Genomic DNA, 138,622 nt, shown 5'->3' with positions numbered 1-138,622 from the left:
AATACTACAGACTTCGGTTAAACTTCATTCGCTGGTAAAATCAGGATTTGATGAGTTTTTCGTGCTGAAAATGAGTCAATGAAAGCAGCCGTGAGCGAGTTGGGGCATTTTTTACCTGCAGGTGCTCCTCGATGTCTTTGCGGTCGTAGGTGATGCCGCTGGGAGTGATGCACGGCTCCCTCATCAACTCAAAGCTGATCTTTCCACACAGGAAGTCTGGGATCTCACGCTTCTGTCAAACACCAAAACAAACTCATTTGTCCTAAACCGGCTCGTTGTACGAGGACTCGTCCGACTGAGGAAAACACGGCGGACCATCACTGACCTTCCTCTTTTCATCGACCTGACAGAACAGCTCCTCCAGGTCCGACAGGTATTTGTCCTGCAGATAAATAAATAATATAAATCAGAATTTGTTTGCTGGCAGCATTTCAGCTTTAATGTTTTGCACTATCAGGACGCTCCTGATGTCACTGAGGAGAATTTCACAATAAAAGCCTACGTGTTTGGTGTGGATCTCGTTGAAACGCTGACGGACTCTGCTGTCGTCGGATTTTTCCTCTTGCTTCTGTCTGCAGCGTTCCAGTTCTCTGAGGATCAGACCACACAGACAGACACACTTTACTCCAGGAGCCCTCGTTACAGCGACCAAACGGCCGACGGCTCGTTTCTCTCGGGCCCTGCCTCTTTTTCTCGGCGTGGATGAGTTTGGTGAGATAGGCCTGCAGCTCGCTCTCCTGGTTGATCCTCCTCTCCTCCATACTGTTCCAGCGCTTCTTCTTAGCGATGCGCAGCGCGCTGGGGATGTCGTCGCCAAAGTTCAGCCGCTGCTCTTTTGCCAGATTATAAGCTGGAGAAGGAAACAAAGAGGTTTTTTAATGCAGTGTTCCACTGTTTGCAGACTCGCTTTCTTCATTTCTGAAAAAGAAGCAGGCGTGTTCTAAATCCCTACCTTTCTGCAGGTTGCCGATGGCGTCGTCGTAGTTTTCCATCTCCAGGTGACACTGTCCCATGAAGAAATGTGCTTTGACCGACTGGCTGTCGAGCTCCAGAGCCTGCCTGCAGTCTGCCAGAGCTTTGTCGTACTGCTGCAGCTTCACGTAGCACAGCGCTCTGTTGGTGTAGTACGCCGGAATGGAGGGACTGTGGCTCTGATGGAGAACAGACACACGGAGGAGGCGGCACTGATCAGACTGATTCCTCGGTTTCTCAGAGAAAATCATGGAAGTCAGGAAAAGTGTGTTTATATGAAAATGAGCAGAGGGAGGAAGGCGAGCACGCTCCCCATCGCCTGACCCTTACTATGGCTTTGGTGTAGCAGGCTGCGGCCTCCAGGTATTTGCGGCTCAGGAACAGACGGTTTCCCTGCTCCTTCAACTCCTGAGCCGACACAGAGGCGTCCTTCTCCGGACTTTCGGACATTTTGTCACCCGAGCCGGCTGCACCACCAGCAGCTGCTGCTTTGCTTTGCTTCCCTATCCTGACACTGGGATCCAACAGGAGGAAGAGGAAACTGGAGGGGAAAGATCCAGGGAGTGAGTCAGTGTAAGAGGATGTTTGGTACCTTTACCTGGCAGGAGCTAGATCCTAATGAACAGCATCCTGTCCTGACTGGACGATGAGATCAGACTTTGCTTACACAATCAGGATATTATTGACTAGATGCAACAATGCTGTAACTTTGATTACTGAGTTTGTGCAGGTAAACAACTGTGCACAGGCAAACAAAACTACACCTGTAATCCTACCATGTCAGTTTGAGTGCATTTATTAGTTCTTACTGCGCATCACCACAGACACCGAAAACATGACTAACCCGTTTTTCACGGAGCTCTGAGCTCTCACCGCCCACACACCATACAGGAGGAAATGCTAATGTGAAGCTAGCCCTAGCATGCTAATGTTTCTTTCCCTCTTTTTCTGACCTGGTTCTTCAGAGCTTTGGTCTCCAGCCACGTTGTTTAATTAAAACGGGGCTATAAAGCTAATCAACGAAGTCTGCTATCAGCCAGCACAGCTAGCTGTAGCAGATGCGACACACACACCCAGCGCTAGCTAAAAGCGTACCTGAGCGTCACGGCTACACACCTGAGGAGGCTGAAAACCACCTGGACCTCGAAGGGCTCACGCTTCCTCTGTGACGTGTAAATATGCCGTTTTTATATCAAATAAAACGCCAAGATAAAGCTCACAGCTACGAGCTGCCAACAGATGTTTTGGTTTGGAGCGTGATGAGAAACGCGTCATCACGTCCGGAAGTGGGTTTTGGGACAGAAAATACCTTAAAATATTTCGCATTTTAATAATTTTTCTCTCTGAAAGTAATTTATGGATATGTTTAGGGACAGTAATGAGTACGTGACAAACAAAACAACTCGGCGCCGTTTATTCTGCAAATATGTCAATAAATACATGTTTAAAATTATTAACAAAACTCACATTACAGCCGTGGTGTACTAGGGGCGGGAATCGGAACGCTGCCAAACTCGCCTTCGAATCACTCGAGTTTTAAGATTTGTTCATCATCAAAGTAATTCAGTGACACATGTCAGTACGTCAAATGGTGCACATAAAGAAGAACCTCCTCATAACTAATTCGGTCTTGTTAATTCTACAAATATGTAAAAATAAAGGTTACAATACGTGTTAAAGCCATAACGTGCTGATTATGGGTTCTCAGTCCTGTTTTAAGATTACTTAGGGACAGAAATAATCGATTAAGCTCTACATTAATGCATATATAAGAAGAAGAAGTGGCTCATAACGTATTCGGCACATTTAGTTTTAAATATATATTGATAAATAAGGGTTAAAAAATAAAATCAAAGTGATTGTACAGCAAAGATGTACTAGGAAGAGTTGATCCAGAGCTTTCCTGGGAATCAGTGGATTTTAAAATATTGTGGTGTCAAAAGTGACACAGTGATGGGTGTTAGTGCACTCACGAATTATAAAAAAGAACTCTAGATAATTCTGTGTATTTAATTCTCCACACTGTAAAGGGCCATGCAACTGTTTATTGTGAAATACTGCATTAAAAGACTTTTCTGCTGATTGCGTCTCAAAAAATGAAAAAACGAAGATGTGAAAACTTTCAAATGTTTATTTCCTTCAGTTCACCCGCATATTTTTTTCTATTGTTATTTACATTCATACTGCTATGCATACAGTATATAAACTTTATATTAAAGTAGCTACTGAGCGAACAGAATACGGAGTAAAAGTCAACCTGAACGTTTAAAAAGCTTCAGTGTAACACTAACCACATCAGAATGCATACACGTCTATTTTCACCCTGCTATCAGAGAAGAGAAGCTGCAGATAAAGAGCTCGACTTGTTTTTCTGAAGCATAAAGACAGCTTTCAAACATTTGCATAGTTTTTATTCTGTCAACACGATGGTAGTTTTAAATCCACGAGAATAAAACTGTTTCCTACACGTCCTTCAAAATAAAAGAGACTCCAGCATACAGTTGATAAAGTGCTAATGCTTCACACAGCAGCTCTGCGCTGTGACTCTAAAACACAACATTCAAACATCACGCGGACACCACGTCATCTCCACGGCTGCCCTCCAATCACGTGTCAGTGGTTGCAGCAAAGACAGCGTGGACCTGAACATGCTCTGATGTGACGGATAAAGTGCATCGTGTGATTTCTGCTCTAAATGTGGTGTTTCTGGGGGGGGTGCGGCTCCGGGTTCACTTCTCTGCGGCTCCCAAGGCAGAAGTCAAAGTGTTAACAGACACCTGGGCTGGGAGACACCTGCAGGTCCAGCTCATCCAATCAGAGTTGGGCAAAAAAAACAAAAACCCCCCCAAAAAAACGTGTTACTTTAGACTAAATTCAAAATTTAATTTAAACTCTGTGCAACTATGAGGTCAGAGCAGATGAAACTGGTTCTGCTGGACGTTTCTTCCTGCTAAAAGGGAGTTTTTCCTTCCCACTGTCGCCAAAGTCCTTGCTCATCTGATTGTTGGGGTTTTCTCTGTATTATTGTAGAGTCTCTACCTTACAATACAAATACCTGGGGTGGCTGTTGTTGTTTGGTGTTATGTAGATAAAATTGAAACCAAATTTCTGACCTTCACTTTCAGATGTTAGGCAGGATTCACACGGAGGTGTTTCGAGCTTCACCTGGTGTCAGCCAATCAAGTCATGCTTATACAAATACTCCAGTGCTGCCACTAGCCAATGAAATCACAATATGGAAATCCTGAGGGAGTAGCATCAAAATGTTGGAGTCAAAGCAGAGAGCAATCAGGAGCTCCACCTTCAAGTGTTGGAGCAGCGTGCAGGTGTGAATCCCGCCTTACAGGTGAACATTCACAGGTTGATCATGACCGCTTGCTCACAAACGTAGTGTCAGTTTGTAGTGATAAAAAGGGAAGGTATTAAATAGCATTTCACACTGAGACGATTTCCTGCAATAATCCAGAAGAAGAAGAAGAAAAGGTTACAGCGTGCTTTTATGTTGAAGGAGCTGAGACGGCACTAACTTCCAGACTGGCTTAAAAGAAGAAGCTTCATCCCTGCAGACGGGAAACTGGCTCTCATGCAGCTTCTCCCTTTGCTACAGGAACAGCACAGCTCACAGACACTAAGTGCTGCCCCTCTGCAGGCTTACAGAAGCTGGCCAATGAGAAACAAAACGGCTGTAAAGGCAGTAGGGCCTTGAAGGGACAGAAACTCAAACGGCTGCACGAAGAGTCAGCAGCAGATAAAGAAGGTCCAAGATTAAAACTATGGAGGCAGAAATGAGCAGGAGACATTTAAAGATCTGTGAAGAGACAAATGCTTCAACCTCTGAAATAATAACACAGATCGATCGGACAGGCTACAGAAACTCCCACTGAAGTCAGGAGGTACACCTGCTCCTCAGGCCTGTGGTTCATCCCTGGCTGCTCCAGATGTGAAGTTACGTAAATATTTAAAACTAAAGAATAAAAAAACAAGTGTGTGGATGAATGATTGCAATTAGTCTGTAGAGTAAAGAGTAAATACTCATCCTTTTACCAAATGTGAACCAGCCAATGGGAGGGCTGCTTCCATTTCAAACCAACAGATGGGATTAACAGCAACATGATGTCTGAACCTTTGGAACATCTGTTCCACATCTGTAAGAAAGAGAAACCGAATTATTGAGCTCGTCCGCGCTCTGACGAGCCGTCACGTCGCTGTGTGACGCGTCGCCATCTCTGTTCGTGTCGTCCAATCAGACGTGGCGTGTTATTCTGGTGATGACAGATGATGTGTGAACTCTGGTCCTTAAACAGTTCGTAGAAAATGAATTTCATCTTAATTAAATTCAGTTTAAAGTAATCTCAGACTGGTTTAAACTTAGATTTAAGGAGAATTAAAGTGTTTTCTGATGTTAACCCTGTTTTCTTTCAGCTTCTGCCGATGAGGAGCTCTGACTCTAACAGACTCGGTGTCCGTGGGAAATAACCCTGTTCTCTATCAAGGCAGCGGTCCGATGAGTTCCTGTGTCCATCGAGATGCTTCCTCCCGGCTCGTCATAGCGGCCGAGGCCGGTGCAGACCTGCGGTCTCGGGGCTCAGAGCCGGACTGTGCGTCGCCTTCGAGGGGCTCCAGTTCCCCAGAGAGGCCTGGACGGCCTTCCGGTGAGCCAGTCTGTGCGTGATGGAGAACCCAGCGTTCCCCTCCAGCTGAGACAAAACCACAAGCACCTGTCTGAGAGACAAACACAGGCCAAGTCACAGGTGTACAAACATGCTCCGCCCCTTTAATTTCTCAGAGCGAGGAAATTAAATATTAACACATAATTGAGTTGTGACTATTTCCCGATAGAGTCAGATCCACAGGTTTGTGGACGGTGGCACGTGTCTCGGTGCGTCCCACTACAAACAGGTCTCAGCTGGGATTTAAGTGTGTATGAAGTACAGCGGCGTTTTGAAAGTTGCGCTGAAATGTCGCGGCGTTCCCGGGTGGGAGCGTGAGGCTCGGCGTGCGGCGCACCTGTGCAGAGGAGGGATGCTGTCGATGGTCTTCAGGCTGCTGCGCGTCGACACCACGTTGAAGCTGTCGCTGCAGTCGCAGGACACGTGCAGGTGATGCCTCGGGTGCCTGTTCTCCACCATGACGATAAGCCCCGCCCAGCCGTGGGTCAGGTAGTAACAGGTCATCCCCTCCCGACCCTGACACGCAACAGTGATTCTCCATTACAGGTCAAAGTTTGAAGCAATGAAAGAGACTTCCTGTTAATGTCAGGGTGGATGTTGTTTAATGATGAATGAAGTCGATTTGAAATCGTTAGCGATGAAATGAAGACGAGAGATTTAAGAGCTCATAAATACTGAATGAACTACACACATCTGAATGAGTTTCAGTCTTTGAGGACGTCAGAGGTGACAAACATGTTTCAAAGCTCTCAGATTCTCTCACCTCGTGCCGCTCGCCTTTGGTTTCTGCCAGCTGGATGATGGCGTCGGCGATGGTGGTGCTGGAGGCCGTCACTTGCTCCACCATCACCAGTCTGGAGCTGTAGACCGCCAGCACGTAGCCAGGCGCCTCCGACCTGCCGCAGCTCACTGAAACAGCACAACAGCGGCTCACTGATGACGGTGTAACGCCTGCTGCGACGCTTCAGGTACACCTGAGTCAGTTTCCCCCTGAGTCAGTTTCCCCTTGAGTCAGTTTCCCCCTGAGTCAGTTTCCCCTTGAGTCAGTTTCCCCCTGAGTCAGTTTCCCCCTGAGTCAGTTTCCCCTTGAGTCAGTTTCCCCCTGAGTCAGTTTCCCCTTGAGTCAGTTTCCCCCTGAGTCAGTTTCCCCTTGAGTCAGTTTCCCCCTGAGTCAGTTTCCCCCTGAGTCAGTTTCCCCCTGAGTCAGTTTCCCCTTGAGTCGGTTTCCCCCTGACCTCTTTTGAACTCTTTAATGAGTTCATGCAGCATTTACATGGAGCTGGATGCTCTGCACTGAGGGGCTAAAATTCAGCCTTTTCTTGCATTTTGAGTCTTAATGACCTGATGAGTGCAGGAGCCATCGCCACAAAACTTTCAGGGCTGGAAAACAGATTTAAGCTCTGCAACGAAACCAACTTCACGTCCACTCCACGGTGCAGTCTGCTTTTTGTTCAGCAGCCGAACCCCAGAACTTTAAAAAGTGCATTCTGGGTAAACTTTCAGGGCTTTAACCAGCATGTGGGGGATATGTGTCTGCTCAGAACCAGTTGAAGCTCCATTTAAACTACATTTTCTACCAGGATCATCTTCCAGCTCCGACTCCTTTGGAGTAAAAACACTTTTTAAAGAAGACACATTTTGGCTGCAAAATATAGAATCATCATGGAGATTGAGTGCTCGTGTTCTTACCTCCGCCCTCGGTGATGCAGCTGTGCCAGTGGTTAAAGGCGCAGCAGAGGACGGCATACTCGCCCGGCTCCAGCATGACATCGCAGCCCACGAACCTCCTCACCGAGCGGCGGCTGTGAGCCAGCAGGCGGCCCAGCGTCAGCGTGCCGGCGCTGTCGTAGGCGACCCGAAACACCAGCACGCACAGATCCAGCAGGTGGCTCTCTGCCGTGTCCCAGCGCCTGAAACACGGCTCTTTTATTTCACCATCTTTACTTCATCGCTGACGTTTATTTATCTTTACTATCACCTCTGTGGTGCTCAGGTGACAGCGGTGACGTTACGAAAAGCCGCACAGGTGCGCGTCCTACCTGCTGCCCTGCTGGAATAAAGCCAGCTCCATGGCCGTCCTCTCCAGCACCGTGATCGACACCACCGACACGGGGACGTCGGCGGCTCGGGGGAAAACGCCGGGGACTCGAACCTCCTGCCAGTCTGAGTGGATCTTACAGATGTCCACGGAGTCAAAGTACCTGACAGGAGAGAACAGCGAGTCTGTTTTTGTTCAGCGTTTTGATGCTTTTCTTTACTCTGCAGGTCACCAGAGAGCCTTTAGCAAGAGAGTTAGGACGACTTTACAGTCACAGATTACACAAAGCAACGCACAAGAGGGCAGAGAGAGCAGGCGGGGTGGATGTTAATGAACACTTTATATTCTGTCATTTGTCATAAATGAACTCTTTGTTTTTCCCACTTTACATCTGAGTAAAGTTTTCTTCTGTTTTTAGGTCTTCCTGCTCAGACCGGGAATAAAACTAACGCAGACATCAAAAACACGCTGCTGCCGTCACCTGGTGAAATCCCAGAAGTCCATCCAGAACAGGCCGTCCTCGGCTCGCTGGGCGCACAGCTCCCTCTTCAGCTGCGGAGGCCAGTCTGACCAGTCGTCCGCCCAGGCTCCGGTCCAGGAGAAGCGACCCCACGGGTTCCTCAGCTGCAGTAACCTGACACACACAATGGGATTAACAGGCTCGCTAGCTCAGATTTGGCGAGCCTTTATAACCTGGCTATATCACCATGGTAACTGGTGCTGAACATGTGACCTGGTCTGGAGCAGGTTATGCGGTTTAAAACCAGCTGGAAGTGCCAGATTGCACTGATTCCTCCACCTGGTTTCTTCCTGTTAAAAGGGAGTTTTTCCTTCCCACTGTCACCGAGTGCTGGCTCACAGGGGGTCATAGGATTGTTGGGTCTACCTTACAATATAAAGCGCTTTGAAGAGGACTGTTGTTGTAATTTGGCGCCGTATGAATAAAATTGAATTGAACAGATTTAGTGTGTATGCAGCTCCTCGCTTAATAAAAGCTTAAAGATGCGTGAACATTTAGGAACAGCCTGCTCTTCATCACTGCTTCGTGCACACGGTCAGAGGCGGTTCTAAATTTTTCGAGGAGTACGATGAAGAAGATGCTGATGACTCACAGTGATGTGCGGTATGTGTTTCACGTCTTCTAAATGTTCACGCTGCTGGGTTAATGAGATGGGTCTGACGCCCACGGAGACATCGCAGAGCTGTTCTTTCAAACTTTTTCAAGCGTCTGCAGACTCCACCTCCAACCCCACTGACAGAAAAACATCCGTTTGTGAGTAATCAGCCTCCCGTTCCCTCCAGGGTTTCTCTTGCAGTTCGACTCCTGCCACCTCCTCCTGCGGATCCTCCTCCCTGTAGCTCGCAGCAGTCGCCGCTGTAGGTTTGAGGAAACATCCCGTATGCGTGTGAATGATGAAGCGGTTAATGGAGTGACGCTGAGAGGAACATTTGTTCTCTGAATGTGTCCTTAAGGCAGCGCTCGTCTGCAGACCTGCTGCATTTATACTGTGGGAGTTTTGATGGATGATAAGAGCAGAGCCTCCGGGCTCAGGCTTGGAGAAAACACCCCCGCCTGTCCCACGCAGGAGCAAGTCACTCTGACTGATGCAGGCACACGACTGCAGACATCGAGTCTCTGCTGTTTGTGCAGTTCGTCTCTGCTGCTCTTATTTGTGTCTGTTCAGGATGGATGTGCGCTCGTGTGTGTGGTCAGGTTTCACGTCGTGTGGCCGGGTGTTCGACTCCCTGCTGCACTTTGTTCTGCGCTCAGTTTGCTTTGCGTCTCCTTTTCGGTCTTGTGGCGTCTCTTTGGTCGACTTTGTAACTGTTAACTTCAAGCAGAGACTCAGAGAGTGATGTCATCAGCGGGTCTGTCTGACCGTCAGTGTTTTGGACACAGAATGACTGTATGTGGACGAGAGGGTGGAGCTGAGTAGGCGGGGCTTCTTTGATTTGTGGTGAATTTTTCTGCATTAATTTATGTTTGAAACGTTGTTTATGGAAAAACTCCAAAACCAGGCACCAGGTTTCCAACACCATATATGGAAGGAAGTCTTTCCAGTTTTTACTGAGGGGGACAAACGCCCATCCACCTGTCCGTCAAAGAAGCCACACCCCTATTAACGCTAAACTCAGCTTTAATCCAATTCAAACAGGTGAGTTATAGATATTTTATCATTCAATCAGTTTGAGCATCAGGCTGTAAACTATGGCTCTCTGCTGGAGGATCTGCAGGTTTCTCAGCTTCTGTGTTCATGTTTTTTAAACCTGCTCTTAACTTTTACCTGTTACTCTTATTATTGTGCATATTTCCAGTTTCTCTGGGTTTTTTTTTTTTTTTTGGTTTTTTTTAAATATATCTCTTATTTGTTGTACAGTGTCCTTGGGTGCTCTGAAAGGCGCTATTTTTAAATAAAATGTATTATTATTATTTTTACTAAACTATAATGAGATAACGAGAACGGTAACCAACGGAGCGACCTCGAAGCCTCACCTGTGGCCGTCAACGTCCCGCACATCGAGCACAGAGTACGCGTGTCGCGGACGTAAACCTAGAGACTCGTACTCCGCGTCGTCCACCTTCATGTTACCTCCACCGCAGGACGCCCCCATCAGGAACCTAACAGCAGCACGAACAGAGGCGGGGTTAACCGAGCTTAAAGAAACAGCTCCGTCCTCTCAGAGCGCTTCAACCTTCCCACAAACGTCTCACCCGGCCTCTTTGGAGCTCAGCATCTTGGCCCAGATCAGGTCCGTGTCGATGGGCTCCTCTTTGGGGTTGGTGGCACTGACCTGAAGGGCCAGCGACTCGCAGGGGGCCCCGGTCAGGGTGGAGAGGCCCTCGATGGCGCGGCCGGCTTGCAAAGCAAAGTAGGAACCGTGGAGCTTGGCCAGAGCCTTTTCAATCAGAGCCACCCACAGCTGCTTCCTCTGGGCCTGGGGAGGATGGAGAGGATCAAAGCTTGAACATGATGACGAGAAGAGGAAGTGCACATATGTGCTCACAGCTAATCAGAGAACCCGAAGCCTGTTCCTGATCCTGATCTCATCATTACTGACAAAAGCAGGCTAACAGGACCTGAGAGTGGACACGTCAGGACTTCCATTAGAAACCTCCAAATTCTAAGATGCATTAAAGTATTAAAGTAATCCAGGGATAGTTTTCTTCACCTACTCCAAGAGATAAAACATCTGTTAGCTAACTGCTGCTCATTTGATGCCTGAACTCAAAATGCCGTGAAGTACGGTGTGGTGGACAGAAATTATTTTACTGCAGTCGAAACCTGTAAAAAATCTAAAGGATATTCTTCCACAGATAAAACATCCGAACTCAGGCAGTAATAAAACGCTGCCCTCTGGTGGTGAAGCAGAATTCTGCAGCGGGCAATCACACAAAGTGCCTTTAAACAGAAATGCCTCAGATATGGAGGAATACCCATGATGCTACAGGAATCGCCTCTTCTTTTAATGTGTAATTCACTGTGTAAGGTGTAATTCAGGCCACTGGGTGGCGCCGCAGAGTACAAAGGAAGAAGAGGATAACTTAAAGATGGGAGTCTTGTTTAGCCTCCCTGTGCTCCAAGCAGGTACAGAGGATGGCTCTACCAATCTTTAAAAATGGTTCCCATCCTCTAAGAGGTGAATTTCAGCTTCTTTCCTCAGGACGGAGGCTTCTATTTCCGAGATGCAGGACAAAGCGTTAGAAAAATAGCTTTGTCCCCGTTGCTGTCACTGAATTAAATAAGAACTGTTTTTGTTTTTGATTCGAGATATTAAATTACTATATATGTGCTACAGTGAGGTTTATATCTTTATTAGGTATGTGTGTTTTTTTTGAAGGGATGCCAAATGCTGTCATTTTTCTGTAGAGCAAATTTACCTTGCTTTTGGGTATAAATAAAGTTACCTTGAAAAACTCTGGACTTTTCCCCGTGTTTTGAGCTGAGACCTTTTTCCAACACCAACCACACATCACGTGAACAATTTCACCTGAGAGAAGAGGAGGTGGCCGCTCTCGTCGCACGGCAGCATGTCGTCCACCAGCACTGTCGTCCACGAGCCGTCTTTGCACAGACGCACCTGATAGGCTCCCTCTGCGCACAGCGAGCGGGTCACCATCACCTTCTCCACCAGCTCCGGCCGCTCCGCCAGAACAGCCAAGGCGCTCAGGAACCTGCTCCCCGAACACAGCCTTCCTTTAATGTGCTTAAACAATCATCCAGAAATAAATCCTGGGAATAATAATCAATAATAAACTCTGTGACAGCATAATCAGCTCACCAGCAGTTACCCAGAAGCCCCTGCAGGATGTCGGACGGACGCAGCGTGCGGAAAACGGTCCACTTCACGCCGCGGTCTCTGAAGGCGGCGCAGCTGATTTCCTGTGGACGAAGCCACTTCTTGACCCGATGCTGGACGCTGTCGTCCAACGGGAAGCCGACGGACTTTGGACCAGGAGGGAAACTGTCGTCCACAAACGTCACCGCGTTCTGGGAGAAGAAGAAGACGATGATGCAATGAGATGTGCACGCCTGACACGCCCACTCCTCCATCTGCTGTTTAACCTGTTTAATTTTTCTCGTTAATGTCGGAGGTTCTGATGCAGATCCAGAGCTGAACACAGCGAAGTTCAGGCTGCTCTGCACTCTGGGTGGAGGTCGTTTTGGCTCTGAGGAAGACTGTCAGTCCACCTCCATGATAGTGAAGTAACATCAGCATAAACTCTTGTTTCTACCTTAAATTTAAAGGTGGGTGTGTGCTTTAAACGCACCTCTCTGCAGAAGCTGACGATGTTCTCCCACAGCTCTTTGGCCGTGCCCTCGTCACTCTGCCGCAGCGCCTCCACCAGCCGGCTCTCCTTCCTCCTTGGGAACAATTCTGCTTTTAGCTGCTGAGGGGTGTGGCAGGCCTGGCAGTGTTTGGACTCCAGCCGGTTTATGAGTGTGCACGCCGGACACGCCCACTCCTCCATCCTGTTCACAGCGAGCGAGAATGACATGGAGGCGTCTGATGCAGGTGACAACGGGGACATCTCTTCTTTAAGGATGCTGAGTCTCCTGCCGGCCAGCAGCTCCGGCTGGGTGGAGGGATGGGACACAGCGAGGATGGAGGGAGAAGACGTGCTCTGAGCCTGGCTGAGGCCAACATCTGGAGGGGGCACCTCTCTGCGGCTGCAGGGCACTGGATTGTTGTGGCCAGCAGGGGGCGCAGTCAGCACGGAGGAGGTGTTCGGATGCAAAGCTTCTGCATGTAAACTCTCCCCTCGGGTGGAAATTGATAGCGAGAGCGCTGCCGCTGCAGGTTCGGCCCGCCGTGCTCCGTGATCCTCGCAGACGTCGGGCACGAGGAGCGCCTCGGCCGGGATCTGAGGGAGGGACAGTTTGCGGGGTCCACCGCAGGCCGAACAGGACATAGAGGTGGGCGTGTTCTGCAGCGTGCACCTCGAGCACTCCCATGCCAGGCTGCTTTTGTCGGCGTCTCCGGGCTGCTTCCTGCTCTGGGGTCGGCACGTCTCCGTCCAGGACATCCTGAGGGGGCCGGAGCAGCTGCTGGAGCGCTGAGGCCGGGGCTGGGCTTCCGCGGACGCCCTGGCATAGCCGCAGAGGTTGCAGGCCAGGCTGTCAGGGGAGTTCGCCAGTGTGCAGCGTGGGCACGCCCAACCGTCGTCCTCTCTGCTTGCTCCGGGCCACATCCACCGGGCATCGGGTCCCTGCCGAGGAGCTTCACAGATGGAGCAGCGGGGGGCGCCGGCGGCGTTGAGGAAAGTGCAGCAGCCGCACGCCCACTGACTCCTCTGGATGGGCATCGATCCAGAGGAGAAACTACAGAGAGAAACAGAGTCATGTGATCAAACGGGAGGACATTAACATCAGAACCTGACCGATGTAAGATTATTGAGACCGATATCGATATCAAAATCCATTTATGATGATTTACCAATATAGTATAAAAATTTAGCTAAAAAATAATCGTGTTTCATTGCTACAACAAGTCATGAATTACTTGTTGACTCCTTTTTTGAGGCATTCTAAACAAAAAAGTTGCAGAGCGCCCTCTGGTGGACAAACTATGCAACATCAACACTAATAAGACGTTTGAAGAGTGTTTCTATTGTCTCTTCTTTACTCTTATTTATCAGCCGTTACAAATGCAGATTTATTATATCGGCAAAAAGCTAATATCGATCAACATATGAGTCGGACTAATATATATTAATATATATTATTCCTACAAATAAAATCCATCAGCAAACACCAGTTGTTAAAAATAGATATTGGTCAAAGCGTCTCCTGGGTGGATGATGTTTCGTCATCTTTGGGTCCTCATCCTCTCCGGCTTTTTTCAGCAGTATTCATATGCAGCGTGTCTTTAACTGACAATACAATGTGTTGTAAGAAAAAAAAGAAGCATAATTGCACCCAAAAAAATCCGCGAAACAGCGAGGCCGCGAAAGGTGAACCGCATTATATCGAGGGAACACTGTATAACAATTTACTTATTTATTTCCTTATATTTAGTTAAGTTTAGTTTAATTTTAAATATTAATCTTTGCACTCCCTGCCCTCCATATTGGATTATTTTGAATCTAGAGATCAAGAATTAAATGAACAGCTTGAAATAAGCAGAGTAGCTGATCAGTCTCAGACATTTTCTTCATTGAGATAAGAATGATGTCTGGAAATGTTAGATAAACTTTGCCGTGTTTTTCATGACACTGGTGAAAATTTCCACCGTGAGTATCTGCTAAAAGCAAACCACAGCCACATCGAGCTTCAGTGTGTTTATCTGTGAAAGCCCGAGAGACGAAAATGGAAGAAAAATCCTGAAAATATGAGAAGAAATCCAAATATAAACGAGTGAGTGAATAACAGTTTCCTTTGCTGTGCTGGAGGGAAAATATTAAAATGCACGAATATGCAAATGAAACAACAAAATCTGCTCTTCCACTTTTGCCTCCCTGACGCCGGCTTCATCGCGAGCAGGCTGCTCAGCGTCTTTGTGAATATAGAATAAAAACACGGTTCTAATCTCAGATTCATGCTCGGCTGTAAAGCAGACCCAGATAATCTGCACCCTGGTGTCCAGGGAGGAACGAGACCTCGCGAGCCAGCGTCACAGCCGTGTTCAGGCTGGCCCACATTTTCTGGCTGCACTTTTCTAAGTAGTTTGGCATGAAGCCTGAAACTTCCAGCACAGCTGACCTGAAGGATTTACTGCAGAACAAGCTGTCTGTAAGAGGCAGGTGACGGCTGCTGCACGCCGCGCTCGGGACAAAACACACTTTTAATCAACAACCGGCCTTCGTGAGAACCTCTGCTGTTTGTGTGCTTGAGATACAAGCTGCTCGTTACCCACGCAGAAGGCTGTGCAATACAGAAAACCCCGAGTTATTTTTACTGACAAGATATAAACATGAGAACTTTCTAAGGTCATAAAAGTTGGAGGTGCTCATTTTCTGCAGATCCCCTGTGCGTTCATCGGCCCATATTTCCATGCAGATAAATGCTGTATGCTCATTCATTCAACTCAATTTAAACCAAATCAGATGGAAGTAGTCCCAAAACAGCTGCTGCACAAAGTGACGGATGGATCCAATTTCCTGGAAATGTTTCTCATAATCCGGACACAATGAGAGCCTTTTAGCTGCAAATTACAGCGGCTGAAAAAGGAACCGATGCAGGGAAACGGCCTGCAACCTGTGAAGGCTGCAGTTCCACTGACGTCCACTGGGGACTCCAGAAGTGAGTCACCCACTCAGGTTTTGAGAAGTTTTGTTGGATGTAATCAAATGAACGGCCCGGAGAGCTGTCAGCAACCACCCTCGATGCCAGCACACTGCTGCGGCTGTAGTTGGAACTCGTCTGCAAACAGCCTCCTGCTGCTCTTTGAGCTGCACTGAACAGCTAACTGCGAGTCACTTGGCTAGCAGTTAGCAAATATTTGCAGACAAATGCGAAAAACTACCGTAACCATGACAACCAAAGCAATCAACACAAAGCTTTTGGTGCAGCATCTTCTCATGACATTGTTTGAGAAACGCTAAAACTTTGCATCAGGAATAAAAATGTTTACAGCCAGAAACACAAACTGATTGGTCTCTGTCCATCATTTCCTCCTTCATAACACCTGATTTTATAACTCACCTGTTTCAACTGTATTAAGGCTTAAAGTTTATACTGTTAGGGGCGTGGCCTCTGTGACTGACAGGTGGATGGTGACCAGTGTTAGGAAGGTTACTTTTCAAATGTATCCCACTACAGATTACAGATTACATGCCCCAAAATGTAGTTTGTAACGTATTCAGAATACGTTACTCAATGAGAGTAACGTATTCTGAATACTTTGGATTACTTAATATATTATCATGCTGTTTACAACTACATGAATGAGCTATTGCTGTGATTTATTACTATTACTGACGGTTAAGGTTTAAATCTTAATATGAATGAGTAACAGTAGGTGGACATTAGGTAAGGCTGCACTTTTTGCAGCGATCTCGTGTAGAAAACTATTCCACGCGTATATAAAACAGGTCCGCGGCTCCGAACCGTAGTAAAGGACCTCTGGCTGATACGTCGGGCTCGTGTCGGCTCGTAGCTGAAAACTAGTTTTACTTGGTTGTCTGGGTCGACTTTGCTAGCAGAGACAGAGAGAGGCGTTGAAAGGCTGCTGCAACGGAGCTCATTGTTTCAGAGGAAAACACGAACACAGTGTACAGTCGAGTCTTAACAGCTTACTTACAGCTGGGCTTGTCAGGCTCTCTGTTTGGCTGCAGTGGTTATTATTATATTTACATGCTTCCAGCTCCCGTTTCTGCTCGGTGACAGCTCGTACTTTTCCTTTTTCTCCCTCCTCGCGCTCACAGACACATAACGGGTATGGCAGTCCATTCTCCCTGCAGCACGGACTACACTGCCCATCAGGCTGCGTGCTTTAGGGCGATGCATGTAACACTCTGCCTGTTGCCTTCATATTAAATCATTTTTTGAATAATAATTAAAAAAATATTTAAATAAATATTTTTTCTGGGCTTGTCAGAATAAATATTTTTTCACATCATTATGCGGCTGCAAGTAGAGGTGACGTGGGCCGTGAGACTGAGACACAGACATTAGAGCCTCTTAATGCGTGTTTGTTTGGGTTTCCACCGGCGTGGAATCACCAAAATAGAGAGGACACAGCCGAACATATGAAACAGGAAAAGACCGCCATGTAATCCATTTATTTAAACAAAGTAACTGTATTCTGAATACCACCTTTTTCAACTGTAACAGAATACAGTTACTCATATTTTAAATACGTAACGCTGGTACATGTACTCCGTTACTCCCCGACACTGATGGTGACACAGGCGGCTGTAGCTGCTAGCTGTCTGCTAGCTTCACCTGAACTGGACGTGTTTGTGCTGTTGGAGCCTTTTTAATGACATCGTATGTCTGCTGTGGGGTTACTGTAGTAACAGAAGGCGGAGCTGCAGATATGATGAAATTCTGCAGCAGTCTAACTTCTGCTCTTCACTTCTATTTAATTTAATTTTTACTTCTCTTATTGACTTTATTTTGGCGCCTTATCAACTCCTGTACTCTGCTATTGATCTTAAATAATTTCATTTCATTTTTCTTAAATGATTTAAGAAAACTGATTTCATTTCATTCAATAAGGAGGAGAAACACTGAAGGTGCAGGCAGCTCTAAACCTGAATCAGATTGTTTTGTGGATCATGGAACAACCTGCTGAGATCTGGACTTCCTGCAGCTCTAAGGAGGCGATTCCTCGGAGAACCCTGGAACTTCTTCTGTTCTGCTGTGTGTGTTTCCAGATGCCACGGCCGGCCTCTTTTCCTTCTCCTCCACATCTATGAAAGGTATTTTGATCTCTGTGCATCAGACGGGGAGTGCAGTGGCCTGCTGAGCTGAATTCCCAGCGGAAAGCTTGAGTGGGCTTCTTCAGACCAGCTCTTCCACCGGGGATTTCCCCATCAGCGCTCCGTTTCCTGTCAGCGAGTAACTCGACTCCCGGCCGAGGCTCCCGAAGGCTAAGATGACTCACAGTGAGCCGAGCGCCGGTGGTTTATTTGACATAAATGCAGTAATAATTAATAAGGAAGGCTGCGGTTTGATTCATATCGAACGATTCATGAAATATTCACGGTGACATCTGAACGACGGACATAGATTCAGCCTTACTATAGTCGCTCATTAACAAAAGCAGCTGGGAGAGCTGTGGTGGTGCTGGATCCAGCTGTTCTGGTCACGGCGGGTTTGAAGATGTTTTTCTCCTTTGTTCTCGTCTCCTGTGCTTCTCTGTTTGTTGTGTGTTTCCTGAAGCTGTGTGTCGGTGCTTGTGTACGTACTCTCAGTGTCTGGATGGTATGAGTGTGTTTATTGCATGTGCTGCAGGAGAAGCTGGATAATTTAGCGGGGAGAAAATAGACCTCAGTGAGCAGGAATCAATCAATCTCAGAGGATAAAACAATTTAGGATTCACGTTTTAGCCCCCACACATGCAGCAATGATCCAGCTGAACTCAAATAACATGACTTCATTTTTTCTCGGTTCCTAATTAAACAGTAATCAGCTTTTAGCGTTCTGCTAATCTGTGCTGATTGGTCGGTTAACGATTCAGGATGGTGCCCGCTGCAGCTAAAGCCCAGCAGAAGCAGCTGACTGAGGTGGTTGGAGGTGACGCTACGAACTCTCTGCAGCCTCTTCGCTTCATGCCCCAAATCAAAGTGGAAGATGCCGTAAAGCAGCGTGTGGCATCTTACTACAGCAGAAACTTCTGAGAAATCTAAAAACTCAACTATTTCGAACTTCTTGAACTCTTCTATCAACAGCATGATGAAAATTTGCTAGGACAGAGATTGGTTTATTCTGGAGGAGCGTAAGAGCGCCCCCTGTGCAACAGGAAGTTCTTCAGTCTGGACTGCTGCACGCCTTTGATCTTAATGTTCATCTTCCAGAGTCCATCTCTGTGACATCGAAGCCTTGAGCTGAGCGTTTTATGGGTTTGACTCCCAACACAGACGATGCTTTGCCCATCTGTCCTATTCCCCTCGCGCCGCCTCGCGTCTCCGCTTTGCTTCCTGTGGTTTTCCTCCCTTGTTTTTGCTTCTTTGGATTCAAACTTCCAGATTGCATCCCAGACATTTCAACATTGTTGAAAGGTTTGGTGACTTTGAGGTCGAGATCAGAAATATACATCGTATAGTTCCAGCTGGTTAGTAATGATTGTGATCAGACGGCCACACAGCGTCAACTCTGTGGCCCGTTTCCTTTTTAAACCACTTAAACCTAAATTCTGTTTAACGTGTTTCTTTGGCGAGCATCTGAACACAGCATGTTAAACCCTGTGCTGGGAACTGACGGTTACCTCAGAAGGACAATTTTCACTTTTCTCAAGATCGATTTATCTTATTTTTCCCCAGAAACAATAAAATGATTCTTCTTCGGTCTGTAAAACTCAAATCTACAACTTTAGATTTGGCCCTATTTCCAACCTCGGGTCTGGACATCGAGTAAAGCTGATGGTTACTGAACACCTGGAGGATTACAGACATTGTTAGCAGGTCTGATAACCTTTAGCTCACCATCGGCCAGTTTAAAGGGCGGCACCTGCGCTCAGACTCTGGGCTTACAGCTCATATTCAGGGCTCTTCATGTCGGCTTTGCACTTTAACCCCCTAACCCTGCACCCCCAGCTGCAGGAACTAAATGCTTGTAAGAGACTAAATCTGCTCTGCTCATTAGCATGTGGTTAAAATGCAGCCTAGCAAAGATGCGTGTTTGCTGACAGCCTGGAGGATGAGGAGAGGTTAAATCTGCCTCTTCTGGTTTCTGCAGGTCTCTGTGGAGCTGCACAGCGCTGATTATCTGCAGCTCTGATTCCCAGCAAACCGGCAGGCACAAACAAACCTGCTCGCTGATAAAAAATCAGAGCAGAAGTGGGACCGCTGCAGAGGATATTACACTGCAGATATTACAAACTGAAAAAGAGCCACGGTCTCGTTCTCATCTCATCGTTACGTTTTTGCCACGCCTCCTTCGTGTCTCACCTGCGCTCCCTGTGCCGGCCCGGTCTGGGAAGCTGCCGAGGGAGGAATGTGCTTTGGCTGCTCCTCAGGCATCCCATGATGGGAGAGGGAGGCAGAGCTGCACCCCGGGGCGCCGCATCGTCCTCCGCCTCGTCAGTGAGGGAGGAGGAGGAGCTTCCCATGATGCCGCTGGCTCAGGTGGAAGTGCCCTGATGAAAGAGAGGGGGAGGCAGAGGGGGCATGAGCATGCACAGAGGACAGTAACACAAACACAGTGCTGTTGCGTTCACTGACTGTCTCGTCTCTGCTAATGTGCACGAGCTCCTCCACGTCTTCAGGCTTCTTCTTCCTTTGGTTTGCTGGGACTGAAGCGTTAACCCGGCCGAACACACTGCTGATGGGATTCTGTGCACCAGTGTCACAAAACTTTAAGTGTCTCCATTCAGCTCATTCATCTTTTTATTGTTGGGTTTTACAGCAGCTTTGCATGAAACACAGAGCAAAATAATCCTTCTTTATCTCGCACCGCAGCCCTCGGTTCATCCTGTCTGAAAGGAGGCGCTTAAGCCCCTCCCCCTTTAAGACATCTTTATTCTGATTGGTTGTTCATCATTAAAAAAAAGGTTTAAACAGCAGGTGGGTCGGAATATGTGCTCTCTATGACATCATACAGATCCAAGAGTAGAGAAAGCTGCGATAAACTGAGCGTTCAGAGCAGGCTGGAGTTCCTGTGCATACATTTTGGTTCTAAACTCTTTTCTGAGTGACTTCAGAAAGAAATTATATTTGCAAAGTCTGAATGACTCTGCAGCGGACTTAAAAGCCACGTTTGATTGATGCAGATCCATCCTTATAAACCTAATCATTCACCACTTCCACCATTAAGAGAAAGATTATCCCAGAGAGAAAATCACATTTAGCTTCATTCACAAATAGCAACGAGTCATTAGCCTCCCTCCCTTACTTACTGAGCATAAGTGGACAGACGCCGGCTGAGCATGTAAAGGAGGGATGAAGTAATTACCGTTTCTTTGTTTTACTGTGAGGTTTTGGTCGCGCTGAAAATAAAAGATGGAAAAAGTGCTGAAGCTTTCTAATCGTGCATTATTTGTAACGGCCAGCAGGTGGCAGCTCCTCTTGTTGTAACGATGATTTTGAATAAAGTTGTTGATTTATGACCTCAGTAAGCACGTCAGGCTGAGTTTGTGCTGGAAAGTTTAAGTACCTTTGCATGATTCACAGTTCTTCTGTTTGAAACAAGATTTAGCCCCACCCCTTTTAGGGCAACTGCAACATTTAAACAGGTGGTGGGTGGAGCTTTTGTCTGCTCTCTGACATCATGCAGATCCAAAAGTTCAAAAAACTCTGTGAAACTGGTTGTTTGGAGCCGTCTGAAGACTACGTTACGTACACTGATCTTATATATCCACGTATGATATTTATGATAAGATAAATGTGTAATACATGAAAAATTAAATAATGGGTGATGTTATGATTATTATTAACTATTAACAGATTTTTAAACTAAATCACTTTTATCCTCATACTTCAGTTTTAAACCAGAGGAGGATTATATGAAATGTTAATCAGCAGCTTCATCTTCATCAGACTCATCAGTGTGTCTCTGGCTCCAGCTGCTCCTGCTCGCTCCACAGTTGTGTCCTTGAACAAGGACTTCAGATACGATCAGGAGCTCCAGATCCAGATGCTCCTGATCGGAACGCTGACTGAGAGTCTGCTGCACGCTCTTCTACCAAAATCCTCCGATTTTATTCCCAGAAGAGAAAGCTTTGCTCTCAAACTGTCTCTCTCCTCCTTGGTGTTTATGACTAAATGATAAAGATACGCTCCGAGCGTTAAAGCCGCAGATGTCTGCTGTTAAATGAAGTGATCAGAGACAGTTTGCTGTGCCTCCCTCTGTCCCTCACTGCAGAGGCTTCCCTGCTGATACCTGAAGTTCACATGCAGACTTTAGGTAACCTGGTGTACCTGCAGTACAGCTGGTGGCTGGCTGAGAGACTGCAGGCATGAAAACAAAGAGCAGCCCGGAGGAGAGCTGCAGACTCACCGCGGAGAGGATGCCCGCTGCCGCCGCTGCTGCACCTAGGAGGACACGGATCTGTGGCTGCCAGCTGCCGGAGACCTCCATGCATCCTCTGTCATTCACACAGCGATGTGCACAGTCACCATCGAGCTCCTCGCGGTCCCCACCGTCAAGCTGCGGGGAGGAAGAACCACTTCCTCTCCGCACCTTCAAAATAAAATCCCAATAAAGCAAGAAGAAGGTTACTAAACCCCGAGAGGAGGCTGAACGTTTGCGTAGGAATCTGCGAAGGAAGCCACGTTAAGGCCTCATTCTACATGTCATCTGATTTATCACTGAACAGAAATGAACTGTACCTCAGTGCAATGACAAGAAAGATTCATCCTGGTTTCCGGGACCGCCCAGAACATTTCAGTGCCTGTGTCACCATCCACCTGTCAGTCGCAGCGGCCACGCCCCTAACAATGCAATCAGCTTGTATATCAGACTGTAAACGTAGTTCTGCTGTAAAGTTTTAACACTGGAGTCTATGGGGACTGACTCATTGCTGGAGCCTCTAGTGGACGTCAGAGAAACTGCAGGTTTGGTGCTTCACGTTACTGCTTGGTTATAACTCTCAGTAATCAGGAATTTATATGTTTTGTATATTTACAAGAAAAACATGCTGTTAAAAAATAATGGGATGAATGAATATTTTCTTTTTTCTGAGGTACAGCGTGTTAATATTATTATTTTTGCCCCTGTTACAACTCTTTTTCGTTCAGTGGAATATTACATTTGTGTCCTATAAAGTAAAAACAATATGTAAATGATCATTACTTGGAAAGACAGATTTTACTTGCAGTGCTTTAGTGGACCGTCTCCCTTCAAACTCTTTCTAATAAGCAAAAGTGACGTCACTGCACGCTTTAAGCGTCTGTGATCTGTCTGAGCTTTAAATGGGTTGATAGAAAAAATTTACTTGTGAGTCAGTTACTGAATGATAATGGTCAATTATTTTCTTATAAGGAATTTTTGTCTGTTTATGATTTTGCTGTCACTCCAAAAGAATACGCTGTAGTTTTTGATGCAATTCCAGATGGGGTGAGAAGGTTACTGGTGTCTGCTCCTAAAGGTAGAAATTGTGTTATTCCAGAACTAAATCCCACTAACATATACATCGGTAACATCTGTCCTTTATTGAGTGATAAAGCCACAAATCAATGTATTAGACAAATTATTCAAAGAGATATTGTTTCCAAACCTGCAGCTTTATTCTATTGGATATTTACAATGATATAAACTGGAAAAACACTTGGATTCTGTCAAGGAAATTTATTATCACTAATAAGGTCAGAGAAGTTACTCTTAAGTTGATCCATAGATGTTATCCGGTAAAGACATATCTGGTTAAATTTAAGAAAAATATTGATACTCTTTGTACTTTTTGCAGCAGTGCAGAGGAAACAATATGTCATGTACTTTGGGAATGCACGTATACACGTATGTTTTGTATTGATCTAAATAATTTTATAAACACCAAAATTGAAACTGAAGTTTCAACATATTCTATTTGGCCTCTCACATACCGATAAAATAAATCCAGGAAAAAAATATATTATCAGTCTTCTGATTATTTTTGCTGAACTTCACAAACATTGCACAAAATTTTCTCAACAGCGTCCAAACATATTTGTTTTTAAAGCCCTGCTTTCCAATTATCTAGAGAATCTAAAGGACAGCACTGACTCCAAAGCATGTAAAACACAAGAGCTGTGTCGACTGTTCAGTTTCACTTCATTTATATGTTGTTTGTTTATACCTTGAGCACCTCTTTCTTTTTTAATCGCTTATTTTGTTTGTTTTCTCTTAAAGTATACTTTTTTGTTTACGTACTTGTATTTGTATGCATGACTTGTAAAAGATACTGCAAGTTGTGAAATTTTTCATACCCTTCTATAACTACATTACTATGTATATTTGTTGTTAAAACAAAATGTGTCTGAGCTTTTATTTTGAAAGTGACTTCCTCTTTATTTCGCTCTGGCTCGTGGACGGTTGTATTCTGCGGGGACGTTTTCAGGACAGGACACCGACCGAGCCAGCCAGCCGGGGCATGGCGCCTCTTCTCCGGGAAGATGACCGTCTCCTCCCGCAGTGCTGTCCTGGAGGATGAACCGGTCCAGCTCTCGCGCACCAGCCTCCGCCGTAAATCTCGCTGAAATGTGATCAGCCTCGTCAGCTCCCACCGGCACGGAAACACTGACAATCAAAGTTTAGTTTTTATGAATCACTGATGCTTCCTGTGTAACTCGGCGCTAAATTTGAATCATAGCGTGGAAACGTAACTTCAGGACACAGAGGTTTTTACACGCGCTGAGAAGTTTTACCACTCATGCGCAAAATCAGTAAAATGTGAGTTATGTTTCTGTCCCTGATCACCTGATCCTGCTCGATCATTGGTGCTTCAGGTAAATCACGTCACACTGTGATCATCCAAACTAAAAAAAACATTTAAATAAAAATAAAACTGGAATCAAAGGAAAATTTACGTTTATTGAGACTTTGCTTTAAACCTTTCCCCTGAAAATTTTCACCAATATTAGAATTTTAAAAAACTACAAGATGGAAGATTAGTCTGTCATCAGTTTGTATTTATCTGTGCTGCTTAGTGTCTCTCGGTATTTTTACAATTTTTTTACTTTCACTGAATGAAAGCAGGACTTTTACTTTATACACACACACACACACACACACACACACACACACACACACACAGTTACTGCAAAGGACATCGTGTCTGTTTGAGCCTACATACTGTGTCATTATTAAACTGGACTGTCCTTTCCACCGTCCCTCCTGTTCCTGTGCTGGATTTTCAGATTAAACATGTCCGGTGTTTCTAATTGTGAGCTCTGAGTGTGTACGAATAATCTGAGTGAGCTCAGGCTCACCCTGCTGTAAACACTCAGCTTGTTACAGTTTTTGTACTCTCAGATCTGTCTGGTGTCACAAAGGTTAAAGCGAGCACAGCCTGAACTCTGCCAGCGTCTGTCGATCTGTCTCAGATTTGAAGACCATCAGATTCATTTCCAGGTTTTTCTCTTTCTGTTCAGATCAGGAAAGAGAAACGAGGGTTACCCTCGTGGACACCTGAGGGGTAAAGAGGTTCTCACTATCCTTTAACTATATCTTTCACCGCCAGGGGGCAGCATTTCACCCGTGAGAGCGATTCATGACAAAGTTTCCTGAGCAGGAGTTTCCCACCCTTACTTTTGAGTTCCTGAACAGCCTGTCACCAGGTCGGTCTCACGCGGACAGTTATGAGTCCACGATGTGACTATTTCTTCTTTTAAAGGCTGAAAACGTTCAAACCAGAGACCACCAGACCCTCTCACGATGAGACAATCTGCTGCCACACCAGCAGCAGTCTGTCCACACTCTGTTGATGGTGTCAGTAAAATTTGCAACAAAGAAAAAGAGACGCTTACAGAAACTGAGGGTGTGCAGTGACATCCACTGTGACCCCTGACCCTGCAGAGGTCATACAGCTGCTTTAACACAACAGACTTTCAGCAACACACGATCAATGAGCACGCTGACTTTCAGGGTAATAAACAGAAATCTTTGGTAGTTTGAAAAGCAGGAAAACATTTTCCACATCATCTGACATTTAATAAACTAATAATGCAGAAATATTTCACTCTGGTCCAGTTTTCCGGCAGTGCCTGGTGCACTCAGGCAGTCCATTAAAACCCCGACATGTCGATCATGTACAAAGGCACAGGCGGTCCAGTTTCCTTCTTCATCTCCTACTGTCCTTTTCTCCAAACCTCCTCTCCAGAAATATAAGTGGCTTTGACGTTGAGGCCCTCATCGAGCAGAACGAGGTCTATAAAACAAAATAGTGCAGAGTGTAAGAAAGACAGGAGGCAGCGCTGCTGAGAGAAAAGAATCAGAAGACGGTGGAAAGTTGGAGTTCTGTCAGTCGCAGACGGTTTCCTCCTGAACATCTGGACGAACATCGATGCTTTGAAGGATCAGTTAAACTGTAAGTCTCACAAATTCAGCCTGAATCGAGCCGCTGGCCTCACTTAAAGGAAAGCACATGAACTCCAGGAAAGGTCAGAGCGCGGCGGCACGATCCCAGAGAACCTCACGGCTACAGCCGTTAAACTTTAATCCAACGCCGTTGACCTTTGAAGCGCTGCACAACTGACAATGTGCAAGATGGAGGCTAAACATTCACCCAACATTCATATGGTTTTTTTATTTACTCTTATTAAAACTTTTATTGTAAATCTGAAACAGAGCGAGTTCGAAGTTCTCGAAGCAGTTTGGCTGTAAACGTGTTTATTTCTGCTGTAAAGCTTAACATGGGAGTCTATGGAGACTGGCTGGAGCCTCTGCTGGACACTAGAGGAACTGCAGGCTTTGGTCAACTGTTATACAGCCCCCCCCCCCCCCACCATGAAAAAAGTCCAAATTAACACCCAAGAAAACGCTGAGGACACAAAGGAGGAACTACAGCAGCTCTAACAGCAGGGAGGCAGAAATAAAGATGCAGTCGGCTCTGACCTGCGTCGGAGCCGTAGTCCAGCTTTCCCTTTTTGGGGCTGATTCCCAGAAGCTGAGCCGGATGCAGGGAGGCAGCTTCCAGAGCCTCCTGGACACTGCAGCCTGGAGGACAGAACAGGAAGTGGAGAGCAATGATGATCTGACCTGCATCGCCACAGCAACCGGGTCTCACCTGCTGGAGTTTACATGAGGCAGCGCGCCACTGCTCATTATGATTCTACTTCCTGGTTTTAGTCATTAAAGTAACACAAACTGACCTGAGGCCTGCTTGAAGTGGCGCACACACATGTCCATCGTGGCGATGCTGCCACTCAAAGTCTTGGTGCCTGAACACATAAAGAGTGACGTTACAGAGTTTTACACATGAAACCGTCGCGAGAACGATTTATTTGACTTCTCCGATCTCTGGTTCTAGTTATGCGTTTGCTCCTTTCTGCAGCATCGCTCAGGAAACCACGGGCCTGTTAGCTAATAACGTCTGAAGAGCATCAGACCTGCCACGTAGGCGTGGAGACCCTGGATCTCGATGACCTGCTGGCCAAGAGTGTGACGGCCGGGAGGAAGACCCATCGCTGTGATGGCGTCCGTCACCAGCACCAGACCTGAAAGTATGAAGCACACAAGACACGGGAAAGTCCAAAATCCATCTACTCCCAGGTGATGCCACACGTTTAAACACGTTTGCAGACTTTTACCAACCTCTGGAACCAAAATAAGAAAATTCTGATACATTTAGGAATAGATTTGGGGAGATTTTCGTGCTTTTGGCTGCTGATCTGAAATAGAAACCTCGGGCAGACCTGACGGGTGAGCTCTGTGAGCGATGCGCAGGGCTGCAGGGTTGGTGTGGATGCCATCAGCGATCATGCCGTAATAAACCGCCCTGCCTGCGGGGATCCTGTCGCTGGTCAGCAGACCCACTATGCCCGGGTCACGATGGTGGAACTGGACCACAGCAGACACAGAAGGATTACTGAGAGCGTGAAACCGACCGGGCTGAACAGAAACTGACTCAGAGACGAGCAGCAGCTGGGACTCACAGGCAGCATGGCGTTGAACAGGTGAGTGATGAAGGACGCGCCCTGCTGCACCGCCTCCTCGGCCTGCGACAGGTCGGCCGCCGAGTGACCTGCAAGAACCAGTCGAGCAAACTTTGTTCACATCAGCGCTCTCAGACGATTACAGCAGCTCCAGGTGCTCTACAGAGGACTGACAGGCCCACGCTAACACCGCGCACAGCACCGAACCGGAACACGATTTCAACAGAAACAGGAAATAAAAATGAAATCAATCATTAAAATAAAAAATACAAGCACACGAGAAAAGTGTATAAGTAAACAAGGATTGAATAATAATATGGAAATGAAAAAAGGATAATAACATTTTAGAAAGTTATCTTTAAAAAGAATCTACAAAATAAAAGCACACTTAAAATAAATAATGCAAACAATAAAAAACACCTAAAAATGAAAATAAATAAAATAATAAATTAAAAATGTGATTTTTTTAATTTAAAAAAAACTCAAAAATAATAAATGTTTAAAGAAAATAAAAATAATCTAAAATAAATAAAATCATATTTTAAAAAATACAAGGATGCAAAAAAAGACAAATTAAGAAATAAAATGTCAAATATTACAGAAACAGAAAAAATGATGTAAATAAAACTGAAAATGAAACTTTCGTGTTTTATTATTTACATCATCATCACTTTGCTGTATAATCGTTGCCGTGACTACACGATGCTCACCCAAAGACACAGTGATGCCCCTCTGGCTCAGCTCCCTCACCACCGATTGGCTGCCGGGCAGCTCAGGAGCAAGCGTCACTATGGCAACGTCGTCCAGGCTGCCGTAGACCTCCATCAGGTGCTCGAGGCCTCCGGACTTGAAGGTGCGGAGGTATTTCTCCGGGTGGGCTCCTTTCTTCTCGGCGCTGATGAACGGACCCTCCAGGTGAAAACCTGCACACGGAAGTTTACAGGAAGTGAAACAGACACCATTTTCGGCCGCGGTCGGCGCTCGTGTACCGCTGCAGCGTGATCGTTTACGCAAACACGTCTGCAGCTTCTGATCAATGAGGATAAACAAAGAACACAACAAACATTCACCAACAGCATCTGTAAAACCTCACCGAGAACTCCAGCTCCATGTGGTCCTCCATCATGAACTTTGACCTGAGGCAGAACCTGGAACACACATTTTGATGATGCTGTGATTTTACACGTAGAAGCTTCACGTCACCGATCGTTAGCGCCCCGACGTGTAAATGCTCAGCGTGTTCAGGGAGATGCACGACTCACACCTGCCTTCACTTCATCAGCTTCAGATGCACCTCTGAACCTTCCAGTGCTGCTGCCTCCAACCCTGATCTCCAGTTTTAGTTTAACTCCCAGTGCTCTCCCTGCTCCGTCCTGGTTGTTTCCAGGTTTGGTTTTAGATGGCGGGTGGAGGCGGTGCAGCAGAACCTTCCAGTGAAGGAACTGAAAGCAGAAGCTGGCCTGGAAGAAGCTGTCCAGAGATGCTCCAGAAGATGACTTTGAAGGAGAGACTAGGAACCCCTGAACACGCGAGCGCGTCTAAACTTGAACTGATAAAAATGAAGCAGTGACCTTGTGGTAAACTTCGGGAGGGGAGGTGACCAGAGTCGGGCAGAAGGACGTCACGCCGTGCTCGAGGATCTTTTTGGCCACAAACGAAACTCCGTCGCTGACGTCCTCAGACGCCTGCGAGAAGTCGATGCCGTAACCTCCTGCAGCAGGAAGACGAACCGTTACTCCCCTCTGGGTAAACTAGCCCCGCCCCCTCAGCAGCAACAATGCTCTCTATGACTCTGAAAAACTGCAGCGTCAGCTCAGATGCCACTGACACCACCTTCAACTCCAGAGACTGAACATTAAGAAGAGTTTGAAGCTGTGCAGTTCTGTCATCTTTGTTCCAGCACGCCGTCTGACCAGGTATCAAAGTTACTGCAGCAGCGCAGCTTCTGAAACACATGCAAAGGTGTGTGTCTGTGGGTGTGTGTGTACCGTTGATCTGGACGTCTATAAAGCCCGGCGCGATGATGCTGCCCCCACAGTCCACACGTTTGTCAGCGTATCCCTGCTCATCGAAGAACAGCTTCTCTGGGTCTAAAATCCTCCCCTCACGCACCCACAGGTCCTCTCTGCGCGCGCACACACACACACACACACACACACACACACACACACACACACACACACACACCACAGTCACGACATCCTGGTCCATGGTACAGCATACATCATTAATGACTTCATCAAATCAAAACTGGACGCACAAGTTTGAATTTATCTGAGCTGCAAAGGCTCAAAACCCCAAACACTCCCACGAGCTGCGACCCGGCGCTCTGAGTATACTGCTGTCAGGAGCTCTGAGCGCTCGTCTCAGCAGAATAGTTGAAGCTGGGTTTCCTGGCTCAGACCGGCTCTCTTTGCAGTGTTGTTTTGTGTGTCGTACCTCTGCAGCTCGTTGTCCCTCAGGATCCTGCAGTTGATGAACTGAGTGATGGGAGCGTCTGACACCGATTTGTTGGACGGCATGCTTTTGGTTGTTGTGTCCTCTCAGCAGGTGAGGCGGACACCGCAAACACCGCCCGCTCAGCCACAGACGACTGGGAAACACAGCGGAACAAATCAAACCGTTTTCTGTCACAAATCTTTCGATGTTCATGTTAAACACGACCACAGCTTCTTACAGTGCGAGCACACTTATTCCGGTTTATCAGTTTTCCCCTGACACAGGCATCTCAGGTGGAGAAGCAAACTTTACAGTTCACAAAAAGTAACCAGCTAAAGGAGGATTATTATGAACTGTGAATCATGCAAAGCTGCCCTAGTTGAGTCCAGCATGACAGGAATTAGGAGCAGGACGTGCTTCAAGCTTGCGATGGAAAACCAAAGCAGAAGCAGAAGTTTGTAACATGCAGGTGAGGTGAGGCGCAGCTGCAGGGTGTAATGAGGGTCTGATCTTATTGCTGTGGGTGCAGCCGCTGACTTTGACCTCTGATCTTGTTTATGGTCTCTGTGAAACATCCTGAGATAAGCCAAACTATTCTTATCTGCCTGTCTGTAGTCAGCTCCATGACTCTACCCCGACTCTGCTTTTAAATGTATTTAAAATTTAACTCGTCCTCACTTTTCTCCTCTTTACCTACCGTGACACACAAAGTGGTGAAACCCCAGAAACACGCCTCCGTCTCGGCCTCCGTCAAACCCTCAGTGGGACTCTTGTTTGAACACAGGCTGATCTCTTCCAGCCGCCACAGAGCCGAAACCTAAAACTGCGTTTTTCACACGGAGTTCTGCGGCGCCTCCACCCGCGGTGCCTCCACCTGCCCTGCAGCTGTGATCCAGCGGCGCTTTAAGGTGTGTGATCGCGCTGGTGCTCAGAGGAGCCGAGCAGAGGAAGAGGACCGAGTCATGTGACCGAGGCAGGTCAGCTGATCAAAACAGGACGAGAGCAGCTGCGGTTTGCTGACACATGCCAAAGTTTTCCACGATCAGCACAGAAAAACAAGTTTCACGTCACGAAAAGCTTCAGTTCGTTTAAAATATCTGTAAATGTTGGAGGTGACAAAGCGCGTTTATTCTCAGACGTTTAACAGGAACAGTGGAGCCATGTTTCCTTTAATGACTGCAGGAAAAAACGGCTGCAAAATATTTACTGCTCACAGTCTTCCGACACTTTATTAGGTACACATCCAGAGGCTGGCTCGGTTTAAGTATCGTAAAGAGTTTTGTCCGCTGTAAATGAATTCACGTCATTTTGATGCAGGAACAACTTTCGGGCTGGATTCCGTACGCAGTGTTTGCAACGTGGCTTCTTCATAAAATAAAAATACAAAATAAATTAAAAATCGAATAAAATTTAATTTATTGAGAAAATAATTCAGTGACGTTAAAAATCAGTTTTCCAGCACAGATGTGGCCAAAGAGGGCAGCAGAAATGTATTTTTACAGAACTGTCACATCTCTTTAAGCAGTGGATCGATTATACTGAGAGCACTGAGTTATAAAGATCGTGTCTTTATTTGAATACAAGCCCAACACAACACCCGCTGACTGCAGGTTACAAAAGAAATAGCTTTACGTCACTTCCTGACATGCCCAGCAGAGGGCGCTGGGACACAGCGTGTAGCTCCTCGGCGTCGGCTCTGTGAGCTGCTCTTCCTCTGACGTCACTGTGTCACAACCAAAAGTAAAATATTTAAAAGCGTCTCTTATGTTGTACATTTTTATTGCCTTTAACTCAGAAGGACTGTCAGGATGTTTGTGTGTTTGTTTATAAAAGCTGCATGAACACATGTCTACCACATATACATACACACCCTACAAACCCACACCTCAACACACTCACACTGTGAAACCTTTCACACCCACTCATACACACTCCAAACACGTTAACCATGACATCATGTCATCCCAGAGGTTCTCACAAGGTGAAAGGCTGAACTATGTCGTGACCGATCCACGCTCTCTGACCCACTCCTTTGCAATCCGAGCTCAATGAATCCCAGCGGTGTCATACTGGGATATTCCCACAGCATCGTGGAGGAAAAGAAGAATCCATACATGGAAAACCTGCTCAGTCAGGAAGTGGACGGATGACGGTTGGTGTTGAAGGGTGAAAAATGACAGATTTGACTCATCTGCTTTCTCAGGACCCTTTTTCTGCTTTTTACTCAAAAGCTGTGAAATTCTGCAGGTTTTAACATGTTAGCGCGATCCTTCGTTTCATTCATGGACTGAAACGAGAGGGACGATTTTGCAACAATGCTCTGAGTTAAAATTAATTCAGCAGCACAGAAGAAACAGGACTGACGGATGAGCTCAGTGTGACACTGAAAATACAAACATGACAGCGAGCGGCTGACAAAGCAAACACCTGAGAGCAGAATGAGACTCACTAAAAACCTGCATCCATCTTTTATATACAGTCTGCATGTGGCTCAGCGTCACATCCACTTTGCAGATGTTTGGTGTGTGCTGGTGTTTGGGCCACATCTGTCCACAGAAACCCGTCCAGAGTCTAAGTGAGGCCTGACTGTGTGAGCGTTCACTCCACCGGGATGTGCCACCCCCGCCGTCAGAGCAGCGGCCCCCTCCTCATTCCTGAAAGTCAACAATAAACCACGTTTCCAGTAAGCCAGATACCTCCCCACGTCCTGCTCATCCCCATGGAGACCACTACGAGAATCTGCAGGCCTGTGTCCTCTGGCCAAACCGGGCCACCCACGAGGAGACAGAGAGCCTATATTTTACCACCAATATGGATCAAAATGTAGCCGTGCTCTCGGCTCTGTTTGCTTGGAGAGAGGACTTGGCAGCAGCGCTCGTGGATATTTGATTGGCTCAAACAGAGAAAAAAAAGCCCAGAAGAAGCCCTCGGAGGTGGTGTTTTACAGCCTCCGTCTTTTGTGAGCCGTGACGTCAGCGTTCCCGTCTGAGTGACACAGTAGCTTTTGTTTTGGAGTCGCCACATCTCATTCACAGCCGCTTAACTCCCGAGTCCGAGGGCTGTGTGGCGGCCTTTCAGCATCCCTGATTCCTTAATCCTCTGGTTTTTAAGGAACTGAAGAAAATCGGCCATTTGTGTCCTGCTTTATGTGAATTGTTGACTTGCAAAACACGCCCCGAGGACGCCGAGTGACTAAAACACAGAGGGGCGGAAAGAGTGCCAAGCAAGGTCACGGCGAAAGGTCAGCGGCGCTGCTCACGTGGAGCAAAGGAGCAGAACAAAGGACGGCGCAGCAGAAGATGGGAACTAAAAGATGAGGAACCAACGTTTAGTCCGAGTGCAAACACAGCTCAGGCTACAACACAAATTACTGTGAAAGTTTCCAAACACAGTTTTAAATAACTTCATACTTTCTTCTTCTCCTCATATTTCTTTTATATCCACAGAGAAGTTTAGAATAACGTGGGGAAAACACAGTTGATTCAATTATGACTAAAAGTACACAAAGATGAACGTGAGATTATTCGTAAGCAGTAAAACGTCTCTGTGACGTTTCTTTGCGCCGTCCTCCTCTGATGTGATTCACAGTAACACAATAAAAACACACTAAAGGTCCAAAAGTCTGAGAGGACGTTGAACATCTGTCATATTTCTGTCATATTGATCGTGGACTTCAGGAAGACCAGGAAACACTTGACCCCTGTTTCAATCCAGGGGGTCAGTGTTGACATTGTGGAGGACTATAAATACCTTGGAGTACACATTGACAATAAACTGGACTGGGCTAAAAACACCACAGCACTTTACAGGAAGGGCCAGAGTCGTCTCTATTTTTTGAGGCGACTGAGGTCCTTCAACATCTGCCAGAAAATGCTGAGGATTTTCTATGAGTCTGTGGTGGCCAGTGCGATCCTCTATGCTGTTGCATGCTGGGGGAGCAGGCTGAGGGTCGCAGATGCCAACAGACTTAATAAACTGATCCGTAAGGCCAGCAATGTTGTGGGGATGGAGCTGGACTCCCTCAAGGTGGTGTCGGAGAGGCGGATGCTGTCCAAGATAAAGACAATGTTGGATAACACCTCCCACCCACTCCATGACATGTTGGTCAGTCACAGGAGCTCGTTCAGTGAGAGACTGAGATTACCCATGATGCACCACTGAACGACACAGGAAATCATTCCTGCCTGTGGCTCCCTGTACAACGCATCCACTTAACACACTGTTTGCTGCTACAGCTACACATGTTTCTTTTCCAGCTATTTATTTATGAGTGACTTATGTATGTATGTATGTATATATATGTATATATTGTACTATTCTTAGTTAGCGTATTGTCTGTCTTGTCTTAATGTTGGTTTATAATGGAGCACTGTAACAAAAAATAATTTCCCCCAGGGATCAATAAAGTATTCTGATTCTGATATTTAATGAGGAATCTGTTGAATCTGTTCTGTGTGAAAAATCAAGACTAACATACTCCAACGTGTTTATTAATCTGTGGGTGAAAAACTGAGCGAGGCTGATAAAAACTCATCTTCACATCATTGAACTTTGTCCATCAGAAAATGTGAAATCCTGACCGGCTGGTCCAGAGCTTCGTAAACATCTGGACGTCGTGGGTCAGGGTGGCTGCTGAAGGAGAACTAATGACCACAGCTTTAGCAGGTCAGTGCCGGAGGATCTGACTGCGCGAGAGGCGCTCGGGACGTCAGGTGTCGTATCTTTGTTTGCTAATGGATTCTAACTTTTCCCAACAACCCTCAACGTGTGTTTGCGGACGATTCAGCGCTGCTTTCAATGATCTCTGAGTCTCACTGTGCTTCAACCGGTTGCTTCGGTGCTTTAAACTGTAATATTATGATTATTATTACGGGACGATCAGAGGCAGCAACCTCAGAGGCTTAACAATGAGCCTGCAGTTCCTCTGATGTCCAGCAGAGGCAGCAGTGAGTCAGTCCCCATAGACTCCCATGTTAAAACTTTACAGCAGAACTAAACATGTTTACAGCCTGATACACAAACTGTTTGCATCATCAGGGGCGTGGCCTCTGTGACTGACAGGTGGCTGTAGCTGCTAGCTTCACCTGAACTGGACCTCTGGACCGTGTTTGTGCTGTTGGAGCCACAATGGCATCATGTGACCAATACTATGTGAGGTTACTGTAGCAACAGACAAACAAAGCTGAGCTCCAGGTTTGTGAGTGAAGTTCAAGGATTTTTGGTCATTTCTGGATCCAAAAATCCAACATGGTGTCAGCAAATATGTAGATTCAAAGCTTCAAAGCAGGAAGTAGGCAGGAATTTTATGTTCCTTCTTTAAATTACTTTATTTGCTTTGTCTGTAATAATCAGATTTTCTTCTTATTATATTTAGAAGTTTGCATCAAACTGAAATCACAAGTTATTTAAATTATTTCAGTGTTTTCAGATCTTTTCTTTTCAGATTGTTCATTTGGAGTTCCAGATCAGTTTCTTAATTCAGGATTTGTGTGAAATAAACACACCATCACACTTTTATGCAGGTGTAAGAATATACTGTTCTATATTTCTGCAGCTGTTTTCAGGTAAATTCATTCACTAACAGATTACTTGGTCTTGTTTTTAGACCGACGGATGCCTGGAGTAAGATTTTAGGGGTATTTAATGTTGGAACAGCATCAGTTTGAATATTCAGACTTTTTAAAGGCCTGAATACTTGTTTGTCTCGTCTTTCACTGAAACTGCATTCCTCTGGAAAACTCTGGAGGCTTCTCCTGATCAGCAGGTGGTTTACAAGGAGTAAATGTGGGAGGAGGAGGAGGAGTCTTCACTCTCCCTTTCCCCTTTTACTCCCCCCGGCCCTCCGTGCTGCTGTCCTGCGTCTGTTTGCATTCCTCTCAGTTAATAAGTGTTTGTCTGATCCCCGGCGGGGGGTGTAAAGATCACCCCACACAAACACAGCAGCCCGCCCCCCTCCTCAGCTCACCCAGCTGTAAAGGCGACTTTAACATCACGATAACGGGCAGGCGGCAGCGGACGTGCAGATACATGCTGAACAGATTTGAAGGGGAGGCCGTAACTCCCTCCTGATTGGCTGCAGGCTGGCGGAGGCCTGCAGTGAAACTGTATAGGAGCTGAACTGTCAGTTTAGCTTTCCTCGAGTCAATCATTCCAGGACCGCAGACGTTATTAGATCACATATTAAACCAAACCTGGAACTAAATGTCGCTTGTGGCTTAATTTTGGGAAGATCCGGGAAAGGAGGAAGAAAAAGTCCACAGCTAAGTTAAAGGAAAACTGGATGTTTTTGCTTCCCAACTGTGAGGTCAGCATAACTTTTTCTGACCTCAGATCAATTTAGGCTGTTAATCAAGTCACAGTGACGGGCAGGGTCTTTGTCATCATCTCAAACTGGTTTCTGAAACATGACGATGAGTTCACAGTACTCAGATCTCAGTCTAACAAAGCACCTTTAAGATGGAACGGGAGAGTCTCATCGTGGATGCAGACGACACATCTGCAGCAGCTGTGTGATGATGTCACCATGGACCAAAATCTCTGAGGAAATGTTTTCAGCAGGAGGTCGGATTCTAGCAAGGTGTCCAGTGGGTGTCTGTGTCTCGTAGAGCTTTGAACAGTGACGTTGGACAGTGTCGGTCCTTCTTCTTCATAACTTCAAAAACATATTCTAAAAATGTCTCGAAAGGCCAGCTTCATCCAATGATCTGCATCAGTCAGCGTTTCACCACAGAGGGCTCTGCACGAATTTAACCTCATCATATTCTCAATTTGATTCAGTTCAGTTTTATTTTATAGTGCCAAATCCCCCTGTTAGCAAGAACGGGCGACAGTAGGACAGAAAAACTCTGTTTTAACAGGAAGAAACCTCCAACAGAGCCATGCACGGGGAGGGGCGGGGCCATCTTTATCCTGTTGGCGATCAATTACTCTAAATAAAAGTGAAGCACTGGCCAACACTGGCCCGTTTCCTCGTTCAGTTCATTAAAGGCCGACGAGCCACATCCAGCACAAAACGGTGCTATGTGGCAGCTACCAGTGCTTCATTGCTTCATTAACTGAGTACGTGAAGAAACACGAATGAATTCATTGTAAAAACGAGATCAGGTGTAAACGTGTTGGGGATGCTGCATCAGACACCAAGCCTGGTGTGTGAAAGGATCTTTGAAAGGCTGCAGGCCTGCAAACGGAGCCAGACCTTTCTTCGGTTTCACAGGACGGTGATGAAGCTCACTGCTGTGTGAAATCCAAGATCGGCCAGCTCCCTTTAAAAAGGTCCGACTGATAGCATCGGGATAAAGAGCTGGATGCTAAAGAGCGCTGCCAGAAACATCCGACTGTGAGCTGTTTGGGAAACGCCGTGGAGGGCCGGCTTCTCGCTCTGTCCCACGTCCACTCTCATCAACTCAGCCTGTGATGCATCCAGAGAAGCCTCTTTGCTGGGGGGGAATGGACGGACTTCAGACCGGTGCAGTAAACCCCGACTGTGTGAGCAGCGAGGGGGTCCGAGGCTGACCGGGGTGTCGTCGCCTCGGCAGCTCACCTATTGAGGGCAGAGTCTAAGATATGCAAAGCAGCAGCGTTTGAAAGCTTTCCCTCTGCTGTGAGGCGAACAAAGAAATAAAGAAATCAAATTAAAGATTGGAAAGCAGCGAGTGAGGAGCGGGAACGAGAGAAGAGCATCTGTGGTGCTTGTGCAGCGTGCCAAGCTCGATGACTGCTGAGAAATGGAAAAAGAAAGGCGTCATTAAAAGACGGAGCGAGGTGGAGGGAGGGTGCTACGCCCTTGTTTGCCCGGGGTGGTATTTCCTGCTCTCATTGAGGCCGTCCAAGTCCTGCAGCTGGCTTTAGTGAGGCTCCCTCCCAGCATTGAGAGGCAGGCCCGGGCATGCCCGGCCAAGGTCAAACTGTAGCCGCCAAGAACGCCGCTCCCCCCCCCGCCCGGCTCTGTTTATGTTTGTTTTTCAGTCCGTCCCCGCCGCCTCCACCTCCCCTCTGGCTCCGGACATTTCCACACAGGTATCAGGTGACCCTTCCTCCTGCACATCTTCCTCCTGCACATCTTCCCTCAGTATCAGTGTCCAGCTCATCTGTGTGCGTTACCAACGCCATAAAACCAAACTGTTTCCATGTCTCCAGACTTCTGCTGTTTGTGCAGGAACCGGTGAACCTGTGAGCAGCTTAACACTTGCAGTTTTTGGACCATCGTCGCATGAGATGACGACCTGCTGCAAGTGAAGGAAACAATGCTCGTGGCTGGTGTGAAATGTCATGTAAGCCGAGAGTATGTTTGGTAACTGACTCAGGTATTTAGAGAGCATTGTCCTGTCACTGCAATGAGTCACCAACCTTTATGTTACCTGGACAGCAGAACGCTGCGGAGCCCTCGAAGACAACAATGACAGGAAGTTAGATAAGAGAAACTCCATCCATCCATCCAGCAGTCCACATCTCCACGGCCTCTGAGGATGCTGCACAACCTGACACCCACCGTGCTTTTATAATAATAACTTTATGTTTTTTTATCACTTTTCAAAACACATGGTTACAAAGTGCGAGACAGTTTGAATGAAACTGCACACTAAAGATAAACGTACAGCAACCACATGTCTGATATTGCGTTGGTCCCCCTGACCCATCGGGGCATGGACGCCACCGCGAGGTATCTGCACCCAGATGTTAGAAACTGATCCTTTGGGTGTTTTCCAGGTGAGCGTGCACCTGGTCGTCGTGATGTCATCGGATCAGGGCACCTTCTTCCACTGCTTTGTGCTCCAGTTCTGATGCACACAGCGGTGGGCGGGGGTCAGCGTGGGCCCCCTGATTGTCTGCAGCTCAAATGTAACTGTGTGTTGGTGATATCAATTAGTAACTTATTGTAGGGTTTACAAACTAAATAACAGACAAAAGATTAGAATTTCTCTCATAACAAAATCAAAGAGACTTTTTATCTTTGGCACCTTTTTATGTGTAAAGCTATGAGTGAATCGCTCCACTGCTCAGATGGACGGTCAGGCCGGCTCTACTGACCCCCCTGAGCTCCATGTTCAGTGAGTCAGGTGTAAGTTCAGAAAAGCTGATATTATTTTACAGTTTTTGTCCGTTGCTTGAACACGTTTTGCAAAACTTCGCTCATTGTGCCAAAACTCTAAACACAAGTAAACATGACACAACACTGGGAAATATACCGTTCACATCTGTGCCAAACTGAAACTCCGCTGTCGAAACCTAACATTCCTTTGACAAAATGTAACTCTGTTGACAAAATGACACATACCTGCATCACATGCAAACACTTACAGATCAGGGGGACACACTAGTCTACTTCATATAAAACACTGCAGTCTTTGATTTCCATTGTTTATGCAGAAGGCATATTTTCAGGAGACACAAACAACCAAAAAAGCAAATAGGCCTACTCAGTATTGTCCACTGCAGCACCATGAATTCAGATCAAGCAAAAAAAACATAATACAGTAATAGAAAAAACACTATACTGTACACACAAAACATTATGACAATTGTGCATACGTGGGCTCATGGATCCCGCCGTCTGTTGGGGTCTGGCCACAGGACCTCATCAACATCGCAAGCAATGTCTTCTCCCGCTGGGCACCGGGGAAAATATCCTCTTGCATGTCGAAACCATCCATGGATTGCTGTCACCTGAATGTCGCCGCTGGCCTGTTCCATTGCCTGCAGAAGAGGCATGCGGGCATGTGGTTGGCGGTCATATACTCGCCATCTCCAAGCCTAAAAAAATCCTCTATAGGGTTTAAAAATGGTGAGTAAGGGGGCAAGTATACCACTTCAAATTGATTGTGGTTGGAGAACCAGGCCTGGACCAGAGCAGCCCGATGGAAACTGACATGATCCCATATCACCACAAACCTGGGCTGATCTGCTCTGTTCTGTACAACTATATCATGGAGAGCATCTAGAAATGTGAGTATGTGTTGGCTATTGTATGGACCTAGTTTTGCATGATGATGCAGAAGCCCTTGAAGGCTTATGGCGGCACATAATGTGATGTTTCCCCCGCGCTGCCCTGGGACGTGCACAATTGCCCTTTGGCCAGTTACATTACGACCCCGTCGTCTTGTTTTGCACAGGTCGAATCCAGCTTCATCAACGAAAATGAATTCATGAGGCTGTGCAGCTCCATCCATGGCCGAGATTCTCTGTAAAACAAAGAGAACATATCACTGTACTACAGTGCTACACATACAGGACCCTCACCCATCACACAGGTACATGTGTAGCTCTCAGGATGGATCCATGTGGTACTGATATGGTACATATTCAGCTGCTGCTGGATTTCACCAATACTGTATTGTCCATGTAAAGGACAGTTACACGTACCCGTACATATTCAGCTCAGAGTCCTTTGACCCCGTCACTGTTCCTCTCAAATGGGACTCTGTAGAGCTGCTTCATGGTGATGCTGTGTTTACCCAAGATGCGTGTGATGGTGGTGATGCTCACATGGTTTATGTTGCTGAACACTCGCCTGTCTGCAAGTATTTGCTTTCGTAGCTGGTGGAGACGGATAGCATTGTCTGCCCTCACTAGGTCCACGACGGCGAGTTCCTGCTGTTGTGTGAACAGGCGTTGGCGTCCTCCCCCAGAAGGTCTTCGAGTCATTCTAGAGAAATACAACCACATGCTGTCATGGCTTTGCTTATTTTCTTACAGTACTTTACTGTATATACTGTATCATCCACTGTACAACACTGTACTTCAATATAAGTAATCGTGCTATGTTTCACAGAAACTACCACTTTGGCTGCAAAAGCAGCATTAGCACCCTGCAGTACCCTGCACACTTGATACGATGATATACTGTAGAACAGTACTATGAAACCATCTGAGTAGAGTAGAAGGCAGAGAGGTGAAGACAGACCTGCTTTCTAGTCTGAATGTTCGTATTACAGATGCCACTGTGAAGCGGCTTAGATGTGGGTGGACTCTCTGCCCAGCTTCCCTCATAGTCAGGCCGTGGTTGATGACATGGTCCACCAAAGTTGCTCTTATATCATCAGAAATATGGGTCCGTGCATGGCCTCTTCGACCACCTCCTCCTCCTCCTCTTCCTCTTGCTCTCCCTCCATCCATGCTTGCAAAGTTCTTGAATTGGCTAAACTGAGGGCTTTTTGTAGTTGGCTAATTGGTGTTCAGTTTTGCAAGTAAGTGCCTTCAGGTGTGTATTGAGTGGTTGCAATTACCCGATGTGTTTTGTATTTTGGATACATGTGTTTTCCAAATGGCAGCCTGAAATTTCATTTTGTGAACGAAGTGTCTTATGTATGAAATAGAGTGTAGCATGCAGGACCATGTGTGTTGCATAATTGCAACTAGGGTGCAAAGCAGCGCTTTTGTTTAAGGTATGAGTACATGTGTTTGCGGTCTGGTGACACAAGCTTCAAGTTGTGTTACTTTAGTCTAAGCATGGCTTTATAGTGTTCAAGAAACGGGCAACAACTGTAAGTCGTCCTGAAAAAACAGCATCTGTTTGAACAGGTTCCACAAAACTCTGGTTTCAGTCTCGCTGGTGTTTCATGGTATGAGTCGTTAAATTAAATATGAGCTCAGTGATGGATTAAAATCAACATTTGTGCTGGTGCCATATGCATGTGACGAGTTCAGGGTGTGGAGGTCAGGGCAAAGATTTGTAGGTCATTGTGTGCAGGATCTTCAGGAACACTGTGTGTGTGTGTGTGTGTGTGTGTGTGTGTGTGTGTGTGTGTGTGTGTGTGTGTGTGTGTGTGTGTGTGTTCTTTGTCAGGAAGACACAGTCTGAGGGGTAATCCGACATCCATCACAGCCTCAGTGAGCAACACACTCTCTGTGTAACAACAAGGAGACAAAGGGCAGGGAAACAGTGGGAGGGCCTCTCCATTCATGGTGCCGGGCTGGGAGACGTCCTTTTGTCGTGGCTTCAGAGGAAAGAATGAGGCAGCAGAAGACCAACATGACACAGCTGTTTGTGGAGTGACCAGTACAACTCCGCAGAGAGCTCAGAAGCTTCTAGAGGAAAAACACGGCGCTCCGACGAGCTCAGCACACACTCCTGCTTTCTCCTGAGGCTACAGGGTGGCCGTGTAGACACAGGGTAACTTATCAGGCCCATAATCAACGGCACCAGATTACAGATCACTCTGGGCGATTACATCATCGCTCTTTCATTTTCTGTAGATCCTGCATTAATTTTGTGAATTATTTTTTGTTTTTTTTGAAATCGCAAGGAGAAATTGTACTTTCTAACGTAAAATAATTACACACACTTTATTGCAGCACGTGTGTGTGTGTGTGTGTGTGTGTGTGTGTGTGTGTGTGTGTGTGTGTGTGTGTGTGTGTGTGTGTGTGTACAGAGGAGATTTCAGCCCTGCTTCAAAGCTTCAGCATGACAGGACAACCTCTGGGAATATCGCACGATCTGATATCGTCGTGTTGGTGTTGTTCCCAGATCAACATAGTAAATGTTGTTGCAGGATCAACATTGCAAGTGGCCAATCAGAATGTTGTGACGTCATACTTTTGCGACTTCGGGAAAAAACGCCGTAAAACAAAAAACTGTACTTAAGCTGCGAGAAAGCGCCTCTGTCCGCCAATCAACGGACCCTGACCCTTTAATAAACGCTGAGCAGAACTGATATTGTCCTTGCAACATTGGAATTTCATAAATGAATGAATGGCTTGGCGCGCCAAAGAATAACGTCACAACAACGTGATTGGTCACTTGCAATGTTGATCCTGGAATAGGGTTGCCAACCGTCCCTTAAAATACGGAATCGTCCCGTATTTCGAAACAAAAGCACACGTCCCGTATTGAGCTAATAAGGGACGCACTTTGTCCCGTAATCCAGTGAGAATCAAAAGTAGTCTATAAATGTTTATGGAATTAACGCTTTGTTTGAAAACATAATTCCCAGCCCCTCTCCTGCTTTGTGACCAATGAGCTGACAGCACACTTATGACGAGTATGACAATTCAGATTACCGCTCATCTCATTGGTCGAGGAAAGGTCGCTTACGGAGAAAATACCGGAAGACAACAGATGACCACAACAAGAAGCATGGCCAACAGGGAAACAAACGCCGACACTGCGGTGCAAGTCTCGGACGACAGTACACCTAAAGCTGGGCAGACACTGTGCGATTTTTTCAGTCACGTTATTCAGCTCCTGCTCAAACTGCACGATTGACTCGCAGGGGTTAGAAGTTGGTAGGTCACGATGCAGGTCTCACACTATACGGCCCGATGCTCTGATGCGACCTGAGTGCTCACACTGTGCCTCCATAACATGAAGGTTATAACAGAAAATCTGTCGCTCGCTCTCTCTGTCTCTCACTCACACAGACACACCACCATCAACTTTGCTAAATTGCTAATGAAAAACATGATCAGCTGTGATTAAGCAGCAATGTAAATCCAACTATTTTCACGGTTGTTGTGGTTGTGATAATTTTGTGATGCCACATCGAAAAGGCTCGGATGAGCTTTCCAAAGTTCTACAAGTTGTGCCTCCATCGCTTGTGTCCAGATCACACGCTGCACAGCCGTGCTGCGCCGTCTTTTTCACCAACGTTTACGTTTGCGCGTGAGCAGTGTGAGCGCCTGTGGTGACACCCTCACGAGCGATTGATGATCGGGAGCTGGTCGTGAGGTGTTAATCGCTTCTCGTTACCCCACGTATACTACACGACGCACGATGAAGGCCAAAATCGGGCCGATCACCAAATCGGTCGCACGACTCAAAAATCGTCTCAAAATGGGCCAAAAACCGCACAGTGTGAGCCCAGCATTAGAGCAGCAATGTTTGTTCCCCTCAGAGAAAGAAAAAAAGGCTGCAAAAGTACAGGGAGGAATGGGAAAAACACCTGGCTGGAAAAGGTCACCATAACACCTATAAAGCGCACTGCACTGTGTGCCGGCGCACTTTTTCCATAGGCATGCTTCTAGTGGTGGCACAAGAAGAACATGAGGGGCGTGAAAGCTCGGGGAACCCTTAACCATTTTTTTGTCCACCAGGCCACGGCAGAAGCAGATATGGTATGTAAACACTGGTTTGTTGTTTAAACCCTCTGGTTAAGGTTAATATGGGCATGTGCAGTGAATATCAGCGCTATGTGGCCAGAAGTGTGATAATATAATTTATTTTGTGTAATAAACAACTGCAAGGATAGATGATTACAACAAATAGATGACTAATACATAAAAGTAATACATAGATGAATAATGATGATGAGTTAAGATGCGTAATCATGGGAACAAGCGGGTTTACAAACAGGAGCAGCTGATTAGCATTAGAAAAGCTGAAATAATACCTCAACTGAAGCCAATTGTACTATATGCACTATATGTGCACTGTTACAAGAATATTTTTCTTTCTATTGTTTTCTATTAATTTAAGTTAAGCGGGACAGAGTTCTTTTAAAGAAAGATTTACTTATATTCTCAAAAGTTAAGCATGACAGGCTTCTGTTTAAGAAAGAGACCTGTTTTACTGTGTTAATGTTGTCATTTTGAGCTAAAAATAAATGGCTAAATGATCATTTGTTTCCCATATGGTCATATCACAAAGAATATGCATCTACTTAAATCAAATTCAAGTCAAATGCTTAAAAACTAATTTCACACACAAAAGAAAGAGCTACCACACTGGGAAGGGTGAAGACAACTGGGTTGCCACGAGGTGTCCCTTATTTATCTTTCAGGGAGTTGGCAACCCTATCCTGGAACAACATTTAGATTAGATTAGATTAGATAGAGCTACTTGGAAAGGCTGCCGTCACTCCAGCGCCATCTTAATATTTACTATGTTGTTCCAGGATCAACACCAACACGACCATATCAGATCATCCGGGAATATCTGAGTATCATAACCACAACAAATATGGCTGATGTTAAAAGCATGTGCTCCCTGTCATTAAGCTGCTTCATATTAAACTCATTTATTTAAACTTTCTCAAACAATACATTAACATGTTACGTCCGCACAAGGATTGATTGATTGATTGATTGATTGATTGATTGATTGATTGATTGATTGATTGATTGATTGATAATACTTTATTCATCCCGAGGGAATAGGGCTGCCAGCTGTGCCAGCTCCATCTTCATCATGATCATCATCAAGGAAAATAAAATAAATACATAGAAATAAATAGTGTACAAATAAAAACAAGAGTTGTGTCTACTGTTTACAAATGGTTGCTATATACAGTAAATACACTCAGAGAATGTAAATATGTAGATAAAGTTCAGTGGGAGATGTACAGTAAATGTCACCAAATCTGCCTTATAGCTGTTTATTTAGCTTACAGTGCATTGTATTTAAAATGCCGACTGATGTGCTCTTTGGGTGTTTCAAACCTGATCACAGGTGTTTTCACAGCATAGTCTGAGCAAACAGACGAGCAGCCCCTAAAAGCTGAGAGCCACTCTGTTTGATTTTATGGTGTTGATTTTTCATGCGCTGCTGTGACAGTAAGATAAGACGCGTCTTCACATGTTTCAACGCAACACAAACAGCAGGAAGAGAGAGCAATAAATATCACATCAGGTGACGGAGAAGCTGCAGCAGTAAAATGCTTTCTATGTGTTTACTGAGCCACCGGCACTCTTCCATCGTCCTGATGAGGAGTTTGCATGTAAGTAAGTCACCTGTTGACTGTGGAGGGGCAGGAATGAGTGTTGGTGCCTCCGATCGTTGATTTAATGACGTGCATCTCGGGCAGATCTTCAAGGCTCATGTCAGCATGTGAGATGGGTCACTGTTCAAATCCAGTTAGAGCACATGAAAGGTGTCCTTTATACCTACATTGTGATGGACCCCTCAACATCAACCATTTCATAGAAATCATCGTATTTGTCCAAACAATTTTTTAAATTACAAATGTCCACATATTTAATTATTTTCTGTGTAAATCTGGAAAGTTCGATCTGTTGATATTTTTGTTTATGTGGTACGGACTGTAATATTTACTCAATCCAACATGAAAGTTGAATAAAAATACAATTTTCTTTGTTTTTGTGACAAAAAAAATTAAAGTTAAGAGAATTGTGTCTTTTATTTTTGCATTATTATGAAATATGATGATATACTGTTCAGAAATTACCACTATTTGTCTTTTGCAATGTGAATTTTTTTAAATTAATGTGTGCTCAAATATGCTACTTTGCAAAGTGATGCATTTTTTAAAATATTTTTACTAGCCTGAGGTGTTATGTGTCCCAAATTACAGATGCTGATTTACTTTGATATAAAGATGAGTGAAAAAAACAGACTTTTATCTTTAATGGTTTTTGAGATATTCATGTTCAAACGTGAGTTTCAGTGCGCAAAACACTGGCCTGTGAGTGGCTCAAAGGAGCATTTTTCAGAAACATATATCTAAGAAAGTATTTGGTAAAGGAAGCTAAAATCTGACAGCAATCACTATATTTGTTCAAACTTTGGACCATAGTCTTCATGCAAATGATGGAGCAGGATTTGAGGTGGAGCGACTGTCTTGAAGTTGCATGGAGTCCTACCTTCACACTGTGAGTATTTTCAAAGTTATGGGGAGAAAACATTTTTCATTTTTTAATTTGTGTAATTTTCATTAGTGAGACCTCATAAAGGGACCCATAGATCCTGATGCTGCTCCATGAACTCCTCCATGAACTCGCAGATGCTTCTTAAGGTGGAAATGATATTTAACAAAGAGAAAAGAGTGCGAACAAGCATGCCAAAACTCTCCTTTAAGCAGGATTTAAAGCAGGACTTTTCCTTGTAACGGCATGTTGTTAATCTGATATATTGGTACTTTTACATAAGTAAAGGAGCTGAAGAATTCTTCCTGTGCCATTGCACTTTGGGGGTCTGTTCTCTGGAGCCTCACTTTGGTGAGGTAAGTGAATTTTCACAAAAACCCTGCTGCAATAAATCTGGGGCTCCATCCACAACATCCCTCCTCAGCCCTAATCAACCCGACAGCCTCCATAGCACCAGGAACAGACCGTCACCCATCCCCGCTCCCTCCAGTCCTACATGACAATGGTACCAGCAGTTACCCCGGCAACAGGCTTTTCATTAGCTGTGTGAAAAAAGATGTATTCCCCGCCGCTTCTCGTCTGTCCACCGTTTCACATCTTGCAGATAAGCTGCAGATCCCTCATTCGGCAGTGCAGCTTGCAGGAGTGGAGACATCCTGACTGCTCACAAGAGCTGAGACTGACTAAACCTGAGCTCAGAGCACCCGGACAGTCACAGGCTGACCAGGTGATTCGTCGTGAAATCTCACTCGAGTGTCATTGTTGTGTTGCACCGTTGTCTGCGCTGAATGTGAAGCATCCAAAAACATGTCAAGATGGCTTTTTTAAATGTCGTAATGGTGTCAGCTGCTGGTTTCAAGTCTGCTAGTTTGGGAAGGACGAGGCGGTCCGTGCTTTACCTCTGATCCGCATCCTGAGGCTTCAGAAACCGTCAGCTCTGTGAACCTGCCAATTATCATCCCTGTCAGCTGTGTCAGAACTAAATGCTTTCGATCATATTTTACAATCATATAAAACAAGAAAATAAGGGACAATCTTCACATACAAGGAACTATTAATCTGAGGTTAATGAGGTTGATGAAAATGAGGTTTTCTAATCTAAATGATTAGAAAACCTCATTTTCTCTGAGGTTTTGGCAGGCACCCTGCTCTCTTCTGCTGAAGCCTGCTGTAAGTGGCTGCATCGTCAGCCCGGCCACATCGGGTGTTGGCGTTTAGCACTTTCAGTTTGCAGCGTTTCTTGTTGGAAGAAGCGGCGAGGGTTAGCGTTTCAGCAGGTGGCTCCTCTTACCTGCAGCCGTCAGCAGGGCCGGAGAATAATACCTGCATCAGGTTACCACGGCATCTCATCTAACCAGCCTGCTGCATTATAATTATGAGCCCTGCGATCCAGCTGGAGAGCTCCGTCCAGCAGGTAATAGCGCTGCGGGGGGCCTACATGGAGCTCTGGCTGGGGGGGGGGACAGCAGCAGCTCCCCTTTCCAGGAAAAAGGCTGCGGGGCTGGGCATGAAGATGCAGGATCCTGCTCTTCCACAGGAGTGTTGGGTGTCCATCATGCAGAGGTGTAGCGTTACAGCACTTTATCTTTTCCCTTCATCCCTCTGCCGTCATTACCTCATCAGTGACCACAGACAGACACGCTCGCTCACAGAGAGCCCGTCTGTTCACGACCCCGGGGGGGGGAACGCAGGCTTCTTAAATTCTACGTATTTGCATTTGATTGCTGTGGCTATTCATCTGATGCTCTGAACGCGAGCCACCTAGCTAATCTGCGGCAGGGTCAGGGAGTGACGGTGTGGTCTACAGCGGGGCAGACAGGCCGTGATATATGGGGCCGTGGGACACTTGTCCCCGTTAGACCCCACACCGCCCCAATGAGGGACCACAGATCTGAGCTTCATGGGGAACAAGAGTTTGACTGAGCACAGACAAAGCCCTGAAACAGAAACCCAGCCACCCCCCGCTACTATTACCCATCTACTGCCTGAACACACCGAGAGCCCCAAAAGAGACGAGCAGGAAAAGAGCAGCGTAAATCTCACGCCCAGGCGCACTAAAGCAGAGGGGGGTGAGGGCCGAAACAGACAGCGAGCAGGAGAAAACAAGACATACCACGTAGCCATGAAACAGCCCCGGAGGCATGCTCACAATGACAACGTGCTGATGATTAGCAGCTCAGCACGGCGACTGTTTCAGATTACCCTGTTTGCTCATCGTCATTTCATTCAGGTCATAAGCCAATAAATGTGGTAAAATTGCACCATAAATTAAAATACATCTCAATGAAAAGTCTCAAATTATAATATTTCATCCTGAGGGGAACATGAAGTCCCGAGAAAAAAAGCTGCTGATGGATTTTAAATATAACAGAGGACCAAAGTCATTTAAGGTTATCCTCGGGCGCTCAAAATCGGACCCATGTAAACATAAACGCTAGATTTAAAAAATCTATTTAAACCAACTAAAATAATTTTAGTGATCTTGGAAACTACAGTAAAATAAAATTACAGCAGAAATATCTGTGGATTTGGTATTTGTTAACTTGTTTACTGTCTGATGAGGGTTTAGTCCACTGCTTTTAAATGTTCTGTTTATACTGTGATATCCAGACTGAATAAAAACATACTAAAACTGTCAATGTAACGAAATATTTTCAAATAATAAAAACTAAAGCTGAAATAATAAATAAAATAAAATACAAACTATCGAGAAGCCGAATATTTCAGCATCCATAAAGTAGATCGTAGAAAATAATACTCTTGGAAAATATCAAATGCGCAGCGCTTCGTGGAAAATGGCACGAAGCTCTGCATGAATCTTCATCACATCCATCCAACAGCTAAGGATGGGGTTCATCCTCAGGGAACAAACCACTACTCCTTACAGACTGATCTGTTGAGTCGATAGGACACAGCATAGTGAAAAGCTATCAGAAAATCACTCAAATGTATCCTGCAGAAACCAAGAATATCCAGACAAAACATCAGGGCTGTCCTGTTCCCATTTGAATACCTCGACCATCACAGTCATAGACCGGCTGATGAAAAAGAAAAAGCTCTTTTATGAATATCTGTAGAAACTATCATCACAATCCATCCAGAGTGACTGTTTTAAGAGAAAAACTTCCTGTTTCATAACCACCAGCCTTAGGATTCACCCTCGGGGGACTTTGAATGAGTTATGTACCAATCCAACAAGCAGGAGTTGATGTATTTTAATAAATGAGTGAAAGCTTGGTCTAGTTGTGGTCATGGCATCACCAAAATTATTTGAGTTAAAGCTCGAGTGTCACAGCAGTCCAGACCGTTAGCATGCAGGAAGTCACCCTCCCAGGACCACAAATGCCTTTCCAGACTTTACAGAATAACTGTGCTACAGATTAGCTGTTACAGTTGAGATCATTAAGATTCACCCTCTGGGGACCACGAATATCTAAACATGCCAGAGGAATCCCCACCAGAGCCGTGGAGCTGTTCTTCTTAGACGATAACCTCGTGGTTGGACTAGAGAAAAGTTAAAGATTCAAAAGTCATTTTGATTATCCTCTGGGGACCACGAATGCCTTTAAAACATTTCAGCCTTTACATTAACTTTACGTGTGACTGGATGAGTGAGAGGCTTGGAGGTTTTTGATAGAAGAGTTTATCCTCTGAGGACCGTGAACTGCCTTTTTTGGCAGTCAAACTGAAAGAGCCTTCATGACTAAAAATGAGGAAATGTGTCAAGTAGACAGGCGAGATGCAGTAAAACATTTTTTATTGTCAAAGAAAAGTTGAAAAATAAAATAAAAACAAAAAGGTAGAAGAATACATGAGCGTTTAAACATCAGCATAGAACCAATCATGAGGTAAGATCCCATTATTGTGGTTTAAAGTGTTATTTGATTGAGACGAGCTAAAACACAACCATAGCTGGTTTTACTGAGAGTCCCTCGAGTGTATTCACACCTCCGAATACACAAAACAGTGAGCCTGGTCTCTCTGAAGTAAACAGCATGAATGGACTCCAACAAATGACTGTAACATATAACAAATATCACTGTACAATGATTGCACTTTCACACATGTTTAGAGAACAGTTACTGCATCTCAGCAGTTAAAGACTGTCCCCGTCCTTATGCAGCGTGATTTGGTTTAGTCTGAATCCAGCGAGCTCTTTTGTTCACGTCCAGCAGTCCCCAACTTTATCGCACACCAACACAAAAACATTTCCTCATTGCAGTAAAACGCGCACGGCCGCCCCGTCGAGTCCCAAGTGTTGTTCTTGGCACATAGAAGGTCAGGTATTCATTTACAAGCCACCGTGGCCTCTTTAAACTGTGCATTTTAAGCTCCTAATGATTCTTTGTTGGAGAATTTTGCCTCAGGCTGCTTTGTGTTTATTTTAACTTTTACACCGCGAAGCTGTGATGCGTCCTCTGCTGCGTTTCTTTATATCTACCGGCTACAAAGTCACAGGAAGGAAGAAAGAAAGCCGTTACTTCTACAAGCCATATACGTCAGTCTGTTTTTCTGGAAAAAGTTAAGCTAACATGAATAATTTGTTAAAGTTGTGCTAGTTCATTCTGAAAATAAAGAGTTAGTACCAAAAAAATCCCACGCCAAAAAAAGACAAGAAAACTAAATGAGTAAATCACATCTACACAGAACATAATTTGGCAAAAATCTCATCATCAGTCTGTCGTAGCATTACTCCTGATTCCACTTTAACAATTAAAAAAAAGTCTTAGTTGATCAACTGTTCACTGAAAATATCTTTCAGGCAACATGATCTCCTTTTTCACAATAAAACACTTTCGTGATGTAAACAGAGACCATGTTGTGTCGTCTGTAAGGCCTGGTCACACCAGAGATCAATTTATTCCAATAAAATTGTGCCGATTGGTGGATTCATGCTGTTAGCTGTTTATTTCTGAAAGAAAATGTGGACCTCTCTGATCAGATGGAGTGGTTTTGGTTGCCGGTGGATTGTATAAAATAAAAGTTGTGCTTTATCGCCAAAATGAAAAGCCATACGGCCTCTGATTCCAGTTAGCGTCGCACTTCTCACAGTTTCATTACCGCTTGGTGAGTAGTTGACGTGTGTTTGCAGACAAGTTCCATGCAAACTGCTGGTGGGAAGAGCAACCTGCTAGCAACCAAAGCAAGCACAACAAGGTTGTGGTGTGGCATTGTGTTCCTATTCTAAGTAATTTCACAATATCAACTGCCAGAGACCACATGCAGCCAAATCCACACTTTTCCGTAGTGGTAAACCGAGTATAAAACATAACGAACTGTCAGTGTTTTTGTGTAGTTTTGAGAGAGTTTATTTTGGGGGTTCTCATCTTCCTGTTATGATTGAGTGGACTAGTGACTGGCTAACTTATTAGCATTATCTGTAGGAGCTCTATGTAAGAACATAAACGTCTGAATCAGTTTGAATGGACATTAAACTAGAAATAAAGTCTACTTGCATTTAGCTCCAGCATCTTTAAACTACACCCTCCCTAACAGCTCAATGATTGGCCAACTTCTGGAAGCTTACTGAATGGCAGCAATCAGTGCTTGTGAGGGGTAATGACCGCTGGAAATGTAGTTTAAACAAATGTTTACATCATTATGTGAAACTCGTTTAGCAGGAACACCGTCCACCCCTGGCCCCGTGTTCTCACAAACACACGAAGGGAAACATGACGCTAAAATTACCGTGCTGCCTTCTGGTGTGTCCAGGCCTTCACTCTGAAAACTGTCATTTCACAAAAAAAAGGAAAAAAACATTCAGTGTAGTTTCTCTGTGGAATATGAACTGCTGCTGTACATTGTGGCATCATTGTTCGGTAGGCATTGAGTGTTTATTTCCAGCATTGAACCTGCGTAAAAATGTTTCTCTAAAAATACTTTAAACATCTTGAAAAGGACGGTTAAGCTTGCATGAGGATAAAAAAAGAGTATTTTATTCCCAGGTTGTGTTGAGAAGCGTTCTTAGTTTGTAAGACGACCTGGAAATTATTCCTTAAAGGAGGGTGTCCATCCTGCTGCTGGGGTCCCCACCTAATGGGTCCTCGAGCCCAAACAGCTGGTCTAAGTTGACGGTGGAGCTACAGAGGAAATCACTGCGGCCATGATCCGCCTCCTCTTCTGGCCAGGGGTTCTCCAGGAAGGCTGTGGCAAGGAAGGTCTCCTCATCAAAGTCAGACATGTTGTTACTCCTCTCTGCCTCTGCTGAGCCTGCAGGGGCTTCAACAGGAGAAATGTGGGTTCCCCGCACTGTTAGGTCCTCCTCTTTCATGATGGGGCTCAGAGGCTCACCACCTTCCAAAGTGAGCTCCCCGCTGAGGGCAGAATCCAGAAGGGCGTCCCAGTCGAAGTCTCCCTTCAGAGGTCCAATCTCCTTCTGTTCATCCATGGAGAGCAGAGGGGAGCTGGACCGACGGGGGGCTTTGGCAGCACCATTTCTAGAGCCCTGCTTCCTCTTGAGCCCACTCCTTCCCCTGACCACTGGCCAGGACCCCAGCATGGTCCCCTCAGCCAGATGGGGGTCCCAATTCTGATCAGCCCCCGTTGCCTCTTCGAACTCTCGAAGAAGCCTTTGGGACTCTGGGTTGACGCAAAGCCCGATCTGCCCTCTGGGCTGAGGCTGCATGTTCACCCCGAGTCTGTTCCGCAGGGCCGGGTTGATCTGGACGGGCGGCATTCGTCTCTTCTTGTAGGCACCACTCAGGAGGCGCTCAGCATACTGCGGGTCAATCTTCCAGAAACCCCCCTTCCCAGGCTCGTCCTTCTGCCGCGGCACCTTGATGAAGCACTTGTTGAGCGAGAGGTTGTGTCGGATCGAGTTCTGGAAGGAGGAATGTATATTTTAAATAACAGCTCACACACTGTCTTCATTCAGCTCAGATCATCAGATTGATGTTGCTCTTATTTGTGTTCAGCACATTTGAAGCTGCAGCCTGGCTTAACAGTTAGCTTAGCTTAGCATAATGGTAGTAACATGTTTACAAAAACTGTTTCAGTCTGTGTAGATAATTTCCCCCCTCATAACTGTACAAGGGAGAATGTTTGGATAACTCTGGATTACAGTTTGCATTATTAGAGGCGTGGCCTCTGTGACTGACAGGTGTATGGTGACACAGGCGGCTGTCTGCTAGCTGTCTGCTAGGCTTCTCCTCAGCTAGCTAGAGACCCTGAACTAAATCTCTGGACCATGTTTGTGCTGTTGGAGCCTTTTGGAGCCTTTTTAATTATCTAACCAATAATATGGATGTTGTGAAGTTACTGCACTAACAGACCGTCCAACAGGTCTGAGCTCCAGTTTTAGTGAGTGAAATTCTAGGACTAATTGGATGTTACTAAAAAGCCAAAAAGAATTCCTAAATGTTCATGCTAAGAATAAATGGCAGAGAAATCTCCTTTAAAGTAATACAGGTACATGTGTACTATATCTGAAGTCCTTTTTTGCCTCAAGCCAGGAAATCAGAGAGCCAAGGATGTCAGGTTGGAGCTGATCCCAGTATGCTGCCTTTAGCACACCTGCTAAACCTGTGAGCTAACCTGCCCGCTCATGTTTCCTTTTATGATCCTTTAAAATTAATCTTAATTTAATTCTTTTATTTTCAGGCATCCTTCCATTTTTGGCTTGGGTAACAATATTTACATCTTTATTTTAACACACATGAGTTGCTATAAAGCTGCTGGTATGTAGCTTTTTAGGTTCAGATACCTTTAAGTGTCTTTTCAGCAACAGACTTTAGCTTTTTGTGGTGCAGGAAGTACAGCTAGCAGAGCATGGTAGTCAGTTATAATGTATCCTTGCATTCAACCATCCAGCCCCTCTCCACTCAGGTCTAAACAGAGCGCTGACCCTGTGACCTTTGTTAAATATTATCTGCCCCATGTACTGCCTTTCAATAACAAAATGCTCTGAAATGTCTGAGGCTGAAATTCTGGGAGTGCAGCGAACGGCTTCATCAATCATTGATCCAACAGAATTAAAGTTTTCTGAAAAACTGCTGCTGCCTTCATGAGAAAGAATCTGCTTCGGTTACTCCTACTGAGCTGATTTCAGGTATTATGCTGCTTAAAAAAGGAAAACAAAAAGTGCAATCCTGTTAAAGTTTGAGTGTTTTAGGCCTCAGTTATTAATTACACACAAAGCCAAGTGGCAGCAGGCCCAGACCTCTGTTCTCAAACAGAAACACATCCAGCTGTGATGTGACCTGAGAGAAACTCATTTTCACACAATGAGTGCAGCAGGTGGCACATCCTGTCTCAGGTGGACTGCCTCTGTGTGTGTGTGTGGGTGGGGGGTCCGTTACCTGCCAGGTGGGGTCAGCATGGCGGTAGTAGCAGAAGTTGTCGGTGATCCATTTGTAGATGCAGGACAGCGTGATCTTGCTCTTCTTGCTGGCCTGCATGGCCATGCAGATGAGGGTGGCGTAGGAATACGGTGGCTTGATGTGCGCGTTGGTTTTGTAGTCCACGTCGTCCGGACAGTGTCCGTGCGCCACGATGCCGGGCAGTGGCTGCATCCTGCTGTAGGCCGCCGCCGTGGGCTTCCCCGGGGTCAGCGGCATCCCGATGGAGGCGGGATCCCCGGCCAGGGGGGAGGCTGGCGCGTCAGAGCCCAGCTGCTGGTGGCCGAACAGGTGGTGCTGGTGGTGCGTGTGATGCGGCACGTTGGTGCCGAGGATGGAGAACTCCTGCAGCCACTGCAGGCTGGTCAGGCTGTCGTCCAGACTGACGGAGCAGCTGCTGCTGTCAGTGCCGCTGACTCCGTCCCGCTCCTCAGCCTGAGCCGCCGCAGTCACCACCTCCTCCTCCAGACCCACGGAGCCTTCGGCCCACGGGTCGGCACAGCTCAGGGACAGCATGGCTCTCTCCTCTGTGTCAGCTACTTCTCCTCCTCCTCCCTCTGTTACCTCCTGACAGGACTGTAAATACACACCCGACACTTCAGTGAAGGCCAGAACAATGACCCGAGAACAGCTCTGTGTGCGCGCAAAGGGACACGCACTCAATCCACATCCACGCATTCATGCCCGACACCCACTCAAAGCAACAGCTCAGCGTTACGTCACTCTGACACCACAACATCTTTTTCTCACACACACAAACATGCACACACACACACACACACACACACACACAAACATGCACACACACACACACACACACACACACACACACACACACACACACACACACAAACATGCACACACACACACACACACACAAACATGCACACACACGCACACACACACGCACACACACGCACACACACACAAACATGCACACACACACACACACACACACACAAACATGCACACACACGCACACACACATGCACACACGCACACGCACACACACTCACACTCGCGCTCGCGCTCGCGCACGCAGGGGTCTCAGTTGTCGCGTCCTGTTTTAATAAAGTTTGAATTTTTTCCGCTTTCTGGACTTTCATAAGTTTTTACGCGCAGTAAAATCCGCAGATTTGCGCTTCTTGTACTCCGATCGATCAAACTCTTGAAGGACTTTTGAACAGTTCTTGTGTGATTTCTACATTTCTGTACTGATTTGCTTGCTGAGAGAAAGAGGATAAATGACCTTCGGAATAAAGATCCAGACTCACCTTTGAGCTGCGCCCGTTGAATCCAGACTGATGGAGGCCGAGTGTGAGTCTGCGCACCTGCTGCTCCACACGGAGACCTGGGGAGGAGTCCTGCTTCTCCTGCTCGGCGGAGGTTTGTGGCGGCTGTCAGCGCGCTGCGGGCTCCAGTTTAATACCTGCTGCAGGAGGTTTGACCGGCAACCATAGAAACGCTACACCCCCTGTAAACAGCTCCGCGCGTCTTCATTGGCCTCCCCGTTTCTATGGCGCTTCATTTTTAATCACGCTCAAGTCAACTGTGGCCGCGGGTTCTCAATCTGAGGCCCGGGGCCGCTCCGGGGGACCTGCTGGGACTTTTACTGCAGGATTATTGCAGTTTTATTAAAAGCAAACTCCGCATGACTTTTTCTTTCTTTAAAAAGCGAATGAATGCAAAAACATATTAAATCAGGATGGAAGCTCAGGTCCTGCTGCTCCAAGGCCACGATGCACCATCCACCCACACATCCATCATTTCTATCATATTTAATACCGCACTTATTACTCCTCTGCATTCAGGACAGATTAAGACTCCATATTATTAAGTCTTCCAAAAAGCTTTCAAAAAGTAAAACCAGCTTTTCTGTTGTCCTGCTGCTCTGAACAGTCCGAGCATGTGGAGCTTCATAAGGGATAAACTATTTGACTGATTTTAATTTCTTTGAGATGAAGATTTTACATTTAAAACATGAAAATAAAGTCTTTTAAAACTATACAAAAGACCCGATTATTGAAAATAAAAATGTTTCCTCTGTAAACGTTTCACCAGCCGATGAAACTTTTTACTCTCAAACAACAGATTTAAATCAAGAAAAATGTTTTTTCTCGTCATGATCTGGAACTTTCATAAAATAATTCCCCAATAAATCTCTAAATTTGTCAAAATAAAGAAACAACAATAACAAAAAAAAAATCTAAAACCTGAAAGTAAATTTTGTGTGTTAATCAATCAAGCAAAACTTTATTTATATACACTTTTTATACAATAAAGCTGTAACTCATAGTGCGCACACACACATTCACACACACATACACTATACTCATGTAGTATCACAGCAGGACTGTCTTTGGAACACTGAGATACAAAATAATAACTAACAGTGAAACATAAAGGGAACTAAGGTGAAAGAATAAAGACATTATATAATTAAAGCAGAGTTTTAACATTTAAACAAATAATACAATAAAAATATCACAATGAATTAATAGGAGGTGAACTAAAATATTGAAAAAGAGTAAAAATATTAAAAAGGATCTAAACAGTCTGAGCAGCCCTCGGGTCATCAGGGGGACTCTTCCATAACACGGAACTTATTAAGTCCATAATAATGCCATGTTACCTCTATAATAACTCCATGATAACTCTATGATAACTCTGTTAACTCTATGTTAACTCTATGATAATTCTATGTTAACTCTATGATAATTCTATGATAACTCTATAATAACTCCATGATAACTCTATGATAACTCTGTTAACTCTATGTTAACTCTATGATAACTCTATGTTAACTCTATGATAACTCTATGATAACTCTATGATAACTCTATGTTAACTCTATGATAATTCTATGATAACTCTATGTTAACTCTATAATAACTCTATGATAACTCTATGTTAACTCTATAATAACTCTATAATAACTCTATGATAACTCTATAATAACTCTATGATAACTCTATGTTAACTCTATAATAACTCTATGATAACTCTATGTTAACTCTATAATAACTCTATAATAACTCTATGATAACTCTATAATAACTCTATGTTAACTCTATAATAACTCTATAATAACTCTATGATAACTCTATAATAACTCTATGTTAACTCTATGATAACTCTATGATAACTCTATGATAACTCTATGTTAACTCTATGATAACTCTATGATAACTCTATGTTAACTCTATAATAACTCTATGATAACTCTATGTTAACTCTATAATAACTCTATAATAACTCTATGATAACTCTATGATAACTCTATAATAACTCTATGATAACTCTATGTTAACTCTATAATAACTCTATAATAACTCTATGATAACTCTATGTTAACTCTATAATAACTCTATAATAACTCTATGATAACTCTATGATAACTCTATAATAACTCTATGATAACTCTATGATAACTCTATAATAACTCTATGATAACTCTATGATAACTCTATAATAACTCTATGATAACTCTATGTTAACTCTATAATAACTCTATAATAACTCTATGATAACTCTATGATAACTCTATGATAACTCTATGATAACTCTATAATAACTCTATAATAACTCTATGATAACTCTATGATAACTCTATAATAACTCTATGATAACTCTATGATAACTCTATAATAACTCTATAATAACTCTATGATAACTCTATAATAACTCTATGATAACTCTATGATAACTCTATGTTAACTCTATAATAACTCTATAATAACTCTATGATAACTCTATGTTAACTCTATAATAACTCTATAATAACTCTATGATAACTCTATGATAACTCTATAATAACTCTATGTTAACTCTATAATAACTCTATAATAACTCTATGATAACTCTATGTTAACTCTATAATAACTCCCCACAAATCTTCTGAAAACTGTTGAGAGTTCATTTGAGACGCGACCAAAAGGAGAAAATAATAAAAAGTGTTTGTTTGGTTTTGACGGGGGAACATTTGATCGTCTTTAATAACAGAAACAGTTTGTGGAGAAAAAGGACCCGCTGTTCAAAGTGCCCATCTCCCTCCACCTAAAACACTTCCACAGGATACACCTGTGCGTCCTCACTGATAGCTCCTCCTGCAGACTCCTCCCTCCTCTGTCCTCCTCCAGGTCACAGAGGAGGAGAAGCCTCCCCAGGTCTCTGGTGGAGGAACCAAAGGAGGGGTTATAAAATGAGAACAGGGTCAGTCTTCATATTTAGGGTGAGTGCTTTGTGTTTCTGTTTTTGTCCTCACCGGCTCGTCTCTTTGGATTTCCTTGTCCTTTTGTTTTTGTTGCGCTCTGAACTTCTTGGTTTGTTTTTCTTTGCTTGCTTCGCCTCTGTCTTCATGGTCACATGTTACAAGAATACTGGAGTCTCTCCCTCACATAACGACTCCTCACCCCTGGGTCTGACCTCAGAGGCCTGGACTGAGAATCAGGCATCAGCCACAGGAGACGTTTTACTGCAAAACGAGGTTTTTGTCTGATTCTGAGAGTATTCGAGTACTTTAATACGGTTACTTCTTGTGCCTGACTGGGCTTGCTTGTTTGTCTGCACAATAAATGTAACATACGAGACAAACCAAAAGCTGGACCGAGCGTCTGGACTGATGCAGGCGGAGGCGTGTGTGAAGGAATGTACTTTTGTCCATAAGGCAGAAAAGGAGAGAAAGGCGAAACAAAGAGCTCGGTGCCCCTGAATGTTCTGTTAGTGTGGCTGAGTGGTTTCCTGAGGCCCCTCACAAAACTGTAAAGCTATAAAAAGGCTTCCTCATCTCCTCAAAGCTGCTCTCAACTGATCTGCACAGGCTGCTGACAGCTGCAGGCTGAGTCAGAGAAACAGAGCTTCACCTGCTCACAAACCTCTTCAGGTGTGAAGGGAGGAAGTGGGAGCTTCAGAATAAAAGCTGAATTGTGGACCTCCTCTAGAGATAAATGATGTTTTCATTCAGGACACAGATATTTCGATTGATGCGTGAGTAATGCTAACATCAGGGAGTAAATGATTAACTTTAAACCTTAACATACTTAAATGGATGAGTTTTATTAGAATACATTTGTTATTTGGCGTGAAAGTCAAAAATGAGCGATGCTCACATTTTACTTTGATTTTATGCCTGTAGTCCTGTCTCTGTCCCAACTCTCTGCTTTGTTAGCCTTCTTCACCTGTTCTCATACAGAGGTCAGAGGTCAAAGAGGGACCAGTGAAGCAGACTAACTTTAAAGAACAGAGGAGCAGGGAGAAGCGATCTGGACTCAGAGCGACTACAGAAATCTGTCATTAAACTTCACAGACTGGCTGATGGGCCCTTGGACATGCAGATGGATTACTGCCATAAACACATAAACATGTTTTCATCTGAAGCAGAAAAAACACAATAAAGACTAAATCATGACTGTAGGGACACTGAAATGGAAACAAGAAGGTCAAAAACTGAGAAAACAGCTGCAGAGACTCGAAACATCGTCCACAGTGACAAATGCTGTGAAACAAAGAGGAGACAGAAAACACACAATGATGTAAAACCAGATAAATACAACACGAGGCAAAATGTGCACAAATACATGCAAAAACACAAACAGAGACACCAAGCGCTATTCTGATTTTTATTTTCATGTGTTCCAAAAGAAAATGACAGAGCAGAATTATTAACACATACTCAGTATATTAACTGAAATTTGTTCCAGATTCAAATATTTTATTACAACTCTGCTTCAAAGTTTGTGATCTTTGAATGCATTTTTAATCACTTTGAGCTGCTGGTTTAGTAAAAATAAAATGTAATGGTCACTTTGGACTGGAACAGTCGGGCAGCAGGAAGAAGATCTAAAAGATAAAATGTCGAATAAAACTGAGCCCTTTGAACACAAATGAAAATCTATTTAAAGGTTTATTAATAATAAAAACTCCATCGTCATTTCACTCAGTTTAATTTCTGAAATCTGGTATATATGTTTGTCTGTTCGTTTTTGTATCGTTTTGTTTAAATGCACTCTGGTGTAATGTCTATGATTGGACAGATGAGGGCGCCATATACACGTGAGACGTGAAAGAGGAAAAAACTGAACCGATTGAGACGCTTTTATATTTGTGCCGTCATTAAAAAGTTATTCCTGCTACATTAATGTCGCATCCATATTTTTTTTCTCCACTGATTTCTTCCAAAGCTGAGCAGGATTCAGTGATTCCCGCTCGGAAACAGAGGAAACTCCATGAACACATCTTCACCTCCACTTTTACACACTATTAATCTATTGTATTGTATCTTTATTTGTTTCAGACATATAAAACAAAAAAAACCAATATATACACACTACATATATTTTCATTTACAGATACGAATATATATGTAGATATACACACACACACGTATGTGTTCAGATAAACAAAAAAAAAAAAAGAAATAAAACAAAATCGTCTGACATAATGTAACAATGTTTGGTCTGAAAAGGAGTAGGAAGAAGTATGAACATACTTATTAATTCCTACCCCTGCTCAACATCTTATTGATCCCACATAATTCACCTAATTCCCATCATCACATACTCCACACGATACACGAGGAGAAACATGGCTACCGTGATTGATATAATTTGGATATAATTTGATATTTTTATACATACAATGGGTGATCATCTTTATCGGTATCATATTCTTCCAAAATCAGTTTTCGAAGTATTTTCATGAACTTACTAATTCCTGAGCATTGCTGTAGATCTATAGTAAAACTATTCCACAGTTTTACCCCATAAATAGTGACACAAAAGGTTTTAACCTTTGACCGTGCTTTAAGAATCCTTAGATTCAATTTCCCCCTCAATTCATAGTCTCCTTCTCTGTCATAGAACATCCTCTGTATATTTCCTGGTAACATATTGTATCTGGCCTTGTACATAATTTTTGCAGTTTTAATTCTATTCATCTTATTTATTTAGTTATAGATTTTTTTTTAGCATTTGTTTGTTTGTTTTTCTATTACTGTGTTATTGCCTTTATTTATTCCCTTATACTGTGATTTCTCTATAGAGAAGGTCTCACTATACTTTTATTTGTGTTGTTATTACTATTGTTGTATTTCCTAATGTATTCTCCTTTGTGCTTGTTATGCTTTTGTGCAGTAGTGATGGGTTTTTTTCTCTCTCGCAGTGGTTTTTTGGGGGTTTTTTGCACTTCCTGTTCTCTGTTGTCATCACAGGAACACGTGACAGGATCTGTCAGACGTCTGTGCAACGACTCCTGTGATAATTAAAGAAACCGATTCATGTATTACTTTTATAAAGTAACCGACTTTCCTTCAAAGCTTCTCGTTTAAAGTTTAAAGTGTAGAACTGCAGATTTTTGGGGTTATTTCTGTAGTTTTGACTGAAAAATGACTGAAGCCTCATTTTTCTGTGGATGGTTGCAGTAACTGCTTTGAGCTGTGATCACACAGAGCGCAGTGAAGGTGGGAACTGTGCAGTAAAACTAAAGGATGAATCACCTCGTTTAAAAGGTGAGTTTGCTGTTCAGGGTGTAACTGAGTATTTCTGCAGTACTTGAGCACTTCCGTCAATAATCATTGTGTTTTTGTAAATACTGAGCTGTGCAGACGGCTGTTAACCATTGACTCTCACAGACCCCCCCGCTCTTGCTGTGGTGGTGAGATGACCCCCAGCTGAACTTTTCTAACATTCATCAGCAGCTCAGACGGGAACCATGAAGCACGAGCAGCTCCAGGAAGCAAGAAAAAGAAAAAAAGCAATGGTACAGAAAGCTTGATGTTCCCGTTTCATCAGAGACGACGGTGCATCGGGGGCCCTGCACGTCTCCAGCAGGCGGATAAAAGTGCATCTCGTCCTGCTGGATGAAATCCAAATGTGCTTTTGTTTTACTGCTCAGGTTCATTTTTAACATCCGCTCAGAGACAAACCCTCACCTATGAGCAAACATCCCCCACCGAGAATATGAGATAAGATAAGATAAGATAAGATAAGATAAGATAAGATAAGATAAAACTTTATTAATCCCTCGGGTGGGTTCCTCTGGGAAATTCGGTTTCCAAAAGCACAGCACCGACAGAAGTTACAGAGTAACAGAATATTATACACACACACACACACACACACACACACACACACACACACACACACACACACACACACACACATATATATATATAAATACAGAGACATATATAAATAAAATATACGAAGGGGATAAATAGAATAAATAGGAATAAAAATAAAAATACAAGTGAATTGCACATTTCAAGTATGGAGTCTATTGCACCGTTGACTATTAACAAAAGTATTGCACAGTGAGGTGAAGAGGCACTACAGCTTAGTTGTTCCCCCCTCCTTTGATGAGTACAAGTTAAAGGTCAGGTCAGTTAGTGGCTGTGAGTCACTGAGAATTCAATAAATATGTTAACAGATGACAAATATTGCACCAGAGATAAATGCAGGTTAAAAAGTCTCCGCTCGCTGATAAAACATCACTTTTCACAACATTCGATTTAATTTCACTGCCCTGACGCCACTTCTGAAGAGAATTCCAAAGATCTGAGGAATATTTGCATTTGAAGGAATTATTCAGAGATAAGAACCGACACACTTTGTTTTGAACATGGTGTCGCCTCAGCCAGCGAATCAGGACACAAACAGCATGTTCACACAGTTCAAAGTGCTCCACAGATAAAAGACAGGCTGAGCACAACAAACACGAAACAAGCATCAGAAATAAAAATATTACAGAATAAGAGAATAAAAATAAAGAAAGGGACGTCGGCGTCTTTGCACTAAAATCATTTTTCGTGGACGCCCTGGCTCGATGTGCGCCAGGGGTCAGTTTGGGGACCAGCCTTGTTTCCTGTGTATATGCCCCCCTGTCTGTGTGTAATTGACACAATGAGGACTCACATGATCATCAGAGCTGAGTGCTCTTTGTCAAGTTTAAGACTGGACAGAAATAAAAGTTGAGGAATTCAGCTGCAAACATCACACCACCAACTAACACGACCTGTCGTCTTTAAGTATCTCAAGGACACAAAGACTATCAGACCAGCGAAGCCTCCAGTGGGGGCCATCACAGTGGCTACATCCATCATTTATATACAGTCTTTGGACTAAATTATATGTATCCTCCCTCTCTGACATCACAGAGAGCCAAGATTAGAAAACACTGTGACCGACTGAGCGTTCAGAGCAGTCTGAATCCTGAGGATTACAGCACACACACTGACCTCATTAACTGAAACTTTGGCCATGTTTAATCTGCACATCCAGCTCCTGAACTGAGATACCTGACAGGTAATAAAGCAAAAGGAGAGCAGGTCCATCTGCTGTGATGTTCTCATGAGCAAACAGAACCACTAGACCTGCTGAAGCCTGTCAGGAGCTTTGTGTCCCTATAGTCTTCCTCTTTCCTCCAATAATACATAATAGATGCCCTCCTGTGCCACATGCTCCTTCACCTGCAGCAGGGCTGAATTACTCACCTGATGGCAGAAAGAGAGCCGGACAGCCTGCAGCCGAGAGCTGCTCTGCCCCGATAAGAAGATTATCAGTGTTCATCAGGAGAACCGTCACTGTGGGTCCTCTGGAGCTCAGCTCTGAGGGGACAGGCTGATAGTGTTTCGTGTCGAAGCCACGACGCTCATCCAAGCACAAACACTTGTTCCTTTTATCTGTAGCCCATCATGCAAAAGGCTTTTTAAATTTTAAAAGTGTTTGCAGAAAAATGCAGCATGTTACCAGTGGAAACCACAAACTGTATATCAAAGATGGATGTACCCCCTGTCAAGTCAAGTAGTCAAGTATTTATTTATTGTCATTGTCAAAGAACAATGAAATTGCGTTTGGGGCTTCCGTACAACCCGTAAAAAAAACCAAAAAAAAACAAAAAAACCCTTAAAACCCAAGTGTAAATATTTAACCCAGTGTGACTTCAGTGCAATGAGACAATCCTTAGCAACAACATGAGAACAAGACAGGTAATGTTCATAGGACATTCAGACAAAGACCTGAGAAACATGACAAAATGCAACAATGCAACCCGTTCAATATTATTGTACTGTGAGATATGATGGTTGTCTATTTAAGAAAGAGGGGGGGGAGAGAATAAAGATATGATGCACCAATGCAGACCAGTTCATTGCTATTAAGAAGTTGGATATGGTTATTGTCCGTGAGAGGGGGGCAGAGAGTTCAGGAGCCTCACAGCCTGTGGATACAGGCTGTTGGCCAGTCTGGATGTTCTGGCCTGTATAGACCTGTACCTTCTCCCTGAGGGCAGCAGATGGAAAAGGTGGCGCGCAGGGTGATGTTGGTCCCGCAGGATACTGTGCACCCTCCTCAGGCAGCGAGTGGGGAAGATATTACTGATCTCTGGCAGAATTATTCTCTGGAACATGACTCTATGTTTGAAGTCTCTGTGTTAGAGTTTTAGCTGCAGCCATCTTGGTTTTTGAAGCCAGAAGTGACCATGTTTAGGTTAGATGTTGGAGTGCTAAGTTAGTGGTTAGTAAGATGCATCCACATATATCTGTGTAGGTTCTCAGTTATCCAGGTCACGGAAATCTAAGGAGCTTGGAAAGACTTTTTAAAATTCTGTGAAGACATTTTACCTGCTCAGTCATCCAGGTAAGTGAATCACTGTTGGTTCTGTTCATCTGGACGTAGCGAGACGGAAGAAGTCACTTGGATGAGTGACGAAACGTTTGAAAACTCTACATCCAGATGAACAGAATCAAACTTTGGGGATTTACTTACCTGGACGATTGATCATGAATCAAAACGGAATCTTTTGGGGTCTCAAGCAAAATGTATCTTCAGTGCTAAAACCAAATGGTGGAGGCGTTTAAAGTCTATGGGAGTTATCCCTTAAGAGGGTCGTTGACCCACTATTAGCATGAGCGAAGGTGTGAAAAAAGGGCGTGGGTCATTATCAACAGAGGTTTCGGGTGAATCCATTGTGAGACTTTCCCTCACACCATCATCATTGAGATCAACTGATGCAAAACGTGAGTGGAGGTTGAGGCACCTGGGAAGGGTCTCAAAACTGTTTTGTAGGTGGCAGACAGTTGGCGTTGTAACTTACAAATCCATCTTTGAACTGTTCACAGATGGAGATGCCACCATTTGGTTTTAGAAATGAAGAAGCTTCTCGGATGGGAAATCAAATGTCCTCACGAAAGCTACAGAAGTCCGGTCAGCTTTTTGACAGTGGATGTTGGAGGAACTACAGTCTGCCACCCTGGGGCCACACCATTTAAAAGTTTCTAGAAACGTCTCTGCAAGCTCATGTGGTGAAAAGGGGTCAGGATATCAATACAAAGATCAGTTTCATGTCCTTCTTTACATTCTCGCTGTCACGTTAGTGTTTAAATAGATTATGCTTCATCATTTATAAAGCAGCATGATTTATTTTTGATGTGCTCCTGAGATGTTAATTTTGGTTTATTGTCCAATAACAACAACAACTAAGATGTTTGTGAAGGCAAAATCAATTTCATTATTAGCTCCTTATTTCAGAAAAACATCAATGTAAGTCACGTTTATAGGATATGACATATTATATGGAGCATACACATTTAAGACATGTGTATGTGGTCAGAAAAAGAAAAAGTAGTGAAAAACTAGACATACATGAATAACAGACACGTACATATCAGTATTATTACTCATGCCCCCCCGACCCGGCCCCGGATAAAGCGGATGAAGATGGATGGATGAGTCTTATTATTGTTAATAGACAAATTCAAGTTAGTTGGATTCCAACATGGATTTAATATTCTTTATATGAAAAATTTATTAATAAAAGCAATTAAATTATTTAAATCCTGGACTTTATGTACTAATAACAGAAAAATCTCTTACATCAAAACGTTTGTAAATTAACACATATCTTTAAAATACCCTGTAATTCTCATGAATATTCTGCATTACTGTGGAAACAAATTACTGAATAAATCGGTTGTGTTCGAAATGTGTTGTTTCATATTACTACAGTATATATTACAGTTTTGATAAATACAAAAGCAAACGCAAAGTAAACCTTCGTGTATTATGTAACACACTCCTTATAGTAGCCTATTTAATTTAAAATGTATTTTTGATATATCAGGTTTTTGTGGTGTATATGAGAAAAATATAGGCAGTCAGTTAAATAAATTATAAAATTAAATTTTAAAAATGTATTTAATTTATTATGTCTTTCTCGGGTTGACTCTATGAACGGGATATGTTTCAAAAAATAAAACAAAATATTTACAGTGTTTACACGTGTGAAGCTCGTGAGGAAGCAGCCAATCGGCTCTATGAGTTTACGGCAACTGGCCGATCGAACATTACGTCAGCGTAACGAACACAAATGAAAGCGCTTGTGTAACCCTACTCGACAAACACTGAGGGCGGCGTGGACGGTTTTCACTCACCCCTATTTAAGACTCCACCCACCGACACAGTCCTAACACTTAAAACCAGCGCACCGAAGAAATTTAAACTCGTTTCATCGATAGCCAATCAGCGCCTCTGTAGTACTCTCTCGCCGTGGAGTCGTCCAATCAGTGACGCGTTGCTCTTTGTTGTTGCGATGACATGAAAACATTGTTGTTGCTGCTGCGGAGACTCACGGACAGACGAGCAGGAAGGACGGAAGGTTCGCGGGGCTTCCTTCAGGTCCGGGTTTAGTTATTATCATTTTTTTTATTTTTTAGAAAAAAAGGTGGCAGTTTTTGTCTGTAAAGGAGCCGCGGGAGCAGCCATGTCGGTCAATATGGAAGAACTGAGGCACCAAGTGATGATAAACCAGTTTGTTTTGACGGCTGGCTGCGCCGCGGATCAGGCGAAGCAGCTCCTCCAGGCGGCCCACTGGCAGTTCGAGGTGAGTGGGAGGTTTATTTACACGTTGAGTCCTTTTATTAACCCCCACGCGTGATTTGGTGTACAAAGAGGTGCCCGTGAACTCGCTGTGGTGATTGTTTTGAGGATTTCCCGTGCTGCCTCGCTGCCATGCGCTCCCGGGGCTAGCGTTAGCCGCCTAGCCGCGCTGAGGACGTGGTGTTCGATGCTTTTTGTTTACATTCTCCGTCGCCTCGCCGTTAAGCTAGCTGCTGTTAGCCGGGCAGAGCGGTAGTGCGCTCGGGTTGGACCAGGGCTGTGTAAGGCTAGAGTAGAGCGGTGTTTATTTTGGCGTGGAGATGCTGATAAGATAAGATGCGCTGTTTTTCATCCGCTCGCATTACTCACAGATCATAAACTACAGGTCAGGCTTGTTTACCGTCAGAGCTCGCGGGGTGATCTGATGGATCAGCCCCTCCCTGCCCAGCTCAAAAACAATCGTTTCATCACGTTTCCTGTGTGAGTTTCTGGAAGCACAGCGAGCGGCTCTCTGCGTGTTTGTGTCCGCTTCACGGAGCGGATAAAGAGGTCAGACCGTGCGTGCTCCCCGCTAAGCGCCCTGACATTGATCCCGGTGCTTCTCGGTTATATATAGACCGATTAAGATGCATTATCCTTCCAGCTGTTCCTATACACGGACCTCCGTGTGCCATTAACACCTATTAGAAGTTGAAGCTGGCTGGTGGAGGTCAGTTTGAGCTGTTTCTTCGCAGTTTTCCCAACGTGGCGCTCGTGTCTCTAACTATGATTCAAAGCCGAGAAGTCCTCCTCTAACAGGGCGAGGCAGGCCAGCGGATAACAGAAGACGAGCCTTTAGCTGCTCGTTGTGTTTAGTGGGAGTCATAAAATGCGTGGTTGAGCTGCTGGTTCTCCTCTTTTTCCCCTCTCATGAAGAAAGTGGGTCCCATGATATTAATCTGATACGCATGCCGGGGACGTGACTGTTTACTGGGCCTGTGATGGTCAGGCTAATAATTCAACAAAGCGTACAGTGTAAATACACAGGCCAGCTGTAAGTCATTACAGAAGGCTCTGTGCTCACTGGAAAATGAAAAGTAGCCACTATTGATCAGATTTTGTTGAACAACAAACTTGGAAATTTCTATGAAGTGACAGTCAGGCTCCCTCTGCTCCTCACTGGTTTCCTCTTTCATTGCTAAACAGGCCTGAGCTTGTTTCCTTCATGTGCTGCAGCACAGAGCGCTGTATTTTCGCCAGCTTATGAAGAAAACACACTCGCACTCGTGTTTGAAATCCTCCTCAGCCTCTCTCTAACCACCGATCACAGATTGTGGATCGGATTAAGATTTGGGGATTTTCCTTTTCATGGATCCAAAATGTTAATTGAATGATCTCAGACTGGATCGCTGGAAGAAGCCTGACATTTTTATTTTGGCCCACCTTTAAAAAGCAGAAATGCACAGACTGTGCTGAGCCTGATAAGGCAGGATTGGCAGTCCATCAGCCATTCCTGAAAAGTTGTTTCACTACGGTTCTGTGCTGCGTCACCTCACAGCAATTTGTGAACGTTATTCTTATTCAATGAAATAAATAAAGGATAAAAAAAAAGATTTAGGTGTACCCAGGTCCTGTTTACAACTTCTGCTCCCATCTGTCTGCGTTTGTGTGGATGATTTCTCCTTGACCACCTCCCAGAACATCTGACATTTCATCAAACGCACCCATCCGCAGCATTGACCTGCTGAACAGCTAACGGTCACCTGAGCTTCCACGCCTCTGTCTGTTGCAGCCAGGTGCTGCACCGGGAGGGGAGGAGGCGGTGGTGATGTTTGGAGTACTGTCAGGAGTTGGGGTTATGACTCTGATTGGCTGACTTGTTTATTTGGAAAAAGTGCTGTGCACTGCTACTTTGTGTGACTGGAAACTGGGATTAAGGAGTGTTGTTGTGTCTCTGGGGTGAGTCACTAACCTTCACGTTACCTGGACAACATAATACAGCTGAATCCTGGAAGACAACGCTGAGGGAGAAGCACGGGTTAGAGGCGCAACCTTGGTGTGAAGGATGTGGGCGTTCCTCGCGTCTGAGATGCCGGACTTGCAGTCAGACCTCAGTCCCACGCTAACATGTCCCCACAGCAGGCTGTTATTTTGTTTTGGTGTTTGCTGAATGAAGAGAATCGAGCTGCAGTTCCTCTAATGTCCACTGGAGGCTCCAGCAGTTAGTCAGTCCCCATAGACTCCCATGTTAGAGCATTCCAGCAGAAATCAACAGGTTTACAGCCTGATACACAAACTCGTTCAGTCTCTGTGGACAATTTCCTCTTTTAGAACAATCGTCCAGGTGTTTACGTTCACGCTGGATGTCCTGCTGACTCACAGGTCAAAAATAATCTGTATTTATCTTGCCTGTGTCACTTGCCTCTCACTGACATCATACAGACCCAAGAGTAGAAGTTTCAAAGTTTACATTTATGGGGAAAGATTGAATGATGTTAAGGAACCGCGTGACCACAGACCTTCAGCCGGCTGTGAAGAGACTAGGGCTGCCACAAACGATTATTTTGATAGTCGACTAGTCACCGATTATTTATGCGATTAGTCGACTAATCAGATCATCATCCATTGGACGTAAAACTACAGCTTATTGCACCAGCAGCATCTGCTCTTATATAACTATCATTAGCTTACAGCTTTAAGTGTTTCAGGTCTGTGCTAACTAAAAATAAAGACAAGATGATAGTTTATTAAATTTTAATGAAATTTGCAGATTGTTTCGGTGAAGTTTAATAAACTCCTTCCTATCTAAAATATAACAGGACACTGGAGTAAATTCTCGAGCATCTCACACTTCTGATAATCAGCTGTCTGCTTGACGTTTATTCAGCTGTGTAAAAACTATAACTTTAATCTCAGACAAACTGATTTACTCACCAACAAATAAAATACTAAAAAAAGAAAAAAAAGCCAAACAACAACATTTTTAATTTATCTAAGTGACTCATATATATTTAACCTGAGTCGCGAAAGACGGCGGTGGGTTTGAAAACAATTTGCCGGGAGTCCGGTGTTCTCACGGCTCTAGTTAGCCTAGCCCCCGGCTAGCTATCGAGCTAGTGGGTAACAGACGTCTCCGAAAACGTCGGAGCGCTTTTGAAAATATGTGGTGTCCTGATAAACTGAGCCGATATTTGAGGTTTACACAGCTACATTCTCGCCTGAAAATATGTTAAACGTTTATTTTGTGACCCAGAAAGAATTAATATTAAAACTAACTAGCTGCCGCCATTGTTGGAAACTAAGCTGGGCTTATTAGCTATGAATTCTGGGACACAGCTGCTTCTTCTTCTTTGGGGTTTAACGGCAGCTGGCATCCTTGTACATGCAGTGCTGCCATCTTCTGTTTCAGTCCGTTATTACACTCTTAAATCCTGCTACTTATTCCTGCGTCTTTTGTGATCTTACAAAGCTTCAAACGACGCGTCGACTATTAAATTAGTCGTCGACGATTTTGATAGTCGACGTAATCGTGACTAGTCGACAAATCGTGGCAGCCCTAGAAGAGACGCACGGACCTTAAATAATCCTGAGATTTAACCTGTGGACGAGTAACTGGAGTAACGAAGTTGGTGGAAGAAGTTTGTTTGAGGGGAAAGAAAGCTTTTGAAAACAGACCCGAGCGCTGAGTGACGTTGGCAGGTCCAGATGAGTGTTTTGTGTTGATTATCATGTTGATGATGCTGACTGTGTTTGTACAGTGTTGACTCGTTCTGAGCGAACACAGTGACACGTGAGGAGCCCGAAGCAGGAAATGTGTTCATGCTGTTTTTGTAAAATTACTACAATGACAGTGAAAATAGCTGCTGATTAACTTCCTGTCGAACCGCCCGGTTTGCCCCTTTGCTGAAAGAGGAAGTTTCTTTTTCTGTTGGAGCTTCTGTTTTTTTTTGTCCTTGGTCATGAGGCACTAGAGTGAAAGTAAAAGCCGTCACGCCGCCGTGAACCGTTTTCCCTCTGCAAGGACTTTTAAAGACACTCGCAGGTTACGGAGTTTCCTGCAACAAACCAGAAAATTAAACGAGACGAGACAAAGAGCGGCTCTTTGCACAATAGCGGCCGAGCACTTTCGCTCTTTGAGATGGGTGTCACGTTGTACGGCAGACATTCCTGCGCCACCGCTGTTGTTAAACAACCACGGCTGGGGGGAGGGGGAGGGAAGGGCACGGCATTCATTCAAGTGTTGGGAACAAAAAAGAAGAAACTGAGCTGCAAAACAAGCTCACGCTCCCTGTTCAGACCACAGGAGCTCTGCAGTCCCACAGTTATTGCAGACATTGAACTCGGCAAACACCACATTCAGTGATTTTTATCTGTTATGCACGGTTAAATATTGTGCTGGTTTTAATGTTCCTGCACGTCGAAGATGCTGGGAACAGTGGAGCTCCGAGGCGTTCGAGTCCTTAGTGCAGAAACTGGCTGTCTCAGTTTTAAGTGTTGGGAATGGAAAGTCTAAAGTGGTCCCCTCCTGGTCAGTTCCCACCTGTGGGATGACTCCACCCCCCGCAACATTGCTGGGGGGGGGGGGTCCCTTGGGTCCTCGGGAAATGTTTTGTAGCGTTGGGTCGGCCCGGTGTTTCTCCTTCTGCAATCACAGCGTGCGTTTGAGTTCACAACAAAGACGATGCGTACGTGAAGCCAACTCGTTTCCCTGTTTGCACAATCAGGAGACGCACTGTTTACATTTCAGGCTGCTGTGAGGGAAAGCTGGAAAAGTTCGACGAGTGCTCGTGTTTTGTCTTCTGAAAACTTGCAGACCTTCAGAGATACGAGCGTTTGAGTCAGTCCAACCCAGCTCAATGTCACACAGGACGAAACAGGAGACGCTGATGAGACTCTTTGTTTCTTACTTCACTGCCAGTGTTTCTGCGCCACAGCTGCTTAAATCCGAACACTTTCAGCGTGTTTCTGCAAACATGAAACTAAACGTCTTTTTGGGTTTTGTGAGGTTGTCTCTGGCGGTTAATGCCCCGAGACAGGAAATGAAAAATGATGTGACACATGAGTCCATGATCATAAATAAGTCAGTCCTTTTATAACTGATCAGTTTTCCTGTTTCAGTGATTATTGGGTATGTTATCAAAGCTTCCAGGCGCGATGACCTCGGCTGCTTCAGGTGGTTTGGCTGTGAAATAAGCTCGTTTTCGTTCCGTGGCTTTAAAAATGTTGTCAGCTCTGCAGGAAGCTGCAGATCATTTCTTCAGAAACAGAAAGTCTGGTTTTTGTTCGCCTCCCTCGAGGTTTCACTCCCAGCAGCTCTGCAGAAAAAAGAGTCTCTGCGGTCTGATGACTCAGTTTCAGGTCCCAGCGTGGAGATGATACGTTTAGCCCTTTGTGTTAACGATGGTGAAAGGTGGGGGTATGGGGCGGCCCTTCCTGTCTGAGGTTTTGGGGGAAATGAATGCGTCCTGCTTGCTCTCCATGTGGAAACGTAACTCGTCCTTCTGCCTCTCTTTCTGTCTGCAGACGGCCTTGAGCTCCTTCTTCCAGGAGGCCAACGTCCCCGGGCATCACCACCAGATGGTAAGTGCGTGAAAACGTTACTAAACACAACGATTTTATGAAAGTCTTCTGTGGTTGTGGTTGGATGGTTCAGCGTGGCGATCCACAGGCTGCCGTTCAGACATCAGGAAGCAGTTCGATGGTCCACGCCATTCCTTCTTCCTGCATCTGCCGGTTGGTTTAGTCACAGAGAGCAGAAGGTGGAGGGCGAGCTGCTCGCACAGACGCTGTGTTTGTGTTTGAGCGCTGTTAGGACGACGGGCGTGTGCAGCCATAATAACTGTTTAATCTCCAACTGCAGCCCTGTAATTTAATAATTACCAGCTTATAAAGAGAAAATGTGCAGACCTGCGTCACAGTGAGCAGACAGGTGTGTGTGTGCGTGTGTGTGTGTGCGTGTGTGTGTGTGTGTGTGTGCGTGTGTGTGTGTGTGTGCGTGTGTCTTCTCATTAAATCTCCTGCCTCTGCCTCCCTGGATCTGATCCTCGGTCGTGCTGGGACGCCTGCAGCAGGCGTGTTTTGTTTTCATTCCTCCTCCTCTGGTTTGTGTGCACGCGTTGGGAGGGGGGGGCATGTTGAGGCAGCAGGCTGCTTTGTTGTTATTTTGGGTGACATCATCTTCATCATCTGCACTGAAGCAACTCAGCGCTCTGAGCGAGCATCAGCTGCCCAACTTCCTCCCGGGGTGCACAGGAGGAGGAGGGAGCAGTGATGTGGAGCCTTTATTGTGAAAGTAATGAGTTTGTTTGAGGCTCAGAAAATGGCAGAGTTTGGACTTTTTGCCGTAAGAACAAATATTGACAAATTTAGTGGAATATTTTAGAAAAATGTAAAAAATATTTTGAGTACAAACAGTTTTTCGGAGTATGGGGGAAATGGGAATCCACATGTGTCTGTAAAGTGATGAACTATTAAAGATAACACTGAAGTCTTGAGGAAATAAAAAGCTCCGCGGGAACCAGCCGAGCGGCTTCTTCTCCTTCTTAGACGCCTCGGAGATTAATGAGAGAGCGTGTGTGCACGTGCAGCAGCGCCTCAGAGAGTTAATAAGAACCAATCAATCCTGTTCCTGAGGATCATTTTTGACTCGTAAGTAAAAGTTTGATTATTTGGCTCTGTGTGAGGTCACGTGGCGCCCGGCAAGCTGGTGTTGTTCTTGGTCCAACGTCATCGGTGCGATGCATCAACACGCAGCACACCACAGAACCGGTTCTCCGAGGCTCACGGGAAATCTACAGAGGCGAGGCCGTTTGTAACGAACACGCCGATCAGGCCTGAACAGCAGCAGGAAAATGCCCGCAGGTTTACCGCCTCTGCACGCCGTGCACCTCAGCGCTGAAACAACACACCCGGCTGTTTACGTCGGGAAGGAGGCCTTTCGCCGGCTCAACGTGAACATGTGAGAAGGCGGAGCTCCAACAGGCAGCGTAAAAGTCACTGTGGTCATCCCGCTGTTGTTTTGGTGACACAGATCTGTGGCTGCAGGCGCAACTCTGTTTGTTTCGGTGTGCTTCGAATTGACGTCGCTAAACATCATGAGATGGGCCGTAAAAGGAAGGGGAAGGGCTAAAAGGTCTGCACCTGAGACTCGGGTTCAACCATCTGTACCACATATGGAGGGTAATTAATGTCAGTTTTATCTCGGGCGCTGGTGGAGACTCCAGGAAGTTCCTGCAACCTGCCAACAGACGGTTATTGCCCCCCCAGTAAACCATAAACATAAAAAAATATATAAATATGGGTGCAGCCAGCGTGTCGTCGTGGCTCGGGTTTTGGTTCCACCGTGTTGGTTTATTGTCTGCAGACTCGCAGCTGCTGACCTCATTAAAACGAAGCTGTTTAATAATCTTATTTTCATTGAGCAGCATGTGTGGCTCCGCCTCCAGCAGCCTTAGAAAGTCTGGGTCATCCAATGGCCCTCTTGACTTTCCTTCGCTGTGTGTGTGTGTGTGTGTGTGTGTGTGTGTGTGTGTGTGTGTGTGTGTGTGTGTGTGTGTGTGTCAGCAGAGCTCCAACTCTTTACAGTTCAGGTTTTTCTTCTTCTGACTTCACATTAAAGCATTTGAAGTTTTACAACAAGTCCTCCAGGCTTTTATTTTGAAACCATCCTCCCTCTCTCTCCTCTTCCTGCAGATGTGCACTCCCAGAAACACCCCCGCCACGCCACCCAACTTCCCCGATGCCATCACCATGTTCTCCAAACTGCGGGCGTCCGAGTGTGGCTCCGGCAGTGGGCCCTCCCAGGCGTCCATGGCGTGCTCTCCACCGACTCACTCCTCCACGGCGGGATTCGGCTCCTTCTGGGCGTCCTCGCCACCCAGCCACCAGCCGGCCTGGCTGCCCCCGTCATCGCCCACGGGCCACCACATGCATCACAATCACTACCACCACATGCAACAGACTCCTATGTGGCCCCCCGTCTCCCAGCCCAACGGCTCCCAGCAGCCCCCTGTTGTATCGGCACTTCATGGACAGAGATGAGGCTGAGCGGGCGGGCTGAGTGAGCTCGGGCAGGGCGGGAGGGTCTGGGGTTTTAGGGGCGGGAGGGGGGAGGATTTCTTGTTTCTCGTTTCTCTGAACTGAACACGAGCAGTTTGGCTTTGCTGCGAGCCGGAGGGCGACACTGGAGGGTCTCCGAGGACACTGAGAAACTGAACCCAGCCACGCTCTGAGCAGAACCCCAACAGAGCACTTACCGAGGATCGGAGCCATGAGACGTGATTTTTAGAGACTCTCTTTTCATTTGTCAGAAAAAAATCAGACAGGAAGTCGACAATAAACCAGCAGACCAAGAGGAGGACGAATCAGACGTGTGTGTGTTTGGAGTACAGATGTGCATCAACAGGTCAGCTACAAAGTTTCCGCCCGGGCTGCAGACACTAACGTGATGTCAGAGACGATCCCAGTTTGTGCTTCTCACTGAGTGCCGAGTTGTTTAAGGAGGTTTTTCTGAGCTGGATGGAAAAATGTTGAGTTTGCTGCACACCTGCCAGATGTGAACACAGCTGGAAGTGAGAAACTGTGCCTGAGGCAGAAAATTTAAAATAAATGTAATCTTGTTTATGTCCAATGATTCTTTTTTTTTTTTTTGTCGTTCTCTTTGCTTCACGATTCCTCGTTTCCACCTCCTGAATCTACAGATTTTTAATTCCACTTACAAATAAATAAAACTAAACACCTGCTCTGATTCTTTCACATCTGCTGATGTGATGAAATAAACCGCAGATATGAGAAGGTTGGACAGAACGTGACGTCCTCAGTCTTCATCTGACAGTCAAAGCGTTACCTTTGTGCACAGCTGAGGTTCTTTCAGAATGATTCAGGCTTTTCTTTACTATTTAAATCAAAAATTGGACTTAAATCATCAAGTTTGTGTTTTGTCATGGAAACTGTAACACCATCATAGACTGTATATAAAAGATGGACATCACCCATTAATTTGAAACGTCCTGTTTTAAAACATTCAGTTGGCGACTTACTGAGTGACTTTGACCATAAACTTATCAGGAAAGTACAGCTGAGGTCAGAGGTCAAGTGAGCAGTAAGTAAAAGAGTCGCCCCCTGTTGGGCATTAGCAGGAATGCATCATTTTCAATGTTCATGCCCAGAAGCCACATCAGTCTTTCATGAGCAGTGCGTGCAAGTGCTTCGGGGCACAAATTAAAAAAACAAAACCTAAATATCTCCTCCTTTTTTAAAAAAATTTTTTCGTATCTTTGTTTGGATTGAGATCTTTATTGTGCAGCAGATTTGATATTTTTTCATTGCACTGATCTAGATGCACCGATGTAGACGAGCTCAGTAATGTTCGCCAACGTCTGTGGGTGGGGTCAGCTGTGATGATGAGCTGAGTGCGGCGAATAAATGACAGAAGAAGAAGAAGAAGGTCAAAAATGAGCTGCTGATGTGAAGCCGGATTAGAGAGCAGAACTCGAGCGTCCACTTTTCTGGGTTGTAAATAAAGATTCCAGTTGAACTTCTGAGAGCGCTTCTATTTTTTTTTTAATGTCGGCTCCTCCGCCATGTGTCTGCGAGAGGTTAAAGGTCGACTCGGCAATTTCCACACAACCTTTCAGACAACCAAACGCTCCTACCTCCACCTGTGTGAGTGGGCGGGGCCCCGCGCTCGCTCTGAATGTACTCCGCAGAACTTCCTGTTTGACAAGTCCTGCATGCGTCACGGCGAGTAAAATAAAGTTGCGTTTACGTCACGAGGAAGAGGAGTGAGGAGTTTTCAGGTTTTGTTCTGACAATCAGCCGTTCGTGAACAGCGTTTATTCGCTGCAGGAGGGGCGTGTCGGTCTCTGACATCGGAGACTCTCAGATTTAAATGATGCGAGGGAACTCGAGCGCTGTGAGCTAACAGGCTAAACGCTCAGCTTTACGGCAACGCCTGCACGCTGTCAGACTTTAATGTGACGTAACGCTGTCCAAACGCTGTTTACGCCAAATTCCTTTTTACAAAGCGAGGACACTTTCAGCAGAACGTCGCGGCGCTGAAATGGTGGGAAAATTGTTGCCACAGTCAAACACGTCGTGTTTGACTCGTCTGGGTTAATGCGATGGTGTCAGGTTGTAGCTGTTCGTCTCTGCAGAAATCCAACCCTCTGAGGAGCCCACGCGTTAACCCTGGAACTGAACTTTATGAAGAGATTTGCTTAAAATGAACTAAGAACAGATTCTTAATCAATCGTTAACAGTTTAATCGACACTGGTTCGATTGTTGGAGCCTCGATCGGCTCCACTGGTGGAAGCGTAACCGAGTATTTAGAGTTAAAGATGTAAATGTAACAGTCTTACAGCTGAGTCGTTGGAAAAGTTTAAGCGTGAAACATTTGGACTGAAGATCAACTAATGATCGGCTGATCGATCCCTTTTAAAGTTTAATGATTTCCAGTCCATCATGTCAGTAAACGCAAGTTTGGCTTTAAAAAACTTGGAAAATCAGATTTTTTCCAAGTACAAAATTTCACATTTGCGACTGAACCCACCAAAGCTTTGGTTTATGGGCTCAGTCGTTGGTGGATCGCACAGCCGCCGCCAGCTTTTCCACAGTGAAACGCGGAGGTCAGTGGACGCCTTTCAGGGTCCAAGCTTTTAAAGAGACCTTTTCCTAAAAGTCTTATCTCTGATGATGCGTTCGCTGACCTCAGGGCAAATTTTTTCCAGTCTGAACTCGTTCTGGAGGAGTTGAGGCAAATGAGGAGCGGCTGGAAGGTGACCTCCCGCCTGGTTTGTTGTTGCCGACGATCTGCGGGGTTCGGAGGCTCTGTTTGAGATTCCCGCAGCGTGGATTAACCGGCCTGTCCACTCTGCTCCTACTCTTGTTTTTGCAACATATTTTAGGCCTTTCAAATCCAGCCGAGGACTTTACAAACTGATCGAAGGGTCATTAAAAGATGTTTTTAGCTCTGGTCACTTCCTCACAGACTCTGATCCACGACTCTGTTTTAGAGATTTCGCTCATGAACTTTTTTTTCACTTCCTTTGTTTAAATTTGTATTTATATGTTTAATAAAACAACTTCTGATGTGTACTTCCTCTGGGCTCTTCTGTCTTTCTTGGCAGTGTTTAGTCACGCCACACCTATTTTAGTTTTACTGTAAGAGCGAAAGAAAGACGGTTGTACTTCTTTGCATTTGAGTTTGAGGAAGGATGTGGTCGGGCCGGGTGTCAAACTGAAGAGTCAGTAAGAACCAAAGTAACGTGGATTAATGAGCCGCTGCTGAAAGTGAAGCGAACGCAGCTATGTGACACATGTAAATAAGGAAGGATACGCCATTACACGAACGGGACGAGATTTCAGGAACTTTTTACTGTTGGAGCGGCTCCAGTCTGACGAGTTCACAGCGTCCTCCGCTTGACTGATGTGAACTTTAAAGGCCTGCTTGGCCACATTTAATAACCCTGCTGGGCTCTTAGCCAGGCATCAGCCATAACCTTCAAATGATCAGTTATAAAATACATTTTTCCACATTATATCATCATGAAGCAGTCAGCCTACAGTGACCACAGTCTGCTCACACTGGTGCTGAAGACAAAATATTCACAGCATATTCTCAGTGGGTTTGGTGGAGAAGAGGACTGAATAGATGGTGGAACGGTGAAGGTGGAGTTTAAACACCTGGAGACCAGGTGGAGACGAGTGACGGGGTGGCAGCAGGAGGGAAAGGGCAGGTTGGTGTGAGACCGATGATGGCCGATGTTAGTTTCTCTCACGTTACACTGGCGACACGTGTTTATATTAAATGCTGCCAATGAAAATAAACGTATGTAAAAGAAATCTCAGTTGGCTTCCAGCACCCCGACTGAACGGAAACAGAACATCAGGGGCCACAGCCCAGGCTTGAGTGAGCTGAACGCCAGCATGTCCGTGTACGAACACTGACCCGGCTTCCTGAATCACACTGAACGTGCTGACACCTGAACTCAGCTTCTGATGCCACAGCCTCACCTGACAGCGCCTTTGATACGACGCCTGGATTTAAAGCCCAGTTAGTCACTCATGTGACTGGTAGTTTAAAAAGAAAGCACGAAAAAGTCAAAGTCAGTCTGCGTTAAAAGCTTCTGCACAGAGACTTTAATGCATGAAGGGAGTAAAAGTTTGGTTTCAGACACGATGTGTGTAAAACATCACTGAGGGGAAAGAAAAATCTGACCCTCATAAAGATTTTATGTTTACATTGTGTATTTACAGTGTTTTTTATTCAGGTCCTGATCTATAAACTTGGGGAGTTTTCCAGGACGGGAAAACAGTTTAGAGTTCCCAGGTTTTCCAGGCTGCCTGGAGTCGGACTGAAGCACAGACCTAATGTGTTGAAAGACAGGAAGCTTCAGGAGTTGTAACTGCACCTCTCCCTCCTGCTTTTGTATTTACTCATCAGCGTGTCCTTCCTGCTCGCGGCCTCGTGTTCCTGTTAACAGGAAGTACTTTTGCTGCTGGTAGTGATGATGTAATTCCCCACATGATGCAACAGCTGAGTCCTGAATGTGTGAATGGGTGGATGATTGTGTATAGTGTAAAGCGCTATACAAATACACACCATTTACCATCCTCGGCTCGCTGACAGATCAACACGACAACAACACAACTCTTCTCTGGCCCACGAGGCTTTATGAGAGCTCTGCATGTTTAGATCAGTGTTTCTGATCCTTCTCACTATATATATATATATATATATCCATAGGTCCCTCATCCTATTCATGTAACCCCTTCCACGAGCTAAGATCCTGTGGGACTTCCAGATACAGACGGACAAAATGGTGGTGGCTAACCAACCGGACATAGTGGTGGTAGACAAACAGAAGAAGACGGCCGTAGTGATCGATGTAGCGGTTCCGAATGACAGCAATATCAGGAAGAAGGAACACGAGAAGCTGGAGAAATACCAAGGGCTCAGAGAAGAGCTCGAGAGGATGTGGAGGGTGAAGGTAACGGTGGTCCCCGTGGTAATCGGAGCACTAGGTGCGGTGACTCCCAAGCTAGGCGAGTGGCTCCAGCAGATCCCGGGAACAACATCGGAGATCTCTGTCCAGAAGAGCGCAGTCCTGGGAACAGCTAAGATACTGCAGGACCCTCAAGCTCCCAGGCCTCTGGTAGAGGACCCGAGCTTGAAGGATAAACCGCCCGCAGGGGCGTGCTGGGTGTTTTATATATATATATATATATATATATATATATATATATATATATATATATATATATATATATATATATATATATATATATATGTATATGTATATGTATATATATATATATATATATGTATATGTATATGTATATATATATATGTATATGTATATGTATATATATATGTATATGTATATGTATATATATATATATATGTATATGTATATATATATATATATACATATACATATATATATATATATATATATATATATATATATATGTATATATATATATCTACACACAAGGTTTTCTGAGGAGCTTTGAAAGAAAAGCGTCTGGACGTCTTTAAGTTTCCAGAAGCTTCTTCAGTTCTAAGAGCGACCGGTGGAGAGTCCCAGACTTTAAGTCCTATGGGACTGTCCCCATCTAATCACACGAGCTAAGGTGAGTAAATGGGTGTGGAGGTGAAAGAAAGGTAAAATAATTCTATACCTCCCCTGACCTTCTTGAAGCCTTTTAAAGACTATTGATTATTTCAGTAATCAATAGTTGATCAGGTGGTTTGATTAAGAGGGAATCCTCTGTTTTTCAAATAAACATACAAAGACCATGTTCAGACAGACTCGGTGACGTTTTACTGTGAATTACATCAAAAGGATCCTTTAAGATAAAACGTTAAACGTGGCTCACTTATGATAAATAACATCTGTTTGATGTTTAATATCTGATGTTCTAAAAAGTGATTAAATTCACACTAAAGTTTATTATCTGTTAACAACAATATTCAAAGTGAAAAAATAAGTACAGAGCCACATCACGGGGGGTTCTGGGATGTGTAGTCTGGACGATAAGCAGGAGGAGGTTACCCGAACCTCTGTCTGCACTCGCAAACTAAACACAACATGGAGGCAGACGCTGCCCCCTACAGGTTGAGGGGCTCGTTGCTTGGAGGCTCTGCGGTGCTGTCAGCCGCAGCTGAACCCTGAGCGATGGAGCTCTGAGACGCACAGCCCAGAGCCGAGACGGGCCAATCACGACCGGAGCAGCTGGATGCTGGAGAGGAAGGAGAGGAGGAGGAGCCAGGTTTGTGTTTGCAGGACATTTAGACATCAGATGAATAAGCAACAGACACTCAGGCGCTCTGCTGTCGACACAGAAGGATTCACTTCAGTTTAAACTTTAAAGGTGGAGCAGAAACAACAGACACTCCCAGACCTCCCTCACCCCGGCCACCTCCTCCTGCTACTCTCCGGGGGAAGAGATCGAGGTGTTCCTCACCTTCTTAGCTTCTTTTGTTTTAACTGGTACTGATGACACCTTTACCTGCGTGAATGACTCACCCGAGCGGCTGCACGCTGCGCTCCTGGGACTGCAGGGCGGATGAAGAGGAGTGCTGGGTCCCACCTCCGGAGAGGCAGCAGGCTTGGCTTTGTCCTTACTCTTATACACGCCTGCAGACACGGAGCAGGTGGAACATGTGACCAAAGCGAAGAAGAACAAGCACTGCAAACCTGGAGTCACCATGACAACCAGGTGTCATTGTTGCGTGTTCACAGCAGCGCTGTCAGGCTGCTTCTTTTGGAATTTTTAACTTGAACTCCGTGCAAACGTCTGCTGGAGTCGAGCTTCAGGTGTTTGCTGGGGGTTGTGTTGTGTAGCCTGTGTGTTATTCAGATGTGAGTATTTTTCCCTCGGAGCGTGACGCAGCGTTAGTGACATGTGATGGATTCAGAGTTTACCGTCTCTGGTGGGGATCGTTGGCAGTTTAGTTTCTGAGTTCCTGCAGGTCGGGACGTTCAGGCGCCCTTTGTAAATGCGCCCGTCCAGTCCAACGATATCCACCTCCTCCGACTGACCCACACACACACACACACACACACACACACACACACACACACACACACACTGTGAAACCTCAAACAGACCTTTAAGACCTCGCTGCAGTTTCAGGCCCGTTTTCCTCAGACGTACCTGCATCGCACCGTCCACCTCACCGTGGAGTTTTGTGTACTGCGGGCCGCCACGGCGCTGGCTGCCTGCAGCGTTGGTGTGGTGACTCCCGCCGCAGCTCCGCGCCGCAGCCAGGTGACCGTAATCCGTCAGCTCAGATATGCGCTCGCTGCCCGAGGCGTGAGGACAGAGAAATGGAACGGTGATCAACACAGAAATCACAGATCTGCTCACTGACCTCTAATGACGTCATCATCATGTACGTGCTGATTTTCTGTAGCTTCACCTCAGAAACGCTGCAGAACGGTAACGGCAGCACTGAGGTTCAAACTCAGTGATCGAGTGAACGCATGAAATTACAGTCTTGCTCTTTCCACGTTAACCCTGTAGCAACCGCAGACTTTAAGCTCCACCCCTGCCCTGACTCACTGCTGGCCTTGCGCTGTGTTCGTGCCATCGCCGTGCTGCGGCCGTCCCTGCATCTCTACGCTCTCTATCTGCCTGCACGCGGTGACGCGGCTCCTCTGAAGCCTCTCCCTGCTCCTGCACGCCTTAGCTGCCTCGTACCTGCAGCGGTTGGTGCCTGGCTGCTGGCTGAGGCGGTGACAGGGGCTCATCAGAACAGAAGACACTGAGGAGCCTCACCATGTGTGTGCAGGTAACTCACCTCCGGTAGTGCTGGCGTAACTGCTCCATGGTGTAAACGGTGAACGGCCGGATGGACTTGTGCGAGGGGAATGCAGGAAACGAGGGCAGCGTCACCAGATGCCTTTAACCCTCAAAGAAAAGGTACAAATGTAGGAGAGGGGAGGAGTTCAGACAGCAGCTCAGAGGTTTGGGTCACGTACTCTGTGAGAGGCGTTCACTCACGGTCCGGGCGTGTGCTTCACGATGGGCCGGTCGCAGGAGAGGCAGTGGAATCTCTCCACGAGCTGTCTGGAAATAAACACAAGAACAAATCTTCAGTGCTTCTCAGCCCTTCACCTGCTGCACATATTTAAAATGTTCTGAAGACATTCATAAAAAATGCTCCTCCTTCTTTGTTACCTCACGTGTCTGATTCAGACGAAATCTGAACAAACACTGTCTGCAGATGTTTCAGTCAGACGCTAATTATGGAACATTTAGCAACAAATGACATTCAGACCAAAGCCAATAATGTTAACAATAATAATAATGTTAGAGACATATATCGTCTGTCAGAGCAGCTGTGCGTGACTGACAGGTCAAAATAATCCTTCAATTCATCCTATCTCTGTTAGCCCCTCCCTAAAAGCCCTCTTTCTCCTGATTGGATCTCCTGGAAGCACCTGTGATCGTGAGCTGTACTGCGTGTAAGAGTGCAGTGTTCTCACTTCCTGATCCCGGCGGCGTCCTCGTACTCCGGCGCCGCCTGAGCCTGCAGCTTCTCGTGGATGCTCCTCCAGCGATCCTCCAGCTGCTTCTTCACAGAGTCCAGCTCGATCCGGTTCAGCTGCAGAGGGACCAGATCAGAACCATCAGATCAGAACCATGACTCTTATTTTAAAATCAATTCTAGAAAACTTCTAGCATTCATAGTTTCCAGTAAATTATAAAAATATTTCCACCTTCTTTTGGTTTTCTTAATAAAAACAACAACACCTTGACTTTGAGGTCACTGAGATTCAGATCTTTTTTTTTGTCCCGTTTGGATCTTTAGCCGTCAGAATCGTTGTCTGAAGGCCAAGAAAGATGCCAAGAGGATTTACTTTACCAAGTGGATCATCATGGCCTTGCCATATTGGTCCATTTGATTGACCTTTATTATAATTATGTATTTATTTTATTTTATTTTCAGTTGTTACAGACGGGACAGACATGACTGGGGGATAGGACAGGGAGAAAGAATGAAAGAAAGAGAGGGAGAGAAAGAAAACCAGAGGGGAGAAGAGACGGTGAGAAGGGGGGAAGAAAGAAAAAGAAACAAAACAGCTGGATCACCTGTATGGAGAAAAAAAACCAGAAGAGAAAACAAACAACAAAGAGCAACATAATAAGGGAGGGGAGACAGGAGGACAAAGGAGGGGGGAACAACTACGCTGTAGTGCCTCTTCACCTCACTGTGCAATACCTTTGTTAATAGTCAACGGTGCAATAGACTCCATACTTGAAATGTGCAATTCACTTGTATTTTTATTTTTATTCCTATTTATTCTATTTATCCCCTTCGTATATTTTATTTATATATATGTCTCTGTATTTATATGTGTGTGTGTGTGTGTGTGTGTGTGTGTGTGTGTGTGTGTGTGTGTGTGTGTGTGTGTGTGTGTGTGTGTGTGTGTGTGTGTGTGTATAATATTCTGTTACTCTGTAACTTCTGTCGGTGCTGTGCTTTTGGAAACCGAATTTCCCAGAGGAACCCACCCGAGGGATTAATAAAGTTTTATCTTATCTTAATAAATACAGCACCATCACAATAAACTAGCTAACAGTAGATACTAAATATTACATGTTATTGTGTAAGATGGACACTGACATTTACTTAAAATTTTTGAGGCAACACTTTTACACTTAAAAATATTGAGTAGATTGGAAACCGGTCAAACCTGTTCAATATACTTGATCAATTGAATAACTAAAGCTTAAACATATTAAGTTGAAATGAATAATTGTAGTTTTACACAAACATGAAAAAATTGAGTAAATAACACTGACATGCTTGGTCATGTAACTGTAAATATAGATGTCAGTTAATCCAAAGTTTTGTTCCATTTACTTCATATTGTAAACTGAACGTGATCAAAATTGTACTTAATATTAAATATGGTAACTGGCCTGTATTTGTACAGCGCTTTACTTTGTCCCTATGGACCCCAAAGTGCTTCACACTACATCCACACATTCACAAGCTACACTGTAGCCACAGCCGCCCTGGGGCGCACTGACAGAGGCGAGGCTGCCGGACACTGGCGCCACCGGGCCCTCTGACCACCACCAGTAGGCGACCGAGACTGTTGGTGCCGGGGCTCGAACTGGCAACCTTCTGATTACAAGATTCAAATATTCAAATATGAATGTTATTGTATTTCACTGGTAGTCTAAGTCTGAAAAACCAGACAAACTAATATGTAGTTGTGTTTTTCATAATACATGTATGAAAGATGACCACATGTTAGACATTTTTCCAAACAAAATTTTATTTTCATAAACATGGCAAAAAAATCAAAATAAACAAGCACTAAAAAGACAAGAGCCTTTCCCCTTTCAGCTCAAAGCCTCACATACCTGAAGGATGAATGTCAAACCAGGAGCGCAAACACAAACGCTCAGAGTATTTAAAAAACACAATGAACGAAACAATGGAAAAGGCTCATGGTACTCAATTACTCTACGTTATCATGTTTTACTTTTCAGTTGTAGTTGCTGACAATAAATAATATTGATTTGAATAATTAATGATTTTAGTACAAGATACTGATGAGTATAGATACATATTTCTCAAATATTTTGATTAAATGTTAAACAAAAATATTAAGCACATGTAAAGAAGGTATTCTGTGAACCACATACTGAATTTTTTGTCTGAGATAAATGTAAATAAATACCTTAATTTAACACAAACACATACGTTAATGTTTTAGACATTTATTTCAACTTATCAAACTCAAATAATTACTAAAAGGATATTCATAGATTTGATCAGGCTCATCTAACTTATATTTATAGTGATGTTTACTAAAAGCCTCTGAATTACTTTTTAGAGTGCAGCGCACAATGTGCTTTGAGGCAGCAGCCAAGAAAGGTGTAGTTTGTGTCTGCGAACACCTGTGTGGATCAGCACGCTTGTATTCCAAAGGTTTCTCCATGTAACAATCTGCTAGGGAGTGTGGGGAGCCATAGCCCCGTCCCCCAGGGCATGAACCAGGTATGGAGGAGATCCAGGCCCCAGACATCCAGAGGCCCCCAGAGTACAAGGACCCAAGGAGGACCACCAGGGGGGCAACCGTGCCACCCTCCTGGGAAGAGCTGAGGAGAGCCCCAAACAAGAGGTCACCCAGCAGCCACGGAGCAGAGGCCAGAGGTGTTGCAGTGACGTGCCCGCGGGCTCTGCCAGCAGTGAGCTGAGCCAGAGAGGACTGAGCTTCAGGCCCAGAGGCCTGAGGACACCCCACCCCCTGGAAGGGGCCCAGCCGGGCCACAGGCGCCAGGCCCCGCCAATCAGCCACCAGGAGTGAGTCGGTACATACATGAGCGCCCAGCCCCAGACACCAAGAACCACCAACACACCAACGTCTGAGGGCATCAGCCACCAGCAGGGAGTGTGGTGAGGGGAGATGGTTCCCAGAGAGGCGGAGTCTGAGACCCAAGCTGACATATAGACACAGTCTGAGATCTTTAACAGATGCTCCTGTGGTGTTAATTTGAAAACCCTACATCACACATGTGACGCCCCGGATCAGCCTGTTATGACCGAAGCGTAAAATCTCCAATACTGCAGCTTCTGTCACAGCTGTAGCAGAGACGTCGTCACGATTTAAAGACAAAATATGTTTTTAAATTTAAACCCATTACCCTTCCCTCTGATCTCGGATCAGTTTGAGTTTGCAGGCGTGGCTCTCCTACCTTACACTCCATCTCGGTGGAGAGCTTGCCCATGAGTTTGTGCCAGTCCTGCTCCTGACTCGTCACCTTGTTCAGCAGCTCGTGGAACATCCCGCTCAGCTGCTCCGTCACCGAGTCGAGCTGCAGCCGGCTCACTTTCCCCTCCAGGGCCGATTTGTCTGCTCTCTACGGGCACAGAGGGAGAATCGGGAGGTCAACGGCGAGAAGGCGGAGGCCGACAGGTGTCCTGAAACAGTCGCCTCACACACGTCTCAATCAATCAATCAATCAATCAAGGCTTTATTCGCCACATGCAGGTTGCCCTGCAGTGAAATGGAGGGACAGATCACACCCAAACATCTGAAACTAAAGCAGGTGAGTCTGACTCCTCCCACAGGTGGGAGGTTAAAATGAGCCAACTCACGATTTCACTCTCGACCATCTGCTTGTCGGCCTTGTTCACCTCCAGCTCCTCCGTCGTCTTGTAGAGCTCCTGCAGAGACGAGAGTCCGTCAGCTCGTCTCCTCAGCTGTTCAATTCAACTTTTACATTTTTAGAAGAATGACAATAAAGACAAAATATGTACGGATGAAAAACTCTTTGGATAAAAGCAGTTTCGGGAGCAACCTGCAGTTTGAATCTTAAATGACTGTTTCAAGAACTCTTTCTTGCCGTCACGTGTCGCACACGGCGCAGCACCTCCTACCTCTGCGGTTTGTTCTGGTGGAGACGTTTGAGTGGAGCAGTAAGTAACACCGTGGTCTCACACTGGTTTCTTTTTGGTGCATTTACACCTTCAATTAAAAGTAAAAAGTGTCATCACAGTTCATATTAAGATGCTGGTTTTCTACACCGTTATATTTGTGCCACAAAACCAGCCAATCACAGACTTGGATGCACAAAAATCTGATTGGTTGTTTTGGTCTCCAATCAGCTCAAAATGACGAAATGCAATATCCCAGAATCCATGTCGTCCAGACATATCTTAAAGTTTATTTTGTGACCCAGACAGAGTAATATTTCAAACTCTGCCACTGCCTCGCTTGAGTTCTGGACGACATGGATTCTGGGATATTGCATTTCGTCATTTTGAGCTGATTGGAGACCAAAACAACCAATCAGATTTTTGTGCATCCAAGTCTGTGATTGGCTGGTTTTGTGGCACAAATATAACGGTGTAGAGAAAGAGTTGAGCGCGCACGGGCAGAAATGTTGAGAGCACGAGCGACACATTGCAAGCGAGCGCAAAAACTGAGCGAGAGGGGCTGCTGTGTGTGTGTGTGTGTGTGTGTGTGTGTGTGTGTGTGTGTGTGTGTGTGTGTGTGTGTGTGTGTGGATAATAGCAAACACTGAAATACATCTTTTGCACGCAGGAATGAATTTTGTTCACTCAAATTTAGCTTTTCTTTGCTCAAAATTTCTCCTCAAAATGCAACACTTGCACCTGCAAATGTTTTTTAAGTGCGCTCATAATAGTGGCACAAAAATAACGCCATCGTTTTTTTCCTGTTGTGTGATGCTGTGGTAGCTGAGACTGAATGACGTGCGACGAGGAACGCGCTGCATGTTTTACCTCGATGTGTCTCTGCTTGCGTTTGCTGTCTTCGTGCAGCGATCTCATCGTCTCGTTTAGCTTCTTACAGTCGGCCTGAAGCTGCAGCATCGCCTGCTGCACGCCGTTCACCAGCTCCACGTTCTGACACACACACACACACACACACACACACACACACACACACACACACACACAGAAGGAATCAGAGATCTTCCTGCAGACAGCTTAACCCCGGTGTATTCTGTGTATATCGGAGCAGTGACGTTTAGTTTCCAGACGAGGTTCCAGGACTTTGACCTCCCCTTTAACATCATCTCCTGGAGCACCTCTGGGCCACTTCCACCACTGCTGCTATTTTTAGATCACTTCCTGGCAGTCCATCCAGACCTCGTACCCTGCACGCTCTGCGGTTTCATCAAAAACCTCAAACCCTGCAGACTTTTGATGCGTCTGCAGCAATCTGCAGTTTACGGCATCTCAGGTGAGGACCGCATCGCTCACAGTGTTGAGCGTCACGAATCTGTCCACCAGGAAGAGCCAGCTAGAACTTCCTGTGGTGTCTGAGGAAGAACATCATGAGGAAAGTTGTGAGATTTTTAGCCACCTACAGTACTTAGACTGTGAGTTATGGAGAGATCTAAAAACAGCAGCCAAGGTAGGAGCAGCTTGGACGTGACCTTAAAAGGTAAAAATCAAAGTCAGGTGTTTTCAGCACTCTCTTAAACCCAGCGTGCAGATCTGAAATGTTCCCTAGCTTCACCCTGCTCTGGCTTGCCTCTCGGTCCTGCGGCGGCCCTTCTCTGGCTCCGCCCTGCTGCTGGATCAGTCTGTTCACCGCGTCCTGCAGCTGCTGGTAGTGCTCGAACAGAAAGCTGAGCTTCTCTCCAATGTTTGTTGTTCTGGCATTCAGAGCTGACCACTCTTCGCTCTGACGGACGCTCGGACCACCACTCTCCGCCTGCACGGCCTCATCGCATAGACTCGTGGACAGCTGAGATGTGAAGGACAAGATTGTGTCCTCCAGCGTTCCCCGCAGGTCGTCCAGCTGAGGTCGGAGGGCAAAGAACTGAGATTAGGCTGATGCATGTCGCCTGAAACACCAGGGCATCTTTGACTGTTTCTCTGTTTCCTCTGCTCGTGCTTTGTCTGGAATGTTTTCAGACTCACAATGTCATTCGAGACTTTTTTTACAGTGTGGAAATCTACATGATGTCTCCTGCATGACATTCAGGAAACAGACGCCACCTACAGGTAAACACCTGACACCGAAAACTAAAGACGCGGCTCCTTGACCAAAACAAACAACTTTTCTGATATTTTTTCTGATTGTTTTTTCCAAATGTGCCAAGCATAACAAAACTCCTAAATTATGACTTCGCTATTTACACGTGTGCTGCTGTTCCGTTCCCTCCCTGTAGGTGGCGCCAGTTTGCCTCCTGAGCTTCAGCACTTCCTGCCTGACCTGACGTTGTAGCTGTTGGTCTGCCGCTTTCTCCTCACACTGAGTCTGCTTCACGTCCTCCTCCAGCCACTGCACACGCGTCCTGGACACGAGGGCGCCATCATGAAAGCACAACGACTAAAGTGACCCGGGTGAATAAAACTCCTGACAAGTTTCGAAAGACTAAAAGGAGCCCTGATTCAGCGCGTTTAACGAGTTTCTCTCTGCAAGTTGGATCATTCTCTTCCAGGCAGCTCAAAAAATGATGTCAGAAGAAGAAGTGGCCAGAAATGCACGCAATGATGCTACAAACTGCATCCCACTAGTGCTGTGACAGGAAAGACTGATCGTGTTTACACGTGAACATGAAACCGACCTGATAACAAAGTCGGTGAATTCTTGTGAATTCATTATAAAATAACAGTTTTAGGTCTAGTTTCTGTCAGGCGCCATCATCGTTGTCACCACAACACCGCCCTCGTTTAGGCTGTAAAAAAATCTGTTTTATTTATAAAGCTCCAAATCCCAACAACAGTCGCCTCGAGGCGCTGCAGGAGTGCTGGTTCAGGAGCTCTTGGCTGATGAACTCGGTCTTAAAGGACACTGACATTTAACAACTCCGGCTGCAAAGGACGAAATAACTGCTGGTGATGCGAAGTGGGCGGGGCCAGAGTTAAACGCATACACAGATCCTCTCGCCTCCGTAGCTGCGACTGCCTTCGTGTTGCAGGGGCAGTTTGAGTAACATCCTCAGTTACATCACGTTCACGCTTCTCTCACTGCCCTCAGCTTCAAGCCAAGACTTCGAAATTTTTCAAACTTTTTTCTCCTAAATTTGCCATTTTTTCTCTAAACAGTTAAAGCGAGCTTAAAATAGCTGAGCTGGTGTTACTACAGGAAGCTGTATATGTATATTCATGGTCAGGGCTCCTTTTAAAACTTCTGTCGGGTGATGTAAAACTGGCTCTCCCTCCTGTGTGTCTTTACCTGAGGTGGGATATTTGCTCTCTGAGCTCTCGGTAACCTTCGCTGTCTGAACCCACTCTTCTGCAAACCTCTGACTCCGCCCTCTCCGAAGCTTCCTTTTGCTCCAGCCTCTCTGAATCTGCCTTTGACTTCACCCTCTCTGACACTTCTGGCTCCGCCCTCTCCGAAGCTTCTGACTCCGCCCTCTCTGAAGCTTCTGACTCCGCCCTCTCTGAAGCTTCTGACTCCGCCCTCTCTGACACTTGTAACTCCGCCCTCTCGATAGTTACCTCGGAGGCGCTTTCTTTGTGTGGGCTCATCAGGCTCATGAGCATGTCCTCCAAGGCGTCCAGCTTCAGACGGACAAATTTAACCATCAGAGCAGACAGACAGGAAGTGACACGGCAGCGTTTGTGCTGATGTTTGAGGAGGAGAGGGTTGTTCCGGTTGGTTCTTACTCACCTTTCCTCGGTCGCTCATCAGGCGGTCTATCAAACCTCTCTGCTCATTTAGCTGATCCATCAGGTTACTGAACGCGTCTCCATGGGAACCTAAATGTTCAACATAACATCAGCATCGCAGTCTGGGAGCAGAAATCAGATGCTCTAAAAGTGCTGAAATTCTCATTCATTCCATGAAGTTTGAGCTGTAATATGTACAAATAATAGTTACAGGATAAATTACAGTAATTACTGTAAATACCTATAAAAGTTTACTTGAACTTTTACCACTGGGGGCAGTGTTTTACCAGGAGGGGTGTTACATTTTTGGGATGTGTGTGTTCTTTATACCCGCTCCCTCAAGAAGTGCTCTCGCTGACGTACTAGGTTAAAGAAAGACTGCACCACCTTGTGGTACAATTAGGCATTACACACAAGTGTGGCCACACAACAACAGATGTTTCGGGCACAAACTCATAGCAGCTGTTTCTTCACATTCTGCTGATAGATTTTTGGGAGGCTAAGACATTTTTAAACAAAATAATTTGTAAAAACATTTAAGAAAGATAAAATAAAATCAAAGGTTGGTGCAGCTCTAATATATTCTTCATGCTATGACTTCAGATCTCACACTGTGATCTGAACACTTTAAATGAGAGCTGTGTTCATGAGAGACTTTCTAACAGCTTGTATGGCGTCACCTTTGGTGGCGATGAGCTCTCTGAGCTGAGCCAGCTGACTCTGGTCTGCCTTTCCTTTCTCTAACACCGCTACGTGAGCTTCCACCTGGACGAGCCTCTCCTGCAGCTGGCTCACACTCCTCAGGGCCTCCACTGCCTCTGTGGATGGTGTGGAGCAGTTGGAATCTGAAGCTGGAGGTTTACCAGCAGAGTCTGCTTTAACACCAGCCTGTGGAGGCGGCCCTGACTGGACCGAAGAGCACTCGGATTTATTTGGAGAACTTGAAGCTGCTGGTCCAACGGTGACCTTGTTGGGGTGGGAGGAGGGAGGTGTGCTGCTTTGAGGAGGTTCGGTGAGGTCACTGCCGGAAGGCGAGGAGGTTTGTTTGGCTGCCACGAGCTGATTATCGACCCCTGAATCTCCAGGCTCCTGTGAGGAAGTCCGAGACAAACACTCTGAAACTGCAGACAAATATCAACACTGTACTCGAATCCATACCGCTGGTCAGGAACACAGCAGGGAAGGGCAGCCAATCAGAATCAAGCTGATTTAGTGGGAGTGGAGCTTGTTTCAGGGAAAACTCTGGAGCTGCACCAAAGCTCGTGTGAGATTAAGAAGGATTATTATGAACCTCTTAATCACACAAAGCAGAGGCCAAGCATAAAAACATGGAGCTGGGAGTGAGCCGCAGAGGTTCTTCAATAATAAACAGACGGGTGAAGATCAAATTAACCCCAAAACAGAGACGTGTGATATGGATGGTTCGAATAAAAACAGCAGAGCTGGGATTTTTATTTTTTTCTCTTTGATGCCAAAGAGATCAGATTCCCATGAACATCTGCCCCAACTTAATCTAAATTTGATTAAAGAACCTTCTTTAAAAGCAAAATTTCATGTCACATCCGCCTGTTTGGCTTGTTGCCTCTTGTTTCTTGATAAATAATCACCTGCTGAGGCCTCAGCTCGGCTCTGCACACAAACATGGCTGCTTTCCTTGACACTAAAATAACTTTAGGACTCTAAACATCTGGCTGTAAGCTCGTCTGTTTCTGATGAAACACAAGTTTCTGTTTCTTTCTCACCTTCTGGAATTTTTCTGTCTCGCCCTCTCTGTTGCCGGGTAGAACTGCGTCCCTCAGAGATTTCTGTAACAACAGTGAAATCACGAGGTTTGGGCATGTCCTCATTAAACTGTCAGAATTACATTATTACACAGAAGCCAGTAGCCAACAGTTTAAACAGTGTCACATCCTCCCCTCAGACAAACCCTCACCACAGTTTCCTCCAGAGCGTCCACACGGTGGCAGCAGCTCTCCACCCGAGCGGCCGTCCCCAAAGCGTCACCGACCATCTGAACACAGGACAGAGGGAGAGATCAGAACATCCCACGAATCCACATCCAGCATCAGCTGAGCTCCATCGCCGAGGCCTGAGGGCGAGAAGACGCTGAAAATACGGCGTGGCTCAGAATCAGCGTGTTTCCCTGCAGAGCCACTAAAAGTCAAACATACATGAAATATTTGCTATGATGATGAGCTCTTTTCTTCAGCTGAACATTGACTGAGACTTTTGGACAGCAGAGAAACTTTCTGTGGTTCAGATTCATAAATCTATCCAGTCAGACCAGAACTTTTTTTCTGACAGTTTCTATTTATTGTTTTATTTCTAGTTGCAGGTTTCTATTCTACTTTTTGTTTATGGAGCTTTATTATTCTGCGTATTTCATTTTTTCTGTTAAACTGGGCTCCTTTATTGTGTGTCATGTTTTACCACATTAAAATGTTTCATTTTGTTTATTTGAGTGATGCCGTTATAAGATGTGTCTAATATTACTTCTGTAGTAAATAAAGTATATCTAAATAAGTATAAAGTAGAAATAAAGTATATCTAAATAAGTATAAAGTAGAAATAAAGTATATCAGGCTCTTTGAGTTTTCTGACTGACTGTTTGATTTCTGATTATTGAAAGTAGAAGCACTTCCATAAAACCTGGATCAGAGTTTCATAGAATAAGTTTGAAAAATTAAACATAATTAAAAATGTTTAATGAATTTGGCCCGATCTCACTCCAGATGGTCCTGCGGGCTGAAGAGGAGCGGGACCATCTGGTTTGTGGTCAGCAGCGTCCGTACGTGGAGCTTCATCAGAGCAGCTTGGAATCGGTGCAGGTGACAGAATCTGTCCCAGCGTTTGTGATTTTTTGTTTTTGCTCTAATTGACTGTAATCATTTGAAAACGTTTCAGTGTTATTTCTTTGTGCTGTTTGATCGGTCGTGGTGTTTGCGGTGTGTTTCGCTGTGCACGGCCCGACCTCGTGTTGCTGCCAGAGCTCCTCCATCTGCCCCTTCAGACGCTCGTTCTGCTCGTTCAGGTCCAGGATCAGCCTCGTCGACTGCAGACACAGCACACAGCTTCGAATCAGTACGCCGCACATTTTCACTACAAAAAAACTGCTTCTCATCCTGGAGGTGTGTAAAAGGTGACGCCTGGTGGTTTTCTGCTCACCGATTGGCAGAGGAGTTGTCACAGGAAGTCAGATGTGTGGGTGGGGGCGTGTCTGTTCTGCTGTTTCACTGATCTGGGAGATTTTTAAAACTGGTTTTTCTTTCTTATCTCGCATCTGGTCCTGCGATTTGTGCTGATGTATGGATTAGATATAGATTATGGATGATCTGGATGAATACTGGCGCTGTCACAGCAGCGGTTGCTGATGCCTGGGTTAGTGGTACAAGATGCTGGACTCATTTTCTGTGGATGTCCATGTGTGGCAGTGACGTACATTATGAAATAACTGCTGTAGTACAATAATTGTCCAATAATGAGAGAAATCATCAGAATAGGGAAGCTGATGTGCTCTGATGTTGTTATTTTTTTAATTTAATTTGATGGATGTAGCGTGAAGTGCGTTGGGTTGATGATCGGCTCTTTGACCTGCGGGTCATTTACACTTCCTGTGGGGGTGGCGTGAGGTGTGTTGCAGAGCAAACGGACACGGTTCGATCTGTCCTTTCACGCCGAAGCAAAGGAAATTCCTGAGCTGTGTGCGAGCTGCTGTTTAACTTGTGTCAAATGTGCCGAGTGATGCATGGCGACCCCCCACGGCTCGGGCCTCAGTGACTCAGCTGGTTAATGAGTGCAGCCTCACCTTGTGTCCGGGGTCATCGGGACGGTTCGAACACTTTAAAACAAATCACATTCCCATACAGCTAATCCGGATTCTTCATTACGCTTTGGGAAAACTCTCCCGCTGCTTGGTTCGCTTTCAGCACCAAAGCTACCTGCTCAGCTTTACGACGCTCATGCTTTGGTATAAAACACAGACTCTGATTCGCTGCTTTCTGGGATGACTTTTGGCTAACAAGGCTGCTGTGCAGTCCAACAAGTCTGAGCTCCAGTTTGGGTGAAATTTGAGGACTTTAATTGGATGTTACCGAGCACTGATCAGCAGGTATCCAAGTCAGTGTGATGCTCCTGTGCAGTCTCCCACGCTGCTCGCTCTGGAACAAATATGGTCTCTTCTGGCAAAAATGAGACCAAAACCAGCAGGTCACATTAGCTTTGTCCATCATTTATCTACAGTCTATGTTATGGCTGGTGGCGGCCTTTAACTCAGCACAACCAAAATGTTCAGAAAGCAAAAACTCAATCAGTAAATGGAGAACATTATGAAATCATCATTAGATGAAGTCCTATCACTTGCATATCCAAAATATTCATAAATAACGAGAACCTGCTGATGTCTCTCAAACTGATTTAGGAAAAAGACTCGCCAACATGGCGGAACAGTTCTGTGAGGGCTCCGAGCTCCGTCTGTGTTCTGGTTACACTCCAGCCTCGTTCAGATCAGTCACTCATTAACTAGAACCCCCCCCAACCCCGATGCACCAAAAGCCATGTTCAGGTAAACAGCTGTCTGTCAGATTAATGGGTGATGCCTGCCGTCCGGCCTTTCACATGGAGAACACACTGAGGTCATGCAGCCGGATGAAGAGGGCGCGCCAGCAGAAACAGCAGCTGACCCGGGCCGAGCCCACAGAGGACATGAATGATTCAGCCGCACCTCCGTGCACCTGCTCGGTGTCCCGCTCTTCACCTGAGAGCTATTCATCCCCTGACAACCAGAGGCATCTCTGCAGGGGACTAATTACCCCCTATCACGCAGAGAGGAGAGTGCAAGGCGGAGGAGGAGGGGAAGGGGGAGGCAGCAACGTGTGAACCACAAACACCTCCGACCTTTAACGTCCTCCACGCTGCATGACGTTTTTAAGATCAAAATGTTGCTGGGCGGCCTGATGATGATGTATGTGCTCATCTGCCGGCGGCAGCTCTGCAGAAACCTGAACGGGGACACTCCGGGGTCATTTGAGATGTCAGGGTGGCGCCCATCTCCCATTGTGCTCTGCTCTATCATCAGCGGCTTAGTAATATGCTGAAATGTTCACCACTGCAAGCCAGACATGGAAGAAGAGAAGAAGTCGCTGGGCCACGGTCAGGGGCAGCGTCATATAGTTATCTACAGTGTGTCGTCTTTACTGACGCTTTATTGTTTCTTTATTCTCACTTTGTGCAGGAAAACAATACCTATTCACTAAAAACAAACAAATGTAGTCTTTTAGCTCGTCTCTGAACATTACTGCATCACCCACCACATCAGGCAACAGCATTGGCACTGATGTTCGGTGTCTCGAAAAACAAGGATTTCTTTCTTTTTAAGATGCAAAAAAGGCGACAAAACCACCAAAGAAATCAGGCGCACGCACGTTTACAGGTGTCAGCGCAGTTAAAGCGGCCCAGAGCGCAAAAATGTGATGATTGTTTAATACATGGTACCAACAGGCAGACCACGACAGTAGTGTGGTGTCACCACATCATACTGCCTGTTAATCACTGTTACACGTCCACGCTGCAGATGTTAATAAAGTTGCGTTCTCAGCACTGCCAGAAAAGGAGCATAAACTGAGGAACTGTTGTTTTTTAAGCAGACAGTAATTTCTAACAATTCATCAAACACAGGACAGTGACTGCAGGTTATGGATGTTACACTGGTGCCCAGCACACTGTGGGAACCATGGTTATTACTGGGTGGCCATTGGTTGTGAGGTCACTGAGGTCAACCTCGGTAATTTGATTTATTGGAAACGGGCACCAAACCTTTCTTTACTTCGAAAACTCTGTGTTCAGGTGGTTGGGATGACACATGACGAACGATAACTGGTTTGTTTAAGAGTGAATCAGAGCCACTGAGTGGGTGACTCTGCCTTCCTGCTCATTTAACTTCAGGTGAAGGAATATTTCTGTTTTATTATTTTGTTTTGTTTATGAACACAGTGTCATCGAGCACAAGGTTTCTCCATTTAAATGTATGAAGTGTATGAATTTATATTTAATCTTCCACTGATTGTATATCATCATACAGATTCTGATGTATTTCTCAGTGATCACAGGTGGTTTTTCTTTAAGGTGGTCTTTGAGTACTTCACCTTAGAGAGGCCGTCCTCACATGTCTGGATGCGGGAAAGGAGGTTCAGCTGGTCGGGGACCGGGCCCGGGCATGAGGGAGTCGCTGCCCGATTCTGGAAGTCTGTGTCCGGCTGAACCTCCACCTGAACCTCCTTCTCTGCCGCCGTGAGATCAGGGCTCCAATAACCCGGAGAGGAGTCCCTCCACCGGGTCTTCACCTCCCGGAGATTCAGCTGTTTCAGCATGGCGAGGAGCAGCGAGTGGAGGGCGCCGAAGTTCACGGAGGACTTCTGGGGGGTCCCGATGGATAGGTTCAGCAGGTCGTACAGACTCACCTCCTCCGACATGTTTGACGGACCGTTAAACCGTTACCGTGAAGCTAACGTTAGCTCAAACCTTAGCTACTCAAGACCCGGTATTTATAATAAAAACAATTACAAGTGTCAGTGGTCTTTCCCTAGAGTCGGTTTTCCGGTGTTTCAGCCAGACATCCCACCAGCGGCGGTAATCTCGGGTTTGTGCTGGAATCTCGTCACGTTCAACAGAAAACAGCAACCCCCACTTAACAAGCTAGCCATATTTGCCGGATGCACAAACGCTGACCTCTCAAAATAAAGTTTGAATGCAAACTAAAACCCGTATTGTGGAAACAAAAATCTTAATCATGCTAACATGACCGGTTTTATTATATAAATATGCAGATTAGCGCCACGTCTTTTGGCTCTGTTGTGAATCTTGCCAGCAATATTTACCAGTTATACTTTTATTGTTAAGACGGTAACCGGATGTGGTGTTGACCGTTTACTCTTACTTGACGTCGCGTCGCGCGGCAGTCCCACGTTGGAAAGCTCGTAGCATTGATTGTTGCCAGGCAACAAGCAGCCCTAAGGCTGTGTTGAGGAAAAGCGGATTTCTGAGAGCTCTCGAATGGAAACGAAAGCACGTCCGGGACTATTTTAGGATGAGTTTATTTTTTTTAATCGTTTTTAGTTTACACTTCACTTTTATCTTCAGTTTCCAGCTTTACTTCGCTTCCACGGAGAAACTGATTGTTGAGTTTTTGGTTTGTTGAAAATGAGATTTAATCACTTGCATCAGGTTTTCGTATTCTTTTATGTGGCATGGGTAGGATTTGTCAGGGGAGCTATTTAATGAGTATCATAATAAAATGAACAATAAAAGGACATATTTGAAGGCAAATAACTCGCAGCCAAAGTCTCTATAAGTAGAGAAGAAAAACACAGACTCACATCATCACCGTCTGCTCTGAAATCACTGTGAAAATCATTCATATCACAGAGCTGATATAGCTCACAGATGTCTTATTCTTTTAGATTTTTTTCTTGAGTTTCAGTTTCCATCACCCTTGGAAACACATCAGCTCTCTCCCAGAACAGTTTGTGTATCAGGCAGTAAGCATGATTATTGCTGCTGCAGAGGTTTAACACAGGAGTCTGCGGGGACTGACTTACTGCTGGAGCCTCCTGTGGACATTAGAGGAACTTCTCTTTGGTTTAGCGTCACACACACAAATAACTCAAAAGTCAGTGAGGATCCAGGTGTGTTTGAAGTGACCGACGGCTCTGTTCAGATCATCTCGTGTTTCCGTCTTTAAAGCTGTGGAGCTCTCCATGTAAACACAATGAATGCAGAAAACAGTATTTTATTGACAAGAAAAACATGCAGGCAGAAGTTTGGGTGTCATTTTTAATTACATTCAAGTATAAAATCATCATCTTGGTACATTTCCCTTATTTATCCTTTGATTGCGTTCACTGCAGTAGCAACATGAACCAAAGTTGAGCAAACCCGACTCCCAGCAATAAATTAACTACAATAGTGTACGGCCATTCGTTGTTTGACACTTGGAACAGGAAAAAAAAGAAACTACAGCATGTCTGAAGTTGCTCCTCGTCACCATGGCAACATTACAAAAAGCATTAAGGCTCAAATGTCACGCTGTGTCTGTTTGGCGTCACATCAGTTTAAACCAGAGTGAAACTGTGAATCTGCACTGAGCAGCAGCCCAGACAGGCTTGACCTCAATAAAGATACCTTCTGTGATTACCCTGTGCACGCTGCAGACACTAGGTGGCAGTGTTTTCACGTGTTGAGCTACAGTCCACCATCATAAGTGAGAATATATCATGATGATTTAACTGGTTAAAGGCTATACCAACTCACTGCACCATCTAACAGAACATCACAACTGCTTCGACTCATTTTGTGGCACTTTAACTATTTTTAAACAAGAATTTATCATTTGACTAAACCTGAACCAAAGGAACGATTAAGTTCAGTTCAAGACGGGCAGAGGGGAGTCAGATGACGAGTAGAAAGATGAACGAGGGCACAGTTTGTTATATTTGTGTTCTTTTAGTTTAATCATATTTTTAATCCCGATCATTAATATTAAATGGGGAAATTTTGAAGTTCATTTGGTTGAGTTAAAATGTGGTTTAAGGAAGTGAGCTGCACATGTAGGCATGACCACTCTACGTACAGTCAGTGTAAAAAGTCTGCATTTCCTTAGACCACATTAATAAGTGCATGTCCTCTTATTATTGGCCATTTCATTTTTTTTTTATTTCTAGAGTAAAAGCTGTTAAAAACAATCAGTTTTGGTGATTTTCTTTTAGTGGAAGGACAGATTTTTCACCCCTATATGCAGGAAAACCCTGGATATCTCCCCATGATTGTTTCTCATGTTTTTGGTGGCACCTCCATCGTCACGTTTACCAAAAGTTATTCAAACTAAGTCAAATAGCACCCCCTAGTGGGCAAAAACTGCACAGGGTGCCTTTACGAGGAAGGGAAAAACAGTTCAGTGGATGTTGCATTATGGGATTTGTAGGAACAAGCATTTTTCCCTCTCTTTTTACTGTAGACACCTACCCGTGTGAGCCACCAAATGTTAGAGATACCAAATCACTGAGACGCCCCTTCAGGTCAAAGTCTGTGTAGCTTCAACTCTGTCCGCCACTATCAGCGAAGAAAAAAAACAAAAAACCCCAAAAACCCTGACTTTATTTTCTTTTTGTTAAACACGAAGAGGTGAGAAAAGCAGCAAAGATGAGGAAGAAAAAAAACAAAAACTTTTTCCTGTCCTTAGAGGCACGAACAGAACATCGTCTGCTCTGCAGTCTGAGCCGAGCGCCGTCAGCCACGCCTGATTCAGAGTTGCTTCCTGGACCGCAGAGATGCACTTTGACGACACGGATCTCATTACAGCGAAACCAGTCGTGTAAAAGAACAGAAGACGAGGGGTGAACGTGGATCTGACACCAGAAGAAGTGACTTCTTTTTGTTTCTCTTTAAATAAAAACGGCTTAATTTTAAAGCCGAACAGCCGAGAACAGTAAAACTGCCTCATGTGGCGTGAATCGCAGTCTGTGACCGCTTCACTCCAACATTAGAAGGAAGAAAATATTTATGAGACACCCATGAGTGACAACCCTTCAGTATTTGGCTGTAACCAGAGCTGGATTTGTGCAGATAGAGTATAGAAGTTTAACTTAAACCTTTTTCTTCTTGTCAACAAATCCAGAAAAAACCCTACAAATATGTTTAACCTTTTAAAACTGCTCAGTGATTGGCTCAGTGATCTGGACGCCATTTTCCCCCTCAGGTGGGTGTGGTTTCCGTGGAGCTCTCCTGTATGTTTCTAACAGATGACCGAGGGCTTTTCACAGAATTTGTTGTCAAGATGGAAGTTGGTCCACTGAAGGAGGACTAACAGCGTGACGCCAACACGAGCAGTGGGATTATTACTCTCTTTGCCTTGAATAGAGTTTATTTACAGACCGAGTGCACAAGAAGGAGGAGTCTGGTTATGAAACTAAACGAGGTATATGAGGCGTGCACACCACCGTCACACATGCCGTTTGATTTAATTGGGTAAATGCTGAGATCAGGAGGAGCGTTTGGTCCCGGGTTCAGAATCTAAATGTACCACAGCTAGCATCAGTCTGTGGGCCGGTCGTCCCTGGGCGAGGTTTTTTTCCTTTCCAGCAGTGGAGAGTGAAAAAACTCCAGCTGTGCCCTCGTCATCCGGCCCGGCTCAGATACTGTCGTAGTCCGACTGCCGCCTGCTGGAGCTGGCCATGTGCTCCACCTTAAAGAAGGTTATCGTGCCCAGAAACCCCACCACGACCAGGATGAGCAGCTGCCAGTGCAACAGCAGGTAGTTACTGTAGTAGAAGGCCAGAGCGGCCATGATGGACTGCACAGGAAATGACAAACAGGTTAATTCAAAATAAAACTCAGCTGTAAAACAATACACTCTCCTGTTCAGCGTTTGTGTCACCTGGATGAACTTGAAGACGGCAAAGGCGGGGGCGCTGTTGTCGTGGAACATGAAGCCGATGATGCTGAGGAGCTGCGTGTTGAAGCAGCTGTCACCCAGACCGAGCAGGAAGCTGCAGAACAAGGCCACGCCCACGCTGAGGCACACAAATGGTAATGTTAACCCGACAGCATCGTTTAAATAAGTTTAGAAAACCAAAGTCTGAACACAGTCAGAGGGCTCGTAACGGAGGCTCCGGGGAAAGAGAACAAGGCTTTTATTGTGAAAAGGTAACAACCATTCATTTGCATTATTTCAGTCATTTCGATTTTATTTTAAATGCACACACATTTATCAATAATCATATATTAAAACCTTTTTATATTTTTTCATCAACATCTCTCCTTTTTTATTAGTTTGATAACAAATTATTTTTTTAAAAGTCAATTTTGTCGTTATGACTCACACCTCAGCGCCTCACGTGATTTTTCTTTACCTGGGGGTGATGAAGGCCTCCAGATCTGTTCCTTCTTCCGGGGCCAGCGGAGCGTCGCTGGCGATGTTGAGGAAAATCAGGTAGAAGGCGATGATGTGGGTGACGAACCCGAGCAGAACGATGGGGTTCCTCCCAAAGCCGATGCGTTTGTTCAGTATCCCGAACACGCTACCACCTGACGGAGAGACCCGACACTCAGCTCGTCTCCTTGTTCTCGCCCTGCGGCGTTTTCCCTTCAGACGAATGAAGATGACTCACCTAATATCTCGCCCACGCCGATGCAGATCCCAGAGATCCCGATCAAACTCTTCGCATCCTGGCCGAACCTCATCATGGCGCCAATGCACGTGCCGTACACGCCGCTGTAGAAGGTCAGCTCCAAACCTGACGGAGCCGCAGGCATCGGGTCAGTTCGAGGGGCTTCAGTATCAGTCGTGTTTAAATGTGCACTGAGCAGCTTTTTTGCATTCAGTTATTTTCATAACACATATCTGATTGTGACTTAAAGGAGGAGACCGTCCTCTCCTCGCCCAGCTCGTCTCCACCCACCTGTGTATCCGATGGAGACGCCCAGCAGCAGCATTTCTCTGGTGATGAACAGCTTACACGATTTGACTGCAGACAGGACGGCAGAGGTTAACACGCCGCTCGGGACGTTTCAGCTACAGCGAGAAAGCGAGGGTATTTTTTCAGAAACTCACCAAACGCGTCGAGCGCCTGAGAGCAGAGGTGAGAGCATCCCGAGCTGCAGAGAGGAGAGAGAGGGGGAGGTCCATCATGCTCATTTAAACAGTCACCGTGAAAGTTTCGGCCCCTCGACCTTCTAAGGTTCATATTTATATTTGGGCCCTCCTTTCCTGAACATTAACAATCTACTTCCCATAATACACGGAGCTCTTATTTAAAACGCATCTCAATTTTAATTTTGAATGTACTTGTAACTCACGCAGCACACTGATCACCTGAATTATTAATGACTGAGAAAAAGTTTCCATACCCTCATTTTTCTCATTTTCTTTAAATTACGAATCATTTCACTGTTTGAGATCAGAGCTTCGTGTCTAAGTGAAGTGAAGCCATCCCAGGCCGTGTTTGAACGTGCAGCCAATCTGTGTGATTGGACAGTGATGAGCCAATGAGCTTGCAGTTTCACAGTCGGACCCGCCCACTCCACATCACAGCCTGTTTGTGTTTTAAACCACAACGACAGCAGTGAAAACGCTCAAAGCTTCCATATATTTGTCAGTGAGTGTAACATCGGGAGATGTGTTTCTGTAGCAGCCGTAAACACGTGAACGCTCGCCGGGTGGAGCAGGTGAGGCTGATGCAGAGGTGGGGTCTGAATCCACACCGGGGTCATTTCCCGCTAGCATCTACTCGACTCAGCTCTATTGCATTTCACTCATTTTCCATTCCAACTGGGTCATTAAGGCAAAGCGGGCAGAAAGTCCTGTGCCCTCATTTCAATGAGACACGAGCAACAATGGAGGACATCGAGCTAAGGGTCCACCTGCTGCTCGCTCTGCAGCTTTTTCCCAGGATGAAACACGAGAGCCCACGAAGGCGGCGGGCAGCGCGTGCACACACTTCCTTCACTGCTGGATTTTTTTTTCTTTTTTAAAAATGGAGCTTTGATGGCCCCACTGATGACTCCTCTAGTCACGTCCCTCCCTGACCAATCAGTGGCTGAGCAGGCATTATAAAAAAAAAAAATCCTGGTACCAGGAAGTCGAAGTAGGTCATAGTGAAAAAGAAAAAAAAGAAACGAAAAAGAAACGGTGTTACTGCGCGTCTTTCCCTGCCGCCTGTCCACCGTTCTGTCACAATAAAGTCTTAAAAAGCAGAATTATTTAAAATAAAACTGAATTTTGTTGAAATGCATCATTTCCAGGTCTTTAATAACAAAAAGCAACACGCAGAGACATCTCCATCTTTTCCTGAACTCAGTCACCCAAATGACATCCGTTCCATTCTTGAGCGATGGCCCTACGCCTGCAGACCACAGTCTGCATGTTGTAGCTGTTTTCTGTCAGCAGGGGGCAGTGAAGAGGCGCTCTAACAGAGCTGAAGGTTGAAACAACGAGAGTCCCGCTGCAGCGGCGTGTGCAGTCTCTCGTGATCTTTGAGCGTTTTTGGGGTTTTTTTTGCTCTGTTGTTGCTCCTCGTCCTGTTCCATCCAATCAGCGCCTGACCCACGAGGCTGCACACGCCTCTGCGTACACAGACACAAACCATAATGTCACCTGAGTGCTCACCTGGTTGCGGTGTTGTCGCAGGGTTCCTCCTGCAGCAGCGGCTCAGTCGCCTCAGCAGAGGAAGAGCATTCAGAATCAGGCTTCCTGAGGAGGAAGAAGAGGAAGCAGCCGACCAGGCTTATCACCGTCAGAGAGATGAACACCGTCTGCCGGTCCTTGTCTGAGAGGAACAGCATGAGTCAGACGCTTTTCATGAGACGACCACACAGGAAGTTAATGCTATAAAAGTGTGAGGCAGAGAGCTCAAAGAAAACGGCTGGATTCAGACCTGTGATGTGGACGTGTCCGTGCCAGGCGCAGTAGATGTAGAGGTTTCCAAAGAACAAGCTGCAGAGAGAGGGAGGGAGGATGTTTAAAAAGGCGTGCACAGAAATCATCATGTGACTGAACTTCCCACAGAGCGTCATGAGTTTCAGAATCCACCGTTCCTGTTCACGTGAGCCACTCACGGTGAGAGCTGTTCACGAGCACCACAGTATCATATTTACCAGCATGCTGCACTGAACATGCTCTGCCATAAAGCTCGCCATCGTTACCGTGGTTCCCGTACAGCTGGGTGACCTCTGACCTGTTCATAGTGACAGTAAGGCTTATATCCAATCAGATTTCTTATTACAGGCACAACAGTCGCCCCCGGCTGGACATCAGGCAGACCCCAAACCTACATCCATCTTTTATATACAGTCTATGGTCTGCCTGCTGACGTGGTAATTAGCAGAATCTGAAACGTTCTGAGGTTTATGGGAAAGTACGGCAGTGGTTTGGCTGTTAGACCGAACTGGGGACAACATGGAGTCATCGACGCTTATATCCTGACTATGTACTCCTGAAGGTTTACCTGAACTGCAGCAGCGCCCAGAATATACCACTGTTTCTTCCAATGGTGCTGTCCGTGGAGTTGATGGTGAGGACGTTCCCCTGAGCTGTCCACAGCACTAGAGTGCAGAAATCAAAATGTCAGATATGTGCACAGACCAAGCTTCTTTTCCAAATATCAGGGCTAGAGGGATGCTGCTGCTTTACCTGCTGCTGCTATTCCAACCAGCACGGACGCCGTGTAGAAGCTCCAGGTGTACGGGTAGATGAACATGGCGATGTACAGGCTGTGGAAGACAGTGCATGAATTAGGAGGTTTGCTTTCTATTGAAGGGGTGGAAAAGAGTGGATGCGAGTGTGCAGGTACCTGTACAAAAGCCCGCTGAAGAACATGGAGAGCTGGGGCCCGATGACCGCCACCACCGACGGGGCGATGAGGTTGGATGCAGAGAAAACGCCATAGATGATGGCCATGCTGCGAGAGGTAGAGCACAGTCAGGCACCTCGCTTTAATTGATGGATTTTTAAAATTTGAAGCCACGCGAAGTGCACAAAACCAAACTTTAAACCACCAGCACAGAAGAAAAACGAGCGGTTTAGGTTCCTGCTGACGGCCTTGCAGTGCTTTCCACCAATCAGCTGTTTTCAAGGCTGTGCCTCTGTTAACGTTACGTACTAACGAAGCCCTCTACTTCATCTAAATGCTCTTGAACTCTTTGGTCACAGAACACTGACAAACTCCGGATGATCTGCTTGATCCACTCATACGGCATCATGGGAAATGTGGTTGTAATCACATGGTTGGTAGTTAACAACTTCCTTCATTAGCTTGTTTTTTTTGGTGAAAGTTGTTTTTTGAGCCTTCTGCAGACATCTGAACGCTTTTCTGTTTTTTTCTGCTGCTGGCACCGAATTGAAATGAGTATAGATTTAAAACAACAACAACAAAAACAGTGAAACGTCTCCGTTTTAAACTTTAATGTGACGTCTTTTCACTGTTTAAAATCAGCTGGAAGCTTTAAATAATTGACGGTGATTATGGTCTCCTCACTTCTTGGTTTCTGGAAGGTTCCTGAAAACTCTGACGGTTCAATAAGATTAACCTTAGATTGAATTAACCCCTCAGCGCTTTCTGGCCGCGACTGATTCGATTTGAGAAAGTGCCACCAGCCGACACTTGTTTACCTCGTGTATCCGCTCCCGTGGAACTCGGTGCTGTTGAAGCTCTTGATCACTGTTTGCTGTTAAGATAAAGAAAAAATGACTTATAATATGTAAAGTTTACTTAATTTTGACAGAAGTGCGGTCAGTGACAAACTTACCTCTATATTGCCACATGTCTGAAAGGCTGTGAACATGAACATAAAGCCGAAACCGAGGATGATGATGTTTAAAAGCTTCTTCCCTTCTGGACTCATTCTGGAGGTTATCTGAACTCCCAGAGGAAGTAAAAACCAAAAATAATAATAATAATAATAATCTACTGTTGGTGTGAAGAGCTCATCTGAGAATAGAAACAAAAGAAGTACATGTCAGAATATGTCTCTATGAAGCTTTAATCAGTCAACAGCAATAAAACTAAGCGACATTTAAATCCCGCCTGTTTTACCGCAAACACCCATTTTCTGCGTTTGTTTGATAAAGAATTAAGATAAAAAGCAACACTGCCTTCAAAGCAGTGTAGTGTGACTGATGTGATGTACGCCGAATTATAAAGAAGACCGTCTGGGGTGAATGAACACAGCTGTGTGCTCTCACTTGTGTGCTATCTTATTTTTATAGGAAAGAGCGTTTAATTTAGACATTTCTAAACGAGATTCGGTCTGCTGCTCGTTGCTAGAAATGCATAATGCGGAAATGCTCCAGACTATTTCCAATGACAAGAGACTATTTTTAGTTTTTTAAGTGTCACGCTTACAGAGCAGTTGTGCCCGGAAAATTAGCCGTGATCAGCTCACCAAATCTGCCGACGCTGCTGAGCTAACCTGCCCGCTTTTCTCCTCACTCAGTCGGTCAGCTCTTCGTGGGAACCCCCGCAGCCATTTATTATCACCGTTCGGATCCTAAACCAACTTTAACACCATGTTTCCGCCGTGGAAAGCTGGTTCCCGGAGCCCTTTCACAGCACCGATAAACAGGACTGACCTGAAACTAAAACGAGAGTCATGTGAGTGAAATCAGCTGACAGGCTAACAGGCGCTGCTACAAGGAAACGGCTAAAAACTTGCACATGCGCAGAAAGAAACTCACGCAACCCGCTCTTGTGGAACCCGCGAGCTAGGCGTTTCTCTTGGTTTCCGTTTCCGTTTTATTTCTTTTTAATATTACATCTATTATATTTAAACCGTCTGGGTTTCCTGTTCTGTAGGGGAGCTCTCGAGTTCGTCCAGAAGAATGATTAGGCGTCTGAGGAGCTGTAGAATAAAATGTTCGTAAAATACTTATATTTATACTTATATTATTTTTCTCACACACACACACACACACACGCACGCACACGCACGCACGCACACACGCACGAAAAAACTGTATGTTTGCAACGTGGACATCACATTGTCCAGTTTACGACATCCGCCATCTTGATTTGGGGCATGAAGCCAGCAGTAGGTTGTGGCGGTTGAAGGTGTGGCATCATCAGCACCTACTGCTTTTTCTACACACAGGTAAGCTTCTGCTGTGGGATAACCGCGCTTCTGAGTTTTTGTTGTTGTTGTTTTAATTTTTTAATATAGATCTTTATTCGAAGAAAGAACAAAGTGCAAACTCATTAACTTAAAATAAATACAATACAGTCATACTTATCAGAGCTTAAACACAAAAGAGACAAGTGCGTGAGTGGGAGCAGAAAACAAGAGGAAAATAGCAAAAACTGAAGAAGCTTTTGTATCAAGCATGAATGAATGAACTAATGTTTAGTTTAGTGAAGTTCTAACTGTGTCTTTAATTAGAAGTCTGATAGTGTTAAAACATAATTTCATTAGGGCTTATTAAATTAAAGTTGTGGACGTCCATCATAAAGGTGAGGAAATAAGGAAATAAGGTTTTCTGTTTAGAAATTTACATTTATGAATGTGAAAATAAAAAAAAGTTATATCCATCAAAGCTAAGCTTTTTTTTTTTTTTTTTTTTTAATGAAACAGTTTTAATGACATTGTTATCAGAGTCAGACACTTTCAAAATGCACCTAGCCCAACTTCTCAATAGTTACACTGGCTTTTGTATTTATTAATTTCAGGGTTGTTGATTTTTTAAATTTTTACTCAAATACACAATTTATTATATTAGCTCAAACTATTACAAAAGTAATAAATATACATATAAATGTTGTAACTAATATATATCAAAGAGGACTGTCTCTGGGTTACGTCTGGTGTCAGCGCAGGACTTTGTAGTCTCACTGTTTTGTTTCTTCTTTACAGGCTTCAGTAACAGGGCTGCATGTATGTTGTGGGATACTTACAGCCTGTGATTACTGTTATATAAAAGATGTTGATAAACAGTTATAAGAGAGATATCAACACAATTAAAGGTGAACTTTAACTTATTTTGTTATTTTTTTATGCACTTTGCTTTTCTGGAAGTTGGGATAAGAGAGATAAGAGAAAATGCCATTCTGGAAGTTCTCAGGAATTATTTTGTGTTTTAGACAACAGTTTGAAATCAAATTTTCAACAACATAATTCACTACATAAATAATAATGGATTGGATTTATATAGCGCTTTTCAAGGCACCCAAAGCGCTTTATAATAACACTATTCATTCACTCTCGCATTCACACACTGGTGGGGGCAGCTACAGTTGTAGCTTTCCACTAAAAGGGTTGTTAAGTTATCAGAGAGAACATAACATCGTAGAATGACCCAATAAAAACATCTTGTTTTGTTTCCTCGTGTTTAGTGTAAAGACTGCAATCACCGCACCGTGGCGCTCGGGAGCGGATTACACTCCGTTTGTTTTCCGCGTGGAAGAAGAAGCTCTAGTCGCTGCTGGCTCGGCGCGGTTCGGAGAAATTTGTGGCGTGCTCTGTGTTTTTGGCGGCAGTAAACTGAGCCAGATCCGCGAGATTCTGCTTAAATCGCTCCGTTCTGTCTCTGCGTAGCGTTTTGAGCCGCGCAGGCGCAATCTGTGTTACTTTCCGGACTGTTCTGGGAGCTTCCCGGGCCTCTCGCGCCAGGCAGCATGAGTTACGGCAGGCCTCCGCCGGACGTCGACGGCATGACTTCCCTCAAAGTGGACAATCTAACGTACCGGACCTCTCCCGAAGCCCTCCGCCGGGTGTTTGAGAAGTACGGCCGGGTAGGGGACGTCTACATCCCGCGAGACCGCTACACCAAGGAAAGCCGGGGCTTCGCGTTTGTTCGGTTCCACGACAAACGGGACGCCGAAGACGCGATGGACGCCATGGACGGCGCGCTGCTGGACGGGCGGGAGCTGCGGGTCCAGATGGCCCGGTACGGCAGACCCCCCGACTCCCATTACGGCGGAGGACGGCGAGGAGGAGGACCGAGCCGGAGGTACAGCGGACGGCGGAGCAGAAGGTAAGGAGAGGCCGGATCTCTGGTGTGCAGAGCGAGCGTGACTGAATGTGGATCATTTACTTTCCCCACAACACTGTAATTAAGACTCCCACCATTTATCAATGATTGCATTTAATTATCCAGAAATTTGAGTTATTTGATTAAAATAAAGACCGGAAGTTTTCTTCAGACCAGCTGATTGGAGGCTCAGAGCTAACCAGGAGAACCAGATGGCTCCTGACTGCCAGCTCTGCTCACTGTAGCTCCAGCCCTGCAGCTCATGTTCTCCTCAGTTCAGATCCAGCTGTTTTTTTCTTTGACTGTAACTCAACCCACTGAATGTATCCAGCTGTTCCCCCAGCCCGAGACGCAGGAGACGGAGCAGATCCCGCAGCAGGAGCCGCACGCCTTCTCGAAGCCGGTCCCGCTACAGCAGATCCAGGTCCCGGTCCTACTCCAGGTCCAAGTCCCGCTCTCCCAGGACCAAGAAGACCAAGGCGCGCTCTCCTTCCAGGTCTAGGTCCCGGTCCAGATCCAGGTCCAGGTCCAGAAGCCGCACCCCTTCCTCCAAGAGAGGGTCCAGGTCGAGATCTAAAAGCCAGCCAAAGTCAGCAGCAGAAAATGGAAATGAAACCTCGTAGAGGTGAGTTTAAACGTTAGCGGCCATTTTATTAGATACACACATTTTTCCCTCAGATGATCAGCAGGGGATTTTTTTTTCCCAGTCTAACAAAAGTTTCTAAACTTTTCAGTAATAGAAGTTGTGTATTTAAAAAAACAAAATGTGGAATTCTCTCCTCCCCAAGCTGCGGTATCCTGTTTGCTAAGGTGGTGTTTGAGCTGAGCTGAGGCAGATTGAGCAGGTACAAGGTGTGTGGCGAGCTGCAGCAACAGGGTGGAGGCAGTCAGTGTTGGTTTGGTGGTGTTGAGGTATGTGTGTCTGCTGTTCTGACTGCGCACAAAGGAGCAGCGGTTTGTGGTGCTCGAAGGGTTGCATCACTTCCTCTTAGCTCCACCTCATTTGAATTTGTGCACATTAGATAGAGAAGGGTGACTTTACATGAGCTGGCCTCTCCAGGTGTATCTGGTGACTCTTGCTCTTATTTTGAAAGTTCGTGTGCTCATCCACACAGTCAGGGGCTCGCTGGAGAGTCAGATGTTTGTACTTGACGGTGCGCACGCCCACGCCTTCTGCAGTAGTATTCATGTTTTACTCCTGCGCAGATACTTCAAACACTTAGCTGTGCAGGCGACGCATGCTTGTGCTTGCAAAAGGAACTGCGCCACACTTGTGACCTGAACTTCATGCCATGCATATTAAAGCAATAATCGGCTCCCGTGGACGCTCGTTAACCGGTCCATCCTCTCCTGTTGCTGGCAGTCCTCATCATCCTCTGCAGACTCAGAGAACTCGATGATTTTCCAGCTGCTGCAGGTTTTGTTTGAGCAGAAGAAGAATTAGGTAACAGCAGCTGTGGTCTGAAGCGGTGCCATTGAAGTTTGCAGAGCTCGAGATAGCGGCCTGAGCAGGACGTCCTGCAGGGAAGTAAAATGAGATGTGAAGCACCAGAGCCAGCTGGTTCCAGCTGCCTGCAAGAAGGAGTAAAACCAGCTGCTGTGGTCCAAAGCAGTCCAGAATATTCAGAGCTCATGCAGCTGAGCAACAACGACCGCGAGCTGGTCCACAAGCAGGTGCCGAACTTTCAAAATAAGAGCAAGGGCTTCCTCCACATGTGTGCTGTGTTTTTCTCAGATGGGCATAAAGTAGCTAACCCTAAAATAAGTCGCCAAATATTTCTGCGTGATCACAGCCAGAGAGTAAAATGAGAGTTCGATGAACAGAAGGCGATCACGATCTCTGCTCCAGTGATCTGGATTTTACGTGTAAATTTGCACGTTTCTGATCAGCCTCGTATAAAATGCTTCTTTCTGTGTCAGCTGGTACTTTCTTTAACTTTTATTCCTGACGTTTCTTTGATTCACAGTTTCGGTTAAAGACGTGTGACCTCCCGGACCGGCTCCCACGCAAGCACCAGAGTCCAGCTGTGAAAGGTTATTTTGTCTTCTGTGCTTTGGTTCATTTCCTTTTTTTCGCTGATTTATTGTGATTTTGTTTCCTTTTCATGTCCCGATTACGGTTTAAATGGTGTGTTCAGACCTGGATTTAAAAATGAAAGCTCATAAGATAGAATGTTCCACTCCTCTCATATTATCATCTCCTCTCTGGCCTGTATCACAAAGGTGTCATAACTGCAACACAGTCACATGTGTGAACTGATGAATTGTGTACTATTATTGCTGACAAAACTCAGGCCTGATGGGTGAATCGCCTCAGTTTCTAATATTAATAAACCTTCTATAATAATACATCTGATGTTTTTCGTTGAGTTTGGACACAAAGGTCTGTCCTTTGTGTCCAAACTGTCCTTTATGATAACAGAAAACCTAATTTAAGCTTGAAATTAGCTGTAATCTCCCTTTGTGATACAGGCCCACAAAATAATGCTTAAAGGATAATTTATGTGTAGATCTTCTTGGGGGTGGGGCTACGGGAAAGCGTTTATACCTGAGCAAACACTGAGCTCCCTGCAGGTCCAGATTCAAACCCAGAGCTGCAGTCAGAACCACCACAGTCCAGTGATCGCTCTTTAAATCAGCATCTGAATTCACTGTTAAAACACCAAAGACTCACAAAGCAGGTTAAAGTGTCTGTGAGTTAAAATTCCAGTTTTTGTGAACGGAGCCTGGTGTAGTGTGGAAAGACGGCGCCCATTTCCACGACGAGCGCAGCGTGTTTGGTTCGGCAGTTTCACTTCCTGATGCAATTCCAGAGATGGCTGTGTTCACAGCTGTATGTGGACTTAGTCTGCGTGGGGGTGTGGCCTGCTGTTACACGCAGCAGGTGACACCTCAGATGAGCTCACCTTAAAGAAATACAGTGATTTAAATCAGCAGAAGGAAAACGGTGAAGTCCTTTACTGCGTTTCCTGGAAGCTGCAGCAGCTCCTGAGCGACACACAAACTACTTTTTTTTTAAATTACTTAATGTTTTCTTTATTTTAACCTTCGTGTACATCGCTTTGTGACTGCCTGTCTGCGAAAAGCGCTTAATAGATAAACTTTACCTACTTATCAACAAAATCAACATTTATATTGATGAGACGGCTTTAATGAAAATACGAGTCACACACAAGTCATTTTAAGTGTTCCAAAGGAAAGAACGGATCGGGAGCTGCAGGGAAGCTCAGGCCGTCCAGCGCTGCTCCTTAAATCCCCAAATCTCTGAAAAAGTGACGGAAATCCGCCCGAACCAAGCCAGAATTATACTTTAAGCATCCATTTGTTTTCTGTCGCACCTCCATCTGCTTTTCTTGTCTGATAAAGTGACATGAAACACTTTTACCCTGTAGAACTGTAGCTTCTTATTTTCAGTGTGTTTATTTAGCTTTTTCATTGAATTTCCGCATTTAAAAAAACACAAACTAGACATTTGTGCAGCTCAGTGTTTGTCAGGTTATTCCAACCTTTTCAGGACAGACACACACTGACTCCTTTGTTCTTTTTTTAATGCTAACCCTGCTCGTGTGTTTCTTTGTGCACTAGGCGCAGTTGTGTAGCAGTTGAGTTTTGCTGGTTAGCTGTTAAGGTGGCGTGTTGCGCCGACGTGTCCGTGTTCTCCTGATTGGTCCTGTGACCGCGGCGCTAACGACTGCTTCAGTCTCGGCTTCTGTACAAAGACACGGTTTTTCTCTTGTACACAAATGTGACTTTCAATAAAGATTTGATGTTTTGTGTATAAAGTTGTCCTCTCATCATTCGGCTGTACGTGTGGTGTGGAGATTTCACACAGGAGTCATCCTCACTGTCGTTTTAGTTTCCAAAGGAATCCAAACAAGTCAAAGTTATGGATGTGAATTTCTGCACAGCAAAGACGAAGACTTGGATAAAAACTGCAAGACATTTTAAGTAACTATTGTAAGTGTGGTATTTTGTCCCAGCATCATCCCAACAGTTGGGAAATTCCAGAGTTGTAGCAGCTGGAACATGAAATACGGCCTGTGACTAAATCTCTTAAATAGATGGGTTACTAATAAAGGAATAGGTATGTCTAAAATGTTTTTCTTTTCAACATGAACAATGCACTAACACGGCTCTATTGTTGATGGATTCATTTACATCATCGTAAATTGTTCAAATGGGATCAGTCCGGGCGGGTGAATGACCACCTCCGGTGCGATTGTTCAGCAGGATGCTGGTAGAAACTGTTGGCTGTAGGAGAATATGCAGAAGAGGAAAAATGAAGGAGGGGCACAGTAGGCCAATCCTCACCTCCTCCAGTCCACCTGTTCACAGGTGACTGAGCCACAGGTTGGCTCTGATGTGTCAGCTGAGTGAGTGTTAGATCAAAGAACTATAGGATACTATACTACTGACTTTTGGATATCTTCTCCTTTTTGGCTTTATAAAAAATAAAATTTGAATTTCAGTGCAGTTTAAGTAAAACGAGAGAAAGTATGGAAGGAGGGTCAAACTATTACATTCACAAACTTGAATACCTGAGAATCCATACTCTGAGGAGGGAGACACAGTAGTCTGATTTATCCAGTCATACAGAAAAAGACAACAATGGATGGAGTGAAAGAAACAACATATACGAATGTTACAACCAACCAAACGAGACCGAGCTGATGTAGGTTTTGTTTAAGTTCACTTCCCACCCCTGTGTCGAGTAGATTTCCCAGCTCTTAGATCAGTTAAGTGCACTTTATTAATGGATTGCATTTATATAGCGCTTTTCAAGGCACCCAAAGCGCTTTACAATGCCACTATTCATTCACTCTCACATTCACACACTGGTGGAGGCAGCTACGGTGTTATCCTTATGTTATCCTTTATTTATTTATTTTATTTTTAAATGAACAAATTATAATCAGAATTTTAATGAATGAATAATAAAGACACTACAACTTGAAATAATCTAAGAAATGTAATTCTATTTATTAACTATGACAATAAGATACAAAACAAAGGAAAAACATTTCTGATTAAATGAAATTGAAGTCACAACAAATATGAGAGAAATATTAAAGTTTTTAGAACTCAAAACCGTAAAAAATCATTTTATTTATTAAGCTAAACTGAAAAAAAGAGACTGGCCTCTCTTGGATTAATATAAGCACCTTGGGTGTATTCGACACAACTGCCTCATGTTTTAAAGTTAAGTGAGTTAATTTAACTCAATTGTTTAAGTTGCTGCCAAAACAAAACATCTGTGTACAACCAATGTCCACTTTCGAATTATATATTTGTGTGTGTGTGTGTATACGTTTTTAAATATAATTATATGTTTATTTGTAATTTTCCAGTTGCCAATTTGACTGAAATCTAACGACATGACGTCACCCTTCCGGTAAAGTTGAGAAAGAGTTCTGGGCGTGGCTGCCTGCGACGTGCCGTTCTTAGTCAAAGACGTGCTGACGCCAGTTTCGGGGCGGAGCTATAAAGGGTTGTTTTCCAGCACTGCCAACCTTACGCGATCTCCATTTTGTGAAAGCTGCCGAGGCCGAGCCGTGTGTCGTCCCCAAGAACCTCAGAAGACACGAACAAAAGAGTCTAAAGCAGCCGACGGACCGCTAGCTGACCAAGTTATTATCCGAAAGGAAAGCAAATCTTATCGTATGTCCGCTATCCAGAACCTCCAAACTTTTGGTGAGTGGTTTTTGATCGAAGAGAGCAGTCGCAGAGGGTGGGGGAAGGGCGAGAGCTCACGGTGCTAACGTCCAGCTTCAGCTTGGGGCCGAGGCTTATTTCCTGTGGCGTAGTTTCATTTACCTGCTTTTTACCTAACTAATTCGATCAAAATAAAGCGTGAAACTGGAGAAAATAAATGGGAAATGTCTGCCCGGATGTGTTAACTTTGTGGAAAAACGCTGTTTAGCGGCCTTGCTAACGTCAAAACGGCCGCCATTAGGCCCAAAAGCCGCTTCGAGCTACATATTTGTTTTCTTAGAAACCTTTGCCGCCTTTTTTTCTTCTTCTTTTGTTTATTTACTGGTGGCGTTAAAATATCGGATAAATGTCTCGGGTGTGATATACCGCGGGCTCGGTGGTGCCGCTGAAGTCACCCTGCCATGACTCTGCTGTTATTTGGCAATGGTTAAGAGCTTGCTAGCCCGACCTGCTGCATCTGTGCAGCTCTTCATTTGAAATATGAACCCCCAGTGGTAAACACGGGCAGGATTTGGCAGCAGGACAGCCAATCTGTATGTAAATCAGCCGGGTGAGCTGCCAGCCTTATGTGTTCATAATTCCATTGTGTTCTGCTCTTTCCAGACCCCTTTGCTGATGCAACTAAGGGTGATGACCGCCTCCCAGCCGGGACAGAGGACTACATCCACATAAGAATCCAACAGCGGAACGGGAGGAAGACCCTCACCACTGTCCAGGGCATCTCTGCCGACTATGACAAGAAGAAGCTAGTCAAGGCCTTCAAGAAGGTACAGCCACAGCGCTGCTTTGTTCTGAGTTTGGAGGTGGTTCTGGTTGTTGCTGCTGCAGCGTTTTTGCTGATTGACATGTTTTTGTCTCCACAGAAATTTGCCTGCAATGGGACAGTGATTGAGCACCCAGAGTATGGTGAAGTGATCCAGCTTCAGGGAGACCAGCGCAAGAATATCTGCCAGTTCCTCATTGAGGTAGGTCTTCGTCCAGATGTTGCCCCTGATGTTTGTTCTCAAAGTTGCTGAGTGTAATTGGATCCCTTTGTCTTCTGTAGATCGACTTGGCCAAGGAGGAGCAGCTCAAAGTCCACGGCTTCTAGGAGCTGCTCTCGACCCACCCCCCCTCTCCTCAAAGGCCATTAAACTCCCCACCCCCGCTACATCTCTACCCCCTCCTATGTGCTGCTGTTGCTCTTCCTCCCCCCTCCCCTCTTTGCAATCCCACCAGCTCCTGTTAGCTAACACGTGAATTACCTCTGAAACAAACATGGGACTCTGTAACACCACCGCCCCCCTACAACACCAGGGGGCAGGCTCACTCTCACAAAGACACACCACTGCAGCTCCACACAACATCAGGGATGAGTGGTGATGACCCTCCCACACACTTCCACCTCCTCGTCCCTTTTGTTTATTTCCTTTTAAATTTTTTCTTTTAGGTCTTGTGCCACAGTACGGCGGCACAGTCTCATGTAACGTTTTTGTTTTGTACTCTTAAGGTGTTTCAATAAAACGATGAGTCTCCATATTTTGGAGTCGAGTGGTGTCATGGGGAACGGGGTGGGGGCTGGGTGTGCAGGAGGGTCCCAGTGTTTGCAGGTCGGAGGAGGTGCTGAGGATGTCTGTTAAAAGCAGAAAGGGGTTTCTGTAGTTGGCCAGCTCCAGATCTTTACCTCCTCTCGTCCTGCCTCATAAGTTGCCATTGTTTACATCCATCTGAGTGGAGAGCATTTAAGTGACCATCTTCACCACCATCCAGCAGATTTGGGCTTCTTGTTGGGTGCATTTTCTTCTCTTTGCCAATCCAAGTATCACACTTTGACTGACGCGAGGCCTGTAAGGAAGGTGGAGTCTGTTCACTGTGATCAGATGGCAAAGTTACACCAGGGTGGGAAATTTAGTCCAAGCTGGTTTCATTTCTTTTGGGATTCATTAGTGAGGGTTTCCTGCTCTGGTCCTCAACCAGCTTTCTGGTTCAGCCCCACAGCAAATTTGGTACTGAACCTGTGGTTTATGGACACTTGAATCTATTAATTTCCTGCAATGCAATAATTTATAAACAAGTTCAGATGTAGTGATGCTGAAATAATAATGGTTTAAAACGAACACAAAGCCATGGCCAGGTCGCACTGTGCTGCTGTGATGGAGTGTTTTGCAAGTTCCACATTTGGTTCAATAAAATTTCTGCAGTTGATAAGCCTGTCATGTGTGGGTGCTTTTACTACTTCAGTTTGCAGCAGATTTGAGCTCTGAGGTGGAGAACACATCTGTGGACATGTTTAATGTGTAAAATAAGGATATGCTACTTTGGTGCTTTATTTCTGTAACTGCACAGCTGTTTAAAGTAGACTCGTCAAAGTATTTAATAAAAACAAGCATATTTGCTAGTGATGTGTAGATGAGGCCTCGTGAAGCGTTTCAGCACATTCCCCGAACTTCGATACTGTCGACAGTGTTGCTGTTTTGCTCCATACTGACACCTGCTGGACCTTAAATGTCATTGCAGGCAACTTACTTGAGACTCTCAACTAGGGGTGGGTTTTTATAATCGATTCATCGATTAAAATCGATTCTGGCTTGGATAACGTAAAATCGATTCATTAAAATCCTGAATCGATTTTTTAATATAAATTTATTTTGTCCGAAATGCCAGAATCTCTGGTGACATCTCACAAAATTTCAAGAACCACCAAACAGTAAATGAGAGCAGGTACAGGGATTCTGCACATAGACTTAAACACAGCGCGACCCGCGGATCAGAATCAGTTAGATGTCGCCTTTCTCACAGTCGGGGCTGAAAGCCGACAGCTCGCTGATTCTGATCTGTCGGCGGGTCGAGCTTTGTGTTCACGCCCTTTATGCGCTGATTCTAAAGCTGTTAGTTTGATCTCTCTCCAAACAATATTGACCGAACCAGCAGCAAAAGAAGATCCAAACGCTTCACATAAACATCGTCATGAATTCACTCTTTTACTGTTTTGCTTCCATTGCGATGCGCAGCTCTCTCTCTCTCCCTCCCCCTCTCCCCCCCCCCCCCCCCCCCCCTCTCTCTCTCGAACAGTTTCGCTTTCTTCATTATTCGCTTGCTTGTTACACAAGTCTACTGTTGTTTACAGGCTGTCGGCCGCTGTTTTTTTCCCTTTTACATTCTTCCGAAAAGAAAACCTCATTTCTGCTGTTCAATACTGAACAAATTTAAACTTTTTAATATTATTCAAAATGCAAAATGCTGTGTCTGTAATAAAACCGCTGTAACGTCAGAGGTAATGTTCATTAATTAATGGTTTTCTTTCGTTTTTGATGTACTGCAGAATATTTGTATAAAATCCCAGGCCAGGAAAATCACCTTCATGTTTTTCTGTGTTTTATCTTCAGCTACTTTGACACAAAGGCCTCTGCTGTGATGCTCACACCTTGGATAAAGTCTTGAGAGTGTCAGCTTCCTTTTTATAGATACAAAAATATGTAAATGTTCTGATCTGAATTATACTTCTGACTGTCAAAATTTCCCAGATTTAAATCGAATCGAATCGAATTAAATCGAATCGTGGATCGAATCGATTCGGGACCTTGTGAATCGGAATTGAATCGATTCTAGAAATCAGTGACGATACCCAGCCCTACCAACAGACACTGATTCAATGACCTAGTCATACTTGTATACACTGTAAGGTACTTTCCATGGAATCATTTTATATCTTTTACATTTCAAATGTTGTAGACATCTTTAAAATATGTTGCGAATGACATTAAGTGAAAATTTAAATGAAAGTATTGTGAATGTAATATTACCCATTTAAATGTAATTGACTGGAGAGTTTATTATAAATTTCTATTCAGAAAAATAAGTTGTTTTTACATTCAGCCTATTGCATTTTTTTGACACCATTTCCCCAGCTTTGGAAAACACGCTCACAGGGCACAGATGAAGCTGGGGTACAAAAACTGTAAAGCCAGGTGGGAAAGGTTCGGATAAGATGTCTTCCTATTCCTCCAGTACCTTAAAGGATCCTCTGATCTTGGAATGTTTCTCTCCGCCAAGTAGCGCTGGACCTCAGTAATGGAGTCTGCTGTTGGGTTGTTGGGTTGTCTGCCAACTTCTCCATTGAGCCGCTGCCACAGGTATAATAAAAAATGCATGGCTGTTTTAGTTTTTGTCATCTACCCCAAATTAGCACACATTAGTATCAAAATAAATGTACGAATAAACTGATAATACTGAACTTGCCTGGAACAGGTGACTGCTCTGATGAAGGTCCAGGCTGTGGCTCAGATGTTGTGCAGGCAATTACTGCAGCACACTCCACTTTCAGGCGATTGACTTCCTCACTACACTTGGAGGAACTATGAAATCCGAGTGTTTTAAATCTGGGGTCTAAAAGTGTTGATAGGGTCAACACACTTAATGACTCCAGATTAGAAGCGGTGTCTGTGACACGACACCTCAGTTGGTCATGGAGATGGGTGGCTGCTTGTGTGTGTAGATGTAAAGAGTTCTGCTCAAGTGCACAATATAGCATTTTCATCATCATCACCTTTGATCCTGAACCTCCCCTCAGACAACTCCACTGTAGCCTGGTGGAAAGGGACCAACACAAGAAGTGCTTCTGTTACGATGTCACACTCATCAGCCGTAAGTGGAGTTAAATCTGTTGGAAGAGAAGCAACAGATTCCCAGCCTGCTTCTTTCTCATCATGAAGCCGTGACAGCATCTGATATGTGCTGTTCCAGCGTGTTGGTACCTCGTTGATAAGTTTCAAGACGGGCCGTCCCACCTGCTGCTGCACTTGAGCAAGCTTTTCTTTGGCTGCAGTGCTGGATCTGAAGAATGATACGATCTGTCTAGATTTGTCTCTTATGGATGAAAGTTCAGGGATTTGATCACGTGATTTCTTGACTAATACATTGCGTTTGTGTGCAATGTGAACTGAAAGTCGAATTTGGAGAGTTCTTGTTGCTGCAGTCATGTTTGGTGCTGCGTTGGTCAGAAGACACCTTATTTGTGATGGCCCAGTCATCCATCATGACCGTTTTGAATTGGGCCAAATTGTCTGCAGTGTGACTTTGTGGAAAGTGTTTCACACCCAACACAGATGCGCACAACTGCATATTCTCATTAATGTAGAACCCGTCACTCTCCACAATACTAAGGGGTTGGCAGCCATTTATAATAAAATCCAGGACTGCCTGGTGCAGAACAGTCATCCTAGATGCTTGATTTCAAAATAATAGAACACATATTAATGAAAAATGACAATAAAGCTGTTCAGTGTCTGTATAGGCCGACCTGTGTTCATTCTCGGTGTGCTTGTCTCCTCATTTTCATGTTTGGCTCTGTAACGCCTAAACACTGAGGAGGTGCTTTTGTTTGTGTAAGAAAGCTCCGCAGAACAGATGCGACATTTAACCTGCATAACATGAAATAAATATTTTACACTGCAGGTCACGTTGCTGTTGTTCCTATTCTGATAGATTACACTGAAACAACGACAGACAAACAGTTACCTTATTTGCAGTGAAAAGATCAAAATGATCCCACACAGCAGAAATCTTTCTTTTTCTTTTGGGCTGCATTTTGTTATAGAGAGATATGTTTTTTTTAATCTTTGCGAGAGCCTTCTGTCACAGAGCACTTCTGACACTTGTCTCGACTCTCAATTTAAAACATTTAAAACTACAGGCTGAAGTCTTTCAGGTGTGTAAAACAGGCAGGTGTCACAATTCCTCTGATGGTGTAAAATTAACGAAAGGTCTGTGGCTGCTCCACACCGCTCCAGAGAATCATCCACTGGTGCTCCGTACTCCTCCAGCTGCTCATCACCGATGCGTCCAACCATGTAGTCAGAGTTTAAGCTGCATCTCTGCGGTTCATAAAAGAAGCCGGCACGGCGACACCGAGATCCAAAACTACGCTTCTCTTACAGTCGTGACACACCGAGGCTGCAGCTGTCAGCAGCTGTTTGTTGGTCAGTCACTGCTCTTAGTTTATCCACAGGAAACGAGTTTATGTTTGAAGGTCTCACTCTGCACATGCACGTATCTGCCAGGAGGGGGTGCTAAAAGATCTGCTTTCACACTGCACACAGTGTGTGTCATTTCCCTGAGGTCCACAGGACAAGCACTTTCAGCTTTTTAATTTCCCCAACATTTAGTAACATTTTGACAATAATCAAATAAAGTGTTATAACAAGCACAAAATCAGACCTGCTCTTTATTTCTTTATGTTAGGTGTCGTGATGATGTTGTGATAAGTGTAATTTGAATCTTCTTTCTCTTCTCTCCTTTGGTCACCTGCTGCTTTTGAGACTGTATGCTTCTGAGTTTTATTTATTTACTATAAATAATAAATAATGTTCAGCTGTAATGATGTAATACGTTAGCACTGCTGCCTGGGTTTGAATCCCCCATCTGGCTGGAGCCTTTCTCTATAAACCTCCATGACATTTACACCAGGATAAAGAAACAATAATATTATGAAGTGGTTACTGAAATCACGATAATGACAAGAAGAATCAGAGAAAGAGCTTGCATCCATGAGCTAATGAGAACATCGTCGTAACCAGGCGAGCAACACGGCGAGCGCTTGGTGTGTGTGCTGCTGACAAAGACAGTTCAGTTCAAACTCCAGCTCTCATTTCAAATCCACAAACATGTTAAATGATTCTACTTTTTTCATCTCAACAAAAGAAAGAAAAAACAACAAAAGGTTATTTGAATTTCTTTTATATTTCAAATCAGTCCAAGAGGGATGATCATTGCCGCTGTGTTCCCGAGATCCCCAAAATATATTTCTTTAACTCCAACTGATAAATATTAGAGGCGATTTTATGAAAGCAAATCGATTCAGTCCTGTGGGCACTGTGGTTGTGGTTGTTTTAGGGGTGGTGGTTGGCATTGGTGGCAGTCCTTTGCAGGTGACACTGAGGTCAGGGTTAGGGGTTTGTAGCTTAAACCTATTCGCTGGAACGTTGAAGACAATGTAATTACACAGCAAAGCAAGACACGAGTAGGCAAAGTTCTTCATGTTTCTCGTGCACGGGAGAGAACCGGACAGGCGCCGTTCCTTCGCTTGACCCCAGTCGCTCTCGTCCGCTCCCCCGTAACACTGCTCTTTTATTGAGGTTACATGAATATACATAGGGTCATTAACATATGACGTCTACATACAAACAAAGAGTACCTTGCCTGTGTGTGTGTGTGTGTGTGTGTGTGTGTGTGTGTGTGTGTGTGTGTGTGTGTGTGTGTGTGTGTGTGTGTGTGTGTGTGTGTGTGACCCCATGAACGACTTCCCTAAATCTGCTGGTCTGGAAGTCCAGCAGTTCATCTAAACAAAAGGCACTTAACCTAAAACAGACATAGATACGTTTATCCATAAAACAATAAGAGAAGGTACGAGCTCTCCCACGCTCCCAGAGTGCTCTGGAATACACACAAAGTTTGCAGACTATTAAGGATCAAACCTCTACCAATCTACAACTAATTATAAAACTCTAAGAATATATAAGTAGATATTTCTAAGCACAAATGATAATCAACAATACAAAACCTGACACGTTTTGTGTGTGCGTGTGGGGGGGTTAGCCTGGGGCACCAAGCAGGCTAGGACCGCCACTGGGTGGCAGTCCTCAGCAGGTGACACTGAGGTCACTGTTGGTCCCAGTGGACGTGAACGTCATGAAGCCCGGCCGGTTGGAGGAGATCTGGGTCCTGATCCAGGTCTGGTACTGGGATACTCTGGCGTAGACTCCTGGAAGATTCGGCCTGGCACAACCTTCCCCAAAACTGACGACTCCCGCCTGAATCCAGCGACCGCTCTGCTTGATCACCATTGGACCTCCTGAATCCCCCTTTGAGAGCAGAAACATTTACTGTTAGCTGAGGAGAAGAAACTGTAGAAGGTGAAAATGTGCCAAACACAGGTAACAACAATCACCTGACAGGAGTCCTTTCCTCCTGCACTTAACCCGGCACAGATCATGTTGTCAGTGATTGATCCCACTCCATAGTTACAGTTACACTGCCTGTTTCCCACAACAGGAACCTCCACCTCCATCAGGTTGGGTGAAGGAGCGGACGCTAAGGCAAAAAAGTATAAAGCAGAAAAAGTAAAGTAGATGAAAGGTCTCCCTCATTTGATACCAGGATTATTGTGTGGCTGTAATTCCTTCCGTATCAAAAATATTTTTCTTGTCTAGTGATATTTTAACACTGGGGAATGACGCTTTGGCTGTGAAATGGAGAAACAACACCAGTATTCACATGGCGAGACAAAAATTGGAAAGATTCTAACGTAAAATTGGCCAAAAAAATGAGGTGAGTGGGCAGGTTGGATGCACTCCTTTTGCAGGCCTGTTGACTGCAGTGGCTTGTTTTATCTCAAACAGCTAACAGATCAACTGCAGAGGAATGGCTTATTTGAAGGTCTCTATCACGGTTCTGGGTCATTTTGACGCAGCATTTTCAGTTTCTTGCATTTTGGTATTATTCTCTATGATTTATGTTCTGATTCTCTGGTTGTGCTGTTTTGATTGTTATTATTCTATGTTTCAGTTTAATTCTGGCTATGAGTTTAGTTCTTGTTCTTGTTCCCTCGTGTTTAGTGTAGGTGTCATGTCTGTGCCTATTGTGTGCTTCCTGTTTTACTTTGAAAATCTGTGTCTCATGTCAGTGTTTCCAATTTTGCTTCCCTTGTCTCGTTAGGTCTAATTCCTCCCAGCTGTGCTTCCCTCCTGTCTCCAATTCCCGGATTACTCGACTGGGTACTTAAGCCCTTTTAAAACATTTAAAAAAACAATGTGTTCCCAGTCATCAAACTCAGATTTAGAACATTTTAGCTTGCAGAAGAATTTTATTGCTTGAAGTATTTCTGAGCCATCTGAGAAAGCACACTTATTTCTTTCAGTGTGGAGATTTTTTACTCTAAAAGTAATCTGGTGTTTTTATGACCCACCTCCTTCTCTAGTACTTCCCCAGCCGGTGACCCAGCTGTTAACACCGCTGTAGAAGATGCTGTTTGAAGCTGCCAGGCAGACGGGAGAAATGTAGTTGTTGAAAGTCACCGGTGAGGAGAGCTGCAGGAGGCAGACGTCGTTGTCGTAGGTACCAGAGTTGTATTTTGGATGTTTGATGATCTTTGTTACAGTTCGAGATACTGCATTGGGATTGGATCCCTGTAGACTCTGACGGCCCAGATTCACAGTCAGTCCTCTCAGGTTGGTGCTGAGATCATCAAGGAGCACAAAACAGCATGCAGTTATTACGATGGCTAAAAAGAAATGATATTATTGATTCCTACTCTGTTAAATATTTATCCTGTTACACCCTCACCCCCTGATTAAAACCTTTTATAATCTCTTTAAATCTTGTTTAGAGTGCAGCTTCAGCCTCATTACTCACGTTTCAAAGCAGTGAGCAGCAGTCAGCACCCACTGACTGTTAATGAGGGATCCTCCACAGAAGTGGGACCCAGATCTTTGCAGACTGACCTGCCAGGGCCAGCTGCCAGCGCGGGCCGCCTGTCCTCCTACAATCTTGGTGTTGAGCTTTGGCTGACCACAAACTGAAGACCGACATTAAAACACAGAGTGAGCATTACTGTAGGAGCTGTAAACTCTCAGCACTACAAACTGCTGAGTGAGGACACAGTGATCCTGGACTAACAGCAGTAAAAAGTAATCTGATTTCAGGAGTTCACTGCGTTGCAAGTCTAGAGTCCAGTCAGAAACTAATATTCATCCTCATGATGTATTAAACATTACAAGTTAAAAGGAAACTTTATCTTACCATTCAGCTGTGACTCAGACTCTGAAAAACAGGAAAACATTTTGGTTAGTGTCACCTCAGCTATTTTGAGTCTTCAAACTGGACGTCTGGACTTTTGGTGCAATTCAAGCCTTTTGGAGCATTTTTAAAGACATCATCTGATCAATAACAGCGCTGCTGTGGTTTCAAGTCTTTGGTGTCTGGGAGTCCATGAACACATGATCTGCAGTTACATCATAAGTTTAAAGCTTATGGACGTGCTGCACATGATTACTACATGATTACAACGACCAAGAATTATTTTTAGGGGCTTGTTTATATTAAATAAAACATGATACAGAGCATCGCAGCACATTAAAAAGACAACAGCCTTAATTAACGCAGTGGACGATTGGACCCAAAAGTTGGGTTGATACGTCATCACTTATGTTACGATTCGATGTTGTCAGTGTTTTGTTTTAGGCGTGACTGTTATGGGTTTCCTGTTTTACTTTGAAGGTCTGTCTTATCTCAGTGTGTTCAGTTTAAGCTTCCTTGTCTCGTCAGTTCTGATTTGCCCCAGCTGTGTTTCCCTCCTGTTGTCCATTCCCTGATTGCTCGCTCTATGTATTTAAGCCCTGTGTTTCAGTTTGTCATGGTCGTGATCTCCCCCCGTGTTGTAAATAGTTTGTTGTATATAGATGTAAATAGTTGTCGATACTGTTTTTACTCGGTAGCTGTAGGGGTGAGAAGCCATTTTTCTTTGGGAACCTTTTCTCCTGTTTTTGGTTAGAGAGGCAGGTAAGACACCTGTAATATTTGTTTGGGGTTTTCTGTGAAGGTAAGCCAGCTGCATTTCATTTCTAGAGTTTTTGTTTGTTGTTTTGGCCATGCTCACCCTGATGCCTGCTACCTTTTGGGACTCAATAAACTGACTGGCTGTTGTGAAATCCGTGGTAGCTGTTTTTTGTTGGTTCGTCCTCCTTAAGAGCAGGGAGTGGGGGGGGCATTTTTCCTTATTTTTGTTTTCCTTATGTCGCACGCCGGTTCCCTGGGCTGGGGTGTAACACTTAACAGATAACAACGAGGGTAACGAAAAGTCTAAATATGGCCACATCTGACTTTGAGCTATAAGAAGAATTATTTCCTTGGTACTTAAACCGATTCTGAAGTACAATTTCACTAACTTAGAGGGTAACCGTGGCAGATCGCCTCAAAACAAATTTCCCACGCGTGGGACTAATAAAGGTTATCTTATCTGGAAACAAGTGTAATCTCCACATTTCAACTTTTTTTCAAAATAGATTTTCTAATTTAATCTTGAAAATTCGACTTTATTCTTAAAATGATCAGTAATGTTTTTTCCTAATGTGGCCCTAATACTCTGTAATTAAGTTCTAACTACATAATTATATCTAATAAAGTGACTTCTTACATTCATGTATATTATATCCAATATAAGCATTAGAAATATCCTGTCTCAGAGTGATGCTGAAAAACTTTATGCATTTATTACTTCCAGGCTGGACGACTGTGATTCATTATTATCAGGAAGTCTTCAGTTAATCCAAAATGCTGCAGCCAGAGTCCTGACAGGGTCTAGAAGGAGAGAGATTTCTCCTGTATTGGCTTCCCTTCATTGGCTCCCTGTCATGGGCTGGGACCCAGCATTTTCTGTTCATTTTGCATCATTGGCATGTACTGTAGAAGACATGCTAAGTTCTTGTTGTCTCTACCATTAGTTCGGATTTCAGTTGCCTTGTATTTTGACATTCTTTTATGTTAAGTCATCCAGTCCAGTCTTTAGTCCTTGTCGATCTAGATCCTGTTGTGTCGTCACCCCTTATGTTCCAGTCTGCCTTGTTCATGTTGTCAAGTCAGTATTACGTCTGCCTCCGTCATGTTTCCTGTTTTATTTTGAAAGAGTCTGGTGTTCTTTGTTCATTGTATTTAGTTTCACTTCCCCTGATCGCCCCTCGTGTGTATTTAGTGTGTGTGTGTACGTTTCTGTCTTTGTCAGAACGTCTGTGTCACCATGTCATAGCACTCATGGTAGTCACAGTAAACATAGTTATCATAGTTATCGTGTTTAGTTTTCCCAGTGTAGGTTGCAGTTTAGTTTGTCACCCAGTTTGTATTGTATTCATATTTATCAGCCAAAATAAAATGGCTTGGCTTTGGTTTAACTCTCCGCTCCGTCTCCTTCTGTGTGCGCACCTGGGCCCTCGTTCTCGCACAGTCAGCTCCGCTGGCCGTGACACTCCCGCTTAAATCCAGAATTGAATTCAAAATCCTGCTCCTCACATACAAGGTCTTAAATAATCGGGCCCTATCTTATCTTAATAACCTTGTAGTACCATATCACGCCCTGAAATGTTGGTGATTTGATGATATATAAATAAAACTGAATTGAACTGAATTTTCTTATCACAACAAAAACAACAGCTGAATGTCATCTACGAAGGACGTGAGCCACATATTTGAACTGTAATATCTCTTCTTGAGTATTAAGACTTAATATGTTAACATTATAAAAACATTATAAGTCTCAAGTTCTTAATATGAATTGGAATAAAACACGGAATCAAAGCTAAAATAGAATAAAGCAGCTGTGACACAGACGCTGATTGATGGAGAGCAGTTCAGCCTCTCAGCTGCTTCCAAACCAAACAGATCGTCACATTAATCTGTGTTTTAGCTTTCATCACCAAGATAAAGATGAAGCTAAAGCACAACACCAGTCCTCCTTTTCCTGCAGTGCCACTTTAAAGTGAAGCGCTGTGCTCCTGAGTGTTTTCACCCTCTGAGTCGTACCTGCTGCAGGTGTGTGCAGAGAGCTCTTACCTTGGGTCAGGAGCATCAGCCCAGCAGCCAAACACATCACTTTGTAGAAAGCCATCGCTGTAAGATCCAAACCTCCAGACCTGCTGAGGCATAAATAACCTTCCTCTCTCCTCCTCCTCTCTGTCTGCATTAAGCACACCTCTCTCAGACACCTGTCTGACGACACACCCAACGCCTCACTGCAGCTCACCTGATCCAGGAATTTCAGCTTTCAGGCAGCAATGTTGAACCTTTTTATTAATCCTTTCCAGCTCGATTTCTCTCCCAGTCAATCAGTACACGTCCTTTTCTCCTTCCTTGGTGTCCAGCCTCACATACGGTTCACTGTGAGCCTTTTCCTTTATCCTTGCCACCTCTCTCTTAGCAGCCAGCAGTCCGGTCTACTTCCTTCAGCTCCCTGACTCTCCCACTTTTTCTTTGCTAACCTCTTCCTTTGAATGCTTTCCTGTACTTCCTCATCCTAACACCAAGTCCTCTTCAGTACACCAAACACCTTCTTGGATGTTTCCCTCAGCGCTTTCCCAGCTATCTGGCAACTTTTCCCTTCCAACCAGAACCTGAACTCTGTGCTACATTCTGCCTTCTTTAACTTCCATCATTTCATCTTCATCTCTGTCTTTCGCGTCCTCTTCTTGATTTTTATAGTCATCCTACAGAGTGCCATCAAAATCTCCCCTGAGGCCACCGTGCAGTCTTACATCTCAGATTGCAGGTTCTGCGTAAGACACAATTTAATTGTCCAGCAGAATTACTGGACTTGAAAACCTGATGCTGAACAAACTGAACTTCACAATTTAGCATTTCTTCTTGATATTTCATTCTGCTTTTTTCTAACCTAAATAATAAATATATTTATTATTTATAAATATTTATATTTATTTTGCTCTTAAAAATTTGAGCATGTGCGAGTCAAAAAACAGTGAACCTGTCTCTTATTATTCGGCTGTAACTCTGATAACAACCAATCACAGAGTGGAGACAGCTGTCAGCATTGTCAGCATTTTCTTTAAACTTAACTTAAACAGCAACACAATAACGTCAGAAGAACAATGACCCAACTCTTAATTTTGAAATTATGACTAATGACTGAGAATGTAAAGTTCAAATGTCAGCACTGAAGGTTTGTTTAAAGAAGCAGTTTCTGTTTGTGCTGCATGATTCACTCAGAGATTATAAAGGACAGAAACACAACAGATCTGTTCTGTGAAAGAAAAAGTCCTTTCTGTGCTTCATTTATCTGCACTGACAGCAGGACTTACACAATAGGGAGTGTCAACAATAACCCTGCTCAGGAATTAACTGGTCAGCCTGCATTAGGTTTCCTAGAATTAACAAATGAACTGCATCCACCGTCAGTGACATAACGTGGAATTACAGTCTCCTAGTTCTCACCCCCCCCCCCCCCTTTTTTTTTGTATATGAGGGGTGGGGGGCACACTGGTGGTCTAAATACTAGAGACTGCGGGCAATATTACATTTCCTCTGCACATGCTCAGTAAGCCTGTGGAAGTGAAGTGCAGTTATCTCACTTATGCAGAGATGCTCAAGGTTCAATCTAATTTTCTCATAAGGAAATTTGTTTTTGGATGTACAATATTTTTTTCTGCTGCCAAAACTTTGGATAACTGGGATTTTTATTTATTTATTTATTTTAATTCCGGAGGCCTTTGAAAGTGACAAACAAAGACTCACTGCAGGCTTGGACAGCTGATTGAAGGAGATGCTCTGTCCCCACTGCTGTTCTGCAAAGGCACGAAACCCCCTCAGTGAGATCGTTGACAAGACTGGCTACAGATACCGACTATAGAATCGAGCGATCATCATCAGTGTTTGAAGCCACGTTATGAACCAAATAAACTGTTCAGGTAAATTCACCCAGTCAGGGGATTGTAGCCTAGCTGACTGACTGGTTTTCTCCCAGGCTGACCATGAAAAACAGCGGCTGAGTGAAAGCCTTTATTTGTTAATGCTGGTGTGCGTCACATCTATTGTGTCTATAATGCCTCTGTTTTGCTACGCTGATGCAGATTTGACGTAGCTACGTCTTACGAGTTATTCACTACCTGAACAGTTTAGGTGGTTCATAATGTGGCTTCAAACACTGTGACGTTTTTCCTCATTTGTACTGTGATCTTATTTTTATTTTCTGTTTTATTTTCTTCCATTTTTGCAGAAACCCTTATGTACCATCACACTGAGTATTAGAGAAACTGCATCTTTTGCAACTCAGTCCCTGGATGTAAGACCATCCTTCTGATTCAGGATAATCACGGGAGCACCAGCTAGCCTTCAGCCAACAGACACCATAATAATAATAATAATAATAATGGATTGCATTTATATAGCGCTTTTCAAGGCACCCAAAGCGCTTTACAATGCCACTATTCATTCACTCTCACATTCACACACTGGTGGAGGCAGCTACAGTTGTAGCCACAGCTGCCCTGGGGCAGACTGACAGAAGCCAGGCTGCCATATCGCGCCATCGGCCCCTCTGGCCAACACCAGTAGGCGGTAGGGTAAAGTGTCTTGCCCAAGGACACAACGACCAGGACAGAGAGCCCAGGGATCAAACCGGCAACCTTCCGGTTACAGATGCGATTCCCAACCCCCTCAGCCACGGTCGCCCCTATGGACCATACCGCACCATACCTTTGTTGTGTTATGCTCATGTCGTGGATTACTGGAATGCTGGTGGAACTGAGACACCTGTGATTTTCTGGATCTTTAGTTATTATTACAGTCAAGCAGAAACACTTTGACTAAACAGGTGATTTTAATTTTTTGTGACTTCTTTATCTTCAGGATTCAGGTCACAGGTGAGATAAGTGCAAAAAAACCAATTAACAATATAATAAAACATGAAGCACTCCTGTGTGTGTGGGAAGGGAGAGGGTGAATTTTTGAAAACTGGTTCTCAGGAAACACTGTAATGATAACATTATGTGAAAGATGATTTCCTGGAATAATACTTTAATGTCTGTCAGCAAACTGGATCTACCAGTAAGAGCACAGGTGAGTTTACAGGTATGCAGGAGTGCAACGTCATTGTGCCGGGAGAGGACCTGAAGATGAAACAATTCCTCTGGTTAAAGGAGACAATAGATGATAAACAAATGAATTCAAAAGAGATTGTATGAGAGTTTTTGTAAAAGGCTGGCAGGTTATTAAAAGCTCTGCAAGGAATTGGCTGCTTGATTATACACACCTGAAACACACAGCAGGTTTATCGACATTAAACAATAAGAACAAAGAATGTAACATGAAAAAACAGACGCTCCATCTTTTCTTTGAAATCCCAAACATTGCCATCACTGTCATTCTTAGTGAGAATAAACTTGGTATATATCTGTTTATGTGCTCATTTGGGGGCTGGTGAGGTTGAGAAGTCTTCAGTTAAATTTTAGCACCAAATCAGAACAGCAGTCACATCAAGGTGCTTTATATTGTCAATTCACTAGCTCCAAATGAATATAAATTAGTTGATGAAATAGCTGCAGGGTTTGAAAGTATAGTTATGTGGGTAACCGCATTAATTATATCCATTACAATGTGCTGAGACTCTCTAACCTAACCAGAGACGCCATGGAGGGGTTCGCAGAGCAGCTGGGGCCGACCTCGCTGATGGGAGTGCAAAATCGAATGGGCCTGGACATGTTGTTGGCCGAGAAGGGAGGTGTATGTGCCATGTTTGGTGACATGTGTTGTACCTTTATTCACTGGTTGGGGTGAGAAGGAGAACAGGACAGAGGCAAGCGTAGGGAAAGTGAACGCCGAGTGGCCTCGCCACCCAGAGCAGAGGAAAATAACTGGTGGAAGGCTAGCGAAGCTGAACAGCTCTCGATAAGGTAGTTGAGGATTCCATGGAGTGGAGTGGATCAGCTCGGACAATTAGGAAGGAATGGCAGAAGAAGAGGTCAAAGGGAATTGAGAACAATGGGAATCTTAATAGGTGAATGAGCGGAACCCTGGATCAGGTAGCGACATGGCTCGACTTTGAACTGAAGCTCTGACAGAGAAGTATGCTGGATTTTGAGATTTGAGGTGAGGCTTGGAGGTTCGTAAGGCTTGCGTGAGCTTGTCTTTGAGTAGAAGATGGAGAGGGGGTGCTTAGCTGGTTAATTACTTCAGATAAGGTAGTGATAACTACTGTGCTTATTTCGGAAATGAACAGAAGTGACAGCAGCAGCTTGGGAAGGGTTGATGCATTGAAAGATCGTTTTTAGAAAAGTTGTCTAGATGCGGAGAAGCTGGCGTCCCAGTGGTAGAAGGATTCACTGCTGCTTTTGCTGTGATAAATGCAGAGAAACTGGCAACTCTATATTAGAAAGCTTGCTGCTGAGTATGCGAATGAGGGATAAAGAAGAACCAGGCAACTCGGTGCCAAAGCTTGCTACTGTATTAGCATAGGAGTGATAGAGGAAGAGAACCTGGCGTCCAGTTGCCAAAAGCATGCTGCTGCATTTTGCCAATATGGGATACAGGAAAGGGAAACTGGCGACTTGTTCGTAGAAAACCTTGCTGGTGCGATTGGATATGAGGGAAGGACCTAGCATCCTGGTGCCATGAAAGCATGTTGCTAAATTTTGCGAAGGATGGATGGAGGGAAGGGAAACTGGCAAGGTGTTGGTAAAAGGCTTGCGGCTGCTTTTGTAAATAAGGGATAAAGAAAAACCTGGCAACCCACCTCTGCCAGATGTTTATTATTAAAGTGGGGTCCGTTGTCTGATCTGATGGTTCTTGGTCCTTCATAACTTCATATCCCATTTGGTTTGCCCACCATCACAAGAAGATATCAGTATCCTTGTTGTCCTTTGGTCACCTCTCATGTCTGTAAAATCAATTTTGATGCCCTTAAAAGAGGCATCCAGTATTGGAAACCTCCCCTTTGAACACTGGTGCAGCTGCTTTGGGTGGTGTTCATTACAGGTGTTGCATTCCATCACATAGCTTTCCACCACAGGCCCTCCATGTTCTTGTGAGTTCTTCTGCTCTCATGTGCAGCACCAAGTGCTTATTTTAACAATAGTTGAGAAAATGTTGCTGGGACAACTAACATCCTATCATGTGCTCTCCAGAATCCACTGTTCTGTGTTGCTTCTTTCTTCATCCATTTATTGATGTTGTAGCTGCTGCATTATCTTGATGTCATCTTCTGTCAGTGATGGTAGCGATTCTTCTGCCAGAACAACCATTTGTCCTTGATATCCTCTTTTCCTCCTTTGCCGCCCATGTTTGGTTCTTTTGATATCCTTTACATTTCATCACTGCCACTTCCCTTGGTAGCTCATAACAGTTCTTCCGATTGTTCTTTATGTTTTACTGGAGTATTGGCTGTAAATACAAACCCTCAGTCTTACCGATTAAGGTCCATTGACATGAAGTACTGAAGCTGAATAGATGCTTACTCTTTTTCCTTGTGGGAGTTGTAGTGCTTTGGTGAGAGCCACAATTTCTGCCACCTGAGCTAATGCAGGTTGTGTGATGATTCCTTGTACTAATGTTTCATTTGTCTCTCCATCATGGCTCTGACTCACCACAGCAGATTTTCACCCCTGTTTCTGTATACAATGTGAGATCTGGATGCTCCAAGGCCACACCTGGCCTGTATTCCCCTCTAAAGCATCCTCTTTCAGTACAGATCTTGGGCCTGGATCTGGTTGCTGTTGTCGTAGCTGTGGTTCACGCTCAGTCTGTGCTTGTGTAGCCAATGCAGCAGCCACAGCTTTTTGTGTTTCTTCTTTTAAGTCCACTAACACAGCCACCAATCTTTTAGCTTTAACTTTGTTCTTGTTAACCTCTGAGTCCTTTCCTGCAATCTGTTGCTTAAACAGCCTTTTGGTTCATTGTTTCATCTTCTTCTCTCTGTGTCTCCTGACAAGATGTTGCAAATGCTCTCTCCATAAGAAATCTGTCATAACACTCAGTTGAACCACTCCATCAAGCAAATCTTGTGCAGATCTTGGCTAACCAATTTCACACTGATTTCTTGCCAAGTGTAAGGTTGCTTCAGTCCTATCAGGCTGCACTCCTGTTGGATTTTCCCAGAGTTTGGCTACCCGGTCCAGATATTCAGTCAAGGTCTCATTGGCAATCCTTTAAATGCCCTTAGATCTTTCATTCCTGGGTACAGGGTTTCCATATGTTCCCACAGGGCATTACTGAAAGGGATCAAGGCAATCGCTATCATGGGTTCCAGAGCCAAACCCAATTCCTTCCAAGAGTCTCTGTGCACTGGGTACCCCTTCTGTTTGAAAAAGCAAGGCACAAATGTCTCCAATGGCAAGTATCTCTCCTTCTGTGTTATCTTCAAAAGTCAAAATCCAGGCTGGTGCTCCAGCAGATAAAGATGGCAATTTCTCACCAGTCCTTCTGTATCTCTGAGATAAACTGGTTCTCATATGGACTGGCACAACAAGCGACTGATATCTCTTCTTTCCATCCAGTCTGGTCTAGTGCATATGGCTACCTCTGCTGATAGATGCAGGTAGTTCTTGATAATCAATTTCATCCTCTGTGTCAGTTTTTATCCTCCTGGCTTCTTGATGTTACTGGTGAACCATGTGTTTCTTTCAGCTCCAGCTCTGATCCAGTTGTGTCCTCTTCTTCTATTTGTCCCACTATTTCAGCATTCAGCAAGCCAGTCTCTGTTTGTTTAAATTTCTTTGGTCAGTTTTGATTTTCCCTTGTACTGATGACGTCCCTCAGTTTTCTTAGAATATTTCTTACTGAGAGCCACAGTCTCCTCCTCCTCCTTGGTCATTGTCGTTGACTTCTTTTTGATTCTCAGAGTCTGACTCACTCATCCTCTTCTTTCTTCTGGTCTGCTGTTCTCCTACTGGAATCTCCTGATTTGTTGTTGGAGGAATCAGTATGGAATCTCCTTGTAGCTTGTCTGGAGGAAGGAAGGAATTATGGAAGGGAATATGGGAAGAGGAGGAGGGATCTCCTTCAGGCCAGAGCCCCAGCATACGTGTGCTTTCCTCATTCCTGACATCTGTGCAGTTTGAGTTTGCTTACCTGTGGTTACATCCTCTCTGGTAGTTATGTTAGACCAGTTTCTCATTAGCAGAAATGTGCAGTAACGCGTTATAAGTAGCGTGTTACTGTAATCTGATTACTTTTTTCAAGTAAGTAGTAAGGTAAGGCATTACTATTGTGAAACAGTAATTAGATTACTGTTACTTTCCCATAAGCACGCTGTGTTACTGCATTACTAAACCGTGATTTTGTTTGTGAGAGTGCGTCATGACTTAAGCGTGTGCGACGTCCATGGTAACAGACGTGTGCAGATCAATAATGGATAATATGGAGTGCGCAGGAGAGTATGTGTGCAGCGTTTAAATCATGGAAGTACTGACCTTACTTTGGGTTTGATTCCGTAAATAGTGACAAAAACATTAGCGTCCACTGTTCACTGCATGGGAAAACGCGGACCACTCAAGGTGGCAAATGAGTATTTTGTCCACATCATCCTCTTCATGCATGTTGTCTTACTCCAAGCTGTATAGGCTCGAAAGCCTACTACCAATGAAGCATATTAGGTGATGTGCATCTCTGTAATGAGAAGGGGTGTGGTCTAATGACATCAACACCCTATATCAGGTGTGCATAATTATTAGGCAACGTCCTTTCCTTTGGCAAAATGGGTCAAAAGAAGGACTTGACAGGCTCAGAAAAGTCAAAAATAGTGAGATATCTTGCAGAGGGATGCAGCAGTCTCAAAATTGCAAAGCTTCTGAAGCGTGATCATCGAACAATCAAGCGTTTCATTCAAAATAGTCAACAGGGTCGCAAGAAGCGTGTGGAAAAACCAAGGCGCAAAATAACTGCCCATGAACTGAGAAAAGTCAAGCGTGCAGCTGCCAAGATGCCACTTGCCACCAGTTTGGCCATATTTCAGAGCTGCAACATCACTGGAGTGCCCAAAAGCACAAGGTGTGCAATACTCAGAGACATGGCCAAGGTAAGAAAGGCTGAAAGACGACCACCACTGAACAAGACACACAAGCTGAAACGTCAAGACTGGGCCAAGAAATATCTCAAGACTGGTTTTTCTAAGGTTTTATGGACTGATGAAATGAGAGTGAGTCTTGATGGGCCAGATGGATGGGCCCGTGGCTGGATTGGTAAAGGGCAGAGAGCTCCAGTCCGACTCAGACGCCAGCAAGGTCGAGGTGGAGTACTGGTTTGGGCTGGTATCATCAAAGATGAGCTTGTGGGGCCTTTTCGGGTTGAGGATGGAGTCAAGCTCAACTCCCAGTCCTACTGCCAGTTTCTGGAAGACACCTTCTTCAAGCAGTGGTACAGGAAGAAGTCTGCATCCTTCAAGAAAAACATGATTTTCATGCAGGACAATGCTCCATCACACGCGTCCAAGTACTCCACAGCGTGGCTGGCAAGAAAGGGTATAAAAGAAGAAAAACTAATGACATGGCCTCCTTGTTCACCTGATCTGAACCCCATTGAGAACCTGTGGTCCATCATCAAATGTGAGATTTACAAGGAGGGAAAACAGTACACCTCTCTGAACAGTGTCTGGGAGGCTGTGGTTGCTGCTGCACGCAATGTTGATGGTGAACAGATCAAAACACTGACAGAATCCATGGATGGCAGGCTTTTGAGTGTCCTTGCAAAGAAAGGTGGCTATATTGGTCGCTGATTTGTTTTTGTTTTTGAATGTCAGAAATGTATATTTCTGAATGTGGAGATGTTATATTGGTTTCACTGGTAAAAATAAATAATTGAAATGGGTATATATTTGTTTTTTGTTAAGTTGCCTAATAATTATGCACAGTAATAGTCACCTGCACACACAGATATCCCCCTAAAATAGCTAAAACTAAAAACAAACTAAAAACTACTTCCAAAAACATTCAGCTTTGATATTAATGAGTTTTTTGGGTTCATTGAGAACATGGTTGTTGTTGAATAATAAAATTATTCCTCAAAAATACAACTTTCCTAATAATTCTGCACTCCCTGTATATACTTTGCAAAGAGATTTTTACACTTACACATGTCCACTGGCTGACCAGTGGGTGGCAGGGTATGGAGTGACACATCAGTGTCCAATGTAGTGGTTTATCTGCAAGTATACCATCAACACTGACACAAATACAAGAAAACAGCCTTTGAATAGCTGTAACTGTAGTGACCACTATATGTGAAAGAGTTAAAGCAATCACAGTCCAGCCCAGTTGGTAAATAATAACAAACACACTGTAATAAACTAATAAAAGATCAAAGCAACAATGTCAAAAATGAATTTAGAAATTAACCCAAAAAGAATCTGTATCAATACTCGATACGAAATTAATGAAACAAAAAACTAAGATTCAATTTAACAATCAACTCAACAGGAATTATGTCAGAATCAAAGAAAAAAAATGAAAATGAATTTAGCAATTGACTCACGCAATTATTTATATATTAAACAGATACAAACAGGGGCAGCACAGTGGTTAGCACCATTGCTGCACTGTCCTGAGTTCAATTCCACCATCAGGCCGGGGTCTTTCTGTGTGGAGTTCTCCCCGTGTTTGCGTGGGTTCCTTCCGAGTACTCCGGCTTCCTCCCACAGTCCAAAGAGATGCTGTTTGTGGGGATAGGTTAATTGATTAATTCAAATTGCCCATAAGTGTGAATGCGGGAGTGAATATGAGTGCGAATGGTTGTCTGTCTCTGTGTGTTAGCCCTGTGGCAGACTGGCGACCTGTCCAGGGTGTACCCCGCCTCTCGCCCTATGAAAGCTGGGATAGGCTCCAGCATCCCCGCGACCCTGAAAAGTATAAGCGTAAACGAATGGATGGATAAAAATCAATCAAAGAAAATCCATCCATCCATCCATCCATCTTCATCCGCTTTATCCGAGGCCGGGTTGCGGGGGCAGCAGCCTAAGCAAAGAGGCCCAGACCTCCCTCTCCCCAGCCACCTCCTCCGGCTTATCCGGGGGAACACCAAGGCGTTCCCAGGCCAGCCGAGAGATATAATCTCTCCAGCGTGTCCTGGGTCTGCCCCGGGGCCTCCTCCCGGTGGGACATGCGTCTCGGGAGGGGAAAGCGGTGCTCTACCTGCACTGTGTATAGTGCTGGCGGAGCGCTGCTGACGTCGACTGAGAAAATTGTCAGGCGGTGGAAGGAATACTTCGAGGACCTCCTTAATCCCACTGACACGTCTTCCGA

At 44.8% G+C, this 138,622-nt stretch overlaps 10 protein-coding genes and 1 long non-coding RNA gene across 26 annotated transcripts in view; 4 read left to right on the top strand and 7 right to left on the bottom strand.

The window, feature by feature from the left end:
* The window catches only part of LOC147333227 (E3 ubiquitin-protein ligase CHIP-like), a 3,420-nt gene extending 1,159 nt beyond the window's left edge, over nucleotides 1–2,261 (bottom strand). The window contains exons 1-7 of one of the 4 annotated variants that reach the window (XM_086290266.1): nucleotides 2,068–2,261; nucleotides 1,303–1,513; nucleotides 953–1,151; nucleotides 685–850; nucleotides 503–590; nucleotides 326–382; nucleotides 116–232 (exon numbers count right to left, since the gene is read on the bottom strand). In XM_086290266.1, the coding sequence (XP_086146392.1) occupies nucleotides 116–232; nucleotides 326–382; nucleotides 503–590; nucleotides 685–850; nucleotides 953–1,151; nucleotides 1,303–1,422 (747 nt within the window). In that variant the 5' untranslated portion in view covers nucleotides 1,423–1,513; nucleotides 2,068–2,261. Of the gene's footprint in view, nucleotides 1–115; nucleotides 233–325; nucleotides 383–502; nucleotides 591–684; nucleotides 851–952; nucleotides 1,152–1,302; nucleotides 1,514–1,816; nucleotides 1,839–1,925; nucleotides 2,035–2,067 lie in introns of those variants that run through there. The other 3 variants (XM_086290265.1, XM_086290267.1, XM_086290268.1) reach the window with 3 other exon arrangements.
* Nucleotides 2,262–3,085: 824 nt separating this feature from the next.
* LOC147333226 (calpain-15-like) lies at nucleotides 3,086–22,074 on the bottom strand. Of its 2 annotated transcripts, XM_086290262.1 has the most exons (13): nucleotides 21,783–22,074; nucleotides 19,736–19,923; nucleotides 12,452–13,502; nucleotides 11,962–12,170; nucleotides 11,671–11,854; nucleotides 10,394–10,617; nucleotides 10,175–10,300; nucleotides 8,162–8,314; nucleotides 7,682–7,843; nucleotides 7,332–7,552; nucleotides 6,406–6,551; nucleotides 5,980–6,158; nucleotides 3,086–5,694 (listed from the first exon to the last, which is right to left on the bottom strand). In XM_086290262.1, the coding sequence occupies exons 2-13, from the start codon at nucleotides 19,894–19,896 to the stop codon at nucleotides 5,517–5,519; spliced, it is 2,994 nt and encodes a 997-aa protein (XP_086146388.1). In that variant the 5' UTR covers nucleotides 19,897–19,923; nucleotides 21,783–22,074; the 3' UTR covers nucleotides 3,086–5,516. The 2 variants fall into 2 exon arrangements, with proteins under 2 accessions (XP_086146388.1, XP_086146389.1); XM_086290263.1 differs by lacking the exons at nucleotides 19,736–19,923; nucleotides 21,783–22,074 and adding an exon at nucleotides 15,825–15,860.
* Nucleotides 22,075–25,390: 3,316 nt separating this feature from the next.
* amdhd2 (amidohydrolase domain containing 2) lies at nucleotides 25,391–30,762 on the bottom strand. Its single transcript, XM_086290261.1, has 12 exons — nucleotides 30,492–30,762; nucleotides 29,795–29,948; nucleotides 29,344–29,480; nucleotides 28,927–29,066; nucleotides 28,449–28,503; nucleotides 28,066–28,278; nucleotides 27,356–27,444; nucleotides 27,116–27,260; nucleotides 26,810–26,917; nucleotides 26,573–26,641; nucleotides 26,316–26,417; nucleotides 25,391–25,629 (listed from the first exon to the last, which is right to left on the bottom strand). The coding sequence occupies exons 2-12, from the start codon at nucleotides 29,875–29,877 to the stop codon at nucleotides 25,550–25,552; spliced, it is 1,221 nt and encodes a 406-aa protein (XP_086146387.1). The 5' UTR covers nucleotides 29,878–29,948; nucleotides 30,492–30,762; the 3' UTR covers nucleotides 25,391–25,549.
* A 19,314-nt stretch (nucleotides 30,763–50,076) lies between these two features.
* On the bottom strand, nucleotides 50,077–56,085 carry foxj1a (forkhead box J1a). 2 transcript variants are annotated; one of them, XM_086290759.1, is made up of 3 exons: nucleotides 55,941–56,085; nucleotides 54,628–55,242; nucleotides 50,077–53,150 (listed from the first exon to the last, which is right to left on the bottom strand). In XM_086290759.1, the coding sequence occupies exons 2-3, from the start codon at nucleotides 55,180–55,182 to the stop codon at nucleotides 52,326–52,328; spliced, it is 1,380 nt and encodes a 459-aa protein (XP_086146885.1). In that variant the 5' UTR covers nucleotides 55,183–55,242; nucleotides 55,941–56,085; the 3' UTR covers nucleotides 50,077–52,325. The 2 variants fall into 2 exon arrangements, with proteins under 2 accessions (XP_086146885.1, XP_086146883.1); XM_086290757.1 differs by lacking the exon at nucleotides 55,941–56,085 and having other exon boundaries at nucleotides 54,628–55,344.
* Nucleotides 56,086–67,135: 11,050 nt separating this feature from the next.
* ubald2 (UBA-like domain containing 2) lies at nucleotides 67,136–75,607 on the top strand. The gene is made up of 3 exons (XM_086290260.1): nucleotides 67,136–67,539; nucleotides 73,038–73,094; nucleotides 75,207–75,607. The coding sequence occupies exons 1-3, from the start codon at nucleotides 67,420–67,422 to the stop codon at nucleotides 75,552–75,554; spliced, it is 525 nt and encodes a 174-aa protein (XP_086146386.1). The 5' UTR covers nucleotides 67,136–67,419; the 3' UTR covers nucleotides 75,555–75,607.
* A 5,711-nt stretch (nucleotides 75,608–81,318) lies between these two features.
* LOC147333222 (uncharacterized) lies at nucleotides 81,319–98,567 on the bottom strand. 6 transcript variants are annotated; one of them, XM_086290254.1, is made up of 20 exons: nucleotides 97,783–98,567; nucleotides 94,614–94,694; nucleotides 93,576–93,653; nucleotides 93,385–93,447; nucleotides 92,323–92,731; nucleotides 91,644–91,732; nucleotides 91,203–91,534; nucleotides 90,237–90,318; nucleotides 89,535–89,819; nucleotides 88,793–88,915; nucleotides 87,644–87,712; nucleotides 87,241–87,405; nucleotides 84,012–84,130; nucleotides 83,527–83,592; nucleotides 83,324–83,425; nucleotides 83,086–83,250; nucleotides 82,678–82,825; nucleotides 82,446–82,557; nucleotides 82,047–82,157; nucleotides 81,319–81,759 (listed from the first exon to the last, which is right to left on the bottom strand). In XM_086290254.1, the coding sequence occupies exons 1-20, from the start codon at nucleotides 98,107–98,109 to the stop codon at nucleotides 81,629–81,631; spliced, it is 3,057 nt and encodes a 1,018-aa protein (XP_086146380.1). In that variant the 5' UTR covers nucleotides 98,110–98,567; the 3' UTR covers nucleotides 81,319–81,628. The 6 variants fall into 6 exon arrangements, with proteins under 6 accessions (XP_086146380.1, XP_086146381.1, XP_086146383.1 ...); XM_086290255.1 differs by having other exon boundaries at nucleotides 89,550–89,819; XM_086290257.1 differs by lacking the exon at nucleotides 83,086–83,250.
* Nucleotides 98,568–100,769: 2,202 nt separating this feature from the next.
* mfsd11 (major facilitator superfamily domain containing 11) lies at nucleotides 100,770–108,006 on the bottom strand. Of its 2 annotated transcripts, XM_086290249.1 has the most exons (15): nucleotides 107,865–108,006; nucleotides 107,573–107,765; nucleotides 106,937–107,118; nucleotides 106,800–106,855; nucleotides 105,982–106,089; nucleotides 105,822–105,901; nucleotides 105,637–105,733; nucleotides 105,067–105,125; nucleotides 104,799–104,958; nucleotides 103,245–103,288; nucleotides 103,093–103,158; nucleotides 102,802–102,927; nucleotides 102,544–102,718; nucleotides 102,069–102,204; nucleotides 100,770–101,984 (listed from the first exon to the last, which is right to left on the bottom strand). In XM_086290249.1, the coding sequence occupies exons 3-15, from the start codon at nucleotides 107,030–107,032 to the stop codon at nucleotides 101,823–101,825; spliced, it is 1,365 nt and encodes a 454-aa protein (XP_086146375.1). In that variant the 5' UTR covers nucleotides 107,033–107,118; nucleotides 107,573–107,765; nucleotides 107,865–108,006; the 3' UTR covers nucleotides 100,770–101,822. The 2 variants fall into 2 exon arrangements, with proteins under 2 accessions (XP_086146375.1, XP_086146376.1); XM_086290250.1 differs by lacking the exon at nucleotides 107,865–108,006 and having other exon boundaries at nucleotides 107,533–107,854.
* A 1,528-nt stretch (nucleotides 108,007–109,534) lies between these two features.
* On the top strand, nucleotides 109,535–113,932 carry srsf2b (serine and arginine rich splicing factor 2b). Of its 5 annotated transcripts, XR_015128887.1 has the most exons (5): nucleotides 109,535–110,153; nucleotides 110,482–110,775; nucleotides 110,939–111,002; nucleotides 112,118–112,184; nucleotides 113,736–113,932. XR_015128887.1 is itself a non-coding variant. In XM_086290253.1 (3 exons), exons 1-2 carry the CDS (start codon nucleotides 109,795–109,797, stop codon nucleotides 110,771–110,773), a joined length of 639 nt encoding a protein of 212 aa, XP_086146379.1. In that variant the 5' UTR covers nucleotides 109,542–109,794; the 3' UTR covers nucleotides 110,774–110,775; nucleotides 112,118–113,932. The 5 variants fall into 5 exon arrangements, 2 of the variants coding, with proteins under 2 accessions (XP_086146379.1, XP_086146378.1); XR_015128885.1 differs by having other exon boundaries at nucleotides 112,118–113,932; XR_015128886.1 differs by lacking the exon at nucleotides 110,939–111,002 and having other exon boundaries at nucleotides 109,540–110,153.
* Nucleotides 113,933–115,653: 1,721 nt separating this feature from the next.
* On the top strand, nucleotides 115,654–117,380 carry eif1 (eukaryotic translation initiation factor 1). Its single transcript, XM_086290248.1, has 4 exons — nucleotides 115,654–115,841; nucleotides 116,466–116,629; nucleotides 116,726–116,827; nucleotides 116,908–117,380. Exons 1-4 carry the CDS (start codon nucleotides 115,811–115,813, stop codon nucleotides 116,950–116,952), a joined length of 342 nt encoding a protein of 113 aa, XP_086146374.1. The 5' UTR covers nucleotides 115,654–115,810; the 3' UTR covers nucleotides 116,953–117,380.
* Nucleotides 117,381–122,599: 5,219 nt separating this feature from the next.
* On the bottom strand, nucleotides 122,600–128,568 carry LOC147333217 (serine protease 27-like). Its single transcript, XM_086290247.1, has 6 exons — nucleotides 128,439–128,568; nucleotides 125,637–125,657; nucleotides 125,250–125,412; nucleotides 124,804–125,072; nucleotides 123,787–123,929; nucleotides 122,600–123,700 (listed from the first exon to the last, which is right to left on the bottom strand). The coding sequence occupies exons 1-6, from the start codon at nucleotides 128,566–128,568 to the stop codon at nucleotides 123,479–123,481; spliced, it is 948 nt and encodes a 315-aa protein (XP_086146373.1). The 3' UTR covers nucleotides 122,600–123,478.
* LOC147333218 (uncharacterized) lies at nucleotides 124,289–126,613 on the top strand. The gene is made up of 3 exons (XR_015128884.1): nucleotides 124,289–124,612; nucleotides 124,816–125,065; nucleotides 125,224–126,613. It is a non-coding gene; the product is annotated as an uncharacterized LOC147333218 (long non-coding RNA).
* Nucleotides 128,569–138,622: the final 10,054 nt, after the last annotated feature.

The sequence above is a fragment of the Aulonocara sp. 'chitande type north' Nkhata Bay genome, linkage group LG4 (genome assembly GCF_057382095.1).
Source record: "Aulonocara sp. 'chitande type north' Nkhata Bay isolate Kocher_YH1m ecotype deep benthic linkage group LG4, A_spYH_male_GT1.1, whole genome shotgun sequence".
In the NCBI taxonomy this organism is placed as follows: domain Eukaryota; kingdom Metazoa; phylum Chordata; class Actinopteri; order Cichliformes; family Cichlidae; genus Aulonocara; species Aulonocara sp. 'chitande type north' Nkhata Bay.
The sequence above is the reverse complement of the archived record's forward strand: the minus strand, read 5'-3'. Positions and strand labels throughout refer to the sequence as shown.

Excerpts from the sequence above, each read along its gene's own strand:
- LOC147333217 (XM_086290247.1), bottom strand. The coding sequence starts at position 128,568 with ATGCAGACAGAGAGGAGGAGGAGAGAGGAAGGTTATTTATGCCTCAGC. Across the intron at positions 125,658-128,438 it reads GCTGATGCTCCTGACCCAAG|AGTCTGAGTCACAGCTGAAT; the intron begins GTAAGAGCTCTC and ends CCTGTTTTTCAG. Across the intron at positions 123,701-123,786 it reads GAGGAAAGGACTCCTGTCAG|GGGGATTCAGGAGGTCCAAT; the intron begins GTGATTGTTGTT and ends CTGCTCTCAAAG.
- amdhd2 (XM_086290261.1), bottom strand. The coding sequence starts at position 29,877 with ATGCCGTCCAACAAATCGGTGTCAGACGCTCCCATCACTCAGTTCATC. Across the intron at positions 27,445-28,065 it reads GGGCATCACTGTGTCTTTGG|GTCACTCGGCGGCCGACCTG; the intron begins GTGAGCATCGTG and ends TGGTTCTTGCAG. Across the intron at positions 25,630-26,315 it reads GGACTACGGCTCCGACGCAG|ACCTCGTTCTGCTCGATGAG; the intron begins GTCAGAGCCGAC and ends TTTGTTTTATAG.
- LOC147333226 (XM_086290262.1), bottom strand. The coding sequence starts at position 19,896 with ATGGGAAGCTCCTCCTCCTCCCTCACTGACGAGGCGGAGGACGATGCG. Across the intron at positions 12,171-12,451 it reads TCGTCAGCTTCTGCAGAGAG|AACGCGGTGACGTTTGTGGA; the intron begins GTGCGTTTAAAG and ends TTCTTCTCCCAG. Across the intron at positions 10,618-11,670 it reads GCCACCTCCTCTTCTCTCAG|GCCCAGAGGAAGCAGCTGTG; the intron begins GTGAAATTGTTC and ends CATCCTCCCCAG.
- eif1 (XM_086290248.1), top strand. The coding sequence starts at position 115,811 with ATGTCCGCTATCCAGAACCTCCAAACTTTTG. Across the intron at positions 116,630-116,725 it reads TAGTCAAGGCCTTCAAGAAG|AAATTTGCCTGCAATGGGAC; the intron begins GTACAGCCACAG and ends TTGTCTCCACAG. Across the intron at positions 116,828-116,907 it reads TCTGCCAGTTCCTCATTGAG|ATCGACTTGGCCAAGGAGGA; the intron begins GTAGGTCTTCGT and ends TGTCTTCTGTAG.
- ubald2 (XM_086290260.1), top strand. The coding sequence starts at position 67,420 with ATGTCGGTCAATATGGAAGAACTGAGGCACCAAGTGATGATAAACCAG. Across the intron at positions 67,540-73,037 it reads CGGCCCACTGGCAGTTCGAG|ACGGCCTTGAGCTCCTTCTT; the intron begins GTGAGTGGGAGG and ends TTCTGTCTGCAG. Across the intron at positions 73,095-75,206 it reads CCGGGCATCACCACCAGATG|ATGTGCACTCCCAGAAACAC; the intron begins GTAAGTGCGTGA and ends CTCTTCCTGCAG.
- foxj1a (XM_086290757.1), bottom strand. The coding sequence starts at position 55,344 with ATGCGTGGATGTGGATTGAGTGCGTGTCCCTTTGCGCGCACACAGAGC. Across the intron at positions 53,151-54,627 it reads ATGCTGACCCCACCTGGCAG|AACTCGATCCGACACAACCT; the intron begins GTAACGGACCCC and ends TCCTCCTTCCAG.
- mfsd11 (XM_086290249.1), bottom strand. The coding sequence starts at position 107,032 with ATGAGTCCAGAAGGGAAGAAGCTTTTAAACATCATCATCCTCGGTTTC. Across the intron at positions 105,734-105,821 it reads GGTTGGAATAGCAGCAGCAG|TGCTGTGGACAGCTCAGGGG; the intron begins GTAAAGCAGCAG and ends TCTGCACTCTAG. Across the intron at positions 103,289-104,798 it reads TGCGACAACACCGCAACCAG|CTCGGGATGCTCTCACCTCT; the intron begins GTGAGCACTCAG and ends TCCTCTCTGCAG.
- LOC147333222 (XM_086290254.1), bottom strand. The coding sequence starts at position 98,109 with ATGTCGGAGGAGGTGAGTCTGTACGACCTGCTGAACCTATCCATCGGG. Across the intron at positions 88,916-89,534 it reads GAGAGGCAAGCCAGAGCAGG|AACGTGGAGCTGGTGAACGG; the intron begins GTGAAGCTAGGG and ends TGTGTGTGTCAG. Across the intron at positions 83,251-83,323 it reads TTACGCCAGCACTACCGGAG|CCAGCAGCCAGGCACCAACC; the intron begins GTGAGTTACCTG and ends TCACCGCCTCAG.
- srsf2b (XM_086290252.1), top strand. The coding sequence starts at position 109,795 with ATGAGTTACGGCAGGCCTCCGCCGGACGTCGACGGCATGACTTCCCTC. Across the intron at positions 110,154-110,481 it reads AGCGGACGGCGGAGCAGAAG|CTGTTCCCCCAGCCCGAGAC; the intron begins GTAAGGAGAGGC and ends GAATGTATCCAG.